The sequence below is a fragment of the Bos mutus genome, chromosome 5 (assembly GCF_027580195.1).
Source record: "Bos mutus isolate GX-2022 chromosome 5, NWIPB_WYAK_1.1, whole genome shotgun sequence".
Lineage (NCBI taxonomy): Eukaryota > Metazoa > Chordata > Mammalia > Artiodactyla > Bovidae > Bos > Bos mutus.
The window spans coordinates 50,100,791-50,244,969 of NC_091621.1; the positions used below are offsets into that span (position 1 = coordinate 50,100,791).

Genomic DNA, 144,179 nt, shown 5'->3' on the forward strand with positions numbered 1-144,179 from the left:
TGTCTCGTACACCAGGTTATTGTTACCATCTTTCTAAATTCCATATATATGCGTTAGTATACTGTATTGATGTTTTTCCTTCTGGCTTACTTCACTCTGTAAAATAGGCTCCAGTTTCATCCACCTCATTAGAACTGATTCAAATGTATTCTTTTTAATGGCTGAGTAATACTCCATTGTGTATATGTACCACTGCTTTCTTATCCATTCATCTGCTGATGGACATCTAGGTTGCTTCCATGTCCTGGCTATTATAAACAGTGCTGCAATGAACATTGGGGTACACGTGTCTCTTTCCCTTCTGGTTTCCTCAGTGTGTATGCCCAGCAGTGGGATTGCTGGATCATAAGGCAGTTCTATTTCCAGTTTTTTAAGGAATCTCCACACTGTTCTCCATAGTGGCTGTACTAGTTTGCATTCCCACCAACAGTGTAAGAGGGTTCCCTTTTCTCCACACCTTCTCCAGCATTTATTATTTGTAGACTTTTGGATCACAGCCATTCTGACTGGTGTGAAATGGTACCTCATAGTGGTTTTGATTTGCATTTCTCTGATAATGAGTGATGTTGAGCATCTTTTCATGTGTTTGTTAGCCATCTGTATGTCTTCTTTGGAGAAATGTCTATTTAGTTCTTTGGCCCATTTTTTGATTGGGTCGATTATTTTTCTGGAGTTGAGCTGTAGGAGTTGCTTGTATATTTTTGAGATTAGTTGTTTGTCAGTTGCTTCATTTGCTATTATTTTCTCCCATTCTGAAGGCTGTCTTTTCACCTTGCTAATAGTTTCCTTTGATGTGCAGAAGCTTTTAAGGTTAATTAGGTCCCATTTGTTTATTTTTGCTTTTATTTCCAATATTCTGGGAGGTGGGTCATAGAGGATCCTGCTGTGATGTATGTCAGAGAGTGTTTTGTCTATGTTCTCCTCTAGGAGTTTTATAGTTTCTGGTCTTACATTTAGATCTTTAATCCATTTTGAGTTTATTTTTGTGGACATACAGCAAACTTTTAATACGTATTAGCCATTATTACTGATAATGAAATAAGATACTTGGGAAAATTTGCTAAAGTGCATGCTACTGGAACACGAGATCCCAGTTTAATTTATTTTTGAAAATTGCAATGCCCAGCACAGTACCCTATCATAGGTATCGTAAACATTCCCAGAGTATGAAGCTGTCACTGAAAGGTGGCTGCCCCATTGGGAAATACACTTCACATCCATCTCACATCTAGGGGTGACTGTGTGATTTGTTCATTTCAGTAATGTGTGAGCAGAAGGTGTTACAAGCAGGGGACCTTCACAAGCATTTTTCTCTTATCTGGGATAAATGTAAAAGACTCTGAGGCTCTAGAAGGTGCAAGAAACACAGGGAGAAGGGATTCTGACTTTGAATCTAAGTCACTCTCATTGCACTAATTCTGTCAATGGCAAACCTTTATGGTATTAAAATTTGCCCATTGAAATGTGAGGGTTTACTTAATATGTCCATTTGCATTGCCTTAACTAATACTACTGTTCAGCATATTTGTTGAAGGAGTAAGTGGGCTGTATAACTAAACCACTCCTAGCACAATGCCCTTTTATACCTAAATATGGGTATGTGATACCCCTGTCCATCTTATTTCATCAATCTGTCTGTGGTCTCAAATAAAAACAGTGATAGTCAATCAGAATTTGAAGTGGGGGCAATGAGACGGAGTAGATTTGAGGCAATATAATGGGTTTTCTTTTTCATTAAAAAAAAAATACATTAGCCCCATGCTATAAAAAAGAAAAGGAAGTTGAAGAACCACTGAGTGAGGTGGCAGTGGGGAAACTCTTATAACATACATTGTGGGTGTGTTTCCATCTTAGTAGTCAGCTGATGGATGAAATAGAAAGCATTTGTCTGTATGTTTTCTATTCAATCTGTTGTATATTTTTGTCTTTTTATATAGAAAATATAGTCAACAATTCCCTTACTAAATTGAAAGAGAATTAGAAAAGGCTGCTAATAGCTTTTGTGTTTAGGAGTATAATATCTTCCCAGGAGTTATTTTATGGGTGAAGTGCCTGGAATTGCTTATAAATACTTAGTTATAGATTTTTTTTCTTTCCTTTTCATTCTCTCTCTCTCTCTCTTTTTAACTAAGAGAACTTAAACATGATATTAAAGAAACATTTTATCTTGTGGTAGAAATGTCAGCCACATTTCAATTCACTCTAAAGCGTCCCCTAAAAGGAATGACTTTTACACATAACAATAGTCATGTTTTTATAAGTGGCTGGTAATATCTGCAAATGTGTAAGGCATTCATTATCCAGGAGCTCTTTTCTCCCTGGTAACACTCCAGGAAATACAGAGTGTTGTTATTTGAATTCTTTCTCATGCTCTGTCTCCCAGATGAATTGAAATTCAACTTCACAGTCAAATGAGTAGCCATTTAAAGCTCAGGTGTGTATTTCCTAAGACTCTCTCAAAGGATAGATAGCTGTGTGTGTCTTTCCTAAAGATAGTGAACTGAATTTTAATTGAAGCTTGCCGCTCCCAAGAGATCATTACACCTCTACTCCAAGGCCATATGAAGCTTCAATATGAGTTAGAACATGGAGTCTGGGTTTGGGCTTAATATTTAAAGGTGCAGTTATAGTAGCTGACACCTGGGTCATTGCATCCAGTCCCCAGCCAAAATTTTACTTGAGTCCCTCAGAAGGTGAACGAACACACACACACACATACATACAAACTTGCATGTCAAAATTCCATAGATTTTCAGATTATGAAAAGCAATTTGTTTCCTCAGGAAATAAGTCTCAAATGAGACTCGTTCCAAACTTTTCTTATCTCAACCTCACCTCAACCTTATCAGATAGATTTTTTAAAAAAATGATATGGTGGTTATATATATATACAAACCACTAGTTCAGTTTATATATATAGTAAAATGGGTCAGAACCGGGCCTGGGGGAGCTTCGTGTGGCCTGGCATGGCTGGTAGAGATACAACCGAAGACTGTCTAAGGCATCAGCGCATCTACGACTAGTCTTCTTCTGATCTAAGAAGTAAATAAGACATCTGAAAGGAAACCCAAAGACATGTGTGGTTAGTTCACCAACACTAAAAAGCACAGCTATATGGCTTCTCTTTTCTTTAGGAATCCATGTAATTTTCTTGATGTCAATCAGACTATGAAGACCAAGGTTGAAAATACTGTGAAAATATGCCAGAGCATGCTAAGGAGTGGAATTCATACTTTAAAACTCTTAAGGGGCAGTGTTATGGTCTTGCCTTATACCATAACAAAGTGGATCTTTGTGTATTATATGTAGTTAAGATTAACTTTTCTCCCCCTGGAAAACTCAAGTGGTATCTTTATTCCAGATTTGAATGTTTTAGAAAGCTGGATTTTGTTTCCCCTTAAGTTTGTAGACATAGAGTTGAATTGGCAATCAGGGTACTGTGATAGAGAGTATGTCTCTTAGTTTTTTCTAAGACATGGTTTCTTCAGTTATAACATTAGAGGACTGAAGTAAGTGATCTCTAGACTAGTTGGAGTTATAACATTTCATGGTTCTAAATTTTGAATAATTTTTCTCTATTTATACATGTATCTTTAATTTCAATGTTTTTCTGCCATGAAGTAAAAGACTATTTGGGATACATACTCAGCACTGGAGTCTTAGACAGGCTTCAGTCTGTCCATTTATTTCTACTTAATTATCTTCCTCTGATAATAGACTTCTTGCTTCACCCTCTTTTTATCTCTCACTAGTATCAGCAGCTTTTCAGTTACTAGGCTCAAAATGTTGAAGTCCTGAATTTGTTCACTCTTTGCTGTCCCTAACATTAAGTCAATCATACAGTTTTGTGGGGTACATCTCTGTGAAGGGTCAGACTGATTTTACAAAACAGAATAATAGAATTGCAGAATTAGAGGGGACTCCATTTTTTGGTTCAGATTTTATAGAATTGCTTTGAGGATCTGAAGAAATATATGCACCATCTCTCTGGGAGGGGGATGGTGAACATACACACACACACACACACACACACACATGCTTTTGAACTGTGGTGTTGAATAAGATTTTTGAGAGTCCCTTGGACTGCAAGGAGATCAAAGCAGTCAATCCTAAAGAAAATCAGTCCTGAATATTCATTGGAAGGACTGATGCTGAAGCTGAAATTCCAATACTTTGGCCACCTGATGCAAAGAAGTGACTCGTTGGAAAAGACCCTGATGCTGTGAAAGATTGAAGGCAGGAGGAGAAGGGGATGACAGAGGATGAGATGGCTGGATGGCATCACCAACTTGATGGGCATGAGTTTGACGCAGCTCCAGGAGTTGGTGATGGACAGGGAAGCCTGGAGTGCTGCAGTCCATGGGGTCGCAAAGAGTCAGACGTAAGTGAGTGGCTGAACTGAACTGAACTGAACTGATACATACATATAAATTATGCATATAATTTTTAGAGATTCAAGACTTCATGAAGGTCACCTATGGAACTCAAATTAGGAATCCCTCAACTAGGCTAAATTTCTCTGAAAGCAGAATTTCACTCTGAAACAGCCCTAGTGGAAAGGGCTCTCCATCTGCTGAGTACTTCTAGTGATGACAGTGCTCAGTCCTTTTGGAGCTTTCTCTTCCCTTGTGTGTAATGAAACTTTTATTGTTGGAAAATTTTTTAGGATTCAAATCTGCCTGTAGCTTCCAGCTGACCCTTTAGGTCTTAAGTTTTTGAAGACATCTTCCATATCCATCTAGATCTTCTATTTTTCATGTTAAATGTTTACTATCTCTTCAACTATGACTTTTATTGCATGACTTCCAGACTCCTTACCGTCCCAGTCATCTTTCTCTAGACGCTCATTAGTGTTTTCATTTAATTTTGTGTCCTTAAGATAAATAACATTTTTTTCATAGGTGATATGAGTAGCTAATGCAAAGTTCTTAAAAATTTTTTTTTCCTGAACGGCATCCAGCCTTGACTGAAGTCTTGACTGTGCTATTTGTTAGCCATTTTGACCTACGGCTGATTACTCACTCTCCTCCATTTCTCATCTGTAAAATGCGAATAGTTATACCATCATTATAGGTTTGTTCCCTTAGCACAGAGAGCTTTCCACTAAATGCCAGATACTATTTTTACTGTTAAATCCATTTAAGACTACTTGGGATATTTTGGAGGTTACATCACATCTGATGATGGACAATAGCAATCTCCAAAATATTTTCAACCAGTATTGTTTGGTTTCTCCTTCCCCAAAACGATATTACTTTTTGAAACTTAAATGCAGAATTTCATAATTAGTATTGCTAAATTTTATCATCTTGTGTTTGGTCCACATGCTGTGCTCTTATGCTGTTACTGAATCCTGATCCAGTCATTCAGATGTGTTACCTGCCCTTCCTGTTTGTGTGATCTCCAATCAGGTATAGGGCTGAGGACCAAGCTCAGCAGCACACATTAGCCACTTCCCCACATGAACTTTAACTGAGTAAAACACTCTGTTAGAAGCATCAAGACCAGAGTTTGTCATAATGCCTTGCTGACATATGATATACTATGTATTTGGGATTCCCCTGATCTAACTACCAAAAAAAAAAAAAAGAAAGAAAATGACGTTAGTGTGAAATGAGGTGCCCTGGGTGAACTCACCATGACTCAGTTGTTTGAGTTTTTTTCCAAGTCCCCTGAGTCAGAACTAAACTATATGAAGAAGGCAGAGCATGCACCTTATTTGTACAGAGCCTAATGTATTTTGCAGTACTTCCCTAAATGTATAATAGATTGCTTCTTTGGCTCTCAGAGTGAAGACAGTTTCAAGGGCAAGTGAAGGAAGAAGGCCTGGGTCTTCAATGCATGGTCCAGTTATCTCACAAAAATAGTGTCTCTCAGTTCTTCCAAAGAATGGCCAGGGACCATGATGATGGAGATCATCAGCATCTCTAAGGAGGAGTGTGGCTAGCCAGCTGTGAGTCAGTCTTCTGTCCTCCCCAAGCTCAGAAACAGGAGATGGAGAAATAATAAACCGGGCATTCATACCTTCCAAAAGATCTGCTAAACTGAAACTCTGAGAAATCCTTCAACAATCTTTATGAATGAAATTTTTTGAAAAAGTTCCTTAGATGAATATTCCAAATATCCTTTAGTGCTGGGGGGAAAAAAAAGAGGACCCAATGCTAATACACTTCTTATGAGCTCAGTCTGTTTTGCTCTTGTCTCCAGCTGTTGCATGAGTTAGGGTCATATTTGGAAGGACAGCTTATTTGGCAGGGAAGGTCGTGGAAGGGAGTGTGGAAGAGGAGGGGCACAGAGATGCCAGACAGATGGGCGAGCCAGCAGACGCACATGGACAGGCTCAGCGAGCTCCTCTTACTGTTGAAGTGTGGCTGCCTGAAATGGAATCTGCAGATCCGCCCCGGGAGTGCAGGAGAACCACAGCCTCTCTGTGAACCTGACAGTGAACTCTCCTAGAGAGGGCTTTTTCTCAAGGTCCCTGACTCTCAGGGGGGCTTCGATTTGAATTTAAATTAATTGAGAGCTCTGTTAATATAATTGAATACATCTTTCCATCCCTGCCATCTACAAGGAAAAGGACATTCAAAAACAAATTTCCTCCCATTAAGACCCATCCTGAAGTTTTAAGGTATGATAAGTGTAAGACACGTGAAGTTGCCCTTTCTCCAGAGGAAGATGCAATAGCCAATCAATATATCTCTCTTATCTTAACCTAGGCTTTTACTTCAAGCAAGTAACAAATGTCTAAAAAACATCTGGCTTTCATTTCCTGGGTAAAATTCAGGAATGAATTAAATTCCCCCAATACATAAACTTCTCCCCACAAATTAGCACATGGAATAAGGCAACGATCCTTTCAGATAAGTATTTAGTATATGAAATAAATGCCCCTCAAAAGAACACATAAATGGCATCCTAGGACAAAGCAAGGAATTAATTTAGCTCTCCCCAAACCCTTACTTTTCAGGAATACATTAAGCTATGGATGAAATTGGCACTCTAAGTTCTATGTGACTCCTTTGAAAAGGTGATTCTTTTATATCCTCTATGCTATTTTAAAAAAATGATATTTACTTCTTCTTTGTAAAATAGATAACTAATGAAAACCTACTGTAGAGCACAGGAACTCTACTCAATGCTCTGTGATGACCTAAACGGGAAGGAAATCTCAAAAAAGAGGAGTTATATGTACATGTATAGCTGATTCACTTCACTGTATAGTAGAAACGAACACGACATTGTAAAGCAACTATACTCCAAAAAAATTTTTTTTTAATGATATTTATCAAATTGTGTGGCCTAGGACCACATTTTTATGACTCAAGTTCCTAATCTGAAAAAAAATGCACCTCATTCCTACCTGGCAGACTTGTGAGTATTAAAAATACCATATATCAGCACAGTTCTGGAGGGTGCCCTCAGCAAATGACAGCTTATCATTCTTCTAATAGGAGACTTTGAGAAGCAATGGCCTGGGGCACTGGCCTTGTAATGCCTGTAGTTCTGTTGCAGAGACCTACTGGGGCTCCCTCTTGCCTGTCCTGTCTTATAGTAAGCACTGTTGGTACTTTAGTCATAAATTCCTCTTGAGTTGATCCCATGCTGAACCTCTCATGCTGATGTCCGTTAATTTTAAGAAATACTGTTTATTTGCATTTCGGAGATCATGGAAATCATCTATTCAAAGTGGTTTTCCTCCTGGTGCATCTGGGATTTATAAGGACTTGAGCGTTCCTGAGCATCATAAGATAGATGGTATGACAGTGAGTGTTTTTAGAGAGATCTTTGACTCAGGAAAGGCTACCAGAGTCCAGGAGATGGTTGGAAGGATGGACCCATAGGAGAATATGTGTGTTTGTCTTCCTTGATGGTGAATGCCTTTGCTGATAATGTTTCCCGGGACTCTGGGGCAGTGAGTCACTACTGACTGAACCCAATTTACTTAAGAGAAAGGAACTGAATTTAACACCCAGATATTTGAGGAAGGCCATCTCATGTTCCTTCACACAGCAGCAACAATAAAACGTGATGATAATACAGAGAGGCAGAATAAGAGACCTAGAAAACGATATTTCTTAACTTGGGTTTTCATTTATAGATGTGAAAAAAAAAAGATGTAGGATATATTTCAAATTTTATCTTCCTCCTTTGACTCCTGTATCTGCCTCTTTGAGATTATAAAAATCAGAAGATTCTATTGGGGGAATAAATGTTTTGAAGACGTAATCCATTGATCATTTCTTCTGACTTGACATGTTTAACTAGACAAAATCAATACTTTTTAGAGTAGCAATGGCTTTGTTTAAAAAAAAAAAAAAGCACAAATTGGGTGACATGAAGCATAAGAGGATAAAAGAATCCTGTAGACAAAGTCTTTCTTTATTCCTTATCCTATCTGTGAATATCTTTGACTAAAAATCATATGCATATGTGTCTACTGGATATATTAAGTTACCAAATTTATGGAGTCAGGGCACAAAAGAATTATTTTTCTTCCAGTGCATTTACTTGCCAACCAAGCTGCCTTAAGTGGCACACATGAAAACAAAGAATTTTAATTTTAAACCAAGCCAAAGAGATTGAAAATATAACTGTTAAACATCAAAAGTCCCATTTTAAAAAGAAGTTGCTTAATTTTAGAGTATTTAGAAAACAGTGCCCTTGCTTAACACACTTATTCAATACATTAGCTCACAGGCTTTATTCCCTGCCATTCAAGGAGTACAGTATTTCAACTGGAGAACTTGAAACAAACACAAACAAAGGCTTTCAAAAATGTTTAATCCCTTCAGAGAAAACATTAAGGGACAATCACTGCTTCATTTTGATTGTCACCTGGATTCAAAACTGTGCAACCAAAGACGGTCTTATATGGACAGATGGCCCTGGCAGTTAAGAGGGATGGGGGGTGGGAAAAGAAATAAATGAATACTCTGTTTTCTGTATAAGCAAATAAAAGGGAAGAGGAAACAAAAGAAATGAGCCAGCCACGGCTGAATCAGAGAATTCCTCTAAACATACCTTGACTTTCCTATAAGAGATCTACTGCCCCAGCACAGTTGGCAAAAGCTCCTGCCGCTGAACCTAAGAACGCTTGCCTGTCAGAGATTAACGCTGCGTTGTTTGCCCCGTGCACATAGAGGTTGCTGAAACTTGACAACGCTGTGTGCGATAACCAGTAATAGAATGCTGATCGAGTCAAGGGACTTGAATCACACTCCTTTGATTGGAGTGAATTGCACATCGTGGGCAGCGTTTGGTCGAGGGAACGCGGCATGCAAAGACCCCGATTTCCCCAGCGCGCTGTGGGGGGGACTGAGCCTAGGGGGATTTGAATGACGTCGACATTCGTGGTGGGGAAAATGCATTTGAATGTTGGCTGTTGAATGGTGCTGGGCATCAGAGCTTTTGTTTATTTCATCCTCCATGTGAAGCTCGCAGCTGTTTCTTTCAGTAAAAAAAGAGTAGAAGAATGCAGCAACCTACCTCATATTTTCCCCCTCCTCCAAATGTTTGTGGAGCCCAACAGCTGTCTTTGCAAATCCTGCCACTCAGGATTGGAATGGCTGTACATAATCAAGAATGGAGTGGTGAAGCTAAGATTGTTGGCTGGCTCCAGGCGGCAGGTGGGAATGAACTGTTCTCTTAATGGGCTCACATGGCCGGCTCCTGCAGGGATTGACTCAAAAAAGAAAAGAAAAGGAAAAAAAAGCATTTAAAGGAAGCTATGAAGAGTTGAATACATGCGTCTTGTATTTCATACTTATAGATCTCAATGGCTGTAAGGCATGAATTCACTGGTTGTTAGACCTGAAAGGGATTTGAAAGGTCCTCTTGTCTAGGAGTCTTCAAATTATTTTTAGCAGCAAACTTTTTTTCTGCCCAAACACATTTTGGACCTGGAGTGTGGGCTTCCCCAGAGTATCATGTCATAAATGAAAATACCCATATAGAACAAGCAGGAACATTAATGGTGGAAAAGTGGTGAAATATAAGAAACACAGCTCCAATAATAAATGAACCCAGTATTGGAAACACAGCGGGAATGGTGGGGACTGTGGCAAACTGGATAACCAGAGGGAGCAACTGCTATTCCCTGTTAGCATATTGTCATCTTTGCCAGGTGAGGGTTCATCCATCCATTCATTCAACTAACAACTATTTATTAAATGCTTACTACATACTGGGTACAGTTTTAAGCACACACAAAACAGACAAGATCCCTGCTCTTATAGTGCTTTTGTTCAAGGGAAGGAGACATCAAACAAAAAAGGGAATACATAAAAACATATATGTTTGTACTAAGTAATGATAAATGCCAAGAAGCATGAAGGAGGGTAAGGGATACGGAAGAGGAGGTATTAGAAAGAACTATCCCGGAGGGACTTTTTTAATATGTGTGCTACTTAAAAAAAAAATTATTGGAGTATAGTTTATTTAAAATGTTTTTTTCTACAGTACAGCAAAGTGGATCAGCTATACATATACATATACCCACTCTTTTTAGATTACTTCCCCATATAGTCATTACAGAGTACTGAGTAGAGTTCCCTGCGCTAAACAGTAGTGGGAGGGACTTGTAAAGGAGTGCGTGTTCAGCTGCTTCAATCATGTCTGACTCTTTGCAACCCTGTGGACTGTAGCCCACCAGGCTCCAATGTCCTTGGGATTCTCTAGGCAAGAATACTGGAGTGGGTTGCCGTTTCCTTCTCCATTTAAGGGAGTGCATGATAGCAGAGACTCACATGATGGGAAAGAATGAGCTGTGCACAGATCTGGGGGTAGGGTTGGAGTAAGGGGGGTAAAGTTGGGATGATGAGCATTCTAGGGAGTGAAAAAGAGAGTATGAATATCCTGAGGCAGGCTTTGCTCTTCCCAACCACCGCACTAATGGAGCACAATTTGGGATTCTGTCTCAATTCAATATTTTCTGTTTACTCTAGACAGACCACAGAGGTAAAGATGCTTATCCAAGGTCACACAGGGATGTGCAGGGACTGGAACTCAGGTCTTGCAAATTCTACCCAGTCCACTTGCCTTTTGCTTAAAAATACCTCTTCAGTCAACATTTTCTCCCATGCTCCAAGGGAGGGATAGTCTTAATAAATACTACATGACCAAGGCTGGAATGACTAATGAACAGCAACTCATATAGTAGCAGTTTCCAATTAGAAATTCAAGGAAGACATTTAAATTTTTATAGAGTTCTGTCCCAATTCGCCTAGCCAGATTCTACCTCAGGGTATAATTCTATGTTGTTTACAGCCTTAACATCTTTTCTGTGCTGTTTGTAAATATGATTACAGTTTAAGTCATTTACTCCTACCCAATAGATTAAATCCCACAGCAACAGAGGTGTCTGGAATATAGGAAAAAAATCCAAATTACTGATAAAGAAAACAAAGCATATCAGCTAAGTCTGACCAATGTCAAGAGGCACAGTGATTTTTAAAAAATATGCTCAAATGATCTGGCTATCTCATATTCTTAGTTCATTTTTCACTCTCCTGTTAGGTCAGCCAGGAGATGAAATAACAGTCTTTGATTATCTCTGGGTTCAAAGAACAGAATACAACAGATTGCTTCTGCTCAGTCAACCAAGTTCTTGCTTTCCAGTCACCCTGACATCAGCTTCAGGTGGAGAAAGAATATTACTTATCAGAACAAATAAAACTTAATGCCAGGGGTAAGACCCCTCTTCCTTACCCTTTCCTTATCCACGTGTACTATAGCCAGAACCAAGGCTAGACTTTGCCTGTTTTGAAGGAACTTGACTTAGAAACTGACTCCAAGACAAAAATGTATATTCTTCTTCTGGAACAGGGCAAAATATTCCTTGATATTAACAACCTACAACTCCTCTCTTCTCATTTCTTAAATGTGAATAAAATTTGTCTTTCATTCACACTGTAACTTTTTAAAAAACATATAGGGTTGAAGACTTACAGAGAGTATCTTTTTCTGTGTTTAGTTTTTCTCTTTAGACAGGAGATGTGAAAGGTAGAATTATGCCCTACTCATTGAAATCTTTTGTAATGTCTAAAATAGACTTTCCCGAATCTTTCAGATAACACTAAAGGAAATAGCCATCTTCCCAGGTGAAAGGTGTTTGATGATCTACTGTATCCCTCGTTTTCTTTAACCTATTAGAAGGTAGTCAGTTGTTAAATATTTGCTATAATTCATTCTTGGGTGTTTATAGACACTTCAGTGGCATATTTCACTTATAAATATCTATAACAATGGCAATGCTAGAGGGGGAAAAACAGACTATGAAATTAAAGGTTTCCCTTTTATTAAAAGTACAGTGAAAATTATCTTGAGGTAAGCACAGACTATGGATTGGACATATCTCAGAAACATGTTTGGTTTTTTGTATCTGTACTTTGGGCTTATTTCAATTTAATTAAGTCTATGAATTATTTTATGAAGAATTTAATTTAGTGGATTTTACAGTGGGGGAGGTAGAGAAATGTGGGTGCAGTTTTTATGATTGCCAGTATTCTCCACAGAGATTGGACTAACCCATAAAATGTTAATATTACAAGTATCATCAAGTATGACAAAATTTGTACTATGAAAATTCTAAAGGCTAAAATTACTAGAGAAGAAAGAATTCATGGAAAATTAAGGTTGGGTTGGATCGGAGATCATGAGTAGAATCTGGATCTGTGGAGAGAAATGAAACAGCAGACAGACAAGCAATGACCAAGACGCCGAGTGGCTCTATAGATGAAGGGTTGTAGAAAGGATACATAATAGATACTAACAGGGCATTCCATGTTCTGGAGAAGCTTGAATCTCAGGCAGAGTATCTCACCTTGTTTTGAGAGTCACTGGAGAAGTGTTGCTGGAGGCTTTGAGACTACACTGACGGTGATATACAGAAAAAACTGGAGGGAGATAGGATCAAAATTTCAAAATCACTTGGAAACATTACAGCATTCCTGCACAAGTGGCCCCAAAATAGTGGTCACAAAAAGAAAAGAGAGCTCAAGAAAAAGCAGTTTGTAGAGTGATGCTTGACTCCAGGATACTTTTATTCACATGTATGATTCGGATACCTCCCTGTGTTGTAGACATAAATACCCAGTACTGCCCTGCCCTCTTAGGGCATAAGCCCTAGGAGACCATAACCAGGATTGAATTTAAGACCTACATGTGGATTTTTAACAAAATGTTATGTCAAATGACTCTTGCAAAGGCTGTGACAGAACCCAGAAAAATAATGAAAGCACATTACAAGTGCTTAGGCTGGCCTTTAGAGAGCTTGGTCAGCATGTAGGAAAAACACCAAGGAATAAGATGTGCTTGATGATCCTGCATCTTCTTCAGCCTAGGCAATGGATTGAGGGTTGACCTCTGAACCTCCAAGTGCCATTTCAAAATCCCAGTCATCTTTTTGGTATCAAAACTGATAAGGAAAGCTCTGGAGCAGCAAGTCTCCTGATTTGAGTTTTAACTCTGCTACTTTCTTAGTAGTATGGTCTTGGGAAGTTATTTATATTCTGAGTCTCATTCAACTTCCTCATGTACTGGGTTGGCCAAAATGTTTGTTTGGGTTTTTCCATATGGTGTAATGGAAAAACCCAAATGAACTTTTTGGCCAACCTAATATAAAATGAGACTAATGCCACCTGCCTGGCAAACTCAGAGGATTATCAGGAAGATCGAAGGAGAAAATATATATTGATGCCATTGGGCATAATGATGATGATGAGGGAGTGGAGGAGATTGAAGAGCTCTCTTTGTTAACTCTTTGTCTTGTCCTAATTGTCAAGGTGTGATTTTTTTTTAAAAGGTACATAAGAATCATTCTCATACTAGTGATTTCAAGCCTTGGTCTTAAAAAAAAATCATTAATCTAAAGAAACAAACTGCTCAAGTTAAATGTTTTTGTTGGGGAATGCCTTTTTTAGCTCCAAAGGAAACTTTACATGAACTTCAATATTTAAAACAGAAAACAAAACAAAACAGTGAGTCATTTGTGGTATAAAGGTTTTTTAAAGTAAATTATAATATGTACTTATTATAAAGTCACTTATTGAGAATAATGAAGTTTTTCCAATTCACACAAAATTAGAAATGAGAATTTTATATCCATGTCAACTTCTAACTTTCTACTTTCTTTTCTTTACTTCGGTGGCACAATGGCAAGACAATTCTGATTCACACAGATAAGTAGTTAAAAATGGTCTTTGAATTCACTGCAGAATCTTTAAATAAACAGGAAGAACAGGAAAAGCTTTGCTCTAATATCTGAGCACAAAAAAAGCTAACAGCACAAGTTAAAACATAGAGGAAGAAAATAGATTAAATTTGGTATGCGTTTCTTTTTTATGCAAGTGTTTTAAATAGTGAAAAACAACATTGTTTGGGTCAAATATTTGTGGAAACTTTGAGAGAACTCTCTGGAGCCTTAAGTGTCTACAGAATTGTTTTTGTAGCTGGCCACACGCATTGAGCACAGGGTAGTGTTCCAGACACTATTTGTGGCTTATTAATCCTTGCGACCACTGTCTGAGGCATGTGAAGACACTGAGACACACAAAGGTCGGGTCATTTTCCATAAAGCACACAGTTGATAAACAGCTGAGGCAAGATGGAAGCCCAGGTTGTTTAACTCCATGGTCTTAAGTCCTAGAGGAGAGTGAATTCATGGTCTCACTATACAACTTAGTAGCTAGGTAATTTCAGTTTCGCATCTGAAAGCAAATATAGATCAGCTGTAAAGTTTAGTTATGACACTATCTGAAACCCTTGACATTTAGTAGGTGTTTAATAGATGTTTGTGGGCCTGGAATTTACCCTATGGCTAACTCCCTTTCACAAAGCCATCTATGTGGTGATCATTTCATGCAGGGGTTGGCAAACTACAGCTGCAGGCTAAATCCAGCCCATAACCTGTCCTTGTAAATAAAGTTTTATTATAACACTCCTGCTCGTATCCTTTTATGCGTAGTCCATGTAGTTGTGGCAGAGACCGTGTGACTCACAAAGTCTAAAGTACTATCTGGTCTTTTATAGGGAAAGTTTGTCACACCTAGATCTAATATAATGACTGTATTTTCTGTCAACTCCCCATAACACAGAACCATCTAAGATAGCCATTCAGGTGTGTGTAGCTGAAGATGGCAAGGTTGAGGCCTCGTGAATGAGCTTGCATGAAACCAGAATTGATGAAGTTGTTTTGGGTAAGTATTCTCCTTGCCACCACCCTGACCCTGCTCAGTCTACTGATACATTTTGGTTTGCATTAAGAAACTTTTAGCTTGTCTTGTACATCATAAAACATGGCTATGTTTATTAGGATTTTTTTTTTAATTGGGACTAAGAAACTTGAGCTACTGATGACTCAGAAATGAGTTAATAGTTTAATAATGTTTCCAAAATTGAAGAATGGATTTTTTTTTTAAGGAAAAAATGTGGGCTATTCTCTATCATGAATGAAAACCAAACAAAAGAAATAATATTAAATTGATTGTTACTAAGTTAAAGTATTTCATTTGAGTTTAAATTTTATGGAATGTAATGAACGTTTATGAAATTTCTGTAACTTAAGGAATAAATAATTTGAGGGGGGTAGGGAAGTGATACAAGTACTACAGTCCATGCTACTAAGTGAACAGGTCCTTTTTAGTCAAAAATTTCATCATTATATTTATTAATAATATCACATTGATAGCGTCAAGCCTCATACTCCCTTTTGGTAACATATTTGAAAACTATTAGTGAGTTAATATTGGCAGAATGTTTTATCATTCCAATGCTTACATGCCTAGAGAAATGTTTCTGTGGGTGGTGACTTCCCTACCTATGGAAATATGTGTGCATTTAGAATATAGGGTATACGGTTAAGGTGTAGGAGAAGGCAATGGCACCCCACTCCAGTACTCTTGCCTGGAAAATCCCATGGACGGAGGAGCCTGGTAGGCTGCAGTCCATGGGGTCGCGAAGTGTCAGACACGACTGAGGGACTTCACTTTCACTTTTCACTTTCACTCATTGGAGAAGGAAATGGCAACCCACTCCAGTGTTCTTGCCTGGAGAATCCCAGGGACGGAGGAGCCTGGTGGGCTGCCGTCTATGGGGTTGCACAGAGTCGGACACCACTGAAGCAACTTAGCAGTAGCATTAAGGTGTAAGTGTACAGGCATCAACTAAAAATTTGAGTAGAAATTCCTGTAATTCATTCATTCAGTAAATATATATAGAATACCAATGATGTACAGTACTAACCACTGGCTAGAGATGTTATCTGGCCTAATGGAGTTGAAGAAGACAGATAAGAAGTAACACTTAAAAATATTTTTTTTGCAAATTTTTATAAGCACTATAAGGAAAATAAACAAGGTAAAGTGACAGAGGGAAAAAAAATGTTAGAATCCATTTAGAAATGGATTGTGGTGGTTGGGGTGGGGGCAGGAAGAATTCTCTGGATGTGCAAAAGCCTCGAGGCACAATGAATAAGCTTGAGGTGTTCAGTGAACTGAAAAGATGACACCATGGTTGGAGAAAGTGGAAGGAGGTATGGCTGGAGAATGAACAAAGGGCCTTCTGGGCCATGTCAAAAATGAGGAACAGTTAAGGTTTTATATATGAAAGGTTGAAGGCAGGAGGAAAAGGGGACGACAGAGGATGAGATGGCTGGATGGCATCACCGACTCAATAGACATGAGTTTGGGTGACCTCTGGGAGTTGGTGATGGACAGGGAGGCCTGGCATGCTGCAGTCCATGGGGTTGCAAAGAGTCAGACACGACTGAGCAACTGAACTGAACTGAACTGATATTTAAATGAAAATGTATAGCTTCATTTATTAAATGAGACCAGTTCAAGGAAGCTTGTGTGGATGAATTTTTGATATCTCTTTTGAGTGACACCATTTCTCATCTATTTATCTTTGAAATGTCCAGCTAAGGGAAGAAAGGTAGTGATGGTGTAACATGACACACCCTTTTGTGGATAATTATATAATGCCTCTAGGATAAAAGCATTTAAAGAGAGGAGAAGGTAATTTTACTCTTTTCAGCCTGGAATTTTTAGTAGATAAAGATAAAACATTTCAAGCTGTCTCTAATACAGTGCCATCTCTTCAGAGAATCACATTACTCTCCTTTCTCTCTTTTACAAAAGACTCATGTCTTAATTTATCACATGAAATAAAACATTTACGTAAACCCTGAAAATTGCATCCCTGAGAAACCACAAAAATCAAGAGAAAGTAATTAAGGCAGGATTAATCAAATATATGGTATATTTTTAACTTTCTAAAAAGCCACATGGTTTGGCAATTTATGAGGCTACAATAGTGAACTTGATAGGGAATTACAACTTCTGAGATATTCATGTTTAGCAGCTGGTAATTTATGACAATATCATTTAGTACATAGAAGAATATGATCTCAGTAGGTATTCCTGACCACATTAAAATTTAGGGGATTCTTGATAAACTGATAAAATAATGATGATGATAATTATTAGAATTAAAGCCAGTTCTTTTCAGCAGCTGAACAGAAAAGAGAGGTCAAGATTAATGATCCTTTAGAGCCAAGAAAGAAACTTAGCGCCTTCTGTGTTGTGGGTTACTCTGCTTTGTAGGGCTTGGCTGTGAAACACTAGATGTAGGATGTATCCCCTTAATATCACTAACCATCAAATAGGATCAATACAGAAATGGGAAAGGTAGAGTTTCAAGTTCTATAGTTTCCACCTGCAATTTCACTGCTAAGTGAAAAGCCTGGGTTGATTACTTCAAAGATTAAATTGCTATTACTGTTAAACTGGTATGGGGAGCAGATTATATTTCCTTTGTAAGTGTGCTCTGCTTGGAGAACCTATGTAATATATTGGAAAGAGCTGAGTTGAAAGTCATAAGACTAACTCTTGCTCACAGTAGACTAAATATGACCTTGGCCAAGTCACTTAATCTCTATTTGTCTGATTCCTCATCAGTAAAATGAAAACCAGAAAATATTGTTTCTTTTGTCCACTTCACTAGATTTTTGAGGTTAAAACAAAACACCTGGTTATCTGTGAGGCAATATACTTCTACATTGATCGCTATATTTTGTTATACAGCAGAGATCAGGGGATTGCTGTGTGGTCACTATACTGTGGTTAGTGTTTATGCCATGTCATACTGAGTCACCCACCCACATTTTTGGAATCCAAAGGACAGCTGTACCTTAGGAGATATTACATTGTAGGAGAGGCATTGTGGATGTATTTGGGTTGGTCAAAAAGTTTGTTCAGGTTTTTCTGTGACATCTTATGGAAAAACCCGAGCAAAGTTTTTGGCTAATCCAATACTCTGTCTTTTCGGTCTCTTACAGGAGCAACTCTAGCACACTTCCTTTTGCTTATGATTCTATGGTGTGATTAGAAGAAGAGAATTCTTAGAAAGCGAACAAGGCAGCCAGGTGGGTCTCTACCAGTTGAAACTTTCATCAACCCCATTATACACTCTCACTGCTGGTTACAAAAACTGTAAATAGAGCAAGCTGCCTAGTGGGTGTCTTTTCTCACGTCTCACTCAACATGACTGCAACTGAATTTGTTTATCTTTCTTCTGAATTTGTTTATCTTCCTTCTCATAATGAATAATAACATTATCATCTCTTTCATTGCCAAACCCAGAAACCTGAGATTTGTTCTAGGGTTTTCTTCTGTTCAACCCCCACATCTACAGCCAATATCAACCCTGTAGACTCAGTTTCCTTAATCCATTGTATGGTCATACATTCCATTCCATTTGTGTTGTCTCTGACTTGGTTCTGGTTCTTATGTTTTCACAGCAGAGTTACTCCAGTACAGTAACTTCCTAACTGGGCTCCTCTGTCCAGAACCAGCTCTTATAAGTCATCCTCTTCAGTGATGACTAAGTTCCTAACTTAGAGAGTTGACCGAATTACTCTCTTGCTAAGAATTTGTTAATGCTCGCCAGAACTCAAGTTACAGGTTCTTAGCATGTATGGCCTTTACTCTAGCTCCTCTCTCAATCAAGCCTGATTATCACATTCCTCTCAGTGTATCCTTTACTCTGTCCACATCATGCTTCTCCATGCTTCTGTACTTTCTCACATGATGCTAACACAGTCTAGAAAATTCTCTTCCCCATTATAATACCTACTGTTTTTCAAGCTTCAGCTCTACTGCCATCTCTTTCCAGAAGCTGCCTTGGTGTCTGTTCATTTAACTGCTCCTTCTCTGGGCTCTGCCACTGCCTTATTTATACTGGTCTGTATTCACTAGTCCTCAGCAGTCCTCATCTTAAGGTTTTCCTGAATATCCCTGGACACTAACAGTGACTGGCTCATGACCTGGTATTCAATGCACTTCTTTTAAATGGAGAAGTCAGCATAATCTATATTTGGCAGTCACACCAGAGTGAAGATGAAAGCTCTACACCGACTAGGTTGAATGAAAGAAGGGAAATCACACTGTAAAGACATTACCTGTGAAGACTGAAAGGGAATAAACGGAGCAAGAGAGAGAAGCAAGGAGATGAACAGTGGCTTAGAATGAATCTTAACGGTACTGTAGCCAGGGCTGACATGTCATTAAGTTACAGCCTCATCCTTAAAGTTACAAGATTGCAACAGGCATCATTGTATTTTGCAGTATTTGAGAGACAAGGAATATACAGTGCAAAGGCAAGTCGTATGTTTGAATAACACGTGAAAGGCCCATTTGGCTGGGGCAGAGTGAGGGAGGGTACTGCGGGCTGAACTGTATCCCCTCAGATTTCATGTTGAAAGCTTCACCTATAGTACGTGAGAACATGACTGTGTTAGGAGACAGCTAAGTCAAAACGAGGACATTAGAGTGGGCCCCAAGGCTATCTGACCGATGTCCTTGTTAAAACAGGAAAGACCATGGGAGGACAGAATGAGGAGGTGGCCGTTTTTAAGCCAAGGAGACAGACCTCAGAAGAAACCAGACCTGCTGAAACTTTGGTCTTAGACTGTGAGAAAATAAATTTCTGTTATTTAAGTCACCCATTCTGTGGTTCTTGCCTGCAGAATCCCAGGGACGGCGGAGCCTGGTGGGCTGCCGTCTATGGGGTCGCACAGGGTTGGACACGACTGAAGTGACTTAGCAGCAGCAGCAAACTAGTACCAAAAGGAAGAGTAATAGAAAAAGTCAGCAAAAGTTTGGAGTTTGGGCAGAGGCAAAGGGGGAGAAAGTTGTGAGGCTTTACAAGTCGTTGTAAAGGCTTACGATTTTATTTTAGTAAAATGGGAAGACACTGGAGGATTTGGAGCAGGTGAATATTATGATCTGACTTTTGCTTTTGTGGAGATTGGGAATTGATAATCAGAGTAATACCGATCAGATAGTTAACATTGTCAGTTGTGTAGAGGAGAAGAGGGGAAACAGTCAACAGGGAGAGAGCATGGGAAATGTTTCCTCCCTTCCATTAAACAACTGAAAAAACTAAAGATCCAAGGAGGATCCCAAAGTGACTTGCCCAAGTTGACAGAATAATTTAATAGTGGTCCTGGGAATAAGAATCAGGCATCCAGTTCTCTTTACTACTTGTGCTGGAAGGGAGATGCATTTGGCTTCTCCTGTAAGGAACACTTAAGTTGAGTTGCCTAGTATTTGGGGGAGGCTGGGTGTATCCTTGTGAGCAGCTATTGACACTTGAGTGAATTATAGTGGCCATGGCGTATGCTGTAATGCTTTCGGCTACCTGTCCATGTCTCTATGACGCAAGAACACGTAGTGTAAGAGACTGGCAGGAACAAGTGGAAATTATTCAGAGGCTCTAGTCACAGACTGAGTTTCCACAGATGTCCTTCATGGTAGATCATTTCATTGACAGAACATTTTCAGCGATGGTAATAGCAATGGCTGATCTCTAAACTGTCCTCCAACATGCCAGGAGCCTTACATGCTAGGAATGGGAGCTTTTGGTTCTAGGTTGATAAAGAATTTGTATGTGTGTCTGTGTTTATACATATACACATATATATTGTGTATACATCAATTATATATCGTATACACATAAATACAATATACTCATATGTTTGTATGTATGTGAAATGCATATGTATATATGCATATTATGTTGTATTATATACTGTATATACACAACACAAGAGAAGACTCTACACATGGACATCACCAGATGGTGAACACCAAAATCAGATTGATTATATTCTTTGCAGCCAAAGATGGAGAAGCTCTATACAGTTAGCAAAAACAAGACCAGGAGCTGACTGTGGCTCAGATCATGAACTCCTTATTGCCAAATTCAGACTTAAATTGAAGAAAGTAGGGAAAACCACTAGACCATTCAGGTATGACCTAAATCAAATCCCTTATGATTATACAGTGGAAGTGAGAAATAGATTTAAGGGACTAGATCTGATAGACAGAGTGCCTGATGAACTATGGAATCAGGTTCGTGATGTTGTACAGGAGACAGGGATCAAGACCATCCTCATGGAAAAGAAATGCAAAAAAGCAAAATGGCTGTCTGGGGAGGCCTTACAAATAGCTGTGAAAAGAAGAGAAGCGAAAAGCACAGGAGAAAAGGAAAGATATAAGCATCAGAATCCAGAGTTCCAAAGAATAGCAAGGAGAGATAAGAAAGCCTTCCTCAGTGATCAATGCAAAGAAATAGAGGAAAACGACAGAATGGGAAAGACTAGAGATCCTTCAAGAAAATTAGAGATACCAAGGGAACTTTTCATGCAAAGATGGGCTCGATAAAGGACAGAAATGGTATGGACCTAACAGAAGCAGAAGATATTAAGGAGAGTTGGCAAGAATACACAGAAGAACTGTACAAAAAAGATCTTCACAACCCAGATAATCATGATGGTGTGATCACTGACCTAGAGCCAGACATCCTGGAATGTGAAGTCAAGTGGGCCTTAGAAAGCATCACTATGAACAAAGCTAGTGGAGGTGATGGAATTCCAGTTGAGCTACTCCAAATCCTGAAAGAGGATGCTGTGAAAGTGCTGCACTCAATATGCCAGCAAATTTGGAATACTCAGTAGAGGCCACAGGACTGGAAAAGTTCAGTTTTTATTCCAATCCCAAAGAAAGGCAATGCCAAAGAATGCTCAAACTACTGCACAATTGCACTCATCTCACACGCTAGTAAAGTAATCCTCAAAATTCTCCAAGCCAGGCTTCAGCAATACGTGAACCGTGAACTTCCAGTTGTTCAAGCTGGTTTTAGAAAAGTCAGAGGAACCAGAGATCAAATTGCCAACATCTGCTGGATCATCAAAAAATCAAGAGAGTTCCAGAAAAACATCTATTTCTGCTTTATTGACTATGCCAAAGCCTTTGACTGTGTGGATCACAATAAACTGTGGAAAATTCTGAAAGAGACGAAAATACCAGACCACCAGACCTGCCTCTTGAGAAATTAGTATGCAGGTCAGGAAGCAACAGTTAGAACTGGACATGGAACAACAGACTGGTTCCAAATAGGAAAAGGAGTACATTAAGGCTGTATATTGTCACCCTGCTTATTTAACTTCTATGCAGAGTACATCATGAGAAACGCTGGGCTGGAAGAAGCACAAGCTGGAATCAAGATTGCCCGGAGAAATATCAATAACCTCAGATATGCAGATGACATCACCCTTATGGCAGAAAGTGAAGAGGGACTAAAAAGCCTCTTGATGAAGGTGGAAGAGGATAGTGAAAAGGTTGGCTTAAAGCTCAACATTAAAAAACAAAGATCATGGCATCTGGTCCCATCACTTCATGGGAAATAAATGGGGAAACAGTGGAAACAGTGTCAGACTTTATTTTGGGGGGCTCCCAAATCACTGCCGATGGTGACTGCAGCCATGAAATTAAAAGACGCTTACTCCTTGGAAGGAAAGTTATGACCAACCTAGATAGCATATTGAAAAGCAGAGACATTATTTTGCCAACAAAGTTCCGTCTAGTCAAGGCTATGGTTTTTCCAGTGGTCATGTATGGATGTGAGAGTTGGACTGTGAAGAAAGCTGAGTGCCGAAGAATTGATGTTTTTGAACTGTGGTGTAGGAGAAGACTCTTGAGAGTCCCTTGGACTTCAAGGAGATCCAACCAGTGTATCCTAAAGGAGATCAGTCCTGGGTGTTCATTGGAAGGACTGATGCTGAAGCTGAAACTCCAATACTTTGACCATCTCATGCAAAGAGTTGACTCATTGGAAAAGACTCTGATGCTGGGAGGGATTGGGGGCAAGAGGAGAAGGGGACGACAGAGGATGAGATGGCTGGATGGCTCACTGACCCGATGGACGTGAGTCTGAGTGAACTCCAGGAGTTGGTGATGGACAGGGGGCCTGGGGTGCTGCAATTCATGGGGTCGCAAAGAGTCAGACACGACTGAGTGACTGAACTGAACTGAACTGATATACTGTATCATATATGTGTATTATATAATAGAAATATCAAATTTGAAGATAAAATATTCTTAATAGTATAGTGAAGTCGCTCAGTCATGTCCAACTCTTTGTGACCCCATGGACTGTAGCCTATCAGGTCCTCCATCCATGGGATTTTCCAGGCAAGAGTGCTGGAGTGGATTGCCATTTCCTTCTCCAGGGGATCTTCCCGACCCAGGAATCGAACCCAGGTCTCCTGTATTGCAGGCAGACGTTTTATCATCTGAGACACCAGGGAATAGTATAAAAAAGCTCAATTAAATCTGCAGGATGTTGCATAGAGACCTAGGTTTAAATCACAATTCTGGCTCTCACCTCACTAGATGGACTTGGGAAAGTTATCGAACCTTCAGTTCAGTTCAGTTCACTTCAGTCGCTCAGTCGTGTCCAACTCTCTGCGACCCCATGAATCGCAGCACGCCAGGCTTCCCTGTCTATCACCAACTCCCAGAGTTCACTCAGACTCACGTCCATCGAGTCAGTGATGCCATCCAGCCATCTCATCCTCTGTCGTCCCCTTCTCCTCCTGCCCCCAATCCCTCCCAGCATCAGAGTCTTCTCCAATGAGTCAACTCTTTGCATGAGGTGGCCAAAGTACTGGAGTTTCAACTTTAGCATCATTCCTTCCAAAGAAATCCCAGGGCTGATCTCCTTCAGAATGGACTGGTTGGATGTCCTTGCAGTCCAAGGGACTCTCAAGAGTCATCTCCTACACCACAGTTCAAAAACATCAATTCTTCGGCACTCAGCCTTCTTCACGGTCCAACTCTCACATCCATACATGACCACTGGAAAACCATAGCCTTGACTAGACGGACATTTGTTGGCAAAGTAATGTCTCTGCTTTTGAATATGCTATCTAGGTTGGTCATAACTTTCCTTCCAAGGAGTAAGTGTCTTTTAATTTCATGGCTGCACTCACCATCGGCAGTGAGTGTCGATTTTGGAGTCCAAAAAAATAAAGTCTGACACTGTTTCCACTGTTTCCCCATTTATTTGCCATGAAGTGATGGGACCAGATGCCATGATCTTCGTTTTCTGAACGTTGAACTTTAAGCCAACTTTTTCACTCTCCGCTTTCACTTTCATCAAGAGGCTCTTTAGTTATTCTTCACTTTCTGCCATAAAGGTGGTGTCATCTGCATATCTGAGGTTATTGATATTTCTCCCGGCAACCTTGATTCCAGCTTGTGTTTCTTCCAGTCCAGCGTTTCTCATGATGTACTCTGCATAGAAGTTAAATAAGCAGGGTGACAATATATAGCCTTGACGTACTCCTTTTCCTATTTAGAACCAGTCTGTTGTTCCATGTCCAGTTCTAACTGTTGCTTCCTGAACTGCATATAGGTTTCTCAAGAGGCAGGTCAGGTGGCCTGGTATTCCCATCTCTTTCAGAATTTTCCACAGTTTGTTGTGATCCACAGAGTCAAAGGCTTTGACATAGTCAATAAAGCAGAAACAGATGTTTTTTTGGAACTCTCCTGGTTTTTAAATGGTCCAGCGGATGTTGGCAATTTGATCTCTGGTTCCTCTGCCTTTTCTAAAACCAGCTTGAACATCTGGAAATTCATGGTTCACGTATTGCTGAAGCCTGGCTTGGAGAATTTTGAGCATTACTTTACTAGCGTGTGAGATGAGTGTAATTGTGCAGTAGTTTGAGCATTCTTTGGCATTGCCTTTCTTTGGGATTGGAATGAAAACTGACCTTTTCCAGTCCTGTGGCCACTGCTGAGTTTTCCAAATTTGCGGGCATATTGAGTGCAGCACTTTCACAGCATCATCAAGGCTCAATTTCCTCATCTGAAAAGCATAATAATGATTACTAAGTTTAGAAAAGATACTTGGACTTAAAGCACTTAAGACAATTCCTGGGTCATAGTATGTGCTGAACTAGGGTAGCCTTTATTATTATTTTTCATTCTGCAAATTCAGATGGTAAAGAATCCACCTGGAATGCAGGAGATATGGGTTCAATCCCTGGGTCAGAAAGATCCCCTGGAGAAGGAAATGGCAACCCACTCCAGTATTCTTGCCTGGGAAATCCCATGGACAGAGAGGCCTGGTGGGCTATGGTCCATGGGGCTCCAAAGAGTTAGTGGTAACTTAGTGATTAAATAACAACAACAACAAACTTTGGGTTATATTCCTCTTCTTTTTCTAGTTTCCTAAGTTGGAAGCTAAGATTGCTGATTTATCTTGCTTTTTTTCCTAATGGAAACATTTCATGCTATAAACTTCTATATAAGCACTGTTTTGTTGCATTCCACAGATTTTGGTATATTGTGTTTTTATTTTCATTTAGATCAAGACATTTAAAAATATCTTTTGTGGTTTCCTTTTTGATGCATGAGTTAATTTCAAAATATTTGAAGAGTTTTTTAGGTATATTTCTGTTATCAAATTCTGGTTTAATTATCTTATGATCGGAGAACATACTTTATGATCAGAGAACATAATATCAATCCCCTTCAATTTACGGAGAGTTGTTTCATAGCTCAAAATAATATCTGCTTTATTTTATTGAATGCATCTGGGTATCTTATTTCACCTGCAAGGAGAACAGAACCTTGGATTTTGCCCTATTTCAAGGGAAGGTCTCTGTGAGTGTGTGTGTATGTATGTGCAGATATACATGTGAACGTGCCTGTATGTACATGTGTGTTAGACTGAGGAAGAAGAAAGTTAAGTGCCCCAAACTATCCAGGAGTATTCACCAACATATAACTAAAAGTTCTGTGGAAATGCCTCACAGGAAGTCCTAACAAATTCAGATTGATATCAGATCTTTTCTGAGTGAACAGAGGAGGAAATGTGGGGGTGTGATGTCTGATACATAGGAAGGCGTCAGGCCCAAGAAAAAGAGAAGTGGACAGTTCTGTGACTTTATCAAAGTTTCCATCCTAACTAAAACTGACCAAAGATAGAAAAGGAATCTGAAGCGTTTGTGTCATACTCGACTGTGAATGTATGTTTATTCTCTTTTACAAAAATGTGTCTCTTCTTTTTGCATATACATGTATAGTTTCTTTTTCAAATTCTTTCCCCATTTTATATTGTTACATAATATTGAGCAAAGTTCCCTGTGCTATACAGTAGGTCCTTGGTGGCTATCCATTTTAAATATAGCAGTGTGCACATATCAATCTCAAACTCCCTAACTATCCCTTTCCCTTTCCCACATCTTTCCCTGCTGGTAACCGTTAAGTTCATTCTCTAAGTCTGTGCGTCTGTTTCTGTTCTGTAAATAAGTTCATTTGTATCATTTTTTAAACGATTCTGCATATAAGAGATATCATGATATTTCTTTCTCTGTCAAAAAAGATCTCTTTTACAAGGCAGTTTCGTTCTCAGGTGATTTGTATATTTGTGTTAACGAATAGCTTTTCAGTGGCAGAATTCTGGAAATGGCATAGGGCATGTCTCTTTTAAGAGAATTCTACAGAAGAAGGTACTCAGCTAAGCAATCTGTTAGAATATCATGTCTTTTAGGGAAGGGATGATGTCTAATGTATTTAGTTAATCCCCAACTTCCATGCCTGCATTTAGTAGGCATTCAGGAAATATTTATTGAATGAAAACCTGAAGTTTGAAGAATAAGAACATTTAATGAACAAATGAATATGAAACTGCTTTATCTTAAACCCCATTTTATAGATTTCACAGTGTGTATTAAACTATTAGAGACTCTTAGAGTACTTACAGCAAGAAAAATCCATTTATTTTTTTGAGAAAACTAGTTTTCTGCCAGTATCTTTGACCATGGAACTCTTCATAGGATCTACCTATTACCATTTGCAGAAATTCTGTCATAACTCAATATGTAGCAAAGCCGATGACAAAGATGAGAATTTGAGCAGATGGTTGGGACATCACATCTCACCCTTGCTAAATTGATTCCATGCCACAAAGACCTTTTCAGTATTCAAGTTAAACTGGCTTCTTGTATGAGCTGGACTTGGTTGGTCACACACAGAAAGCAATTTTAATTTTGCTTCTGCCCCTTTGAAGCTGGTGTTTTGACTGTTCACTCTGAACCCCTAGATTCCACTAACCAGTACAACTCTGGGTAGCTGTCCATCAGAGCTTCTGACTACCAACAGGTAGCAAGTGATGGTAAAATCTCTAGTGTAGAAGAAAGTCCAATCCAGGTACACGGTAGCTCTGCTTTCTCTCACAGCTATTATCATCAGGCTGGAGATCCAGGCAGAGGAGGAGGGCAGCTGGGTCCCCTCTCTTTCCCCTCTCGCTGTTTTCTCCCCCTTTTCTATCTGTGCTTTCTGACCATCCAGCAATAGGGGAGGCAGGGGGAAAGCAAGGCTCAGGTGGAAAGGGGGAATGAGCTTGACCGGTAGTCTGCCATTGTGATCCTCTATGTACAGTGGAGTCCCAGCTGACTTTTCCCTCAGGGGGCACTTTGGTGAGTTTTTGTGAATATATCTCCTTTTGCCTGTGTTCCAGGGCACATTTCAGGAGCTGTTCTGCTGACTCTAGTTATGCCTTCTCAGGCCACTGATTATTTCTTCATTCTCTTGGCTTCTAGTGGTACATCCTTCCTAATGAGGTCATGTTAGCCATCCAGGCAATCTCTTCCAAAGTGACCCACTCTTCTTTTTCTTGAGTAGATCCTTAGTTGCCCCACCAAATGCTGGAAATGCTGCTTATTCCCCATGTAGCTGAGTCCTGAATACCAGAAAAGGCTAATTCAGGCCACAGTCTCCTGTATTTTTAAGTGTGAGTCAGGCATCAGTCCCTATGACTCTTAAAGACTGGAAGACATGTAGCAAGCTCTGAGTGGCTCCACTGATATGCCTCTCTTTTGGTTTGTGTTAAAGAAGAAGCACGTCTCTCTGGAGTGGAGGGTGAGGATGGGAACACTTGCTGAACTGATAACATCCCCCAAAGAAATCCTTATGCCAACTTCTTTAAAGTCACTCTCTATAGGCTGGAAGTTGCCAGTGATTACCTGGGTAGAACCACTTCCATAACCTCTTATGAGGTCCCTGAAGCTACCATCTGGTTACAGAATGTGGGCTTTTTGGCATAAACTATATTGGGCCTGTTCTGAGACCTCTAGAAGAGAGGAACTTCCCATTGCACATGACTTAATGTATTTAATCCACAATAATACCTTTTATGAGAAATATAGCAAGAGAAACCAAAGCTGAAATAAAAACTAGCCAGAGATCTAACCACTGACAATTAATCATGTTTTTTTTTAATAATGCATAAAACCTACAAAAAAAGGAAGAAAAAAATGGAAAATACTAGTTTTATGTACCAATTATTACCTTCATATGGTGAGTTTTATAGGTATTAGGATACGATAGAGACTGAATTTCACTTGTGAAAGACTCAGTTTTCTCTATCCCCTAGTTCATGGCCATCAGACAACAAATTAATTTCCCCTATAAATACTTATCTATGCTTAGGCTTACACTTGTCCTTTGGTTTTTGTGGTGTTTGACCTTTATAACAATACAGTAGCCTTGTTTGCCCAGAGATGATCTGTTGTCAGCACTGGTTCTTAATGAGCTCAAAGACATTAAGGCCACCAGCAGTGAAGCTAGATTTAGGAGTCCCAGCTAAAACCAGAGAAAGAAGTTCATAGTGAATGTCAACTCTGACCGATGTCCAGGAATTAACTGTGCATTTTATCAAGTTAAAACTCACACACCTTTCTGAAATTCTTCCACTTTTTTTTAAATAACACCCTAACACTGCTACTGCTGCTGCTGCTGCTGCTGTTAAGTCGCTTCAGTCGTGTCTGACTCTGTGTGACCCCATAGACAGCAGCCCACCAGGCTCCCCCGTCCCTGGGATTCTCCAGGCAAGAACACTGGAGTGGGTTGCCATTTCCTTCTCCAGTGCATGAAAGTGAAAAGTGAAAGTGAAGTTGCTCAGTCGTGTCCAACTCTTAGCGACCCCATGGACTGTAGCCTACCAGGCTCCTCTATCCATGGGATTTTCCAGGCAAGAGTACTAGAGTGGGGTGCCATTGCCTTCTCCAACACTATAACACAATGTCTCTCAATTGGAATTGCATACTAGAATCACCTGGTAGTAATTGAAAATTCTAGTACTCAGACTGCAGCCCTCCGTAATTAAATCAGAAGCTTCGTGTAGGGGCCCAGATATCAGTGTTTTTAAAATTTCTTGGTATTCTCATGTGCATCCAAGTCTGAACAACACTGCTAATACCTTTTGCCTGTTGGGTAGCTTCTATCCATTCATAGCAGAGCACATAATTAAAATTCTTATGAAACTCTATTCCACCTTCATGTAGAAGAGATGGGGAGTGTATAGCTTAGCCTGTGGTAAGTTCAGTTTGTCTGTTCAATTCCTCTTTAAATGTTGATTAGACTCCATCATTTAAAATCAAGTTCTATCCTACAGCTCAACTCCAGAAAAATAAATGACCCAATCAAAAAATGGGCCAAAGAACTAAATAGACATTTCTCCAAAGAAGACATACAGATGGCTAACAAACACATGAAAAGATGCTCAACATCACTCATTATTAGAGAAATGCAAATCAAAACCACTATGAGGTACCATTTCACGCCAGTCAGAATGGCTGCGATCCAAAAGTCTACAAGCAATAAATGCTGGAGAGGGTGTGGAGAAAAGGGAACTCTCTTACACTGTTGGTGGGAATGCAAACTAGTACAGCCACTATGGAGAACAGTGTGGAGATTCCTTAAAAAACTGGAAATAGAACTGCCTTATGATCCAGCAATCCCACTGCTGGGCATACACACTGAGGAAACCAGAAGGGAAAGAGACACGTGTACCCCAATGTTCATTGCAGCACTGTTTATAATAGCCAGGACATGGAAGCAACCTAGATGCCCATCAGCAGATGAATGGATAAGAAAGCAGTGGTACATATACACAATGGAGTATTACTCAGCCATTAAAAAGAATACATTTGAATCAGTTCTAATGAGGTGGATGAAACTGGAGCCTATTATACAGAGTGCAGTAAGCCAGAAAGAAAAACACCAATACAGTATACTAACGCATATATATGGAATTTAGAAAGATGGTAACAATAACCCTGTGTACGAGACAGCAAAAGAGACACTGATGTATAGATCAGTCTTATGGACTCTGTGGGAGAGGGAGAGGGTGGGGAGATTTGGGAGAATGGCATTGAAACATGTATAATATCATGTATGAAACGAGTCGCCAGTCCAGGTTCGATGCACGATACTGGATGCTTTGGGGCTGGTGCACTGGGACAACCCGGAGGAGGGTATGGGGAGGGAGGGAGGAGGAGGGTCCAGGATGGGGAACACATGTATACCTGTGGCGGATTCATTTCGATATTTGGCAATACTAATACAATATTGTAAAGTTTAAAAATAAAATAAAATTTAAAAAAAAAAGAAAAGCTCAAAAAAAAACATAAATAAATAAAATCAAGTTCTAATGACAAAATTTTTAATTGTTTAGTTTCCCTTGAAAACACAGTTATTCAAGCCACAGTGGCCTGCTTCTCCCCATGACAAGCAGCTGGCGCTGGGTTGCAGCAGATGGCTTTAGAGGGGGCCGGTACTTCCCCTTTGCCCACAAGCCTCACTCACTGGCATCTCCTGCCTGGCCCCTATAGGCCCTATAGGTAGAGTTCTGGACGCCTGCCATTGTCCAAGTTTGGAGAAGTCTTTCAAATCTTAGCCCCTTCTGTGTTAAAACACAGGCAACTCCAACTTACTCCAAAGAGCCCTCTTTGATCTAAATGGCTCAAACAGTCCCTTAACCCCTGGATTGTTTAAAAGGTTATGTGTTTTCTCTATTCCATTCTCTGCCAGCTCATTTTGTACCCACCCTCCCCCGGCCCCAAGAGAGAATTTGTTCTGTTCTTTTGCTTTAAAAAGGAAAACAGAGTGTGACTACACATCTATTCTCCAAAGGCCATAGCTTCTCAAGGCTGAGAGCCAGATGCTTGATTTGTTTTCCATCCAGAGCTGTACATACAGAGAAAGTCGGCAGCGCAAGGCCATTCTGCTTTTGACCTTCCTAGGGCTGAATGCACGGCTGGTCAACAGGGGAGCTGAAAATAGAACCCAGGACTTTCAAATCATTGTTCTGCTCACTGGGCTGTGCTTCCTCCCATAAGTGCTTGGTTAAACAATGTCCTGTTTTGCAAAAGTAGAAATCCTAATATACGTATGAGAAGTTGGACGCAGAACTACAGGCCTCACCATCAGGAGAGATGGCACTGTAACATAAAGGAGAGTGAATTCATTTCTAGCCCTGAAGCATAGAGGTTGGGAACACTCAACAATGTGTGTTGAGTCATCATCTGTGTAACGTGTGATGTTTGAACAAGAAGCTTTCACTGGGTGCCAGGCTATATTTGCCTGACAACCCACAGAAAGGAAATTTAGAATATCAGAGAGGTTGCCACGAAAATGACAGGATCTGTGTATAGAGATGGTCGGGGACCTGGAATCTGGGAGTGGCTTTTCAAGATAAGGTGGCAAGTGTTGTGGGGAGGGACCAGAGGTTGCTAATGCTGTGGTTCTCAGCTCAGGGTATGTGTGTGGCCCACAGAATGCAGAGAAAGCAGTTCTGAACAATAGAAGGATTAAGAGTAGCTGACACTTGCCCAAGCTCCAAGGAAGAGCTTGGAACTGTCTCTGTTGTGTGCAGAGAGCTTACCTCTCTTTTAGGGAGACTGCACTGGTTTTCAGTGAGCTCTCTGAGGGCTTCCCACATCATGTTAGTGGTGAAGAATCCCCCTGCCAGTGCAGGAGATATAAGAGACGTGGCTTTAGTCTTTAGGTCAGGAAGATCCCCTGGAGAAGGGAATGCAACCCACTTCGGTATTCTTGCCTGGAAAATCCCGAGGACAGAGGAGCCTGAAGGGCTACAGTTCATAGGGTTGCAAAGAACCAGGCATGACTGAGCACACACTACTCCTGAGAGGGCAGGAACCACCTGGTTCTCAGTGCCGTTGCCCCCATGCCTGGCACACGTAGGGAGGCGAAAGCAGAGCTCAGAACCACTTTCTGAGTTTGAGTCCCAGCTCTACAGCCTCCCATCCTCGAGACTTTGGACAAGTGTTTTATCTCTGTATTTCAATTTTCTCATTTGCAAAACAGACATAGTAGTAATGGTTCTCACCTCAAATGGTCATTGTGAAAATTGAGTTACTACCTGTGAGGTTCTTAGAATGCTGTGTGTGTGTGTGTGTGTGTATGGGTACATGCGCACACATGCACATTAAGTCGCTTCAGGCGTGTCTGACTCTTTTTGACCCTATGGAGTGTAGCCCACCAGGCTCCTCTGTCCACTGGAGGCAGAATACTGGAGTGAATACTGGAGTGGGTTTCCATGCCTTCCTCCAGGGGATTTTCCCTACCCATGAATGTAACCTGGGTCTCCTGCATTGCAGGTGGATTCTTTACCACTGAGCCACCGGGGAAGCCCTCTTAGAATGGTGTGTGTGTGTGTTAGTTGCTCAGTCATGTCCAAGTCTTTGTGACCCCGTGGACTGTAGCCTGCCAGGCTCCTCTGCCCATGGAATTCTCCAGGCAAGAATACTGGAGTGGGTTGCCACCTTACACTTTGATACACAATAAACATTCACTAAGAGAAGAGGAACTAAAAAGCCTCTTGATGAAAGAGAAAAAGGAGAGTGAAAAAGTTGGCTTAAAGCTCAACATTCAGAAAACTAAGATCATGGCATCTGGTCCCATCATTTCATGGGAAATAAATGGGGAAACAGCGGAAACAGTGTCAGACTTTATTTTTTGGGGCTCCAAAATCACTGCAGATGGTGATTGCAGCCATGAAATTAAAAGACACTTACTCCTTGGAAGGAAAGTTATGACCAACCTAGATAGCATATTCAAAAGCAGAGACATTACTTTGCCAACACAGGTCCATCTAGTCAAGGCTATGGTTTTTCCAGTGGTCATGTATGGATGTGAGAGTTGGACTGTGAAGAAAGCTGAGTGCGAAAGAATTGATGCTTTTGAACTGTGGTGTTGGAGAAGACTCTTGAGAGTCCCTTGGACTGCAAGAAGATCCAACCAGTGCATCCTAAAGGAGATCAGTCCTGGGTGTTCATTGGAAGGACTGATGCTGAAGCTGAAACTCTAATACTTTGGCCACCCCATGTGAAGAGTTGACTCATTGGAAAAGACTCTGATGCTGGGAGGGATTGGGGGCAGGAGGAGAAGGGGATGACAGAGGATGAGATGGCTGGATGGCATCACCGACTTGATGGACATGAGTTTGAGTGAACTCTGGGAGATGGTGATGGACAGGGAGGCCTGGCGTGCTGTGGTTCATGGGGTCGCTATGAGTCGGACATGACTGAGCAACTGAACTGAAGTGTTAGTTATTAGAGACCATCAATACATTAGTAATGAAGGATAAATAGTCTAGCAAATGGTACAAAAGAGTTAGACCAGGCCAAATGTTTTCATGGATTACCTTATTTAATTTTAAAAACAAGTGCACAAAACACTACTCCGATTGCTCCATGTTACAGATGAAGCACAGAGGGGTTAAATCAGTTACTCTAGGTCACACAGCTGGTGACAGGAGAAGGATTTGAAACACTGTGACTAATACCACATCTTTCACCACTCTTCTGCCAATTAAGTATTTCCTAGGAGAAATACTGAGGTAATAGCTGCTTCATGATGGTCTTTTGAGGCTTAAATATAACTTATTGACACTTTAAAAGTAGTAAAAATATGTACACATATGTAAGATGATGGTGATGACTAATAAACACGCAAGAAATCTGCACTTATTAGCCTCACTTAGCATATCAAAGGGTGTTAAAAATAATAATTGGCTTTAGGAACCAAAAAACAAGTAAAACCAGTCATTTTGACACACAAAAATGCCATTTTATATGTGGGTGTCACCTACTCAAGATAACACCCATTGAATAAATTAACAGTTCTTGTTGAGAACTGAAGTGCCATGATCCTTTCCTTGTTTTTTTTTGCTAAAATATACTTAGTTATGATACACTTTACTTATTTACATGCTTTATCTCTGAATAGTTTCCCCAGCCATAAATATGAGGAGAAATGATGACATTTTTTTTCATTGCAGGAATTATTTGGAGTGTTGTGGTATCATGGAAAGCAAACCAAACTTGAGGATGGGAGATGAGGTTTCTGGCTCCGGCTTCATTATCATATAATTCCCTCTAGAACCCGAAGCAAATCTCTTAGCTTTCCTAGGCCTCAGATTTCTCTGTTGGAAAACAGAACTTTGGATGCCACTGATTCTAAAATTCCTAGTACCTTTAGAAATCTTTGATTTCTTTCCTGGAAATTTTTAGGATAGAGCATACCTTTTCCTGGGCTTCCCTAGTAGCTCAGACAGTGAAGAATTTGCCTGCAATGCAGAAGACCCAGGTTCAACCCCCGGGTTGAGAAGATTCCCTGGAGAAGTGAATGGCTCCCCACTCCAATATTCTTGCCTGGAGAATCCCGTGGACAGAGGAGCCTGGCAGGCTACAGTCCATGGGTTCACAGAGAGTCAGACACGAGTGAACAACGAACGCTTCACTTCAGCTTTTTCTATCCCCACCCCCATATGTATATTCCAGTATGTTTGAAATCAGGTTATTCCACAAATAAAGCATACATTAAATTTAATCTGTACCTTCTCCTTCTTCTTCCCCTAAAATATTAGCATTAAATCGATAGTGTATCTTAGAATTAAGGCCAAGAAGTAAATCTAAACATAAACGAACAACATAACATCCACCACCATAAACAATAGCTGAAGCTGTTCCAGAGGCTTGGTTGATGTGTGAATGGACTTGTGTCCAAAAATTAGAGAGAAAGAGCACTTAACACATCCCTACTGCTTCATCTCTTCAGAGTTCAGGCCCTGTTCCAAGGAATGAATTATATTTTCTCTGCAGCAGCTAAGATCCGGGGGTATCCTTTGCCTGTGTCAGCAGCACCCTATCACAGACAAATACTTGTAAAAACTAAAATGTCTCAGTACATTGACAATAAAATGTCATCTGTATGTCCCTGTGACTGATCTGCACAAAGTCATTTCTTTGAAGTCAGCTGAGAATACCAGGGGCCCTTCTTTCCTCCACATGGAAGTGGGAGAACAGCTGCTCTTTGTTTCAGGAAAGGACAGGGCGAAGGTTAGTTCATGGGTAGAGTTTCCTGTTTGTAATGTCTGAATCCAAGGGAGGTGCCAAGAATTTTGAAGGTTTTATTCAAGGGAAGATAGTTTCTTGTTGGGACAGAATTGCAATGAAAGTACAATTTCCTCCCCAGTTGATGCCTTGGATCTTCAGAAGTACTTAAGATTAATCATATAGTTGTCTTGCTAATGGCCATTTGATGGTTGTCCTTTGTCTACCAGAGAATGTCCAAACCCTTTAGCCCTTTCCAAACTCTACCAAGAGTGGCTCAGATCATGAACTCCTTATTGCCAAATTCAGACTTAAATTGAAGAAAGTAGGGAAAACCACTAGACCATTCAGGTATGACCTAATCAAATCTCTTATGATTATACAGTGGAAGTGAGAAATAGATTTAAGGGACTAGATCTGATAGATAGAGTGCCTGATGAACTATGGAATCAGGTTCGTGACATTGTACAGGAGACAGGGATCAAGACCATCCCCATGGAAAAGAAATGCAAAAAAGCAAAATGGCTGTCTGGGGAGGCCTTACAAATAGCTGTGAAAACAAGAGAAGTGAAAAGCACAGGAGAAAAGGAAAGATATAAGCATCTGAATGCAGAGTTCCAAAGAATAGCAAGAAGACATAAGAAAGCCTTCTTCAGCGATCACGGCAAAGAAATAGAGGAAAACGACAGAATGGGAAAGACTAGAGATCTCTTCAAGAAAATTCGAGATACCAAGGGAACATTTCATGTAAAGATGGGCTCGGTAAAGGACAGAAATGGTATGGACCTAACAGAAGCAGAAGATATTAAGGAGAGTTGGCAAGAATACACAGAAGAACTGTACAAAAAAGATCTTCACGACCCAGATAATCATGATGGTGTGATCACTGACCTAGAGCCAGACATCCTGGAATGTGAAGTCAGGTGGGCCTTAGGAAGCATCACTACGAACAAAGCTAGTGGAGGTGATGGCATTCCAGTTGAGCTATTCCAAATTCTGAAAGATGATGCTGTGAAAGTGCTGCACTCAATATGCCAGCAAATTTGGAAAACTCAGCAGTGGCCACAGGACTGGAAAAGGTCAGTTTTCATTCCAATCCCAAAGAAAGGCAATGCCAAAGAATGCTCAAACTACTGCACAATTGCACTCATCTCACATGCTAGTAAAATAATGCTCAAAATTCTCCAAGCCAGGCTTCAGCAATATGTGAACTGTGAACTTCCTGATGTTCAAGCTGGTTTTAGAAAAGGCAGAGGAACCAGAGATCAAATTGCCAACATCTGCTGGATCATTGAAAAAGCAAGAGAGTTCCAGAAAAACATCTATTTCTGCTTTATTGACTATGCCAAAGCCTTTGACTGTGTGGATCACAATAAACTGTGGAAAATTCTGAAAGAGATGGGAATACCAGACCACCTGATCTGCCTCTTGAGAAATTAGTATGCAGGTCAGGAAGCAACAGTTAGAACTGGACATGGAACAACAGACTGGTTCCAAATAGGAAAAGGAGTACGTCAACGCTGTATATTGTCACCCTGCTTATTTAACTTATATGCAGAGTACATCATGAGAAACGCTGGATTGGAAGAAGCACAAGCTGGAATCAAGATTGCCGGGAGAAATATCAAGAACCTCAGATATGCAGATGACACCACCCTTATGGCAGAAAGTGAAGAGGAACTAAAAAGCCTCTTGATAAAAGTGAAAGTGGAGAGTGAAAAAGTTGGCTTAAAGCTCAACATTCAGAAAATGAAGATCATGGAATCCGGTCCCATCACTTCGTGGGAAATAGATGGGGAAACAGTGGAAACAGTGTCAGATTTTATTTTGGGGGGCTCCAAAATCACTGCCGATGGTGACTGCAGCCATGAAATTAAAAGACGCTTACTCCTTGGAAGGAAAGTTATGACCAACCTAGATAGCATATTCAAAAGCAGAGACATTACTTTGCCAACAAAGGTCCTTCTAGTCAAGGCTATGGTTTTTCCTGTGGTCATGTATGGATGTGAGAGTTGGACCGTGAAGAAGGCTGAGTGCCGAAGAATGGATGCTTTTGAACTGTGGTGTTGGAGATGACTCTTGAGAGTCCCTTGGACTGCAAGGACATCCAACCAGTCCATTCTGAAGGAGATCAGCCCTGGGATTTCTTTGGAAGGACTGATGCTAAAGCTGAAAGTCCAGTACTTTGGCCACCTCATGCAAAGAGTTGACTCATTGGAAAAGACTCTGATGCTGGGAGGGACTGGGGGCAGGAGGAGAAGGGGATGACAGAGGATGAGATGGCTGGATGGCATCACTGACTCGATGGATGTGAGTCTCAGTGAACTCTGGGAGTTGGTGATGGACAGGGAGGCCTGGTGTGCTGCGATTCATGGGGTCGCAGAGAGTCGGACACGACTGAGCGACTGAACTGAACTGAACTGAATTGAACTCTTCTTGCTCCCCTGTGCTTGGAATGGCTTGTCTACAACTTCACCTGGACAACTCACCTGTTAAGATTCAGCACAGGTGTGGTGTGAATACACCTTAGTAGCCCTTTGGTAATTATTAGTTAGTATTCAAGCCTCTTCTTTGTGGTCTCAAAGCATCCCATGGTTTCCTCTGTAGAGTGTTCTCCAACCTGCTGCAGAATGGAATCACCTGGAAATTTATCAAAACACAACAATACCCAGACCCTACTGAGGGACTTTGATTCCACTGGTCTAGGTTGGAGTCAAACTGAAACCAGTCAATTCTAATGTGCAGCCAGTGTTGAGAACCATTGATTTATTGTAGACCTTATGACATATTATATTAGAAGCTTTGTGTTTATCTTCTCCCAGATTAAGTTTCTTGAGGACTGGAATTATTTTATGTTAATAAGCATGTCTTCTGACATTTAAAAACACCAAGTACTAGGAGGTGCCCAATAAGTCATTTGTGAAGAATGAATGAATAATTAGTATATACATATCCCAACCTCCCTTTCACTTATGTTTAGAAGCTCATTTATGTGCAGTGCAGTTGCTCAGAGTAAGAAACTGTGGAAAATAGAATTGATATGGATCCCAGGTGTTTGGGGACAAAAGATACATTCTAAGAGAGGTGTCTGAGGAAACACAATAAGGGCCAAAAGAAAACCTGGAAAAGTTTGAATTAATTAATAGCAGGTGCTAAAAGACAAAACCAGCCATGCAATCTGACCTGAATAGAATTTGGGAAGAGAGACTAATGCAAGAGATTCTGGGCTGGAAATCAGAAGGGACCAACAAACTTAAAAAGTAGGAGACTGAGAAGCAATTTTAAATTCTCCCTACACAGGATAGAAATACAAGACACATGGACTCTATCCAGAAGAGACTTAGCTTTCCCTCAAGTCCCAGGGTCCAGAGGCTCTAAGGCAAGGTACCCTAGTAGCTTGAAGGAGAAGCTGCACAGCAAGATGCTGAGCATCCCTGGACACTGCTGTACTCTAACCACGCGATGAATCTGTGTTTTGTGCCTCCTAGTATGTGCTCAGTGCTTTATATATTTTCCCACATAATATGCAGGATTAGGCTTATGAAGGAGCCTTTATCTTAACAAATTTTATAGATGAGGACACTGACGTTTAGGAGAACTAAGTCCCAAGCCACCTGTACTACAATGGGTAAATGTCACCTCTTACATGGCCAGTGAGCCCTCCTGATCAGATGATTCTCTGTGGAGGGGAGTTACTGGAGAATATGGAAGGATGGACAAGAGCTCCAGAGTCTCAACCCAAGAAGGGAGGTTTCTCCTTCAAGTTCTGCCAGTGGACCAGGAGACAGCAGGTGAAGGAACCTTTGGTGGGTGATTGGTGTGAGTGTTTTGATTTTAAAGAAACGCCTATTTGTGTGTGCCCAGCACCATGAAGTGGCCTTGGACAGTGAGAACACAATGCTGTCCACTTCTGGACTTGTAGTGAATGTATTTGTGAAAGCATGTGCCCTTTTTCAGAAGAGGGAAGATGAATGAGAACACTTAGAATCTTTCAGTGATTCTACAAGATGGAAGAGTGTTTGGGTATAAAGTTTGGACTGTTTTTATTTTAAAGAATGATTCATTACTTTCATAACATGGGATTTTGGTTTTACTTTCTATAATACGTCATAAAAATTTTAGTCTTGTAATATTTGGTTTTGCATTTTAAGCGGAATTCCCTCTCCCACAATCTCCCTCTTGACTATTGACAGTCTGTGTTTTAGGAAGCGTCTTCTCTCTCATCTTAATAAACTTTTAGGTTCCAAAACAAAGTCTGATCTTAACGATTAGTTTAACCAATCAGTTTAGTCTGTCTACATAATGGTGCAATGAAGATGCTTGCAGATATTGATTCCCTAAAGTCAACTTCCCTTACCAGTCAGCTGTGATGACTAGTTCGTCTGGATTAGTTCCTGCAGTTCCAGCCTTTGTGCCAAGCACGTTGCAGCTGCTGGCCTTCCCCCCAGCCCTGTACACAATTCCCGTCTGTGGAAAGTATAATCACCTGCTGGAAGAGATACTTGCTTGTCCACACGCCAGGAGGAGGCTGGAGTTGGGACATTTCTTTGGCTTGCTGGGAAATAACCTGGACTTTAAACTTAGCTGAACCTAGGTTCAAATCCTGACCTTGCTGTTTGTAAGCACTTCCAGGGCTAAGGGAAGCTCAACAAATGTTGCTTCCCTCCCTTGTCTGCCTTTGAGAAACACTGCAACCTTCTTTCCAGTGGATCATTTCTGTGATCCAACCACATGGACATTCTGTCCAGCACATCCACACCAAGAGCACGTGGTTATGGATTGTGCTCTCTGTTGCCTTTGGTTCTTTCTCACAAAGCCTGCATTTCAGAAACAGTTCGTGAACAGTCTGTATTTCACAGTGATTTTTTTTATCTCACCTTTCTCTAGATGTGGATGTTCTATGACTCCTGGCTTCCTGACATGTGTAAAAATACATTCCTTCTCTCTCAGTCTGTGTCTCCTGATAACAAGTTCAGACGAGCCTTTTCTAAATAATAAAAGAGAAGATGGCCGCCACATGTTTTTATAACTGACCTTATTTCAAAATTCGGTTGGGTAACTCTTACCTCACTTTCCAGAGAGAGGCAGTGTGTGTCGTGAGAGTGTGTGTGTGTGTGTGTGTGTGTGTGTGTGTGTGTGTTAGTCACTCAGTCATGTCCGACTCTTTGCAACCCCATGGACTGTAGCCTGCCAGCTTCCTCTGTCCATGGGATTCTCCAGACAAGAATACAAGAGTGGGTTGCCATTTCCTTCTCTGGGGATCTTCCTGACCCAGGGATTGAACCCAGGCCTTCTGCATTGCAGGAAGATTCTTTACCATCTGAGCCACCAGGGAAGCTGAGAATCTCTCTGCTGCTGCTGCTAAGTTGCTTCAGTCGTATTTGACTCTGTGCGACCCCATAGATGGCAGCCCACCAGGCTCCTCCGTCCCTGGGATTCTCCAGGCAAGAATACTGGAGTGGGTTGCCATTTCCTTCTCCAGCTCTCTAGAGGTAATCAAAACAAATGGCGGTGCCTGACCTTGGCATGTTCCCTGGCCCTCTGTGGTCCTGCGTTTGCTCCTCTTTGTGAAAGGCAGACAGTGTTATGTGACATCTAAGGTCCCTTCCTCCTCTAAACCTTCCAGCCTCTAACCCCAGGCTACTGCTTGCTGATTTATAAGACAATATATTGACTTGCCTGAAGATATTAAATGGCAAATATTTTAAAAAGTGGGTCCTTCTCCACTTTTTTATGTCTAGGTTATAAAATTATGATAATGATTACTTTTTCATTACTCACCTAATCCCATAAAACACCTCTCACTATATAAATGCACATGGGCTTTTTTCAACAACAATTACTCATTTTGTTGAAGGGAATCAGGTCCTTGCTAAAGGCCAGTAAGAAAGCACCAGCTTTCTGCTAGTAGACTCTACATTTTCTCTGGGCAAAAGGTTTACTGTGGCTGAGACCAATACAGCATCACCCAGTGGTCCTCTCCTAAGGGAGATTACCGACTATTCATTAGTTGCTCCAAAGCTGGTAACGTGTGCCATGAGGTTGAGGAGAATAGAAGGAACATTTACCAGAAAGAAAAATTTAGATGTAATAGGTTCTTCCTCCTGGGTCTCTCTCTATTTCTTACTGTTAAACTGAAACCTTTTACATTGAAATCTTGTTTTCCTTTTTTATACTCATGACCATGTTTCAAAGCAAGTCTTATACCTCTTTTACAGCTGAGACTATGGAGGCTCAGAGATGTTAATGAATATCCCAAGCTCACCCAGGAATTCCTAAATGTGTCTAAAATGGATTTAAAAAATTGGAATGTTTAGGATATGGAGAAACCCTGAAATGATCACATCACTAAGGCAGGCCTGCCATAATGTTGTTTTCCACATTTGTAAAGTTTCAAGGAGGTACCCTGTGAACTGGAAGCAAATACTGAGGTATTTCACACCCCTATATCAAGAGGGTTTTTTGTGTTTTTTTTTTTATAGCTTATTTTAAATTTTATTTTATTTTTAAACTTTACAATATTGTACTGGTTTTGCCAAATATCGAAATGAATCCGCCACAGGTATACATGTGTTCCCCATCCTGAACCCTTCTCCCTCCTCCCTCCCCATACCATCCCTCTGGGTCATCCCAGTGCACCAGCCCCAAGCATCTAGTATCGTGCATCGAACCTGGACTGATTTGGGAGAATGGCATAGAGACATGTATACTATCATGTATGAAACGAGTTGCCAGTCAAGAGGGTTTTGAATCCTTTTCCCCAGTAGATTTACAGAAGTCAGGCATTATTTGAGATGTAATAGTAATGGATGCCATTGATTGAACTCATTATGCTCCCAGCTCTGTGCTAACCACTTGATAAGCATCATCTCATTTACACAGACATTGTTCCATAAGATGGTTACCACTGTCTTATGCAGACATGGGCACTGAGACTTATAAGGAAGTGTCACTTACCCAAGTATCATGGATTGAAAGATTGGGAATCCAGGTAATATCTGAATCTAAAGCAAATTGCTCCTATTGATTACTCTATAATGTCTCAGCACTGCAGGGCAGAATGGGACAAGGGAACCCCGTTTTCTCTCCCCATTGGAGCTGCACTTCCATATGGTAACTTGAAAGCCTGCATAAATCACTATTGTGACTAACGTCCACACCTAGCAATAGCAATTATGACAACCAGCCCTGTAAGTTCTCACCCTACTTTCATTCATTAAAAGTAGAAATTAAAGGGGAGGAAGGCAGATGGGAAAACCCCTGTCCCAAATGGTCGTTTGAGCAATAGAACAATCTCTGTAGTTATTTAAAGGGAAAAAAACCTGATTATTTATCAGAAATAGAACTATGAAAAGTCCATCTCCAGAAGCACCTCCATCGCAGCATTTCCCAGAAAGATCATTTATTGTTTCAAAAATATTAAGGCATAACAAGATCTGCCAAACTAGATTGACTAGAAGATAAAAGATTCCCAAGAATGGAATGTTTTCAGTTGATTACAGCATAGTCAAGCCAAAGCTAGCAAGTCATCATTAAGGAAGAGCATGTAAATTCTGACCTTGGATTTTGCAGTAACGACATTTACACAATCATAGCTTAATCCAAGTTTGTCACAGGATGCTAGACTTTTCATATCATGGCTTTCACTCCTCAGCTGAAATCTGATTATGACAGCAGGCCTTTTCCTGGGAATTGAATAAGATTAAAATATATAGTGACCTGATATTTGTGGATTAAAGAAATGAGGTCAGAGATAGGAATTGGATCGGGGTTGGTAAACAACTGTGGCCACTTGTGTTGCAAGTGCAGGAGGAAAGGCGGCCAGTGCACTCCCTGGAGTCCTGTAGACTGGACATGCTTCCAGGCATCTGCAAAGCTTTTCTCCTCTGATCTCCAGCACTCACACGACTTTCTCAAAATGGCAGAAACAAGAACTTCTTTGTTTGTATCCAGTGTAGAAACATCATCATCGCGAACTTCTAACTCAGGTTTGATGTCTATCGGCGTATTAGAAGGTGATGGGAAAACAAATTCGTTTCTTTCTCAAATATTTATTGGGTACCTACAAATACACTGGGCATTGTGGAGCGTGTGGTATATAGATGCAGGAGCCGGACAAAGCCCCTGAAAAACAAACAGCACTGCAAAATGGTTCATGTTCAGTACCAAGGGAGGCCTGGGCCAGACTGTAAACACAGGAAACAGCCACTGCGGGCAGACGGCTGATGCTCTCCAAGAATTACAGACCAGATACACTCAGAGAAGTGTACAGTCAGAGAAAACTTCCTTGAAATTGGAATGTGCCAGACAGTATTGTTTTTCTGAAATGGTCTATTTATTAAGTTATGATTTAGATACAAAAGAACCTCGAAGGAAGTCTTTCAGACTTCTTGAAAGAAAGAAATTCATCCACCTGATCCCACAACAGTAGCGCTGTGAAAGGACTTAAAAGAAACATTAGTGCAAAGATATTTTCTGGTTTTAATTCACTTCTTATCCAAGACACATACAGCATCGGTGTCATTTCTAGTAGAAGAAAACATCCACTTAGCGCTTCTACACAGAACAGGAAAGCGAGGCTCAGAGGCACCACATCTGGTGTTCCAGGTCTGTACTGCCTCCTTAGTCTTATTATGACTCCGAACTTGGCTACTCCTGTACAAAAGGTATGGGATTCTCAAAGAAAAGGTAAATAAATGTTAATTATAAGAGTAAAAGAACTGAATCCCTGATTGACTGCTATCCAGGACAAAAATAAACAAGGCAGAAAAAATAATATGCCCTGTAACTTTCTGAAAGGCATCAGGAATTTAGAGCAAGCTTTCTATTTGCATTTGCAGGACAGGGCATGAAAATATTGATTACTGTAAAGCAGGGAGTTGCCTGCCTGCCTTCAATAAAACACATTCTGCAAGTCTGATATTCTTGGAACAGAGCGTTACACCTTGGAATTTCCCTAACTCTGAAAAGAGAGAGTGGTTTTCGACTGTTTCTGTTCTAAATAGCATATTCTTGTTGTTGTTGTTCAGTGGCTCAGTTGTGTCTGACTCTTTGAGACCCGATGGACTGCAGCACGCCAGGCTTCCCTGTCCTTCACCATCTCCTGGGGTTTGCACAAACTCACGTTCTTTGAGTTGGTAATCCCATCCAAATCTCATCCTCTGTTATCCCCTTCTCCTCCTGCCTTCAATCTTTCCCAGCATCAGGGTCTTTTCCAATGAGTTGGTTCTTTGCTTTAGATGGCCAAAGTATTGGAGCTTCAGCTTCAGCATTCCTTCCAAAGAATATTCAGGGTTGATTTCCTTTAGGATTGACTGGTTTGATCTCCCTGCAGTCTAAGGCACTCTCAAGAGTGTTCTCCAACACCAGAGTTGGAAAGCATCAATTCTTCAGCATTCAGCCTTCTTTATTGCCCAAGTCTCATATCCGTGCACGACTACTGGAAAAACCATACCTTTGACTATACACACATTTAATGGCATAGTATTGTCTCTGCTTTTTAATATGCTGTCTAGGTTGGTCATAGCTTTTCTTCCAAGGAGCAAGTGTCTTTTAATTTCATGGCTGCAGTCACCATCTACAGTGATTTTGGAGCCCAAGAAAATAAAGTCTGTCATGGTTTCCATTGTTTCCCCATCTATTTGCCATGAAGTGATGGGACCAGACGCCATGGTATTAGTTGTTTGAATGTTGAGTTTTAAGCCAGCTTTTTTCACTCTCTTCTTTCACTTTCATCAAGAGGCTCTTTGGTTCCTCTTCAATTTCTGCCATTAGGGTGGTGTCATCTGCATATCTGAGGTTCTTGATATTTCTCCTGGCAATCTTGATTCAAGCTTGAGCTTCATTCATTCCAGCATTTTGCAAGATGTATTCTGCATATAAATTAAATAAGCAGGGTGACAATATAGAGCCTTGATGTACTCCTTTCCCAATTTTGAGCCAATCCATTGTTCCATGGCTGGTTCTAACTGTTGCTTCTTGGCCTTCAAGAAACATATTAAAGACACATTCTAACTTCCTTAAAAGGATGGATCTATGTGTGTTAAGAATTTGATGTCTTCATTTCCTCTGGATCCCAATTTTCTCTCCAAATGCACACCCTCACATGGTTTATATCATCACCTTCTTTGAAAAGACTACCATCTGTCTCTCCTGACCATCCATACAGGTCAGCTGCTTCATACATAAGATGTTTCTAACATCATTGGTAGAAATCAGTTGCATCATTAGAAGTTTAGATCACCTTTCCTGCTAAAATTAATCATCCTTCAAGCATATCTGAAGTAGTGTTAATATATATGTCTGTGAATTTTTTTTTTATCAGAAGGAGAAATCAAGAAGGGGAGTCCATGTCCCAACCCGCTCCTTGAATCTGGAAGGTCTTTGTGACTGCCTTGATGATAGAATGCCAAGGAGGAGATCTGGGTGACTTCTGGGTCTGAGTTGGAGAAGTTCTTTGGCTCTGCCAGTGTCTCCTGGGACAGTCACTATGGGAGCTTTTGCCCCATGTAAGAAGTTCATTTCTCCTGTGTCCACCACGTGGAAAGATCATGTGGAGATAAAGTGGCACCTTAGAGGCCTCCCAGCCTAGATGTCAGATGTGAGTGATGAGGCTTTGGTGATAACTCCTGTCCCAGGCACCATGACAGCCTCGTAAGATCCTAAGTGTGAACCATCCATCCAATCCCAGTCAAATCCAGGATTTGTGATCAAAATAAGTGGTATTATTGTTTGAAGCCACTGTTTGAAATGTTTTGTACATGATAGTAGATAATTAGAACAGATTGTGAGAACTGGAAGTTGGGTGCTAGTGTAATGAAGCCTAGAACAGGACACTGACTCTGGGACAGAGTGGTGGGAGAAGTTAGGAGGGGTTTTGAGGGACTTGAGTAAAAGCCTAATGGCGCTTGAGGAGAATAGTAGAAAAATTAGCAAAATTGTCACCTGCAGTGACGTGAAAAATGCAAAAGATAACTGATGAGCTGGAAGATTTGGCTAATAAGAATTCCAGCTAGAATGTTGAGACTGCCCAATAGCTTCTTTTAGTCACTTAAGTATGAGAGAGATGAGTTTAAAAAAGGAACTGTTTCATTTTCAAGAAAACTTAAAGAAAATATATAAAAGATCCAGTACTTGCTACGTTCAAATATAAAATTATTTCTCATTCCCCATTTCTTCATAGACAAGAAGATTTTCAGATTAAAAAATGGTATCAGGCCAAAGATCAAATCCCAAAGCCAAAGAACCTTTGTTAGTAGCTTAGAAAGATTTAGGGTAATGGCTCCTAGACCCTTTGAAACAAAGTTCCTCTAAGGATCTTGAGGGCATGCCCGGCATACTCTCTTAGTTAAACAATGAGGCTTCTAAAAATCTTAAAGAAATGGTCCCATCACAGCTTTACAGAAACCCTCAAGGTAGAGAAGGACTTAAAGAGATTTCTAGGGAGGTTTTTGTCTAGTGGAGTAAATGACAATAAGAATGATAAGAAATCCACAGACAGCTTTTTTTTTTTTTTTTTGGTTTGTTTTTTATTGAAATATGATTGACGTGTAACATTATTTTTATTTCAGATGTATAACATGATTCAATATTTGCATATATTGTGAAATGATCACTTCCATAAGTCTAGTTAAGGTTTATCACCACAATAATTATAATTTTCAAAAAGTACAATGATAAGTTTGTGTTGATTAACATTTTGCCAGCATGGACTAAAAGGGACAGAAGCGGTTTGAAGCAGAAGGAAGTCTTTAGATTTCAGATTTCCATGGGCAGGAGACAAGCTGATAAAACTATTCGGCTTCAGATACAGGGCACATTTTACATAAAAGGAAAGATAATTTAAAAGGTGGAACCCAGAACTTAAAGGGACGCCCTAGAACTTCCAGATGTTCAAGCTGGATTTAGAAAAGGCTGAAGAACCAAAGATCAAATTGCTAACGTCTGTTGGGTCATCGAAAAAGCAAGAGAGTTCCAGAAAAATATCTATTTCTGCTTTATCGACTACACCAAAACTTTTGATTGTGTGGATCACAACACATTGTGGAAAATTCTTAAAGAGATGGGAATACCACCTGACCTGCCTCTTGAGAAATCTGTATGCAGGTCAGGAACCAATAGTTAGAACTGGACATGGAACAACAGACTGGTTCCAAATAGGAAAAGGAGTATGTCAAGGCTGTATATTGTCACCCTGTTTATTTAACTTATATGCAGGGTACATCATGAGAAACACTGGGCTGGAAGAAGCACAAGCTGGAATCAAGATTGCTGGGAGAAATATCAATAACCTCAGATATGCAGATGACACCACCCTTATGGCAGAAAGTGAAGAAGAACTAAAGAGCCTCTTGATGAAAGTGAAAGAGGAGAGTAAAAATGTTGGTTTAAAGCTCAACATTCAGAAAACTAAGATCATGGCATCTGGTCCCATCACTTCATGGCAAATAGATGGATAAACAGTGGAAACAGTGTCAGACTTTATTTTTTTGAGCTCCAAAATCACTGCAGATGATGACTGCAGCCATGAAATTAAAAGATGCTTACTCCTTGGAAGGAAAGTTAGGACCAACCTAGACAGCATATTAAAAAGCAGAGACATTACTTTGTCAACAAAGGTCCGTCTAGTCAAAGCTATGGTTTTTCCAATAGTCATGTGTGGATGTGAGAGTTGGTCTATAAAGAAAGCTGAGCACAGAAGAATTGATGCTTTTGAACTGTGGTGTTAGAGAAGATTCTAAGAATCTCTTGGACTGTGAGGAGATTCAACCAGTCCATCCTAAAAGAAATCAGTCCTGAATATTCATTGGAAGGACTGATGCTGAAGCTGAAACTGAAACTCCAATACTTTGGCCACCTGATGCAAAGAACTGACTCATTTGAAAAGACCTTTATGCTGGGAAAGATTGAAGGCTGGAGGAGAAGGGGAAGACAGAGGATGAAATGGTTGGATGGCATCACTGACTCAGTGGACCTGAGTGTGAGTAAACTCTGGGAGTTAGTGTTGGACAGGGAAGCCTGGCGTGCTGTAGTCTGTGGGGTCTCAAAGAGTCAGGCACAACTGAGAGACTGAATTGAACTGAACTGAACTGAAAAGCAGTGGGAAAATCCTTCCTAGGAAGTAGGACTGAGACCTGAGGAAGAAACAGGCTGTGATTTCCTGGCTAGACTTAAAAATTGCAGTGAACCAGTGACTGTTATATACTCTCATGGGCTTCCCTGGTGGCTCAGAGGTTAAAGCGTCTGCCTGCAATGTGGGAGACCAGGGTTCAATCTCTGGGTTGGGAAGATCCCCTGGAGAAGGAAATGGCAACCCACTCCAGTACTCTTGCCTGGAGAATCCCATGGACAGAGGAGCCTGGTAGGCTACAGTCCACCGGGTCGCAAAGAGTCGGGACACAACTGAGCAACTTCACTTTCACTTTCACTTTTCCCCTATTTTCAGCAAGAATGTCGATAGTGATTTTTCCAGTGTATAGCATACCATTGTATGTTGCCTATATAGGTCTTTGTTCACAGGTCTTAGGACTGAGAGGAACAATACACAAGAAACTTAACCCAAGGGGCTTCATTTGTACCTAGATCTGATTTAGATGAAAAGATTCTGAACCTAGACCCTAAGCCTGATGACATATTGAGGTGTCCTGGAAAGGGTGAATTTATGCTTTTTATTTTTTTTTTGCATGTGGAAGAAATAGAAATCATTTGTGGCCAGTAGATATACTTTTGAAATTTAAAACATATTCACAATTTTTTGACAGCCTTCTTGTCAAGAGATGGAGTCTAGAGGGTGGAATAAATTGAGAGTAGCATTGACAGATATATACTACCATGTGTTAAATAGATGGCTAGTGGGAAGCTGCTCTATGGCACAGGGAGCTCATTCTTTGTGCTCGTGATGACCTAGAGGTGTGCAATGGGAGTGGGTTGGAGGGAAGCTCAAGAGGGAGGGGATATATGGATATGTATAGCTGATTCACATCATCATACAGCAGAAACTAACACAACATTGGAAAGCAATGATATAGCAATTAAAAAAAATAAATGGAAAAATATATAAATGTGGAAAAAAGAGAGATGGAGTCTAGTTCCTATCCCCTTGCATATGGACTGGACTCACTAACTCATTTCTAAAAAATAGAGTGGGATGGAATTGGTGCTATGTTAATTCCAAGCCTAAGTCTTTAAAGATGATACAGCTTCTTCCTGATTCCCTCTTGGAACATTCATGCTTGCAACCACCTCCTCCCTGAAACCTATAAGAAAGCCCAGGCCAAAGGGAGAGTCCAGGAAATGAGCCAAAGCCCCAAGCTCCCAGCCCCAGCTGAACTCCCAACTTCTCGGCCATAAGAGGGAGCCACTTTGGACAGAGATTCTCCAGTTCTCCATCAAGCCAGTGCCACGTGGAGCAGAGACAAGTCTTCCCAGACAAAGTGAAAGTCGCTCAGTTGTGTCCAACCCTTTGTGACCCCATGGATTATACAGTCCATTGAATTCTCTAGGCCAGAATACTGGAGTGAGTAGCCTTTCCCTTCTCCTGGGGAATCTTCCCAACCCAGAGATCTAACCCAGGTCTCCTGCATTGCAAGTGGATTCTTTACCAGCTGAGCCGCAAGGGTAGCCCAAACAAACAGCATTCCCAGACAAATGCTGTCCAAATTGCAGATTTGCTTGTAAAATAAATGACTGTTGTTTCTTTGAGCCATTGAATGTAGAATAGAAATTCTAATCCTATATCAATGGAAACAGGAACAATTTCTCTTATCAGTACATAGACAGTTGATTAGCGGTGCTGACCCTCAGTGTCATTGACAATTCACATACAACTTTACAGTCGGTAAAGCCTCAGATTCAACCAACCACAGATTGTGCAGTATTATGGTATTTGTTATTGAAAAAAAAAATCTGCCTGCAAGTGGACATGCACAATTAAATCCTGTGTTGTTCAAGGAGGGTTAACTGTGTATATCTCTGATATACACAGTTTATTAAGGAGTAAATATTGGCGAGGCCCTATTTTATATGCATTACATATGTTAACTCATTTCATTCTAATAACAACTCTATGAGGAAAATATTTTAATATCCCCATTTAATAGATAAGAAACAGTAGAATAAGTCATGAAGAAGTTGACCAAGTAAGTTGATTGAGGTCATACAGCCAGAGGGCCCAAGCCATTGACCTAGCTGATCCAGAGTCCAGAACCATTATGCTTCTCTGAATCTTATAATAGCATTGTTTACTTCAATTTTTCCACTTACCATTAACACAAGGGAGCCTCTTCTCCATAACTCTGGCCTTTACCTTTAGTTGAGGGAACTTTTTGCTAAAAGCAAAGCACAGTTTAAATTTTGTCCCTAAATGCCAGTTTTGCAGAGATCAGCCAGCTGTGGCCCATGGGCCAGATCTTGTCCACTACTGCTTTTGTAAAAATTTTTTTTTTTTTTTTTTTTTTAACACAGCCGTGCTTATTCATTCATGTTTTGTCATGGTTGCTTCTGTACTACATTGCAAAGTTGAGTGGTTGTGACAGTGGCTATGGCCCACAAAGCCTAAAATTTTACTTTACAGAAAAGGTTTCCTGACTGCTGACTTAGATCACTGAAGTTCCCTTTCTCAATGAATTCATAATGTGTCATAAACAGAATGCATGAGAATTTTAGACAGACTGGTCTGGACTAAAACCCACTTCTATTTTCTATGTGTGACCTTTGGAGAATCTCTTCTCTGAATTTTAGTTTTACAAAAATTGAAGAGAATAGTAAGACCCTTGTCTTAATTGATAAGTCATAAGACACTGAGATATAAAATATTATTACTATGTTAAAAGTTTTACCAATCTTTTATGAGTAGAGCCAAATTTAGGGGATCATGTAATTAGAGGTAAAAGAGAAAAAGTGCTTAATATTTTTTTTTCATGTTTATTCATGTTATTCATAACTGTTAGGGCACACAAAGAAAAGAGTGGCAACAACTTCTGTTAGGTGTAAGACATAGGGGGGAATCAATGGTTTGTGAAAGTCCAGGTTATGAATTTCCTTCTATGGTCCAGATTTTTTAAGAAAAATCCTGCAGGAAGAGGCGACTTCACAGGAAGCAGTTTTCCAACACCAATTACTGATTGATTAAATATCAAAGGGTATTTGTCAATCAGACAAAGGGTTGACAAGGGGTTTGCTTATTGAGCTAAAAATATCATATTTTCCCCACTATAACTGGATATTTTTCTTTGAGAATATGAGTAAATTTAGAATCCTGAGGACAGAGGGGGTTGGGATTTTAATAAATGATCTGGGTGGCCGGATGAACTGTTTCTGTCCCAAGAGATGACGGTCACAATCTGATTTCCTGGAGAACAATGAGAACCAGATTCTAGCAGAGTGATGTCAGGGGCATCCATTTTCTTTTGTTGCCTCAAGACTGTTCTCTGTCCTCAGTGTGTGAGCTGTGGAGTCAGAGCTTATCTCAGCTCCCAAGTGACGCAGGTCAGCTTTATAGGTTTTGATGGCATATCTGTTTAGATGGGGGTGACATTGGAGTGTGGGAGAGGCTCTGCTCTGTGTGAGGAGCTGGGGACTGTCACACACGAGGGGTATGAGAGGAGCAGAGACGCTTCAGGGGGCCTGATGAGGGAGGTTGAGTGGGAACCAGATGAACATTGCTTTCAATCTGCTGTGAGGATTCTGGTTTTCTTCACTCGAATTCCCACCCCTTCCCTTTTCACTTGTCACACACATAAAGGGCAGTGAAATGCCAACCTGGTCCAACTGAAAATCTGGAGATATGAAGCTGTAAAAGAAGATAACGATTAGACACTTGTGGAGTTGACTAGTGACCCTTGATAGCATGCTTTATGTTCCTGGTTAACCTTTTAACTACAAAAACAGTTCTCATTTAATAGACATAGTCTCCTTGAAAGAAATAAAGGAAGGAAGGAAGAGGGGAGAATGAGGGAGGGAAGGAGAAAGGGAAGGAGGGAGAAAGAGAGGAAGGAAGAAAGAGAAAGAAAAAAATAGACATAATTTTGTCTCAAACTGTCACATTTTTAGTATTGTACCATTCCAATGTATTAGTTCATTGAAGAAATCATAGAACCTAAAGGTAGAAAAATTACATAGAGGTTAGTTTGTCCAAATTTGGACACCTGCAGAACTCTGCTGAGTAACTACCATGGTAGGTGCATTAAATCTTTCTGTGGTGTTTTCTGAACCTGCTCTGTCCCAGGTATTTTTTTTTTCTTTTAAATTTGTTTTTTATTGATGGATAATTGCTTTACAGAATTTCGTTGCTTTCTTCCAAACCTCAACATGAATCAGCCATAGGTATACATATATCCCCTCCCTTTTGAACCTCCCTCCCATCTCCCTCCCCATCCCACCCCTCTAGGTTGATACAGAGCCCCTGTTTGAGTTTTCTGAGCCATATAGCAAATTCCTGTTGATTAGAAAAAGCAAGAGAATTCCAGAAAAACATCTATTCCTGCTTTATTGACTATGTCAAAGCGTTTGACTGTGTGGATCACAATAAACTGTGGAAAATTCTGAAAGAGATGGGAATACCAGACCATCTGACCTGCCTCTTGAGAAACCTGTATGCAGGTCAGGAAGCAACAGTTAGAACTGGATATGGAACAACAGACTGGTTCCAAATAGGGAAAGGAGTACGTCAAGGTTGTATATTGTCACCCTGCTTATTTAACTTATATGCGGAGTACATCGTGAGAAATGCGGGGCTGGATGAAGCACAAGCTGGGATCAAGATTGCTGGGAGAAATATCAATCACCTCATATATGTAGGTGACACCACCCTTATGGCAGAAAGTGAAGAAGAACTAAAGAGCCTCTTGATGAAAGTGAAAGAGAGTGAAAAAGTTGGCTTGAAGCTCAACATTCAGAAAACGAAGATCATGGCACCTGGTCCCATCACTTCATGGGAAATAGATGGGGAAACAGTGGAAACAGTGTGAGACTTTATTTTTCTGGCCTCCAAAATCACTACAGATGGTGATTGCAGCCATGAAATTAAAAGATGCTTACTCCTTGGAAGGAAAGTTATGACCAACCTAGATAGCATATTAAAAAGCAGAGACATTACTTTGTCAACAAAGGTCCATCTAGTCAAGGCTATGGTTTTTCCAGTGGTCATGTATGGATGTGAGAGTTGGACTATAAAGAAAGCTAAGTGCCAAAGAATTGATGCTTTTGAACTGTGGTGTTGGAGAAGACTCTTGAGAGTCCCTTGGACTGCAAGGAGATCCAACAAGTCCGTCCTAAAGGAGATCAGTCCCGAGTGTTCATTGGAAGGACTGATGTTGAAGCTGAAACTCCAATAATTTGGCCACCTGATGCAAAGAACTGACTCATTTGAAAAGACCCTGATGCTGGGAAAGATTAAAGGCAGGAGAAGAAAGGGAAGACAGAGGATGAAATGGTTGGATGGCATCACTGACTCAATGGACATGAGTTTGGTTAAACTCTGGGAGTTGGTGATGGACAGGGAGGCGTGCTGCGGTCCACGGGGTTGCAAAGAGTCAGACATAACTTAGCCACTGAACTGAACTGAACTGAATTGTTTATGTTTGACTGAACTGTATGTTTATTCTTACATACAGAGACCATTCTCTGTATGTTTATTCTTTAATTCTTTTAGGTCTTTGTTAATTGATTCTTGTATTTTCTCCATTTGTTTTCAAGATTTTTGATCATCTTTACTATCATTATTCTGAACTTTTTTTCAGGGTGTTTGCCTATTTCTTCTTCATTTATTTGGACTTCTGTGTTTCTAGTTTGTTTCTTCATTTGTGTAATATTTCTCTGCCTTTTCCTTTTTTTTTAAATTTATAGTGTATGAGGTTTCAAATTCCCAGGCTCCAAGGTTGAATTCTTTCTTCCTTTTGGTTTTTGCCCTCATAAGGTTGGTCCAGTGGTTTGTGTTAGCTTCATATAGGGTGAGATTTGTGCTGAGTTTTTGTTTGTTTGTTTGTTTGTTTTTCCTCTGATTGGCAAGGCTGTGTGAGGTGGTAATTCTATCTGCTGGTGACTGGGTTTGTAGTTTTGTTTTGTTTGTTTTTTAGATGAGGCATCCTGCACAGGGTGTTACTGGGGGTTGGGTGATGCCCGGTCCTGTATTCAAGTGGTTTCCTTTGTGTGAGTTCTCACTATTTGATACTCCCTAGGGTTAGTTCTCTAGTAGTCTAATGTCTTGGAGTCAGTGCTCCCACTCCAAAGGCTCAGGGCTTGATCTCTGGTCAGGAAAAAAGATTCTACAAGTGGTTTGTTATGGCATTAGGTGAGATTAAAACAAATATCCAAAAATGAGAAACCAAAGATGAACCCCAGACAAATGGCAGTTACAAAATCAGGCAAATAATGATTATAATAATGAAATATACATATATACCCAGGAGCAAAGTTAAAACAGTTCAACAAAAATAAAGTACAATAGATTGACCTGGTGAACAAAGGAAATCAAAAATCATATTTACCAGTTATGCACAAAACTAACTAAAGCACAAACTGAAAAACAAAGCTAAAGCAAGGTGGTAAGTGGGGAATAAAGCAATGAAAACAAAACTAACAACTATGTTTAAAGGAAAGGAAAGGGTAAAGAAAGAAAGAATAGATATGCTAGTTAAATAGAGGTAGATAAAGAAGATTTATATACATTAAAAATTAACTGCAAAGGGAAAAGAACAATAGGAAAAGCAAGCAAAGGAATAAATTTAGAAAAAATAATAATAGGTTTAAAAAATTAAAATTAAAAAAGAGAGAGAAAAGGAAAAAGGAAAACCTCCCAGAACTGGAAAAACCCAACATAGAGGCAGAGGTTTGTAACAATAAAAAATGTGACTAAGAAAAAAAAAAAAGAGAAAAAAAAACTTAAGTAGATTTCATAGTTTTCAATAAAATCAACAACTACAACAGAGGAGGAAAAAAAAAAAAAATCCAAAGAATCTACAGAACAAGTCAAAACAGAATAATAAATGGTTCTCTTGAGTCACCGCTGTCTGAATCCTTTCCCTAGCTGGGAGTCACAGTCCACCTCACCTCCCTAGGATACCCTCTGACACTGTGCTGATCTCTGGATCTGTTGTGGGGGCAGCTCAGATTCTAATCTGGTTCTAGTCTGTATTCTTGCCTCCAGTGTCCACAGCTGTCAGAACTAGTGCGTTTTCTTCTGTGGCAACTCTCAATGACCTTTTATATATTCCATAGGCACAGAGTCTGCCTAGTTGATCGTGTGCATGTAATCTGCAGCTTGTACAGCTGGCGGGAGGGTTTTGGGTCTTCTTCCTTAGTCACACTGCCCCTGGGTTTCAATTGTGGTTTTATTTCCACCTATGCATGTGGGTTGTCCACTGGGGTTTGCTCTTGAGGCTGCCCTGGAGGGCTTGGGTTGGCCCCCATGAGGGCCAGGTGTGGAGGTGGTGCAGCTGCTTGCGTCGCAGGGGTTCTGGCAGCACCAGGTACTCAGGGGAGTTGGCGGCTAGGGCAGCAGGAAATACAGTGCTTTAGAAGGGTGTGGCTACCAGTATTGGCCAATACGATCCAGGATTCTTGCCTAGAGAACCCCACCTCCCTGACAGAGAAGCCTGGCAGGCCACAGTCTACACGGTCGCAAAGAGTTGGACACTACTGAAGCGACCCTGCACGCATAGACACGAGACCTTTTTTCGCGTGTAGCAGCTCTCCCCCAGTGAGAGTTGAGCGTGTGCAGCTGCTTGGCTTGCAGGAACCCTGGCAGCACCAAGTGTGCAGGGACACGGACTGCCTCCACTACAGGAGTTATGGCGGTGTCTTTTTTCGAGCCTCTTGTATCTGGTGATCAGAAAGCCTCTTTGGCCAGTCTTTCTCCATAGCTCCGCCTGTTCAGGCACATAGAGCGGCCCCCCTGGCTGGGGACCTACTTTGTAGTTTGGCACATCCAGTCACTTAAAGGAGCCCCAGGAGTGGGGTCCTACTCTGTAGTTCAGTGTGTCAGGCATTTGATGGGACAGCCTCTCTATTGTTCAGCTGCCAATGCTGGCATGTGGGATGAGAGAGGCTATGGTGATGTGTGACTCAGCTGTATCGCCTTGCTTCCGTAGGTGCCTGGCTTTCCTCCACAGGCACTTCCCACCACGATCTCCTCCCTCACACCCCGCTGGATCCATCTCTCTGCAGTCAACAACAGCCCTCGCCCTGGGATTGCTCCACAATCTCTAAACTCCAGCTCCCAGCCTATGCACCTTCCAGGGGATTTATGTCCCTGTCCAGGGTGTGTATGGCTGCGGCAAGGACTGTCTGATTTTCATTCCATTTAGCTGCCACAGACCATCTGTTTCACTCTCAGCCTTAAATGTTTCTCCTCTAACTCAGACAGTTGCCCCAGTGTGGGGATTGGACCCATGCTTCAGTTCCCCCACCCGCTGAGGGCAGATCCAGTCCAACTAACACTCCTGTTTTTCCCCCTAGTTCCTTCATCCTACTGAGTTTTGTGTGGGCCTATATGTTCTTTTCCGCTGATCAGGTACTCCTGTCTGTGCTCAGCTGGTGTTCTGCACACACTTCTGTGTTTGAAGGTGTATTCCTGATGTATCCGTGGAGAGAGATGTACTCCACGTCCACCTATTCCTCCACCATCTTGTTCTCTCTCCTGTCCCAGGTATTGATCTTGGTAAAGGCCTGAGCAAAAGACACAAACATTCTTGCCTTCATGGAGTCAGATTGCATTGCAGGACCTGTGCTTGATCATTTCCAGTAACCAAGAGCTGTCAGTTTAGAAGGGAATAAACCAATTCTTGAGATTTTTATTTATTAACAAACTCTTATGAAACTGAGTTTCAAGAACTTTACAGACATTAACTCATCTAGTGCTCTTTTTAAAAAACATTTGCTTTAATTAATTTATTTTTTAATTGAAGGATAATTGCTTTACATAATTTAGTTGTTTTCTGTCAAACATCAGTATGAATCAGCCATAGGTGGACATATGTCCTCTACCCTCTGGAACCTCCCTCCCATCTCCCCCACATCCCACCCCTCTAGGTTGATACAGAGCCCCTGTTTGAGTCCCTGAGATATACAGCAAACTCCCATTGGCTATCTATTTTCCACATGGTAATGTAAGTTTCCACATTACTCTTTCCATACATCTCACCCTCTCCTCCCCTCTCCCCGTGTCCATAAGTCTTTCTCTATGTCTGTTTCTCCATTGCTGCCTTGAAAATAAATTCACCAGTACCATCTTTCTAGATTCCATATATATTCATTAGTGAAAGTTAGTGAAAGTTAAGTCGCTCAATTTTGTCCGACTCTTTGCAACCCCGTAGACTGTAGCCCACCAGGCTCCTCCATCCATGGGATTCTCCAGGCAAGAATACTGGAGTGGGTTGCCATTACCTTCTCCAGGGGATCTTCCCAACCCAGGGATTGAACCCAGGTCTCCTGCATTAGAGGCAGATGTTTTAACCTCTGAGCCACCATTTATCTTTCTCTTTCTGACTTACTTCACTCTGTATAATAGGCTCTAGGGTCATCCACCTCATTGGAACTGACTCAAATTCATTCCTTTTTATGGCTATTAACTCATCTAATGCTCTTAATAATGCAGATGCTATCACCATCATCCCTCTTCTACAGATGAGCAAATTGAGGCACAAAGAGTTTAAGGAATGTCCCAGGGATTTGAGCCCAGCCATCTAGGTTTGTAGTTTGGGTTCATATACTAGGCTACACTGCCAATATTTGGATAGTTTATGTTTATAACTTGGTCCTCTTTTTCCCGATGTTGCTATCTCTTACCCTAAAATGTTTAGCCCATTTGTATCTTAATGTTTAGCCCTTGGGATGTTCTACTGTATATGCTCATCTACTGGATACAACCAAAGACAATGCCCGACTCTCTTGCATTATATGAGTATACAGGATGAGACAGACAGCCCACAAGAGGTGGGCCCCACTATCCCACCACTCTCCTTGCTCACATGAAGGGAAACTGCCTGCACATTTTGTTGTTGTTCAGTTGCTAAGTCATGTCTGACTCTTTGCAACCCTGTGGGCTGCAGCACGCCAGGCTTCCCTGTCCTCCACTCTCTCCAAGAGTTTGCTCAAATTCATGCCCATTGAGTTGGTGATACCACCCAACCGTCTCATCCTCTGTCACCCCCTTCTCCTGCGCTCAATCTTTCCCAGCATCAGGGTCTTTTCCAATGAGGTGGCTCTTCGCATCAGGTGGCCAAAGTATTGGAGCTTTAACTTCAGCATCAGTCTTTCTAATGAGTCTTCAAGGTTGATTTCCTTTGGAATCGACTGGTTTGATCTCCTTGCAGTCCAAGTGACTCTCAAGATCACAATTTGAAAGCATCAGTTCTTCAGCACTCAGCCTTCTTTATGGTCCAACTCTCACAACCATACATGACTACTGGAAAAACCATAGCTTTGACTATAAGGACCTTGGTCAGCAAAGTGATGTCTCTGCTTTTTAATACATTTTAATATGTTGTCTGGGTTTGTCATTGCTTTTCTTCCAAGGAGTAATAGTCTTAATTTCATGGCTGCAGTCACTGTTCAAAGTAATTTTGGACTTCAAGAACATAACATATGCCACTGTTTCCACTTTTTCCCCTTCTATTTGCCATGAAGTGATGGGACAAGATGCCATGGTCTTAGTTTTTGAATGTTCAGTTTTAAGCCAGCCTTTTCACTATCCTCTTTCACCTTCATCAGTTAAGAGACTCTTTACTTTCTCTTCACTTTCTGCCATTAGGGTGGTGTCATCTGCATATCTGAGGTTATTGATATTTCTCCTGACAATCTTGATTCCAGCTTGACCTTCATCCAGCCCAGCATTTAGCATGATTTACTCTGCATATAAGTTAAATAAGCAGGGTGACAATATACAGCCTTGGCATACTCCTTTCCCAATTTTGAACCAGTTTTTTGTTCCATGTACAGTTCTAACTGTTGCTTCTTGACCTGCATATGTTTCTTAGGAGGCAGGTAAGGTGGTCTGAAAGAGATTCCCATCTCTTTCAGAATTTTCTAGTTTGTTGTGATCCACACAGTCAAAGGATTTAGCATAGTCAATGAAGCAGAAGTAGATGTTTTTCTGGAATTCCTTTGCTTTTTCTATGATCCAACAGCTTTTGGCAATTTGATCACTGGTTCCTCTGCCTTTTCTAAATCTAGATTGTACATCTGGAAGTTTTTGGTTCACATACTGTTGAAGCCTGCACACAGTAGGTGGCAATAAGTAATAACTCTTGCTAATAATTCATAAGTTTCTGGCTCACTGATGCCTGAAATTTCCCAGTTTAGTTTCCTTCTTCTAGCACGAGACTATTCTGTAGGAGAAGAAGCCAATTAGACTTTATTGGATATGTTTTCAAATTTTCTCTGAAAGCAGGTTTTAATAATGGGAGAGGACCCCATTTGGTTGATAGGAGAGAGATTGTCATCACCAAGAATTGAAAAATGAGAGGATGAGGAAGTTGGAAACGTGGAAAAATTCATGGGTCTTCTTAAAGACTGCCTTCCACCAGAGCCCAAGCAATTAACCAGTCCTTAACCAGAACATAAAACAGGTCTATCAAAATAAGGTTTGTTGCCTTGGGTCTTGAAAAAAACAAAACTATGCTGTTCCATCATGGAATAGGAAATAAGGAGCTAGACAGAAGTTTGAATAGGGCTACAATACTTTGGAAATTTTTCTGAGTTAACTCATCTGTTGATTTAATCCTTTGTTTGAAAGAAATAAAAAAATGTCAGATGCATTCTCCTTTTAAGTGGAATTGTCTCAAAATACCTTCTAACATCAAAGCCCCATGATTTCTGGATTATCACTCATGACTCTTCTTCCTGTCATTGATAAGATTAATGCAGTCAACTAGTTTACTGGTCTCAGAGATCTCTGCCAATGAGGCTCAGCCAAGATGACATCCTTTCTCCTACCCAGTCTTCCTACCTGCAAATTTGGGCTATAGAAAATAAAATTCCTCTTCCATTCCCTTTTCTGCTCTGTCATTCCAAACAAGAGGCTCTTTTGTTCACGTAAATCCTGCGTTAAAGTTTGTCTTCTTTTGCAGATACTTCCAGGATGCTGTTCTGAACACAATTTGCTCCCCTGTCTATTGCTCCCCATTTCAGTCCTAGCTGTATAACCACTACTTATCTAGTAAACCAGTGGACTCAGTGAATATTTCCATTTAGAGTGCTGGTCACAGCTGTTGTTCTTTTTCTTTCTTCTTCTTTTTCTGGCTTCACCATGTGGCATGCAGGATTTTAGTTTCCTGGCCAGGGATTGAACCCAGGCCCCCTGCATTGGGAGCACATAGAAGATTTTAGTTTCCTGATTAGGGATTGAACCCAGGCCTTCTGCATTAGGAGCATGGAATCTTAACCACTGGACCATCAAGGAAGTCCCCATAACTGTTTTAAAACCAAAATAATTATCATAGCCAATGCGTAGGTATCTAGAAAGCAAAACCAACAGCTACTTAATGTGGACATTTCCCCAGATTATTTCTATGAATTTGTGAAAGACAGTACCCTTTAAAAATGTTTCACATTACATGATCCTTAATTTTTATTCAACAAAACCTTGAAAGATTCATACACATCTGCAAGAAGGGTTTTTGAAATTAATAAATTTTGGATTCCTTGACACCCATCCGTGAAACATTACTTTTTCTAAGTAAAGAGTAGTTGGCAAAAATAATCTGAGACGTTTCCCATAATCTCTCAAAGAATCTGGCTCAGAATCTGAATCATGGGACCAAATACATATACCGACAAGTCAGGTGGGTTCCTATTTCATCCAGATGAGTTTGTTTTTCTTTTTCCTGGATGGATATTTTTTAAGTGCCTGCTGGTTATTAGTCAGGGAAGAAGGGTGTTATAGGCCATTAACTTAAAAAAAAAAAAAGACATTTCTTCTCTTGAATTTTTCCCGAATGCTTTGGATGGATTTCTGTGGCTTTGGATGGATTATTGGTTGTGTGTATCCTTACGTGATAATCTCCTTTTAGTAGCTTCATTTACATTAGCTATGACTCTGGGGAGCCATAGTGACAGGCCACTGAATTACTCGAGAGAAATTGCTCTTGGAAGTAATCATTGTGAATGAATTTTTATCACTTGGTCTCATCATTTCATGCTGTTTTGTCTTTGTTTTTTGCCCCTGACCAAAGTGAAGCACAAAGAGTCCTTTGTTATTATCTCATTTTCCTTGGAAAACTTAATCTTATTAAGATAGCAGTCGATTTACACAAACACCTGAAGAGTATCACATATACACACACACTCACCCCTGCAGAGTTTTTGAAATGAGTTTCATCTTCTTGTGGTGAGCACTGTTTTATTTTACTTTACTCTACCATATCTCATGTAAATTTGGTTTTCCTATAACCTAATCGGTACAATTTTATGTTTTAGGCACAAGGGCTTGTTTTAAGCAGGAGAATTGGACTTATTTCAACAAAAAAAATGTTGAAATGTTAAACTCTTGGGAAGAAAACCTAGAATATAGAAGAAATAATATTCAAAAAGTATTTAACAAGCACTTAATGTCAGGTGCTATTTTAAAAGATTCTTAAAGGGGATTTTTGTTACTGTTTATTTATTAGTTTTACATACTTTCATTTGCCCCCATGAATTTGATGCTACAACTTTTGTTATTTTCCTTATTTTTCAGGTGAGTAAACAGGATTTCAGCAGATAAATAACTTGCCTAAACTCACACAGTTATCAAACAGTGGATCCAGGGTTACAACCCAAAATCTGATTTCTCAATCTTTCTACTACATTCCCTTATATGGTATCTGCTAAGGAACACTAAAGTGAGTGGAAAAAATAGAAATTAAAATTCTAGTCAGTTACTACTTATGTGAGATTGCAAAGCTACAGATTATGACTGACCTAGTTGCTGAACTGTTGAAAAGGTTTCTCCCAAAATGTAATATGCCATTTAATCAAAATGAAACTAAGTTCCTACATGGTACCTAAAAACTAGAAGTTCTGGATTTTTTTGTTTTTTTGTCTTTTAAAATATCTAAAGAATGGGCCAACAATGAGTAACCATTGGGGAAAACAGACACCAACAGCTGTTTTCTTCACCAAAATACATTTGTGTTCAGGGTCACATCCAGCTGTACCAAGTCAGAGTTTTGTATGTTAAGAAACTGCTAGAAATTTTGACCAGACCCAATTTTTTAAAATAGAAACTTACAGTAATAAAAAGTGATTACAAATGTTACTGGTTTTCATTGTTGAGTTTAGTTAGTACTGTTTCCGGATGTCTGCTCTGCATTTACTCCTTTCTGCAGACGGCCGTTGACACCTGCTCTGTGACCGATTCGGCCGAGGCCCCAGGAAGACAGTGGCAAACAGAACAACTGGCTTTCAGAGGTTCTGCTCTGCTGAGGGAAGCGCTAATTGATAAACTAAAAAGAATAAGCATGTAATATAACATCAGGAAGTGGTAAATTTAGTGAAGAAAAAAAAAAAACTGGGCAAAGCAATAGAGACAGGGTAAATAGTGAAGCCTTCTCAGATACAGTGACATTTGAAGGCCTTCTCTGCGGGCTTCCCTGGTGACTCAGATGGTAAAGAATCTGCCTGCAATGCAGGAGACTCTAGTTTGATCCCTGGGTCAGGAAGATCCCCTGGAGAAGGGAATGCCTACTCACTTCAGTATTCTTGCCTGGAGAATTCCATGGACAGAGGAGCCTGGCGGGCTACAGTCCATGGGATTGCAAGAGTTGGACAAGACCAAGCCACTAACACTTGCACTTTCTGAGAAGGTCACAGAATCTATACAAAAGGGTAATGGTTCACTTAACAAGGTGAGGCATGGGAGAGGCCTTTCTGCATGTTTTTAAGATTTGAATGTAAATGCATTGGGTTTTTAACTCTGCCACTACCAGCCTCTCCCCTCAAATAGTCTTTTTAAAGCTCCATTCAGAGTGTAAGTTAATAGTTGCTTTGCAAAGAGCTGGCCCTTTAGGTTTTATTAATGTTTGGTTGTTTTATTTCCCACATGTGGAAAAAGAAACATGGTTTAACCAAATATTTGTGAATTCTTTTTCATCTTACAAATATTGTTAAAATTCCAGTGTGCTTTGATGCAACATTTGATATTTTCATTTCCCCAAGCATTTGCTAATCATCCATTTTGAGAGGAGACAAGGTTTTTCTTCATGGTTTTCAGGAATGGGGTGCTTTGACAAATGTCTTGCTGTTCAATACAAATAAACTTAGTTTGGCTTCAGATTTAATGATAAAATGTTCTCTGGCCTGTGTTTATAAACACATACCTTAAAAGCTAGTCATTTGTAAAAACGAGTAAGGGTCCCAAACTTCATTTTCCACCTGGGTCTCCTTTCTTGAGCCCTCATTGAGTCAGCTGTTCTTGTTTCCTTGGGATTTCTGACCCTGCATTTGGTTCTCTCCAGTCTAACCACATTGGGAGAGCTCATAAAGCAGCAGTGTATTATGTCATGGATTCCACAGAGCTGCTGCAGCCTTCTTTCCCAACAAAAGTGGTTACAGCAGCTCTGAGGTCCTCTGTAGCTCTGTTTTTCAAAGATTCTCCTGTGTGTCATAGGGGGGAAGCACTTAACGATGGAAGGATACAGAGCTGGGACCTGGGCATCCAGAGGTTGAAGGAAAGGTAGGTTTGAGGTTTAAGGAGTTACAGCCCCAGTAAACGGATCACCCCAATGGAATCATAATGGAAATCAGGTGCTCCATACATCTGAGTGGCCTGTACAAGGAAATCTTGCTTCTGTTTAGTATCTATTTCCTTTCTCTCAGATTGAGTGGGACCTCCCAGGGTGACCAGATAGCCAGAACTGGTCAGTTCAGAGCATTTGAGACCCCTGTCTCAGGATGGGTACCTCCTAACCCAGGTCTGTGCTGTGAAACACACTCCCGGGCCTTCGGTTGGACCGTGGGGAGAGAGAAGTTGTCCTTTTGGGAATACTAAGCTGGTATTGTATGGATCTGGGGCCACCAGAGGCTGTTTTGCCACCTCACTGGGGACAGCCTGTCTGAAAAAGAATCCAGTAGAATGAAAAGCATGCAAGAGGTTGGGGATGCCGGATCACGTTCTATCACATCATCTGGTCTTGGATCTAGCTAGTTCTTTTCTTTCTTTAAACATTTCTTTATTTACTTCTTTATTTTAGCTGCACTAGGTCTTAGTTGTAGCATGCAAGATCTTTAGTTGCAGCATGAAACTCTTAGTTGCATTGTGTGGGATATAATTCCCTGACCAGGGATTCAACCAGAGCTGCCTGCATTGGGAACACGGAGTCTGAGCCACTGGACCACCAGGGAAGTCCCTGGATCCAACTAGTTCTAAAGCCAGTTGTACTCATGGACTTCTTGGTTCTCTGAGCTCATAAATTTTTGCAATTTGATCTGGGTTTATGTCACTTACAGCTAAAGGACTCCTAATCAGATACTAACGAAGGGAAGACCAAAGACTGGTAGGCAAGCAATCTGTCAAAGCAGGATGAAACAAAAAGGTCTAGGTGACCAGTGGCTTGGGATTCACATGACTGCATGTTTTGAAATGATCATAACCAGGCAACAAAAATGCCTAAATAATCCTGATCCTAGGGTAGGGGCTACTTACCCTCTGGCCTATATTTTTGCATGATGACTCTGAGGTTACAGAAATCTAGGATTCAGCTGGAGCTGGAGAGAGAATCTACAGAGGTAGACGTGATCTAGTCCTGGCTGGGGCCAGACAAGGACAGTTGGGATTATTAGGTGATTCTTCCTATTCCTTTGCTTGATTTCAGGACAAGCCTGGAGTTTCTCTTATTTACTACCTGTGACCATCAGTAAAGTATTTCATGCTTTTTGAGCTTATTTTCCTCTTTGAAATGGAAGAAAGTTCTATTATTACTTGACCCTTGAAGTAGTTCTAGTGTTATCCAAAGTGGGACATTTCATCATGATGAAGGCTTGTTGTTGTTCAGTTGCTAAGTCGTGTCTGGCTCTCTGCGACCCCATGGACTGCAGCACGCCAGACTTCCTGTCCTTCACAATCTCCTAGAGTTTTCTTAAACTCATGACCATTGAGTCAAAAAGATGAAGAGCTAGCCAGCCTCAATTAGGGCTGTTCCAGGCAGATCAGGACCTATGGGACCCCCTTTCTGAGTCATTTCTCCTGGTTCTTTTCCAGCTGGGTTTTTCACACCTATCTTCTCCCTTCAATTTTTTTTTTTTTTTTTTTCCAGAAAAAGCATTCTAGGTGATTTCTCTTTTTTGCTGTGTATACAGCAGGCTACATCATGATGCTACTATGAGTCAGGTCCTGTTTTATATTCACTTTGTCTCATTGCATCTTCCCAGCATTGCTGTGAGGTAAGAATAATTTAGACTTGAGAAACAATTCTAGAGAAGTTGAATACATGCCCTCTGCACTGCCAGGCAGCGGTGGACCTGCCCTACAGAGCAGGCAATCAGAAGCCAGAGCCTTTGCTCTGCTCACAGTGCCTGGTTGCCTCTTTGTCATTCAGATGTGCAGATGAGAACAGTCAGCCTCATTTTCCTCTGTAGCATTTTAAAGCCTGGGGGTTCAATAAAAAGGAATGAAATCTTGCTATTGGCGCAACATGAATGGACCTAGACTGTATTATGCTAAGTGAAACACAATAGACAGAGAAAGATAAATGCTGTATGATTTCACTTACATGGGGAATCTAAAAAAAGCAAAGCAAACGAACAAACATAACTAGACAGAAACGGAGTCATAGATAAAGAGAACAAACAGGTGGTTGCCAGAGGGGAGGGAGTGTGTGGAGGAGAGAAATAGGTGAGGGAGGTTAAGAGGTATGAACATCCACTTGCAAAATAAATGAGCCAAGAGTATGAAATTTACAATGTGGGCAATATAGTCAATAATTATGTAATATCTTAGTATGGGGATGGATGCTAACTAGACTTATCATGGTGATCATTTGGAATGCATAGAAATACCAAATCACTATGTCATGTAACAGGGACTAACATAGTGATGTAGGTCAATTATACTTCAAATATAAACAAGCAAATAAAATCATAGGAAAGTAGATTAGATTTCTGGGTGCCAGAGGTGGGAGGTGGGGGGGGGGGAGAATTGAATGAAGGTGGTCAAAATATACAAACTTCCAGTTATATAAGTTCTAGGGATGTAATGTACAGCATGGTGAATATAATCAGCACTGCTGTGTGTTATATATGAAAGTTGTTAGGGAGTAAATCTTAAGGGTTCTCATCACAGGAAAGCATTTCCCCCTCTTTCTTTAGTTTTGTATCTGTATGAGATGATGAATGTTCACTAAACTTATTGTGCGATCATTTCATGATGTATGTAAGTGAAATCACTATGCTGTACACCTTAAACTTATACAGTTCTTAGTGTTTAGTCACTAGGTTGTGTCCAACTCTTTTGCAACCCCATGGGCTATAGCCCACCAGGTTCCTCTTTCCATGGGGTTTCCTAGGCAAGAATACGGGAGTCAGTTGCCATATCCTTCTCCAGGAGATCTTCCTGACCCAAGGATCGAACCCATGTCTGCACCAGGGAAGCCCCAAACTTATACAGTGCTATATGTCCATTATATCTCTATAAAACTGGAAGAAAAAATGTCTGAGAGCTCATAATTTGCAAAGATAGAGGTAATATTTTTTAAAATCAGAGGTCTCCCTCAAAGTGTTTCCACTGTGGCTGCTGAAGGCTGGTGCTTATAAGAAAAAAAAGGAGGCTCCTCTTGAAGTGTTGCTGGAACCTGGTTCTCTGGGCTCCAAGTGGTGATCTTTCCCTAGGTCTCCTGTGGCCCAAGCTCTGCCATCTGTCACAGAGCCTTCTAGGAGGGTGACAATGCGAGTGAGTTCCTAGTTCCATCTTAAGCGTTCCCTGGAGGCAATGATATGCTTGTGTGTTTGTCACTCAAATGAAACATTTTCTACACCCTCTTCCTCTATTCCCCGAATTTATTTTCAGTAATAATCCTATAATAATCAGTGAAAATTATTCTTTTTCTGATTCTTTAGTTTTTAAGTTCAGTTCAGTCGTTCAGTCATGGTCAACTCTTTGTGACCCCATGGACTGCAGCATGTCAGGCTTCCCTGTCCATCACCAACTCCCTGAGCTTGCTCAAACCCATGTCCATCGAGTTGGTGATGCCATCCAACCACCTCATCCTCTGTCATCCCATTCTCCTCCTGCCTTCAATCTTGCCCAGCATCAGAGTCTTTTCCAATGAGTCAGTCCTTGGCATCAGGTCGCCAAAGCTTATTGGAACTTCAGCTTTAGCATCAGTCCTTCCAATAAATATTCCGGACTAATTTCTTTTAGGATTGACTGGTTTGATCTCTTTGCAGTCCAAAGGACTCTCAAGAATCATCTCCAACACCACAGTTCAAAAGCATCAATTCTTTGGCACTCAGCTTTCTTTATGGTCCAACTCTCACATCCATACATGACTACTGGAAAAACCATAGCCTTGACTAGATGGACCTTTGTCAGCAAAGTAATGTCTCTGCTTTTTAATATGCTGTTTATGTTGGTAATAACTTTTCTTCCAAGGAGTAAGCATCTTTTAATTGCATGGCTGCAGTCACCATCTTCAGTGACTTTGGAGCCCAAAAAAATTAAGTCTCTCACTGTTTCCCCATCTATTTGCCATGAAGTGATGGGACCAGATGTCATGATCTTCATTTTCTGAATGTTGAATTTTAAGCCAGCTTTTTCACTCTCCTCTTTCACTTTCATCAAGAGGCTTTTTAGTTCCTCTTCACTTTCTGCCATAAAGGTGGTGTCATCTGCAAGTCTGAGGTTTTGATATTTCTCCCAGAAATGTTTAGTTGTAAAACAAATGTAAAGTAAATCTTTAGTTGTAAAACAAATGTCAATTCTATAAAGAAAGGAAATTATACTTTTAATGATACTGTGGGAGCTTGGAAAATATTTCAGGTATTAAAAATTTATGGTTAAAAACCAAAAATATTACATCTTGCACTTAATTCTGCTTCACTGTTTGAAATTTTATATACAAATTAAAATTTCAAGCCATCCCACCAAATGACACATTTAATGCAATTCCAAGGTCTCTGTCTTTACAGTTACTGTATTATTTTTTCTGATTTTGAATCTGTGCTTTGAAATCAGGAATACATGGTACCAAAGTACCACACAGACGAGGGCCATAATCTGCTCCTGAGTCTGTGTAAGTTGAAGGCTGACTGTATGCCTGGATGTTTTCCACAATCATTTTTATGTCAGAGTCAATTAAATGATAAATAATGAAACTATGCTAATTTGAAGCTTCAGTTCAGTTCAGTCACTCAGTCTGACTCTTTGCGATCCCATGAATTGCAGCACACCAGGCCTCCCTGTCCATCACCAACTCCTGGAGTTCACCGAAATTCTTGTCCATTGAGTCGGTGATGCCATCCAGCCATCTCATCCTCTGTTGTCCCCTTCTCCTCCTGCCCCCAATCCCTCCCAGCATCAGAGTCTTTTCCAATGAGTCAACTCTTTGCATGAGGTGGCCAAAGTACTGGAGTTTCAGCTTCAGCATCAGTCCTTCCAAAGAACACCCAGGACTGATCTCCTTTAGAATGGACTGGTTGGATCTCATTGCAGTCCAGGGGACTCTCAAGAGTCTTCTCCAACACCACAGTTCAAAAGCATCAATTTTTCGGCACTCAGCTTTCTTCACAGTCCAACTCTCACATCCATACATGACCACAGGAAAAACCATAGCCTTGACTAGAAGGATCTTTGTTGGCAAAGTAATGTCTCTGCTTTTGAATATGCTGTCTAGGTTGGTCATAACTTTGCTTCCAAGGAGTAAGCGTCTTTTAATTTCATGGCTGCAATAACCATCTGCAGTAATTTTGGAGCCCCCAAAAATAAAGTCAGCCACTGTTTCCCCATCTATTTGCCATGAAGTGATGGGGCTAGATGCCATGATCTTATTATCTGAATGTTGAGCTTTAAGCCAACTTTTTCACTCTCCTATTTCACTTTCATCAAGAGGCTGTTTAGTTATTCTTCACTTTCTGCCATAAGGGTGGTGTCATCTCATATCTGAAGTTATTGATATTTCTCCCAGCAATCTTGATTCCAGCTTGTGCTTCATCCAGCCCAGTGTTTCTCATGATGTACTCTGCATGTAAGTTAAATAGGCAAGGTGATAATATACAGCCTTGACATACTCCTTTTCCTATTTGGAACCAGTCTGTTGTTCCAAGTCCAGTTCTAACTGTTGCTTCTTGACCTGCATCCAGATTTCTCAGGAGGCAGGTCAGGTGGCCTGATATTCCCATCTCTTTCAAGATTTTCCACAGTTTATTGTGATCCACACAGTCAAAGGCTCTGGCATAGTCAATAAAACAGAAATATATGTTTTTCTGGAATTCTCTTGCTTTTTCAATGATCCAACGTATGTTGGCAATTTGATCTCTGGTTCCTCTGCCTTTGCTAAAACCAGCTTGAACATCTGGAAGTTCACAGTTCACGTATTGCTGAAGCCTAGCTTGGAGAATTTTGAGCATTACTTTACTAGCATGTAAGATGAGTACAATTGTGCAGTAGTTTGAGCATTCTTTGACATTGCCTTTCTTTGGGATCAGAATGAAAACTGACCTTTTCCAGTCCTGTGGCCACTGCTGTGTTTTCCAGATTTGCTGGCATATTGAGTGCAGCACTTTCACAGCATCATCTTTCAGGATTTGAAATAGCTCAACTGGAATTCCATCACCTCCACTAGCTTTGTTCATAGTGATGCTTCCTAGGGCCCAGTTGACTTCACATTCCAGGATGTCTGCGTTTAGATGAGTGATCACACCATTGTGATTATCTGGGTCGTCAAGATGTTTTTTGTACAGTTCTTCTGTGTATTCTTGCCACCTCTTCTTAATATCTTCTGCTTCTGTTAGGTCCATACCATTTCTGTCCTTTATCGAGCCCATCTTTGCATGAAATGTTCCCTTGGTATCTCTAATTTTCTTGAAGAAGTCTCTAGTCTTTTTCATTCTATTGTTTTCCTCTGTTTCTTTGCCCTGGTCACTGAGGAAGGCTTTCTTATCTCTCCTTGCTATTCTTTGGAACTCTGCATTCAGATGCTTATATCTTTCCTTTTCTCCTTTGCTTTTGGCATATTTAATCCTGCTCATTCCAATTTTGTCCATTAAATGTCATCTGTAATAAAGCAATGGGTACTGGAAAATTTTTTTGCAACTTCTATGAGATCTTCCGAGTGCTTTGTTATAAAGTACAGTTGTTGAACCCCTGACATGCATAGGCTAATGGCCTGGGATTCTCTCAAATGATAAGCACACCCCCATCAGGAGGACAATTATCCCCATTCACATGCCTCCCCTTCTTTACATACATTTAATCACAACCCTGAATTTTGAACTATAGTCAACATACAGACTAACTGATTAGTGACTCCTTATTTCTTTATGTAATTGGCAGTGAAGACTTGTTGATGGTTTGTGTACTTGATTTTATAGTGACCCAAAGGTTTTAATCAGTACTCAAACTCGATTTCGTTCACCCCAGCTCAGCCTGAACTTGAACTTCAGTTAAAAGTGATTAGCAGGAGCAACATGGATCAATTTGGAGAGTATTATGCTAAATGAAATAAGTCAGACAGAGAAATATAAATATTGCATTGGCCAAAAATTTTGTTTGGATTTTTCCTTAAGATGTTATAGAAAAGCCTGAACAAACTTTTTTGGCCAACCCAATACTGTATGATTATCACTTATACATGGAATCTAAAAAGTATAACAAACTAGTTAATACAACATAAAGGAAACAGACTCAGCATTGTAAAGAATAAACTAGTGGTTATCACTGGGGGAGGGGAAGCATAGGGTTAGGGGCAGGGGAGGCCCAAACTCTTGGGTGCAAGACAGGCTCAGGGATATATTGTACAACATGAGGAATGGAGCCAATATTTTGTAGTAACTATAAAGGGAAAGTCACCTTGAAAAGTTATATCAAGTTTTTAAAAAAAATTTTAAACTTAGAAGGAAAAACAAAGTGGTGATTCTGTGAGTTCTTGGATCTTGTTCCTGGGAACTAGGCAATGAGAGAGGTAGTAACATTGCCTTTTGATGGAATTCTCTTCTCAGTGTCCTTGCTAAAAAGTTTGCCTTCCAAACAACGCAATTTCAGGGGAAAAGCAAAGAACTACCTATGTGTACATTGTTATTGTTCAGTCAGTAAGTTGTGTCCAGCTCTTTGCAACCCATGAACTGTACCACGCCAGGTTCATTTGTCCTTCACTATCTCCCAAAGTTTGCTCAAACTCAGGTCCATTGAGTCAACGATGCCATCTCATCCTCTGTCACCCTCTTCTCCTCCTGCCTTCAATCTTTCCAAGCTTTAGGGTCTTTTCCAATGAGTCAGTCCTTGGCATCAGGTGGCCAAAGTATTGGAGTTTCAGCTTCAGTATCAATCCTTCCAATGAACATACAGGGTTGATTTCCTTTAGGATTGACTGGATTGATCTCCTTGCTTTCCAAGGGACTCTCAAGAATCTTCTCCAGCATCCCAGTTCTAAAGCATCAATCCTTTGGCACTCAACCTTCTTTAGGGTCCAACTCTCACATCCATACATGACTACTGGAAAAACCATAGCTTTGACTATCTGGATCTTTGTTGGCAAAGTGATGTCTCTGCTTTTTAATATGTTGCCTAGGCTTGTCATAGCTTTTCTTCCAAGGAGCAAGCGTCTGTCTACATGACAGCAGGCAAAGGAAATGTTCAGACAGAGAGGATGCTTTCTGGCTGTGTTTCCAGGGTGACGGCCGCACAGGAGGAAAAGTGAAATGTGCAGGTGAGAGTAGGAGAAAGCTGTGTTGTGTGGGAAAGCAGCCATCATAACAACAGCAACACTGATTTGGAAACTAGAACCACTGCACACAGCGTACAGATAAAGCCAATGAAGCCTGAGAACGAAAACCACCCAACAAGAGAAAGCGCAGCTACAGCAGATGTTTCACATGACAACTCAGAACCAGATGACTGACCCCGGCAGCAGAACAGGAGCAACATGAGAAATGGCCGAGACCTGCACATTTTGACTCCTGGACTTGAGTTCAGACCTGTGTCAGAAGAATTAGTGACCAAAGGAAACTATCTTTGGTTTAATTATATAAGTAAGAATATAACTACTTTTATAGTTAGCCACATATGTTTAAGATCTTAATTTGTCTTTAGTCAAATCATAATATATTAGATTCAATCCTTTGAAATTGCAAACACGCACTTTTTTTTTTTAAACTTAGAAAAACTATAGTTTTGCATGGTTCAAGCTCATAGATCTGAAGATATTCTTTTTTTTTTTTTTTAATTGGAGGACAATTGCTTTACAATGCTGTGGTGGTCTCTGCCATACAGCAATGTGAATCAGTCATAATTACATATATACCCCATCCCTCTTGTGCCTCCCCTACCCCATTCTACCCTTCGAGGTCATCACAGAGCACCAGGCTGGGCTCCCGGTGTTACACAGCGGCTTCCATCTAGTTATGTATTTTACACACGATAGTATATATATGTCAAGGCTACTTTTCCAATTTGTCTTACCCTCTCCTTCCCATGTTATGTCTACCAGACCATTCTCTATGACTGTGTCTCCATTTCTTCTCTATAAAGAGGTTCACCAGTACTATTTTCTAGATCCCATATGTATACACTAATGTGTGATATTTGATTTTCTGACTTACTTCACTCTGTATAACAGGCTTTAGGCTCATCCACCTCACTAAAACTGACTCAAATTTGTTCCTTTATGTGGCTGAGTAATATTCCATTATGTACTACAAGTTGTTTATCCATTTATCTGTCCATGGATATATAGGTTGCTTCCAGTCCTGGCTATTGTAAATGGTGCTATAATGAACATTGGGGTGCATGTGTCTTTCTGGATTGTAATTTTTTTCAGGCTATGTGCCCAACAGTGGGATTGCTAGATCATATGGTAATTTTATCCCTAGTTTGTTAAGGAATCTCCATAATGTTCTCTATGGTGGCTGTACCAGTGCAGACATTTTGGTTTTCTTTTGAAGTCCATGTTGGAGACCCAAGGAGAACTTTAGCCTTTACTAAGGTTCCTCCCTTCTCCTGGAGTTTGTAATTTATGAATTTGATGCCATCTGGGGAAGTGACAAACCCATGGTGTCCACCCTGCCTCTGCCCTGGAGGTGAAATGAAGCTGGGGAGAAAGAAAAGTTCCAGCATTGGATAAGCTGAAGGAGGTGGTTGTAGCTTCTGTACATGTTTATTTCTTTTTATTGCTTTGTTTTTTATTTCTAACTCATTTGACTTGGGGTTCCAGATTTGTTTTTCTCTTTGTAAACTAGATTTTGAAATTATTATCTGGCCCATCTGTTTGCTTCTCTTAAATGAAACATAAATTGGCTCGTTTTAAATTTCAGGTACTTTAGATTTGATTCTACTATTCATCTCCTTTCGGCCTTGGCAATAAATTTTTTGCTGCCAAGAAGAGAGAAGCTTTGCTGTTTTGAATCTTTTTCTTTAAAAGAATGTGCATTTAGGTATTAAAAAGAATTCTCAGTTTTTAATAGTCTGATTTCTTTCTTCTGATCTTATGTCTACTTTCTTTATTCTCATTCTTTCCTATGACTCCACATTTATGCTACCTTTTATTTCTTTTCACATTCTCTACTTCCACAAGGAACTCAAGATGAGATACTATCTGTTCCTGTCTCAAAATTTAAAAGAAAAAGTGTGGGATCAGGCTGATTCCTGTGGGTCTCTGGCATAAATGATCATGGTACATTAGATAATGACCCTTCGTTGGCCAATCAATAATTATTGAGTCTCTAGTTTGTGCAGAATCCTGTACACACAATAGTGTGGGTAATAATAGGAACACATTTCATGGGAGACATTGAAATATTTATGGACATGGGCTTCCTTGCTACAATTGCTTTTGAGATCCACTTATAATGGACTCATATTTGGAATGGAAGGAAGCTTGAGACTCTCCGAAAGGTATGATGCAGTGCCTTTTAAATGAATCTAACCATTACGAAGCTTGGCATTATGTGTGTATCCATCACGGTGTACCACTGGTGGTGCCATGCTGTGTAAGGCATGCAGGTTACCAGGCAGACAGTTGTTCTGAGGGTGGGGAAGGTTCTGCCTTACAGAATATTCTCTCCTCGCCACACCTCTGTCATACTACTAAGATGTCTTCTTCTCGAGGATTATCTTAAAGGCACATTCTTCTACATAGTATTTTATTACCTAGAAGAGGTGCTTCTCAGCTCACCACACATTAAACGGAGCAAGTGGTCTGCTTCACATGGCAGGAAACAAGGCCATGAGCCACCAGGAGCAAGGATGATTTGACTTTTTTATTTAGTATATAGGTTTATTTTGGAACCATGCACATGCTTTACATAGTTTAACAAATGAAATAGAAGTAAGACTTTGACCTCATAGAAGTCGCTTGGGAAAGAGCTTAAAGAAAGGTCACCTTGAACTGCTCTTGGGAAGGAAAAAAAATGTCAGGACCTTCAACAAACAAGAGTAGTGAGAAGGAGGAACAGATGCCAAAAAAGGGAACTGAAGCAACACCGCCGAAGCATCCACTCTTGTTGCAATTTAGCTTTGGGCCAACCTGAGCAGCAAAGTTGTGTGAACAGTGCAGTAACTTGCTGGAGTGTGTGGGGAAGCTTTGATTGGCCATCTAGTTGGGGAGACGCACATGCAGACACCAGCTCGTCCAGGTTTGCCTAGGACTTTCCTGGTTTTAACACCGAGAGACCCATATCCCCAGGACCCCTCAGTCCCCATGTGCCCCTACCTCATACCCCATATACTGAGAATACCACCATCTTTCTCACGAATGATTTTGCCAGGAAATCTGCATGAAAGTCATCGTTATATGAGCTATGTGAAATAATATGATCCAAATTCAAATCTTTTGTTTTTTTTTCCTGAGGTTTAGGACCGTCCTTGCAGGTTATACTGTCTTTTTTTTTGGAGAGCATTAGCCTTTCCTTCTGGTAGAATGTTACCTCACCTCCTCACTCCCCATAATTGTTTTCCTCTTTAATTTTAGAAATGGATTCATTCTAGGAATATCATCTCTTAAAGATATTGTTTGCCACTATGTGAGCAGATTCTCAGAGGGCTCTAACTGGGATTGTGAAGCTGAGATATTCCAGAGGTGTCATTCTCACTAGAATCCAACAGTGGCCACCTATTTCCACGTGGAGATGAGTGTGAAGTGTGCTGTGACTTCAGGGACGTCAGGTCCTTGGTCCCAGGAGGTAAGCAGTTAGTGATTTTCTCCCAAGAAGCATAGACTGTTTCAAGAAACATAGCATTTATAAAATATGTGCTTGCCTTTGTCCTGACAAGTCCTTGTTTAAGTTATAGTTTACAGAAAGACATTAAATCCCGGTTATAATCTTATATGTTTACATGAATCTGTAGCATTATCATAAAATCATTTATACATTTCATAACTGGAGAAAATTAAGAAAATTAAGAAAATTTAGAAAATTTAAGCCAGATTAAATAATTCACTAAAAGATCATCTGGGTGAAATCTAATACATTCTACTACTTGAAAATATGTATAATAAAATTCCATCCCATGCAAATTGTTTGCTACAAGATAGTCAAGTACTAATGTCCTTAACAGGAAAGACAATGGAAACATTCATAAATTAGGATTTTGCTCATAAAGTCAACTTTCATTAATTCGATTAACAGTGGAAAGAAAATGCATTGTTTTGTTTTAAGCTGAATTATAGTTAAAAGTTGACAAAAAGTGGTACAAAACTCAGTCAGTTAAAAATGCATCCCATATTTAGAAACACAATTACTATTGAGTAGATATCATCCCAAAGTAGAAAATTAATATAAGTCACTAAGTTTAGCAACATTAGACATTACATAAACTCTTGGTGAGGGGAACATGTGTGAAGTGGGGTGACTAGCTGTAAGGTTTTGATCTGTCAGAATAATCTACTACTGTTGGTGTTTCTCAGCTGAGCACTTTTTTATTCAAATATTTGAATAGTAAGAATCCTAATAACTACAAGCATATTGATTTCTGTGTGAAACATGTAAAGTTTACTGGGTTTGCTGGTTTTTACTTACATATAAAATCTCATTTAAATCACCTAACAATCATATGAGGTAGGTACAGCTATAACTCCTTCACATTTACGTCTTGAAGGCTAGGTGGTACCTACAAAGGTACCTACTGTGTAGCGCACACCTTCTGAATTAGTGTCTCTGAAAGTAAGCTCAGGAATCCTCATTAACAAGGTCCCAGATAATCCGGATGCCCTCAGAATACAATGTGTGCGTGTGTGTGTGTGTGTGTGTGTGTGTATGTTTTGATAGCTCGGTCATGCCCATCTCTTTGCAACCTCATGGACTGTAGCCCACCAGGCTCCTCTGTCCATGGAATTCTCCAGGCAAGAATACTGGAGTGGGTAGCTATTCCCTTCTCCAGAGCATCTTCCTGACTCAAGGATTGAACCCAGGTCTTCTGCATTTCAGGTAGATTCTTTACTGTCTGAGTCACCAGGGAAGCCCTAGCAATTAAAGGTGTGTTATAACCATTGTTGTTGTTGTTTTTCAGTCACTCAGTCATATCCGACTCTTGTGACCCCATGAACTGCAGCATATCGGGCTTCCCTGTCCTTCACTATCTCCTGGAGCTTGCTCAAACATCTACTGAGTCAGTGATGCCATCCAACCATCTCATCCTGTCATCCTCTTCTCCTGGCCTTCAGTCTTTCCCATCATCAGGGTATTTTCCAGCGAGTCGGCTCTTATTATTACTCTCTAGTGACTTCCCAGAATTAGGCAGTACCTTGCTCTCATTTTCAGCCAGAGCAGATACACTCGTTTCTCAAATTAGTCTATGGTGTAGAAGAGTTCTGAACATGAGAAGAAACTTTTCCTAATAGAACTCATACAAAATTTGGACGTAGGAAGTATGAGAGAGAGGGAGAGTTCATTTTTGATTCTTGATCTCCTCCTACAAATGCCATTCCTGGTAAAGTTTATGAAGAAGTTGACACTGAATTGTTTGAATATCTTTGTAAGAATATCATCTAGGAGGTTTATTTAAAGACAAGAAACACATGGAGCTAAAGAGAGCTCAAGAGCAGACTCAGTGGAGAGACTGGTTAATGTAAGGTCAGAGAGTTTGGGCAAAAAGCATGTTCCTTTATGTGGCTTGGAGAAGTGGAACAAGTGTTTTGAAACCAGGGTTTTGAGAAATATTTCATAGTGGGGAATAGCTTTCTTTTTTAAAAAACTGAAGTAAATATTTACTGGCCTTGCCCCCCCCACCCCCACAAACACATATTTACTGTCATATAAACCTGAACTTCCAAACTTGAATTTCTGGATACACCAACAAGGGTGCAAGTGCATTTTGCTCAACATGGTCTTTTAGGAATTGCCACCTCTCGTTTTATTGCCTTCTGTAGTGCAAAATCCGCTGCTTACCTGCCTGCCTCTCTCCTTCCTCATTCCTCCTGCCAACCTGTTTTTCCTCATTTCTTTTTGCCCCTGTTCTTTCTCCCCTCTTTTCCCCCACCCTCACATTTTTTTGTTTGGTTCTTCTCTCTGAATCTCACCCTTTCTCCAGTCACATGGCAGCTCCTCATCTCATCTTGCCAGCCCACTCTAGCCTGTAGTGATGTCTCCTTTTCCTGATTCGTCATATTACTAAATGTCTGCACCAAAGACTTTGGTGCATGGTTATTCTAACACACAGTGTTGTCCAGTTGTATTTCATGTATAAATCCAGTTCCCTCAACTAGATCCTAAATATTTGAGGCCCAGAAAGAGAACATACATTAATTTTACATTTTCAACAAGAGTACCTAACCAATGTTCAGGAAATATACAGTATTTTGAATCACATGAAATTTTTTACCACCTTCAAAGTCAAATGTGTCTCTTTCCTTGTTCTTATCCCTCCATGCTAATTTTAACTTGTAACTCCTTTGACAGGCTGAGGGAGGAAAAAGGAGTTAATAATCACAATCAAGTTATTCATTTGTGGAAAGCAAAGTGTTAAAGAATATTGCTATTTATTTATTTATTAAAGAATATTTATTCTTCTATCAAGGAATAAAAAAATAACTAATAAATTTAATTTAGACTGAAAATTTGTTCTCAGTTCACACAAGGAAAGTGAAGACAGTTATATTTCAAATAATGTTTAAAAGTTGAATGACAATAGACAGCAGTCAGCAGATAGATCCCAGATACTACCTAGAGAAGCTACAGATTGGCAAGATAAGTTTCAGCTCAATGAAGTAGCCATGTGAAATGAAGAAAGAACTTCAATCTATAAAAAAGCCTTTCCTACTAAATTTGACCATTGATTACATTTGATATGAAGGCTTTTTATATAATTATTAGATGTTGCATACTGAGATTAGCCATATTGTGGAACATATCTGTATGATTTTCCCCTTTATAGTCAAATAATGCTTTTTAATAACAATAAAACATTACTAAAGGAGAGTAGAGCCCCAGAGGAAAGTAGACAGTGATAACAGCCAAAGGACAAGAAGTTAGCAGGCTTCCAGTGAACTTACTGAGTGAGTGTAAGATTTTTAGAAATCACATATTCAATAAACACTGGAAATATATGAGATCAAATTCGTTCATGATTCATTTCCCAGTGTTATGAGATGAGCACAAGCTGGGGTGCAAGAGAACTTCAGTTCAAGACCCATTTATCTGCTTTCTGGCTATAAGACCTTGGTCCCAATACTTAATGTATTTGAATATTAATTTCCTCATCTGCAAAACATGTAATAAGTATTTCAGTGGGTTTTTGAAAGTTACCTTAGAAAAGTCTGTAAGTACTTGGTGAGAAAAAAAAAAAATTGCAGGTGCTTTTTGAATGATGTCATCCATACCTCAATTTCTCCATATTGCATGGGATCAGACTGACAAAGGATGCTATAAAACAGAGATAATCAAAATTTACAGTGTGCGACTCAAAGATCAAGAGAGATGACTTAAGGATTGAGAACTGATCTATGAATTGAATCTGAAAAATTGTGCTTCTCTGTGTGTCTGTCATCAAGGAAACTAACATTCGCTATTTACTGTGTGAAAAATGGCCACGATTAACATGGAGGTCTACAACACAGAGCCACAATGAGGCAGGCTGGGGGCCACTAATAGCCCAGAGTGCTCAAGTGCAGGAAGCCTGATGGGAAGCACAGTGGGCAGCTACCCACAGTGGGCAGCAGTGGCACAGAAGCCCCCAAACCAGCAGTAGCATGGCACATGCAGCTCTGAAGCCAGGATTGTCCTAGACAGTCCTGTGGACTGACCCCTAGCCACAGTTCACATCTTTAGCATTTACTGCATGCACTGGCTTCCCTGGTGGCTCAGATGGTAAAGAATCTGCCTGCTAATGCAGGAGACACAAGAGAGGAGAGTTCAATCTCTGGGTTGGAAAGATCCCCTGGAGAAGGAAATGGCAACCCACTCCAGTATGCTTGCCTGGAAAACCCCATTAACGGAGGAGCCTGGCGGGCTACAGTCCATGGGGTTGCGACGAGTCGGACACGACTGAGCGACTGACACTTTCACTTTCACTATTGCATGCAGGCATTGTGCTTTACATCTCTTTCCTCACTTAATCTGCTAAAGAACCCCATGAGGTAGGTATGCCTGGTATCTTCAACTTACTGATGAGTAAATTGAGGCACAGAGAGGTTATGAAGCTGGTGCTAAGGTACACGCCTAGGAAATCAGCAGTAAGAGTCGAGCCCAGGCCCAGTGACAGGCTGCTCTCTTAAATCCTTCTGAAAGGAAAACACCTTTGGTACCTTTACACGAACACCAAGGGAGGTGCCTCCAGGATCTGGGACGGGGTGATGGATGTATGAAGGGAAGGGCTGTTTGCTCAGGTGGCCCTGTGTGATTCTGTCAGTCCGGTGTGCTGCCTACTCAGCAGAGAATCTGCTTCCAGACGGACGCTGGGGGAGAACGTCTGGCGATAAGAAGGGTTGTACGTGCTGTGTGTCCCAGCCACTGGGTGGGTTGTCTATTTCCAGGGCCTGGGGGCAGCTCTCCTTGACTTGACCCAGATAAGTGCCAGACATGGGAGCACAGTTGCGAGATCAACTGGTCTGCTTCTTGTGTGGAATTTTCCTGCTCAAAAAAAAAAAAAGGAAGGTGCAGGAAAACAACAGCTTCCTATGACCTCATTCTGCTTAAAATTCCTGGATATGTCTCCGTTTCCCTTCTGGTTCCAGACTTTTTCTTACTTACTTTTATACTAAGTTCAGCTTCTCATAAAAGGAAACAAATATCAGCTTTATAAAGAAGTGGCATTAATTTTTTTTTCCAGAATATTTTGAACTATAGAGCCCAGTTATCTTATTTAATTGACCCCTGATTAAATTTTTTCCCCTGATGGTCAACCTTTTAAGACAAGGTGGTTCATATACTTTCTGCATTAGATTCAGAGGACATATTCACTAAATTCAGCCATTGATTTATCAAAGCTATTTACTGAGTGTATACTGTGTGACAGGTGTTATGTTAGATTTTGATTGGTGGTCCTCTCCCCACACCTTCTGAATTAATATCTCTGGAGGAAATTCTAGGAATCCTCTTTTTTTTTTTTAACTTCATTTTTTTATTGAAGGATAACTGCTTTACAGAGTTTTGTTGTTTTCTGTCAAACCTCAGCATGACTCAGCCATAGGTGTACACATATCCCCTCCCTTTTGAACCTCCCTCCCATCTCCCTCCCTACCCCACCCCTCTAGGTTGATACAGAGGCTCTGTTTGACGTCAGGAATCCTCATTTTTTAACAAGTTTCCAGAGAAATGTTATGCCCTCAGTGCTTTGAAAACCACTATCCTTTATTATAAACTCTTCAAATATAAAGCTTGGGGTTTTTTGTAACTTTGTTTCTAGCCTCTCACAGATTGCCTGGCAGGATAGTGTTGATGTGTGAAAGTGAAGTGAAGTCACTCAGTCGGGTCCGACTCTTGGTGACCCCATGGACTACAGCCCACCAGGCCCTCCATCCATGGGATTTTCCAGGCAAGAGTACTGGAGTGGGGTGCCATTGCCTTCTCTGTTAACAGCAGCTAGGCATATTATATTTACTTGGAGCTGGTATACTTGGTGACAGCCTTAGTGCCCTCGGACACAGCGTGCTTGGCCAGCTCCCCAGGTAGCAGCAAGTGCATGGCGGTATGGATCTCCCTGGATGTGATAGTTGAGCGCTTGTTGTAATGCGCCAGGCGCCACGCCTTGCCAGCGATGCGCTCGAAAATGTCGTTGACGAAGGAGTTCATGATTCCCATGGCCTTGGACGAGATGCTGGTGTCCGGATGGACTTGCTTCAGCACCTTGTACACATACACGGAGTAGCTCTCCTTGCAGTTACGCTTGCGCTTCTTGCCATCCTTATTCTGGGCCTTGGTCACAGCTTTTTTAGAGCCCTTTCTAGGGGCAGGAGCAGACTTAGCCAGTTCAGGCATGTCTATAATGACAACACCCAACAACACAGAAAGATCTTGAAAAGTGTTGATGTGTGGTTGGTTACAATTCAGGGAAGAAACGAATTTCCAAACTCACTGCTTAGAGTGATAAAGGAAGATCAAACCTATCATTTCTTAAAAAAGAAATAAAAATTATTTAGCTGGACTGGGTCTTAGTTGCAGCACTCCAGATCTTTAGTTATGGCATGTGGGATAGTTAGTTGCAGCACACAGGGTATTTTTAGTTGTGGCATTCAAACTCTTAGTTGCAGCATATGGGATCTAGTTCCCTGACCAGGGATCGAACCTGGGCCCCTTGTGTTGGGGACAGAGTCTTAGCCACTGGACTACCAGGCAAGTCCCTGTCATTTATTCCTGTTCATGTGTTTATACTTTTTAATTTGCTGGTCCTGGACCTAATTTAGAGAAGGAAATGGCAACCGACTCCAGTACTCTTGCCTGGAAAATCTCAGAGAGAGAGGAGCCTGATGGGCTACAGTCCAAGGGGTCACAGAGTTGTACACGACTGGAGAACGTAGATATTCTAACAACTGTAAATCAAAATCTGCTTCTTTCAGAGTTTTGATTTTTATTTTGTCCAGGAGGGTATTGATCATCAGATTGTGATTTTCTTTATTGGGGGATTCTCAAAATCCACTTTGCTTTATTACTCACAAATTGAAGAGTGTCAAACTTGAGCAGACTTTAAAAGAGAAAAATGCCAACCTCTCATCAAGTACTTAAATTCTCCCAACAGTACTGTCTTTGTATTAGTCAGAATAGGGTTACCACTTTAACAAATAACCTTAAAATTTCACTGGCTTCATCACAATGAAGTTTATTTCTCACTCACAACTTATTCCAAGGCAGATAGCAGGAGGAGGCAGTGTCCTTCAGGGACCCAGGCTCCTTCTAACTTGTGGCTCTGTTCTCACTTAGATAACCAGGGTCTTCCCTGCTTTAGCCAGCAACGGTGTAAGGGGGTGAGGATCACACAGTGATTGAAAGGGCAGCCCAGTATGATGGGTACCACATCCACTCACGTTTCATGAGCCAGAACTCATCCACTGGCCCATGCCTGACTGCAGAGGGTACTGGCACATGCAGTCAGAGTAGATGATCAGATGCCCCCAGTCTTGGCTGCCAGGTAATCACATGGCCTCCCTAGTGACAGAGAACTCACTACTTTTTGAGTAAGATAACATATTCTTTAAACATCCCAGACAGTTAGAGTTCTTTCACTGAATTAACATATATTTTGCTGCATTGGCAAGATTGCATAGTACTTAAGAGTGTGGCCTCTAAACCCAGACGGCTTCAATTTGTATCCAAACTGATCAACTTTGGCTACTCATTTCTTGGAATCTATTCCTCATAAATTAACCCATGTTTTTTTGCCTGGGTTTGTGCCTGATAAGTAACAAATTCTCAGTATATATGAGTTGTTAATGCTTGGTATATTGGCCCTTGTTCCACCTCTGTGCTCAAAAAATAGGCATCTTTGTCCTTGGATATTTAAATGTATCTCTGCCCCCTATTCTGAGTATCTTTCAGAATCTTCAGCTGCTCCTTATATGACCTTATTTAACATTCCTTCTTCATGCTGGTCACTCTTCTCAGGTTGTGGTCTGGTGTATCTATGGCCCTTTGAAGGGAATAGCCCTCTTACAAGAATATAAGATTCTAGTATGCTCTGATCAAGGGAAAGAGCAGCAAAACTATAACCTCCTTGTTTTTAGCTGCTATACATCTATGTATGTAGCCTAAGATCATGTTACTTTTTCTAGCTACCACATCACCCAATTGATACCTATTGATCTTATTTTCTACATGATAATTACATTTATAAATTATATTTATAAAGTATTTATAAATTTATATTTATATATGTAATTATAATTACATTTATAAAATTTAAAAAATGTATATAAATGTAATTGTTGAGCCAAGTCTCTTTTATTGTTGTAGACTTCTTTGGATTCAAGAGAAGATTCTTATATTGCTAGCTATACATTTCTGGCATATTCTATTTGATCTTCTATTTTCAATGTTTTCAATCTGAAAGGAGGAGTCACTGCACCCTTAGGGCTCTTCTGTTTCCTAACAGTGGTTAATACAGGTTAAATCAATATCCAAGGGGAGTGACTAAGACTCACCTGTTAGTGTGAATTTCTTTTGGTCCAGCACTTGCAAGTTCGCCCAGTCACGTCTTTGCAACCCACCAGGGTCCTCTGTCCATGGAATTTTACAGGCAAGAATAGTGGAGTGGGCTGCCATTTCCCTCTCCAGGGCATCTTCCCAACCCAGGGATTGAACTCTCCTCTCTTGCATCTCCTGCATTGGCAGGCAGACTCTTTACCACTGAGCCACTTGGGAAGCCCTTTTGGCCCAGAGTACTTGAGAAAAGACCACTAATGCCAGGGATATTTATTAAGCTGGTGTTTGGGATTTTTTCCCCCTCTATTTTTGAAAAGCTGAAGAAAAAAAAAAGAAATCCCAGCTCATTTTCTTGACATGTAACTTAAATCACTGTCTTAACCCAAATTTCTTTAGCCTTTTCTTCTTTATGGGCAGGAGTTTCTGTGTGTGTTGCCACATCATGTGTGTTTAGGGAAGGATAAGAAGGAAGCAAAAGATGAGATGGGATAAGCAGGCAGATACTGCAGATGCTACTTTGGGCAAGCTGCACCCAGCAGGCTCCTTGGTGGCCCTGATGACTTCTTGGAAACCTATGATTCTAAGACTCTGTATCATAAATAAGTGGAGTCCAGCTCCAGAAGATTCAGTGTACCAACCTGGAAAATGGGAACATTCTGATTTTTTTAAATCCTACTAAGTACTCTCTCAAGAATGATCTACTTTCTTTTTAAAAATTCCTCTGTGATCACTCTTCTACAGTCACCCTCTTCATTCTTGTGAAAACTTGAACTTGGAGCTTAATCTATCAAGCTTTCTGGTCTTCTTTACTAAAGTCAGTCTTTGGTAATGATTTATTTGAGACTGGTACACTGACCTTTTCTGTAACAATAGCAGAGAAAATAATAGTAATACAATAGCTAATATTGATTGAGCATATACTCTGTATGAGGGACGTGCTATGCGGTAGGTATTATATTATTAGCCACATGTCATAGAAGAGGAAATTGATAGATAGAAAATATAATTTGTCCAGGGTTACATAGCAGGAGAGCCAGTTAAATAGACTTTGCATCTGTAGAATGCAAATTACCACTCACAAATGAACAAAGGCCCCGCCACTCACCTCCAGATGGCTCAGCTGCCAGCCTGCCACAGTCAAGTCTCAGACCACATAACATGCCCTTTTGTGGACACTCTTCACTAACTTACTTGACTTTGATATATCATGCTTCAAAGTAGAACCTATTAACCCAGTGGTTGATAAGAAGCTAAAATGGTACTTTGGTATAATTTCTAAATTATCAACATCGAGTCCTGGACAAGACTTGAATCAGGGGCACTTCAAGGAACACAGGGAGAGATTTTATAGCATATTAATGTGATGACTAAAAAAAAATTCCTTACAGGACTGAGGCTACTAATCCCTTGCATTCCCCTGAGCTGAGGGTGGGGAATCCCCAAGAAACAGAATGATCCAATCACCTTCTCCTGTAGCCCACATGCACAGCTGACTTCTGAGAAATGAATTTAACTTTTAGAGGTTTCATGATCAGCTGCTGGACAACATCCGGCACCAACCTAACTGCTAATCTCAGATCTCATAGCAACATAGATTGTCTGGAACCCAGAATAGTCCTGCCTAGAGCTGTTTTCACTTCTTATCACTTGAGCAAGAGCATGTGTAAGAAAGGTGTCTGTTAGCCGACAGCTGCTGATTCTCAGAGAAATGAATGGGCATGTGGCTGCTTCCATTTAATCAGTCACCATCTATCTCAGCAGTATGAATGCTTCTATTTTATACCAGACACATCCCTGAACGCATATTTCTTTTTATCCGAGAGTCCACTGGACTTTTTCAAATCCACTCACACGTGATACTTTCATAGGGCTTGATATTGAATGAAATCCCCTTTAATCCCAATCCTTCTTCACTTTATTTTGTTTCTTAACATTTTCCTTTTGTAGAAACACTAGGAAGTCTGACTTTGCTACAGGATCTTTAACCTGCCTGGAGCTTTGATATCTTCTGATTACAGCTCCTCCTTTTTTCATCCTTTGGCCTCAATTAGAGACTTCGCCACCATAAAATGGATTTTTTTCTGAATAAGGGCATAGTGCCCACTGTGATAAAGTTGCTTTCATGCATGATGGCTATGGGACTGGCAGCCTAAGAACACTTCGCTTGATAGTAGGTACCATTTAGTTTTGACTAGAATTCTTATCTAAACAAAACTCTCTGGGCTTACTCAAGGACAATTTACGTCAGCAAGAGAAGTCAATAAAGAAATACAAACGGAGAATATTGTGGGAGTTTGTTGCAAAGGTGTATTGTTTTATGATGAAAAACCAATAAAGATTTTTTAATTGCATATTTCTAGATCACCTAAATAATTAGCTCCTACACTAAGTTTAATATAAGGAGACAACATGAAAAAAATTGTCATTTTCCCTTAACTTCTGCCCCTCCCCTCTAGTTACATGCAGACTCCATGTTCTTTGCCGTCCTTTTCTGTCCACCTGAAACTATTACAACATTGTTAATCGGCCACACAATACAATATAATCATTTAATAAAATACAACAAAAAGTATTTAATTAAAAAACCAAGTAAATGCTGCTGCTGCTGCTAAGTCACTTCAGTCGTGTCCGACTCTGTGCGACCCCATAGATGGCAGCCCACCAGGCTCCCCCGTCCCTGGGATTCTCCAGGCAAGAACACTGGAGTGGGTTGCCATTTCCTTCTCAAATAAAGGCAAATAAAGAATACAAAATTTCTACAAGAGAAAGCAGTTGGATAGTTTTATTTGTTCTCTACAATTCCCATATGTTCTTGCTTTAAGGTAAAACCAAGGATACTTTGTTGTTTGTGCCATAGGAGCCAAAGACTCAGAGTTGAATTTAAATTAAACAAAAAGAGATCATCAAGCTCCAAACAAATCCTGGTATGTAAGGGTATGTTTATAAAGATCAAGAAGAACTGCTATATTGCAGAAATACCAAGGGTTTGGTAGAATACAGTTCAATCCTTAGGCAGTCATTAATCATTTATGATGAATAAGCCATTTTTTCAGTATAATGGCTATTATACTATATAATCTATAATCTATAGAATAATTATTATTCTAAAGAATAATCTATCCTGCCTTTAAAGCACATTTAAAGGAGAAGAGAAAAGGAGAAGAAGGCAGGAAGAGAAGACAGTGGTGATGACACCACCTTCTTAAAGAATCAAAAAGTGGACCTGTTCATCCTCTCCCCAACCCAGACACCCAATCCCTGGTGATGTCCCAGGGATATGATATTTGATATTCACTAGGGTAGAGGAACAGAGGCTAGCAGGACCCTCCTAAATGCCTGCCTTGGCAATATTACCAGGTACCATCCCTCCTTGAGGTTTTAGAAGGGAAGTAATGTTTACTGGGCTCTTTGGCACTTTATGTGCCTTAGCTATATGGTTTTGTTTAATTCTCAGACAAGCTTGTGAAGGAACAATGTTTTCCCATTTGTATAGATTTAGTGAAAGAGGTTGAAAAACTTGCCCCAGATCACATAGCTAACAAGCCAGGAGCTGGCATCCAAATCTGCATTGAGAATGCTATGCCTGGGCTTGTCCCGTCGTCTCATATGCGCTTCATCTCTGCTCTACCAAGAAATTGATCTAGCACCTCCTTTCCAACCTGGTGGCCCTGGCTCTCTGGCATAGCTTGCCCTCAACAGTGTTTCCTGCACTGCTCCGTATCCCTATACCTCACTGGCAAGACCCTGCCCAAGCATATGCGCTCTGCTTTGGCCAATGATTCTCCCAATGTGGCTATGCATTTGTGTTTGTCACCACTTAAGACAGACCCTCCCTGAGACGTGAACACTGACAGCACAGTGGATACACTGACAGTCACCACAAGGTCAGACAACTCTCAGTGGAAATGAAAATGCTGGGGAAAATGTGGGAAACGGATAAAGGCAGATGTTGTGTGATTTAATAATATACACAATGTTAATAAAATAATATTTTTAATAAATATTACTAATAAGTTTTAATAAAATATATCTCCTTTCTTTACTTCTAACCACATCAGAAAACGCTGTCATGCATGTTGCTATTTTGAGCTGTGAGTTTCTGTCTTTCTTTTTTTTTTTTTTTATGAAGGAAGGGCTTTTTCAGGGTATGCCAGGGCACTTTGACTGAGATAGAAGAAACCCTCCCCCAAGATTGTTGAATTTGACATAATATTTTTCAAAGGGAGAATGTCAGGGGAAAGATATACCATCATAATCCATACTAAGGAGAGGGGAACATGAGTTGAATGCAAGAGGACTTTAAATTTATCAAATGCTCACTCTGTGCCTTGGCTTCACATGCAGCCAACTTTATTTTCTTTGTTCCTCTCAACAATTCTGGGAGATATAAATATTCTACGTACAGTACCACCACTGCCACCACCAAGACTCAAGCAGCAACACTTGGTCCAGGCTCCAACAGCTGTTGAATGGTAGAGCTGGGGTTTGAACCCCTGTCTCCCTGGGGTAATAGCACTACACTGTGCAATTTCTTAATAAGCGGGGCTCTATTTAAGGTCTGGGGAATAAAAGGGTGACAAAACATACACCCTGTGCTCAAGAGGCTTACAATTCAGTAAGGAGACAAACAGATTTTAAAGATCAATAACTATATATACTTGCCAAAAAATATGGCTAAGGAGAACCACAGGAAAGGTATAGGACCTCAATGGAGACATTGATTATGGAGACCCTGAGTGGTGAAAGAGTCCTGGTGAAGGACAGAGATTTGAATGACATTTAGAGGGAAAACGGAGAACTTGGAAATGGAGAAGAAGCCAGCAGTTGTCTAAAAATGGGGATCATCCTGAGCTCAGAATGTGCATGTTGGATTCAGGAAATAAGTGGAAAGTGGTGGTGGTTATCATTGTTGTTTCCAGAAGTGAACATAGAGGAGGAGCTGAGAAATGACTCTTTGGAAGGTGCCTTAGGCCTTTTCTCCTCAAAGTGTGGCACCGATGTCATCTCCATCATTCAGGAACATGTTTGAGATTCAGAATCTCAGGCCCTGGGCCAGGTCCATGGAGCCAGAATCTGCATTTTCAGAGGATTCCACATGTGATCCAGGGGCACAGTAAAGCCTAAGAAGGACCACCTTAGAAAAGTAGATCTGCTCCTCTTATTTTCCTTCCCATAAATCCCAAAACAAGAATGAAAAGAGGACAGGAAAGTTCTCTTTTCTGCCTTTCTGCCCCCTTCTTTTCTTTCTCTTTCTGTAGAAGCCCAGGTGGCTATTGGTGAACTCAGGGACTTGAATGGTGCTTCCTTTCTGCTGCTTTGCCTAAAATTCAACATCCTCTTTCTGCAACTTCTGTGCGTCACTCTCCTCTTCCTTTTCACTAGCATTCACTGATCTGTGAATGTCACACTGAAGAATGTGGAGAAGATGTATTTTGTACACAAATGTCCACAAAATGGAGCAACTCAATTGCCTTTCCGGGAGGCAATCCTGAAAAACTGGCCTATCTGTGAAGCTGGTTGATCTCCACACAATAGAACCTCCTGTGTGAACATTGCCCATTTTAAACAGTGGAGTTTAAATGGTCAGTCTTCCCTTAGTGAGACTGTTTTGAAAACAGAGCACCTCAAGAAGACAGAGGCAGCTTCAAGTTGTGAGCCCTGCCTTGTGATTCACCCAATTTGTTTAATTCAGGCTTCATATTCCTGTTAATTTTATTGATCTTCTCACTTGGGACCACCGCTACCATTTTGGGAAGAGATCAGATTTAGGAGAAACTTGAGAAAAGGAACACTGTACGTAAATGGGGGGGCACTTCTAGTTTCTGGGCTGACACATAAAGAACTTCGAAGTCTTCACTTCTATCCACACAACAGGAACACAACCGAACAAACTGGAAACCAAGAACTCTTCTTAGATCTTTCAGATAATTGAAGTCACAGGACAAACCACTGTCCCCCAAACTGGACAGACAGATAGATATGGAGAATTACAGCTTACCAGAAGCAGAAGCTTTTCAGAATCAATACCAGAGAAGGACAACCTAAACTATAATTGATGACTTACCAGAAGCTGTGTGTAGAGAAGTCTGAGAATTAAAAGCTCCTAGGAGAAGGCAATGGCACCCTACTCCAGTACTCTTGCCTGGAAAATCCCATGGATAGAGGAGCCTGGTGGGCTGCAGTCCATGGGATTGCTAAGAATCGGACACGACTCAGCGACTTCACTTTCACTTTTCACTTTCATGCATTGGAGAAGGAAATGGCAACCCACTCCAGTATTCTTGCCTGGAGAATCCCAGGGACAGGAGAGTCTGGTGGGCTGCTGTCTATGGGGTCGCACAGAGTTGGACACAACTGAAGCGACGCAGCAGCAGCAGCAGCAGCAGCAGCAGGAGGGCCACAGTTCTATGAGCTTCACCTCCAGGAGCTCCATCAGGTTCCCGCTGTGAAGATGAAGGTGGTGGGAGGTTGGGGCGGGGGTCATTCTCTCCTGTTTCCTGCAGGGGGAGGACAACAGTGGCTACTTACTACACCTTAAAGTACCCCCAGAGCCCTCCAATCTCCTTAACAAGACCTGCCCTCAAGGAAAACTACTTTATCAGAGCCTGATCCACTGGAGTTTCACCAAAGGACTTGGAGGAGGGAATTGTCTAACTCAGTCAGTGAAAAACAGACCTAAGCATAGGACTTTAGAGTGCTTCCCCACCCCATATCTTACCACTCTTTCTACAATGCTCCTGAATAATAACAAGAGAGTATAGCTGAAAGAGCTGGATGGGAGGGGAGCTTGGGGGGGAATGGACACATGTAATATGCATGGCTGAGTCCCTTTGCTGTTCACTTGAAAACTATCCCAACATTATTAATTGGCTATATGCCAATACAAAATAAAAAGATTTTTTTTTAAAAAAAGAACTGCAAGCCTCAGACTCTAATTAAGTTCTCTGCGGGAAAACTCAAAGACAACCTGGGTGACTAAAATGACATGAGAAGAAATTTTAGCCTCTGACACCACATAGCATGAACATAGTCTAACTTAATATAATAGCTAAATAATAACTTAACAGCCAAATAAATATGAAACATCACACCAAATACTTATTTACAATCAACTGGGGAAAATTTGTAATGTAGGTATGCACTTAACCAGATGTAGTCTCTGCTCATGTAGCAGTGTTCTAGATTTTCTGCTTAGAGAGGAAACAAAGGACAGAGAGAAGCAGTCATATGAATTTGGGATTTAGACAGAAGAGAGAATCACCTTCCTGCCTACAGACTCTACCTTCTTTGAACTTGACAGCTGTCATCTAGCCACAGGCAATTATTTACCTGCAGTTCTTGCCATCAGTGAAATAACTTCAGCTGATATTTTACAGATTACAGAATCCAGGGGGTTTATTTGTTGCAAGTCATCAAGATTTCTAAGAAAGTTTTGTAGTTGATTATAATAATGTTAGGTAATTAATGCTAAATATTTATAGGGATAACTTTATCTTGACAAACCTTATGTGTTCAAGTGTTTTTCCAGCCCATTTGTCAGACCTGCTTGCCAATGTGTGGGTGTCATGGGAAAAAAACAGATTCCTGAGAACTAAGGACATCTAGCTTCTAGTTCTGATTTTTCCAGGCATTTGTTGTATAATCAAGGGGAAGTTGCATGTCCTTTCTGGGGCTCAGTTTTCCTAGCTGTAATATAGGATAATAGTAGGTAGACTATTTCAGCCCCAAAGACAGAATCCAGTAAAGTCCTAAGATGTCATTTCAATGCACAGTTATTCATGTCTGTAAGCTTGTAAGTATGTATGTATACAATATGGTGGCAGTAAAAAAGAATTATGAAGATTAAACCTAATTCAGATGCAACTTAAAAGCATGTCCTCAGAAAATATGGATATTTTTGTAGAAATCACGAGTTTCTCTAAGTTTCATTTTATTTTTCTAATTTCTGCACCTTCTCCCCACGCAACTCTCTGTTCCATCTCTTTTTAAACCTCTCTTCAGAGCTCTACGTATGTTTTGAAGGTATGGTGGAGAAATAGAGTTTTGAGATTTGCAAACATCTTTGAGGCATGCCAGTCAGCTTAAATTTGGCTGTATGTGGATTTTCTCTAACAGGAAACCAAATAAACCACTCTTGACATGACAAACAAACAGTCATCCTGAGAGCAATATTTTTAGGAGCTAAGTGTAAATGAATAAAAAAAAAAATTGATGGTGATTTGTTTTCCCTGAAACATAAAAGGAAGCTAAAAAATAAACATCTCATCCCAAATGCAATTTGGATCTTATTGAATTGAAAACAATTGTGCAAAGTATTGAGGCCATTTGAGGATCACATCAGGCAGCTGGATCCCACATCCGCCTAAAAATCTTACCTGTTATATGTAGCACACAATTACGGGTTCGCTGAGCAAGAATAAGTCATTCCAGTGATCCAGGAGAGGACAAAATTGGAAAAACACAGCATTAGTCACCTCTCCCCAGGGATGCTCATGAAGACAGACCTGTGAAGGGAAGACACCAGGCTTGGGATTGGTCCTGGCTGTTCATGTGTTAATGGGAGGTGGTAGTTGAGGCCAGGACTGAGAGCCCATCGATGGGCGAGGATCTGGAACTTGCGGTGAGTTCCATGCAAAACTGACTGGTGATGAAAATGAAGGAAACGGATCAATGCCAGGACTATTCATGTCTTCAGAATAATGTAAGCTGACATACAAGTTCAAACAAGGCTGTGAGCAATGAGTCAAGCATTAAAGGAATCAGTTTACCCATGGGTTTTTGTCCACTACACCCGCTTTTCGGAAGTCAGGAGAGCACAGATGTTAATTAAGAAAGAGATCTGGAGTCAGATAGTAAACTCCTAAGTGCCCGCCTCAGTGTCCTTGTCCATAAAAGAGTGACTGTGATAAAGATAGTGCCCAACCCACTGGGTTGTTGTAAACACTGTAAGAAAAGAATTTGAGCAAAACGAAGCACCTGGACTTGTGTCCTATCCATAGTGGTTATTGTTACACATTCCTCTTTATCTGTTCTGTCCCAACACTTCCCAGCTGCCCTTCTTCCCTCTTCACAACCTCATCTGACCTTAGAATTCCTTCTAATAGCCTGTGCTCTAAGCGTATCCCGACTAAGGCCCCTTTATTGTGTGCAGTTGCTAAGTTGCTCAGTCGTGTCTGACTCTTTGCAACCCTATGGACTATTGCCCACCAAGCTCCTCTGTCCATGGGATTCTCAAGGCAAGAATCCTGGAGTGGGTTGCCATGCCCTTCTCCAGGGGCTCTTCCCCACCCAGGGGTGGACCCTGCATCTCTTATGTCTCCTGCATTGGCAGGCAAGTTCTTTACCAGTAGCACTACCTGGGGCGTCCAAGGCCCCTTCAGACCTTCCTCCAACTCAACTTTACAAGGTTTTGTCGGACCAGCATTTTTCAACTCCAGTGTGCATAAGGGGCTTCTTGGGGAATCCAGATAAAGTGCAGATCCTCAGTCAATAGGACCAGCATTCTTCAACTCCAGTGTGCATATGGGGCTTCTTGGGGAATCCAGATAAAGTGCAGATCCTTATTCAATAGATCTGAGTATATCCTTGGGACATTCTGCCTTTCTAACAGGCTTCAATGCTTTGGGTCTCTGGGCCACAGTTTCAGTTGCAAGTCACTAGGCATCCAAATTAACCAGCATGTTCTTTTTCTGATCCACTTGAATGATTGAGTTCTTCAGTCAGATACTAGGTTACTGTCTGTAATCTACAAGTAATCTGATCCTCTTTCAGTCATGGAATCCAGTTGCCAGATAGATTCCTCACATGGCTTCATTTCTCTGTATGCCAAATTTAAAATTAACCATGTTAATTTAAACTAAAGTATTTGTGAGAAATGACACCTTAATGTGTAGACCAGCCAGCAAGTAATTTCGCATCTAAGGAAGCTTGGTCTAAGGCTCAAATATGAGACTAGTAATTTTAGGAAGATATATGTAAGGGCAAAGCTACTCTGTTAGCCATCCTGAAATTACTAGACAGGTATTTACAACATCAAGCCATCCCATAGTGGTTGGGAAAAATAAATGGTGAACACAGACAAATATTTTTTTCCTGTAAATATTTCCACACAGTTCAGTTTAGTTCAGTTAGTTCCATTTAGTTCCGTTTAGTTCAGTTCAGTCACTCAGTCACGTCCAACTCTTTGTGACCCCATGGACTGCAGCACACCAGGCCTCCCTGTCCATCACCAACTCCCAGAGCTTGCTCAAACTCATGTTCATTGAGTCGGTGATGCCATCCAACATTCAGGACCTTATTTAGAAATAAGGTCTTTGCAGATGTGTTTAGCTGAAATGAGTCCATATTGGATTAAGTGGGCCCTAACATTGGAGTTTTCACAAGTGACACAAGGAGTCCAGGGTGATAAGACACACAGGGAGGACAGCATGTGACAGTGGAGGCAGAGACTGGAGTTCGCTGCCTTAAGCCAAAGAATGCCAACGATTACCAGTGATCACCAGGAGCTGAGGAAGAGGCAGGGAACAGACCCCTCCCCTGAGCCAACCCTCAGACACCTGCGTTGTGAACTTCTGGCCTCCTCAGCTGTGAGAGAATGAACTTCCGTCATTTAAGCCATCTTGTCTGTGGTAATTTGTTACATCAGCCGTAGGAAACGAATACACCATCCATGAAGGGAGAAGTTCAGTCCAGGTGCCGGCTGAACCTTTGGTGTTCAATGCTCAAAGGCCGTCTGCCCTTTTGATCTCTGGCAACTGAGCTGGCAGTGGAGAATTAGGGGATACTGCCAACATGGATGCCCTAGTCCTCTTTAGTAACAGGGGAGAAGGGGAAACTTTTTTCTCTTTGGTTTGAAGAGAAATCCTTTCAAAGAAAAGATAATTGAACACCCATAAGAGAGAGTTCCACCGGGCCCTCAGCTTTCACATCTGGCCAAATTGCCTGACCACAAACCTCTCTGTGTGGTCAAGTCTAAGGGGAGGCAGGTAGCGAAGGAGAGGCAGTGGTAGAGGAGGCACTGAATGAAACCTCCTGGGGATGATACCCCTGGACACAAGCTAAAGGAGGATGATGAACGATGTCCAAGAGGTGAGGGGTGACAGCAGTGAGTGGATGAGATGGAAGCAGTCTAATCCATCAGTGCTATTTTACCTCCCCCGCCCCCACATTTGCAGGCACTTTGGTTTGTGCTTTCTTTAGAAGGAATGATGCTAAAGCTGAAACTCCAGTACTTTGGCCACCTCACGTGAAGAGTTGACTCATTGGAAAAGACTCTGATGCTGGGAGGGATTGGGGGCAAGAGGAGAAGGGGACAACAGAGGATGAGATGGCTGGATGGCATCACTGACTTGATGGACGTGAGTCTGAGTGAACTCCGGGAGTTGGTGATGGACAGGGAGGCCTAGTGTGCTGCGATTCATGGGGTCGCAAAGCGTCAGACACAACTGAGCAACTGAACTGAACTGAACTGAACTGGTTTGTGCTTCTTGCCTCTGCCTGGGTACCAAGGCTTGCCTCCTAGGCTTTCACAAACTCAGACAACTTGGAAACTTTTGCTTTGACTAGTGAGGAGCCTGAGATCCACATTTATCTCAAGAAAACATATTCAATTAAGGAAAACAGACTCCTTACCCATGATTATTCTATATTCAGTAACGCTGGTTAAACATAGGCCTCCTGCCAAAAAGAGTCTTCAGTCTGTTTAAACAGAATGAGGAAAAGGCCTCAAATTATTCTTTTCCCATTTCCAGCCCAGTGTACTCATATCTTCTTTATTCTACTGTGTGGTTTAACGAAGAACAAGGCATTCAGAAAGGACCTTTTATCTATAGAAATTAAAATGTCCTGTTGAAGTGCTCTAAACACTTTTAATCTGCTAGGGTTGGCTGAAAATGTTATCACCAAGTGTTTGAGGGGATTGCCAAAGTGAATATGTGCATCTGAGGAAATTCAAGTCCCATCCTCTGTCTTGAGTGGATCTGGGACTTGAGCAGCAGATTTGGTGTTGAAAGGACTCTCTGAGCTCAAGATCTGCCAGTTACTAAGGAACCTGAGAACATTTCTTCAAAGTCTTTGAGCCTCAGTTTATTATATATAAACCATTGACTACTTAGTTTGCAGAGAAGACTTTATAGCAGATTTATAAGTCATAATAGATCACCTAACCAATAAATCATTCACACTCATCATCTGAGTGCAAAAATGAAAAAAGAACTTCACTTGAGAAGTTTCATCATTTTCATCATTTATGAAACCATCCTCCTTTCTGTTGAAAGTTCTTCTTTCTCTGATTTTTTTTGTAATGTGGCTTGAACTATATTTACAATGGCATCAGCCCACTTCACTTTTTTTTTTTTGCCAAATATGGCCTCATTCACAATAGACTCTATATCTTTAGTCTGGGTTTAAAGACATATCTCTAGAGTTATCTGCCCACCTTTTCCTCTAACCATTTAGATAATCAGGAAACGTATGAGTATTAGTTCTAGAAGCTTCTGGTGTTGGTGGAGTTTGAACTGCAGTCTCAGCCTTCTTTGGTGATTCAAATTCACCTTTCTCAACCATCGTCATGGAGAACAAAAGCAATACAATATTTTGATTGTTATACACATAAAATGAGATGTTATATTTAAACATCCATTTAAAACTTTTAAAGCTCTCTAGAAATGTATTAAAAATTAAATGCCTTTTTCATTCAGTAAAAACTTTTTGAGCAAGGGAACCTGGCTGAGTTCTCCCATGTCACACTTTTCAGCTGTCTAGGCTTACTTCTAGCCTTTTGGTTGTATGGAAAACTGTATCCTGAGGGTATTAAGGATGTGTATATTTATTCCTATAACAAATATTTTCTGGGCATTTATTAAATAACCAGTACTTCTCTAAGCTTTGTGATAGCACAGAGAGAAAGAAGTAAGTCATAATTTCTGCCCTCATGAAACCTATGTTCTAGCAGGGAGACCAGTGGTAAGTACACAAACTAATATAATCATTCCAACTAGATTTTGTACGATGAAGAAGATGAAAACAGAAGCTAGCAAGCCAGGAAAGAAAACCTTTATATGGTCCATCTGAGATGGCATCTCTGAAGAGGGATGTTTAAGCTGAGACCAAATGACAAGAGATAGACCTGTGTGAGTGACTTCCAAGGGAAGGATGTTCTTGAAAGAGAGATTTGCCTGAAATAGCAACTGAACAGAGAGATATGCAGCTGCAGTGTGGTGAGCTGTAGAAGGAAGCTCTTGGGGAGGTTAGAGAGGGGCCAAGGGTCAGATCCTACAAGACCCTTCAAGGGCCATGTGTTGGGTTTTATTTCAAAGTCGATAGAAGGCCATTAAAGAACATTAAGCACAAGTGTAATGTAATTTGGTTTATATGTCAGTAAGATCACTCAGAGTTCTGTGAAGAAAATGAGCTGGAGCGGGGACAAGAATGAAACCAGAGAACCAGTTAAGGAATTGTTGCAGTGCTCCAGGCAAAAGGTTCTATTGGCCTGTATTCTTTTTAATGTACAAAGATTTTATTGGAAGGAACTCCTATGAGAGGCAATGGGGAGGAAGCTGAGAAAGGCTGGAGAAGCTGTCAGAGCACCATGGAGCCTGACACTGAGGGATGGTTGGAGGGAAGGCAGTTGGCACCATGCTGGCTTGTACTGACCTGGCTGCAGAAGAAAATGTAGAAAGGCAGATACAACAGACAAGTTTTGGAATTGAGCTGAACAGGACTCATTAAGGGACTAACTGATAGCGGAAGTGGGGATGAAAAAAGGGAAGAATTAGGACTTGTCTATTTAGCACAATGCCTAGCACATAGTAGATGCTCAGTAAGCATATTCAGGATTTGTCTTTCTCCCATAAAAGCAAGATCTCCCAAACTGATAATCAAGGAAAGAACAGAGGATTGTAGAAAATAGATAGATAGGGTGAGTGAGAACCTAGAGGATGAATAAAGGAGGAAAAGACCCAAATTTCCTTTTGGTGAAGCTAGATAATGACTTTACTGTCAGTGGATCAAGGTTAAAATCTTTTTCCATGTGTCTCCCTCCAGACAGCTTTTCAATAAATGTCAAGACATCCTCCCAGGCCAGCAGAGGCAGAATTGAATATTGCATGGTGAATAAGCGACGGGACTGTACAGAGAAAAGACATTTTTAAAGTTACCTTGTGATCTAGGAAATAATTTTTCATCATTTCGTTGGTTGACTTTGAAGAGAGAGCTTAAGAATAAAGAAAAGACTATGAAGCATATAGTCTGAGAATGATGGAACCGAGCGATTCTGTCTTGGTCCATCTATTTGTATATTACAGGGGCATTTGTTAGCACTCCACTTTAGCATAAATATCGCATACATGCATAGCCACGTTTCTTTTGAACAAGACCACTAAAACAAAAAAGCCCTGAAATAGACAACATAATCCTTGCAAAGATTTTTAAATAGGAAGCACAAATATTCCCACACTTCAGACTGGCAAGGTTAGAAAAAAATAGATGAGGGTCACATATATTAAATACTAATGTAAGTGATTGCAAACACCCATGCTTTAATTGGCACCATGGTTTAATTCAGGACATTTTAGAAATTCTGATAATCTTAGAAAGGAGTTTCAGACATCTATATTTGTCCTCAGTCTTTCTTCCAAGATTCAATTTATGGACCATTTTTTAAAATCCTGCTAGCTCTTCACATTGTGCCTTCTAAATTTCCTCTAAGTGAACTTAAAAATAAAATGTACTTGCCTTCATGCTAATACCATTTGGAGTCTAAAAATGGTATTCAGGACTTTAGTCCTGCTCTTTCGCCTCTGGCTGTGGTTTTTAGTCTCCTGGATGTGACTGACGCATTGGGAAGGGACCGCATCACACACATCTTCATTCTACTCAGAACAGTGATGCTTAAGGGGTCTGCTTATTCTCTAACTATAGCTCCTTCACTACCCTTTCAGCCAAATGTTATCTGGAATATTGATAGCTTTGAAAAAAGTTATGTTTAAAAAGGGGTGACCCAGCCATTACAGGGATTAAAGGAAATTGTTGTTAGGTCGCTCAGTCATGTGGGACTCTTTTGCAACCCTATGTACTGTAGCCCGCCAGGCTCCTCTGTCCATGGGATTTCCAAAGCAAAAATACAGGAGCGGGTTGCCATTTCCTTCTCCAGAGGATCTTGCTGACCCAGGGATCCAACCTGCATCTCCTGCATTGGAAGGCGAATTCTTTACCACTGAGCCACCAGGGAAGCCCAAAAGGAGATAATAAAGGTTGTAAAAGGGAAAGGAAGAATATGTCTAAGCATTGGGAAGTGGCATCAATAAACACTGACTTAGAGGCTGAAAGGTCCTTGGAAGGGTCCTTCACATTAGGTATCTGACTTGTTGTTCTCTTTATGCTGTGGTCAACTCTGAAACTCAGACCTTCTCCAGAGGTGCATTGTGTGCATAGACAGGCACAGTGCGTGGCCAGTGTCCTCCGTGTGATATATCGAAGGCCACCCACGTTGACTTGTAGCAAGATTTCTAAAAATGCACTGGGTAGTCTGACCTCACTTTGCAACTACCTTTTTTTCCCCAGCCTGGAGTGATAGGAATGAAGATTTTAGAAAATGTGTGTAATTGATGAGTAGTCCATAGCAGATATTTCTTCTTCTTTTTTTCTTGGAGTATAATCGCTTTACAATGTTGTGTTACTTTCTGCTGTACAACAATGTGAATCAGCTATAAATACACACACATCCCCTCCCTCTTGGACCTTCCTCCTACCCCCTCATCCCAACCCTCTAGGTCATCACAGAGCACCGAGCTAAGTGCCCTGTGTTGGCAGCTATCTATTTTCTATAGCTAGCTATCTATAGCTAGCTATCCTGCTAGCTATCTATTTTCCTATGGTGGTAGTGTATACATGTCAATACTAATGTCTCAGATTGTCCCACCCTCCTTTCCCTCCCTGTATCCGCATGCCCATTCTCTATGTCTGTGACTCGGTTTCTGCCCTATCTTTTCTGACCCCTACTCCCTCCTTAGATGGCATAAGATGGCCACATCCTTTGGATCATTTGGTACCTGGGCTTACTCCCCTACCCTCCTACACACAATGCTTTATTGTATTTATTCATATACGGGGCTGTCTCTTTCCCCCACTAGTCTCCTTAGCAGAAGGGACTGAGCTTTATTTGTACTTTCATCCCTAAATGCAAGATGTAGATGTCTCAGCCAGGTGAAAGGATCAGGAAGCATTCTCCACTTCCTGTATGAAAGCCTGTAAAATCCTGCTCCCATGGGACCTTGTAAAGTAGGAATTCACATAGTAGAAAGAGACAAACACATTAATTCTTCCCTGTTCCAAATCATCACTAGTGTGGAAGTTTTAACAGAACAACACGTACCACAAAATTTTTATCTATCCCTTGTCCTAATGATGAAGCAAAAAGGAGAAATATAGGGGGTCCTGGCTCCTCCAGGCTGAATTTGGGGGAGCCTGCTTCTGGCCTGACAGAACTGGTGTTGAAATTTCACAGGGTCAGCCCGCCTCACAGCCCTGCGGAAGTGTAGGCTTGCTTCTTTATTGTTATCGTCAGCCAACACCTTATCTTAGCAGAGGTGGGGATGTTCTGCAGCTACAGAGGAGCCAGTGGCTTTCATTTATCTTAAATGAACTTTCCTGAGTTCAGCCAACACTTCTGATGAATTTTAAGCCACAAACTCAGAAACCCAGAAGTCAGTGCCACCATTTCCAAAGGACAACCTTAGTCAATTTAACTCATTACCCTTGACTATGCAATCCCTGAAAATACAGCATTTAAACCTTCACTTCAGAATAGTTTATTGAATGACAAGGGCTGCTAAGGTAATCATCTGATTTAATCAGCACTACAGTCTCTGGTCAGGAGCAAAGTGACCCTTTTAAAAGAGAAATTTCTGGTGTCACTGGAGGTGATGCCCAGTACATGTTTGGTGAGGGAATGAATGAAGCAGTGAATGACATCTCAGTTCAGTTTTCACTCTTTCACTCAGTACTCTGCATAATCACCTCTCCTGACAGCAGGTGCTCATGTGTACTAGCATCACTGTCTGATTTTAGTTCTAGAAGACAGTAAATGTAAAGAAGAAACTTGGCTGCTGGTATCACAAAAGATGCATCCTATGAACCTAGAGCTTATTATAGAGAGCAAGTCAAAAAGAGAAAAACAAATGTTGTACATTAATGCATGTGCATGGAATCTAGAAAGATGGTGCTGATGAACCTATTTGCAGGGTAGTGATGGGGACTCATAGAGAAGAGACTTATGGACGTGACAGGGGTGGGGGAAGGAGAGGGTGGGATGAACAAAGAGAGTAAGTAGCATGGAAACATATATACTACCATATGTAAAATAGATAGCCAGTGGGAATTTGCTCCATGATTCAGGCAACTCAAACGGGGGCCCTGTGACAACCTAGACAGGTGGGAGGGAAGTTCAAGAGGGAAGGGACGTAAGCGTACCTATGGCTGATTCATGTTGGTGTACAGCAGAAACCAATACAACACTGTACAGCAATTATCCTTCAATTAAAAATAAATACATTAAGAAAACAGTGCATCCTAAAGAGTTTAGGTGACTCCCAGAAGGGGACTTTTTGAAATTACCATTTTTTAGTCAACAGAAGAGTTGGAGAAATTTTTCAGCCCTTCAAAAAATTAAGGGTTGATAGGTTTATAGTCTTTGTCCCTTGGGAATATCAAAGTATTATACACATGAATAAAGTTGCAACACCAAATAATTTTTTAAAAATACTGAATATCTTTCTCCATTATTTCAGAATATGACATTAGGAGAAAACTCTGAATGATTCCTCAACAGGTCACTTTACTCATGGTACCATCTGTATCTTTTGTCACTTGGGTCATTAATTCCTCTTCCCTTCCTTCTTCCCTTCCTTCCTCTCTTATTCTTCCTTTCTTTCTCTCCCTCTCATTTCCTTTGTATTAGTCACCAGGTTTAGATGTATTCATAAACATTATATAGTCCTCACAACAATGAAATATAAGTATTAGTGTAAAAACTGAGTCTCAGAGACATTAAGTAACTTGTCCTGGGCCGCACAGTACAGCCAGAATTCAAAACCAGGACTGAAAGGCTCCAAGGTCCATGACCAGTCCATGTTATCAGTTTGTTTCTGATATTGTTCTTGAACTGACTGTTGAAAAACAGTAATGTGTTTTGTGGTTTATTAAAAGCTAATGAAAAAGAAGAAAAAAGTTGCAAAATATAAGATAAATCAGGAACATAGCATATTTTTATAGCCCTAAGCCAAAGACAGAGAAAAGCAGAATTAAACAAAAATTAAATGCTATTTCCTTCACGATTTTTCTTAATATATTGTAAAACTTGATCATGTGCCCTTAAAAGCCATAATACAATTATCTGGATGCAATCGTTTGACAATGAAATGCAATTCTTTGAGTCTATTTTGATATTCAAAGACAGCCACAATGGCCTCTAGGGACAGAAAATAAAAATACAGATAGAGACACGTGAAAGGACGTCATTTACAGGGAAGTCTCAAATATTTTACTGCCCTCATTTTTTTGGTGGTGGTTGTTGTTGTTTAGTCACTAAGTCATGCCCAACTCTTTGCTACCCTATGGACTATAGCCCCCAGGCTCCTTTGTCCATGGGATTTCCCATGCAAAAATACTGGAGTGGGTTGCCATTCCCTTCTCCAGGGGATCTTCCCAACCCAGGGATAAAGCCTGTGTCCCCTGTGTTGGCTGCCAGGTTCTTTTCCACTGAGCCCCCAGGGAAGCCCTCTTCTACCACTCACCATGGTTATTTTTTCCAGAGTGCCATGCCCGTGTTCCTTCCATCTCAGAATCTGCACCTTTTCATCATGTTTCCTTTGCCCATCCCCACCCTCCATTCCTGTCCTCCCCTATCTTCTCACCTCTGTCACCCCTTCTTATTTATCCTCCATGTCTCAGCTTACCCTTTCCTTAAAGAGGCCCCCCCACAGCACCAGCTGAGTGTGTCTCCCCATCCCACCAGCTGAGCACTTGCTAGTTCTGGACACTGTTCTAAATATTTCCCATGTGCTGCCCTTTATTCCTCACAACAACCTTCAGAGGGAGGTACTATTATAGCCCCATGGCATAGCTGGGGAAACTGAGGCACAGAGCAATCAAACAACTGGCCCCCTGTCTCCGGGCTGGTGTGAGGAAGGACAAAACTGGAGCTTCCTTGTTATAATCCAGAGCCCATCGTTCTCGCAACAATTCGGCTGCACTTCCTCTCTTAGGAAACCCTGCCTGCTCACTCCTAGCATCCATGAAGAACTGATCCTCACAATTGTTTGTGAAATTGTTTGTCTTTTTTCAATCTTTCCCACTATAATCTTTATGGAAGCAAAGTCTGATTATAGATCATAGTCCCTATATCTAGCATTTGTGCCTGGAGTATAGGAGATAGCCAATAAATATTTGAAGAGTAAATAAATAAATAGATGATCAAATGGAGGGACAGATGGATGGGCAGATGAATGACTTGGTTGGCTTATGTCTTTAAAAAACGGTGCCAGTGAATCTTGGATTTTAAGCTTTATCCCTGTCCCTGGGGTAGTAATGTCATCATCTTATATGAAGAGCAGGATGTTTTGGGCAGACTGGGTCTTGGTTCATCTTGATTTTCTTTTTCAATGGGAAACACTGATGTAGAATGTAGAATGTCCTACATCCAGCTAAACTTTTAAGAGGTCAACAATAAAATTGGGATGAGATAGAGAAGAAATCAGATAAAATGGTATAGTATTTTTTAGCTGAAAGAGACCATAAAGATCACCAGATTCAGTTTCTTTGTGTTACAGGAGCTGCTGTAGTAATGATTCTTAGGTACTTAGGCCAGATTGCTTCAACCTCATCTTCACCGGTTTTCAGCATAGATGGCAGAATTCAGAACCGTTCTGCCAGTGCTGTGCTGTCTGGCGTGCTCAGATGCTGTCAGATAAAGATAAGACATGGGCATTTTAGACAAGCCATATGACTCTGATATGACCCTTTCATCCAGCTATGGAACACACAGTGACTGATAATGACTTCAGAAACATCACCTGCTTACCAGGTGTCTGAACTCAAACATAAATCAACAATCTGAAGGGATAAAGCAATTATTTCACTGAAGTGTGAGGTTTGAACACAGGTTTCTACAGGAAAAGGATTTTACAAAGGTATTTCATTTGAAAATAGTATAGCAATTTTTGTTAAGATCAAAGGCTGATATCAAAGGAAAGACCTCTCTGAATATTTTCATTATTCGGGTGTCTGACCTGCATAGAAATACAACTGCAAATCCAAGTTTGCCTAGAAAAAAACTGCACAGAGAGCAGTATTCGATGGCGGAAAATTGTCCTCTTTCTAGCTGTGACCTTGGGAAACCACTTGACCTGAGTCTCAGTGTTCTCATCTGCAAATTGGAGTTAGTTCATCAACAATTACCTCTATGGTGTTTTCTTTGGGTGAAGTTTACAAAAGATGGCGAGTGCTACCATTTCTCAAGTGCATACCATGTTTTGGGAACTTTACCTACATGACCTTACTCTGTCCACAACAAAACCCTGTTATCGAGACATCGGAATTGCAGCTTGGAGAGTTATCAACGCAGTGAGTGGAAAAGCCAGGATTCAAACCCAAGTTCATTGACCCCAAATCATTGCTTCTTCCACTCAGCTTGATATCCAGGCTCTTGTAAGAGAAAGGGCTTTGAAAGCTGTGAAGGGCTAGGTATGTGATTACTATTGTGTTTGTAGGTGGCCTTAACTGGATTTATGCTCCCTCCTAAATCCATTTTTTCCTCCTTATTCTCCCACTTTTATCTCAAAGGGAAATCCTTACGGAAAGTTTCTTTACCCTCTGCAGCTTCCCGGAGGAGACCTGGAATGGAGCTTGCAATAGCTTTGCCTGCCTGCCTGTCCTGTGGCTCTGCCCAGCTTCTTCCGTCTTTCCCAGAGGAGAAGAATAGTTGTGAGTGCTTCTTCACACTCCACAGGCTGGGACAACAAGCCACGCCCTCCTTCTCTTTCTCTCTTTCCAAGGGTCAGAGCATCTTCAGGCAAGAGCCCCTCATTTCCTAGCAAAATCCTACACTTTGGGGAACACTTATTTTCTTGAAGATAATCTACCATTAAAGGTCTTGAATGTTTAAAGTATTGATTATTTTAATGTTTTCCAGCTTTATTGAGGTGTAATTGACAAAATTGTATATATTTAAAGTGTACAATAGGATGATTTGATACAAGTATACATTGTGAAATGATTGTCACAATCAAGTTAATTAACATATCCATCACCTCATATACTTTTTTTTCTTGTTTTATTTCTGGTGAGAATGCTTAAAATCTACTCTCTTAGCAAGTTTCAAGTATACACTATAGTATTATTAACTATGATCACCATATTGCACTTTAGATACTCAGAACATAGTCATCTTATAACTATAAATTTGTATCCTGTGACCAATATCTTCCCATCCCCACCCCCCAATGCCAACCCCTAGCAACCATCATTCTACTATACTATGTTTCTGTGAGTTTGACTTTTTTTTAGATTTCACATATAAGTGATAATGATACAATATTTGTCTTCCTCTATATGCCTTATTTCACTTAGCATAATATGCTCTAGTTTTATCCATGGTGTTGCAAATGACAGGATTTCCCTCCTTTTTGTGGTTGAATAATATTCCCTTATGGGATTCCTATTTTACCCTTCCTCAACTGTGCTCCCAGATAGGCTTTTTTTTTCCTCAAATAGAGACAGTCTTTACTTGGATTCTTCAATTAAACAGACCTGAATTTTGATTCTAGCTTTCCAATTACTAGCTGTGGCAGTATTTAGGCAAGTTGCTTAAATATCCCCTATTCTCTGATTTCTCACGTGTGAGGTAGGGATGATGAGATTACCTACTTCATACAGTATTGTGAGAGTGAAATGAAGTACAGTGGGTAAAGTGATTGACAGCGCCTGGCACAGAGCTGTGTTCAATACACATTTGCTGTGTGTGTGTGTGTGTGTGTGTGTGTGTGTGTGTGTGTTCAGTCACTCAGTCATGTCTGACTCTTTGCAACTCCATGGACTATAGCCCACCAGGCTTCTTTGTCCATGGAATTTTCCAGGCAAGAATATTGGAATGGGTTGCCATTTCCTACTCCAGGGGATCTTCCTGACCCAGGGATCAAGCTCATGTCTCTTGCATCTCTTGCACTGGCAGGCAAATTCTTTACCACTAGCGACATTTGCTATAATTACTAGCTATTGTTCAGTGCTGATAAAAAGGCAGGGATTATATTATCCCTCATATTTTACCCTGGAAGACCAATAAATATCTAGAACAACATCACTCAGTGCTCCCAGTAAATTGATCCCTTTTCCTGTTTGACTTGTACTCTCACACTCCTAGTAATGTCTATAGTCTGTTATGCCCAACTGGACTTGTATCTATTTCCTCTCATTCTTTTCTTCTTCCTATCACTGATACCTAGGACTGCCTCACCCATGGAACATGCTCAGTAATTCAAATTCCACCAAGAATGAGTTACAAAAGACTGTCCAAATTCTTTGCAACTCAGTAAATCAGTGCCTCACTTTGTACCATGTCTTTGAAACTACCCCCATTGGCTCCTTTGGACTGGTAATACACACTTGAAGTAGACACCAGAATAGAGGTCTGGCCTTGGGCTGAGTAGGTCCATAGTCTGTTGTGCTGGGCACAACATGTGAGCTGGCAGCAACCACATGAACTGAAGTGGAAAGAACGAGAGTGTAGGAGACAGCCTGGAGTGTTTCCTAGCAGTTCTACCAGCTTTGAGACTTCAGCAAACTTTAGAACACTCACTGAGCCTTGCCTTCCTCAGCTGAGAAGTGGAAATGATAACTATGTTTTTAGTTAATCTGAGTTAAGAAATGATATCAAGTATGTGACATGTTAGTGGGAGTGCAATAAATGGTAACTACTGCTCTCCTCGACTTAAGAGAGGAGGTAAGAATTCCTGGCAAGGCAAAGATCAATTTGCAAATTCAGTCACAAAGCAACTTAGCCAGAGTTATCAACACCCTGGAAGCAGAAAACAAGAGAAAGCTTGTGTTGAAAGTTGACCAGAGGGTGGAGAGGTACAGCGGCGGGGGTGCAGGGCGGGGGTTCAGGATGGGGTGGGGAACACATGTATACCTGTGGCTGATTCATGTTGATGTACGGCAAAAACCATCACGCTATTGTAATTATACTCTATTAAAATTAATTAATTAATTAGAAAAATAAGTCTAAGACTGACCCAAGATTGCAAAGATTAAAAAAAAAAGAAAATTGATCAGGTTTCAGACCAAGGATCAGACAAAATTATTTAATTAAAAAAAAATAAATCTATGAATGACCCAAGATTGCAACAACAATAACAACAAAAAGAAAGCTGACCAGGTGACCAGGTTTCAGAGCAAGGGTCAGACTTCTGCCATAAAATAAACCCAAATCCCCAGCTCAACATGGGTACCCAAATTATGTTAACCAAGGCATTTTGTTGTACATCAATCTTAGGATAAATGCTACCATTTAAACTGTAGCCTTACTACCCAAAGTGCAGTCCAGGGACCTGCAGCTTCAACATCACCTGAAAGCTACTCTTAGAAATGCAGGTCCTCAGGCCTTACCTCAGACCTCTAAGTCAGAATCTGAAGTGTATGATGATCCCTTAGTGATTCACATGGAATGTTCCATGAGTTGCACAGATCAACACCAGTGCAGACTCGGGGGAGGGGGAGTATGCAAGGGTGTGAATGCCCTTGAGGAAAGTGGGGAGGTGGGACTAGTGAAAGGCCACCTTCAGGTCTGGGTCCCACACGTGTGCACCTTATGAAGCACTTAAACAGTGCCCTGCATGTCCCAGCATTTTGGCCAATATCATGACCATTATTTGGTGCTTCAAGCATCTGGGGAAAAGTTTATTTATATCTGTTGAGCATCAGGATGTCTCAGTGAAATCAGTTTTAGTTGAGAGGAGAGAAGAGGACAGGGAGAAGAAATATACCCTTCAATAAACCAAAAGAGGGTAAAAGGACTCAGCCTGCCAAGAACAGAACGAGGCAGTGAAAGCTCTGGCCAAAGGGGAGAATTTGACAAATGGTGGAAGGAAATAGAGTTAAGGGGTGCCACGCTGGCAGATAGGGGTATTTGAGCACGCTTACTGACTGTAATGACCCACCCTGTCTTGGTTCTCCTCTTCCTTCTCAGACTGAAATGTTTTGAACAGCTCTGCGGGCTCATTCTTCCTGCATCCTGGAATGACCTTCCCTACTTCCAAGACTGACAACACTCCCGCCTCTTGGCAGTGTCTCTCTCTGCTCTCACAGTGCGCCCTTTGTACCTGTGACCTGACTCTTATTTTGTTCTGTTTGATTTGATTGCCAGTTGTTTACCTCCATCTCTAACATTAAATTTGAACTTCCTGAGCCCAAGGACTGTGTCTTATCTAGTTTGAGACTTTCCGAAGTGCCTGACGCGTAGTAGATCCTCTATATATGTTGGCGGAAATGACATGTGACTGCGATTCAAGTTCTGTGTTCTTTCATCTAAAATGTACAAAGCCTCATGGTCTTCTTATTAACCACCAAATTAGTCAACCTCCAACAGAAAATAATGATTCCCTCTCCTCACACACACATTCCCTTTTTGGAGCCTGTGACTGTGCAGAATTAAATCGGGCAGTATTTATGACTTTAGCTATGATGGTGACAATTGATGTTGAAATTAAAAAGAAAACTGTAAAGTATTCTTTTTTATAACTTTTTAAAAAACTTTTTATTTTGTATTGGAGTAGAGCCAATTAAGAATATTTTGATAGCTTAAGGTGGACTGCAAAGGGACTCAGCCATACATATATACATGTGTTTATTCTCCTCTAAACTCCTCTCCTGTCCAGGCTATCAGATAACATTGAGCAGAGTTTCATGTGCTATAGTAAGTCCTTGTTGGTTATCCATTTTAAATATAGCAGTACAGTTTTCTGTGTAAAAGTCTTCCTTCATAGGATTTATTCCTGTGTGTTTGATGATTTTTCTTGGTATTGTGTCATTTTTAATATTCATTTTCTAATTATTCTTATATGGAAATATGATTTATGCATATTAACCTTGAAAAAAAAAAAGAAATTAAAAAGGACACAGAGGGACAGATTACCTCTAGACAAAGAGGAAGACTGGTTTAAAAACAGACTATTTCAGACAGCTGTGGGCCAGTCAGGAACGGAAGCAAATGTTTCATTGAGTTTTGCTTACAGTTGCCAATTCTTGTACTTTTTCCCCTTTATGTATCTAAAGCCATGTGCTTATAATATTCCTTAAGCACCCTTTTCATCATTACTTGCTTTTACTTTTCTTTACCTGCTCCTGGTAATTCCCTAATTAAAAATCCATCATAATACCCAACTTTCTTTTTTTGAATTGAAGGAAGTTTTTATTTACAGTAGATGGAATTCTATTATACCTTTGCCATTTTGGCTACATGGTATCCTTTTCTTCTCCTAGGACCCTGAGTCCCAAGTACTTTGTAAGGTCTGTTCATGGACAGGCACCCTGGGGCATAGCTTCAAGGGCTTTCCAGGTTGGGAGAAAAAAAAATCACAATGATCTCACTCTTGGAAGCGCAAGTAGGCCAAGTGTCCCAGGACAGACCCTGTCAACAACACAGAGTTCAGTACATGTGACCTTAATCTGCCCCATCGTTGAAGTCCTTGTCCTGAGACTCAAACTCAAACCTTGTGACTAGGTTGAAAGTACGGAGCTGTGAGCCCCACCTGTGGGTGGACTCCAGAATTAATTAGTCCTGGTTGCCAGTCCTGCCATCTGCGGATGCCTTTCCCCATAACGTGCAGGGAATTTACAGGCATCAGTCAACATGAGTAAGGGCTGAGTATTAGGATGGGACTTTGTGTTTCTCTTTTCCTAGCTAGTCCTTCAGTTGGGTCCAGCGTGAGAGGCAATGCGAAATACTTAATAGAAAGAAACACCAATCTAGAGTCAAGCTAATCTAGTCTTCCTCTCACTTCCATTTCTTATTATTGTTTGGTCTTGGGCATATTATAATCTCTTTTCTTACTTGGAAAATGGGAATAATAATGCTTGCATTATTATTCATTACAATAATTAAATGACCAGAGGGATGTGCAGATGGTATTATTTTTGTTTCTGTCTTCCCTTAGACTGGAGTTCTGTCCTTCCAATCCAGGGGGTCCAATGAGGGTAGCACCCCAGATCCTATCGTCTGGTGCAGTGTCCACCCGCCAGCTCCCTGCATTGATAACTTGACTTCCACTTGAGTGCACTTCCATAACTCCTTGGAAGTAACAGCGGCCCAGATAAACACAAGGTCATTGTGTCCTCTGGACTTGTTATTCTGGATTGGTGGTTGCTTTCCTTGGGGCACAGTTTGGCTGTTGATTCAGTTTTCCCTCTCTTAGCCTTAGCTGGTTCAGGACGCTCCCATCCCTCTGCTCAAGGCCAGTAAGACACAGGCAAGCAGAGTAGAATAGTGAGTGTTCAAGTTTACAGGCGTTGAGGTTGCACAGCTTGAGCTTAATTCCCATTGCCACTACTTCCTTACTGTGAGACTTTAGGCAAGCCTCTCAACTCCTCTAAAGCCTCAGTCCTTCCATCTTTAAAGAGAGCTTCAGAGTATTATGTAACTCTAAGACGGTGGGGAGAGTCACTTGAAAAAGTACGTATGAAGCTCTTAGCAAAGTCGTTGTTGTTCAGTCACTAAGTCGTGTCCAACTCTTTGTGACCCCATGGAGGACAGCATGCCAGGCTTCCCTGTCCTTCACTGTCTCCTGGAGTTTGCTCAGACTCGTGTGCATTGTGTCAGTGATTAGCATAATGAGTGCTCAATTAGTATTGGCTACTATTTTATGCTTTGTGGCTGAGCCCAGCTGTGCGCTGATAATAAGCACTAATCATGAAGCAGTATTTCTGTCCTGAATACTGCTTACCTGTCAGTATTGGAATCAGGCCACTACTGTCGTCTGTCAAGTTAGGCAGTTTCAATTTTGTGTGATGTATTTTGGGTAAAGGGATGAGTGATTCACTGGCTACATGTACACTGGAACATGGTTTTCATTTGCTTTACCTCCTCTAGTCACAACTGACCTCAGAGTTTGGGTTTGAGGTAAGGAAAGAGTAATCAGTCAAGATTCTTACTTTATCTCCGTTAGTATGTTTATTTCGTTGTTGTTCAGTTGCTAAGCTGTGTCCAACTCTTTGCGGCCCCAGGAACTACAGCATGCCGGGCTTCCCTGTCCTTCACTATCTCTCAGAGTTGGCTCAAACTCATGTCCATTGACTCAGTGATGTCATCCAACCATCTCATCCTCTGTTGCCCCCTTTTCCTATTGCCCTCAATCTTTCCCAGCATCAGGGTCTTTTCCAATGAGTCAGCTCTTCGCATCAGGTGGCTAAAGTACTGGAGCTTCAGCTTCAGCATCAGTCCTTCCAATAAATATTCAGGTTCATGAGGCTAAAGGAAAAATTTGAATCTGGAAGAAAAGTGATCTGTAAGCAGTCTATTGTGATAATCTCAGTGAGAATCTCTCAAGGCCTCAGCTAAGCAGAAGGATATGAGAGTAAACGTCCCCATGAATTCTGGGCTTTAGAGCACCCTGCATGTCAAACTACATTGATGAAAGAATACCTGGGAGCCTCTGGGACTTGGAATCCTGCACTCAGGGCCAGCAACCACATGACGGAAACCCAAGACACCATTCTTTTGCTAACACCATTGGAGCCCTAGGAAAATACTTCTCCAAGTCAACAGACTTGGAGAAGTATTCCTCAGAAGAAACAACAGTTGCATCCATATGCCATAAAGGTTTGTGGATTGTGCTGCTGCTCAAGTGGAAGTCAGAAACTGTTTAGAAAGACAGGGAGCACATTTGGCTGTCAGGAGCACCCAGATTAAAAAAAAATAAAAATCAATTGTTTAACTTGTCAAATTCTTCCTCTATGAAGCAGGTGTGAATCAAGATATTGGTTCCTTACATTGGCAGCTAAATGTAGAATTGTGTTTGTTTTATAAAAGCATTTAATAATCTTATGTAACTTTTTAAAGAAAATAAATAAAACAGAAATTTTATTTAATAATTTTGATTTATATTTTGATACTTCATAGTTATAACTTGTGTTTGTCATTTAATTTTAATAATTTTATGTTTGAGAGAAAAATGACTTTTGAAAGCACATGAAAAATACTTTTTTACATTTTAGGTTTGCTTTATTCTGTATTTTTTATTAAAATATATTCAAATTTGTCATGCTTTGGACATAATTACACTTTCATTTGTATTGCCTTAGATCACTATTATTAATGGAATGAAACTCTATGAGAATTTTGAGAAGAATAATATAAATAATGATGTTGCTGAAAGGAAGGCAAAAGCATGAATTTTGCAAAATAAATATGCAATAATTTTTTTATTATGTATGCTTAAATTATGTATGCTAACAGAATCAGAAGATATTAAGAAGAGGTGGCAAGAATACACAGAAGAACTATACAAAAAAGATCCTCATGACCCAGATAACCATGATGGTGTGAACAATCACATAGAGCCAGACATCCTGGAATGTGAAGTCAAGTGGGCCTTAGAAAGCATCACTACAAACAAAGCTAGTGGAGGTGATGGAATTCCAGTTGAGAAATTTCAAATTCTAAAAGCTAATGCTGTGAAAGAGCTGCACACAATATGTCAGCAAATCTGGAAAACACAGCAGTGGCCACAGGACTGGAAAAGGTCAGTTTTCATTCCAGTCCCAAAGAAAGGCAATGCCAAAGAATGCTCAAACTACCACACAATTGCACTCATCTCACATGCTAGTAAAGTAATGCTCAAAATTCTCCAAGCCAGGCTTCAGCAATACGTGAACCATGAACTTCCAGATGTTCAAACTGGTTTTAGAAAAGGCAGAGGAACCAGAGATCAAATTGCCAACATCCATTGGATCATTGAAAAAGCAAGAGAGTTCCAGAAAAACGTCTACTTTTGCTTTATTGACTATGCCAAAGCCTTTGACTGTGTGGATCACAACAAACTGTGGAAAATTCTTAAAGAGATAAAAATACAAACCACCTGACCTGCCTCCTGAGAAATCTGTATGCCAATCAAGAAGCAACAGTTAGAGCTGGACTTGGAACAACATACTGGTTTCAAATCAGGAAAAGAATATGTCAAGGCTGTATATTATCACCCTGCTTATTTAACCTATATAAAGAGTACATCATGAGAAACACTGGGCTGGATGAAGCACAAGCTGGAATAAAGATTGCCGGGAAAAACATCAGTAACCTCAGATGTGGAGATGACACCACCCTTATGGCAGAAAGCGAAGAAGAACTAAAGAGTCTTGATGAAAGTGAAAGAGGAGAGTGGAAAAGTTGGCTTAAAACTCAACATTCAAAAACTAAGATCATGGCATCTGGTCCCATCACTTCATGGCAAATAGATGGGAAAACAATGGAAACAATGACAGAGTTTATTTGGAGGGGCTCCAGAATCACTGCAGATGGTGATTGCAGCCATGAAATTAAAAGATGCTTGCTTCTTGGAAGAAAAGCTATGACTAACATAAAGCATATTAAAAAGCAGAGACATTATTTGCCAACAAAGGTCCATCTAGTCAAGGCTATGGTTTTTCCAGTAGTCATGTATAAATGTTAGAGTTGGACTATAAAGAAAGCTGAGCACTGAAGAATTGATGCTTTTGAATTGTGGTGCTGGATAAGACTCTTGAGAGTCCCTTGGACAGCAAAGAGATCCATCCAGTCCATCCTGAAGGAAATCAGTCCTGAATATTCATTGGAAGGACTGATGCTGAAGCTGAAACTCCAATATTTGGCCATCTGATGCAAAGAACTGACTCATTGGAAAAGACCCTGATGCTGGGAAAGATTGAAGGTGGGAGGAGAAGGGGATGACAGAGGATGAGATGGTTGGATGGCATCACCAACTCGATGGACATGAGTTTGAGCAAGCTCCAGGAGTTGGTGATGGACAGGGAAGCCTGGGTGCTGCAGTCCATGGGGTCACAAAGAGTGGACACACTGAGTGACTGAACTTAACTGATGCTTTTATTTGGGCTTTCCAGGTGGTGCTTTGCGCTTTGCTGGAGCAGCCGTGAAGAGATACCCCACGTCCAAATTAAGAGAAACCCAACTAAGGTGGTAGGTGTTGCAAGAGGGCATCAGAGAGCAGACACACCAAAATCATAATCACAGAAAACTTAGTCAATCTAATCACACGGACCACAGCCTTGTCTAGCTCAACAAAACTAAGCCATGCCATATGGGGCCACCCAAGACAGGCAGGTCATCGCGGAGAGGTCTGACAGAATGTGGTCCACTGGAGAAGGGAATGGCAAACCACTTCAGTATTCTTGCCTTGAGAACCCCATGAACAATATGAAAAGGCAAAATGATAGGACACTGAAAGATGAACTCCCCAGGTGGGTAGGTGCCCAATATGCTACTGGAGATCATTGGAGAAATAACTCCAGAAAGAATGAAGGGATGGAGCCAAAGCAAAAACAATACCCAGTTGTGGATGTGACTGGTGATAGAAGCAAGGTCTGATGCTGTAAAGAGCAATATTGCATAGGAACCTGGACTGTCAGGTCCATGAATCAAGGCAAATTGGAAGTGGTCAAACAGGAGATGGCAAGAGTGAATGTCAACATTCTAGGAATCAGAGAACTAAAATGGACTGGAATGGGTGAATTTAACTCAGATGACCATTATATCTACTACTGAGGGCGGAAATCCCTTAAAAGAAATGGAGTAGCCATCATGGTCAACAAAAGAGTCTGAAATGCAGTACTTGGATGCAATCTCAAAAACGACAGAATAATCTCTGTTCATTTCCAAGGCAAACCATTCAATATCACATTAATCCAAGTCTATGCCCCAACCAGTAACACTGAAGAAGCTGAAGTTGAACGGTTCTATGAAGCCCTACAAGACCTTTTAGAACTAACACCCAAAAAAGATGTCCTTTTCATTATAGTGAACTGGAATGCAAAAGTAGGAAGTCAAGAAACACCTTGGGTAACAGGCAAATTTAGCCTTCGAATACGGAATGAAGCAGGGCAAAGGCTAATAGAGTTTTGCCAAGAGAACACACTGGTCATAGCAAACACCCTCTTCCAACAACACAAGAGAAGACTCTACACATGGACATCACCAGATGGTCAACACCAAAATCAGATTGATTATATTCTTTGCAGCCAAAGATGGAGAAGCTCTATACAGTTAACAAAAACAAAACAGAGCTGACTGTGGCTTAGATCATGAACTCCTTATTGCCAAATTCAGACTTAAATTGAAGAAAGTAGGGAAAACCACTAGTCCATTCAGGTATGATCTAAATCAAATCCCTTATGATTATACAGTGGAAGTGAGAAATAGATTTAAGGGCCTAGATCTGATAGAGTGCCTGATGAACTATGGACGGAGGTTCATGACATTGTACAGGAGACAGGGATCAAGACCATCCCCATGGAAAAGAAATGCAAAAAGGAAAAATGGCTGTCTGGGGAGGCCTTACAAATAGCTGTGAAAAGAAGAGAAGTGAAAAACAAAGGAGAAAAGGAAAGATATAAGCATCTGAATGCAGAGTTCCAAAGAATAGCAAGGAGAGATAAGAAAGCCTTCCTCAGTGATCACTGCAAAGAAATAGAGGCAAACAACAGAATAGGAAAGACTAGAGATCTCTTCAAGAAAATTAGAGATACCAAGGGAACATTTCATGCAAAGATGAGCTCGATAAAGGACAGAAATGGTATGGACCTAACAGAAGCAGAAGATATTAAGAAGAGATGGCAAGAATACACAGAAGAACTGTACAAAAAAGATCTTCACGACCAAGATAATCACGATGGTGTGATCACTCACCTAGAGCCAGACATCCTGGAATGTGAAGTCAAGTGGGCCTTAGAAAGCATCACTACAAACAAAGCTAGTGGAGGTGATGGAATTCCAGTTGAGCTATTTCAAATCCTGAAAGATGATGCTGTGAAAGTGCTGCACTCCATATGGTAGCAAATTTGGAAAACTCAGCAGTGGCCACAGGACTGGAAAAGGTCAGTTTTCATTCCAGTCCCAAAGAAAGGCAATGCCAAAGAATGCTCAAACTACTGCACAATTACACTCATCTTACACGCTAGTAAAGTAATCCTCAAAATTCTCCAAGCCAGGCTTCAGCAATATGTGAACCGAGAACTTCCAGATGTTAAAGCTCGTTTTAGAGAAGGCAGAGGAACCAGAGATCAAATTGCCAACATCTGCTGGATCATCAAAAAAGCAAGAGAGTTCCAGAAAAACATCTACTTTTGCTTTATTGACTATGCCAAAGCCTTTGACTGTGTGGATCACAGTAAACTATGGAAAATTCTGAATGAGATGGGAATACCAGACCACTTGACCTGCCTCTTGAGAAACCTATACGCAGGTCAGGAAGCAACAGTTAGAACTGGACATGGAACAACAGACTGGTTCCAAATAGGAAAAGGAGTATGTCAAGGCTGCATATTGTCACCCTGCTTATTTAACTTATATGCAGAGTACATCATGAGAAACGCTGGACTGGATGAAGCACAAGCTGGAATCAAGATTGCCGGGAGAAATATCAATAACCTCAGATATGCAGATGACACCACCCTTATGGCAGAAAGTGAAGAGGAACTAAAAAGCCTCTTGATGAAAGTGAAAGAGGAGAGTGAAAAAGTTGGCTTAAAGCTCAACATTCAGAAAACAGATCATGGCATCTGGTCCCATCACTTCATGGGAAATAGATAGGGAACAGTGGAAACAGTGTCAGACTTTATTTTTGGGGGCTCCAAAATCACTGCAGATGGTGATTGCAGCCATGAAATTAAAAGATGCTTACTCCTTGGAAGGAAAGTTATGACTAACCTAGATAGCATATTCAAAAGCAGAGACATTACTTTGCCAACAAAGGTCCGTCTAGTCAAGGCTATGGTTTTTCCGGTGGTCATGTATTGATGTGAGAGTTGGACTGTGAAGAAAGCTGAGTGCGAAAGAATTGATGCTTTTGAACTGTGGTGTTGGAGAAGACTCTTGAGAGTCCCCTGGACTGCAATGAGATCCAACCAGTCCATTCTAAAGGAGATCAGTCCTGGGTGTTCTTTGGAAGGAATGATGCTAAAGCTGAAACTCCAATACTTTGCCCATCTCATGCAAAGAGTTGACTCATTGGAAAGACTCTGAATCCGGGAGGGATTGTGGGCAAGAGGAGAAGGGGACGACAGAGAATGAGATGGCTGGATAGCATCACTGACTCAATGGACATGAGTTTGAGTGAACTCTGGGAGTTGGTGATGGACAGGGAGGCCTGGCATGCTGCAATTCGTGGGGTTGCAAAGAGTTGGACATGACTGAGGACTGAACTGAACTGAACTGAGGTGGTGCTAGTGGTAAAGAACCTGCGTACCAGGGCAGGAGATGAAAAAGACCTGGTTTGACCCCTGGGTTGGGAAGATCCCCTGGAGAGAAGGGCATGGCAACCCACTCCAGTATACTTGCCTTCAGAATTCCATGGACAGAGGAGCCTGCCAGGCTATAGTCCAGAGGATTCCAAAGAGTGGGACATGATTGAAGCGACTTAGCCTGCACACACACATGGTTTTATTTAATTACTCACCTTAAGTTTGGCAGCCCATCAACTGACTGTTTAGACATGTAAATATTTTAAATTAAATTCAGTCATCCTTGATAATTTTTAGACTTTATATAAGCTATAAAAACCATAGCTTATATAGTTTTAACAAATGTGTCATTAGAAAGATAGACTCTTATTAAGATAGGTGATAGAATCAAGAAGATAGTATCAAGTAGTCTGTACGCTTGAGTTGTACTTTTACTCCATTCGTACTCCTGAAGTGAGAGCAAGGTTGGGATCTGGTGGTTTATACATCTTCTCATCCAAGATTGTTAAGCCTGAAAAGAAAAATGAAGGCAGTGATGCCAATTTGAAAACCAACCAACTAGCCAAAGACAGAACAGAGAACAACAAAAAGCAGTCACTGAATCTGTTTCCGCCTGCCCTCATAATGTACTTTAGATCCTAAACACAGACACTCTGAACTCCAAGTGCATTGCCCATAAATTTTAGGCAAATTTGCCCTTTATTATTATTATTTTATTTTTTTACAAAAAAAGGTAGGCACAATCTACAGAATGTTTCATTCCTGATTTGCTCATGTTTGACTGCTTGCTAACAGTGGAATTCAGTTGTAATGCACTTAATTCAGAAAGCCAGTATCCAGGTATTTTGACATTCTTAGAATAAGGATGCAGTCATAGATAATGATTAAAGGTGACCAGGAACACAGAGCTCCAGTTAAGACAGATTGACCAGACAAATTTTCTGGTTTAAATTTTTCAGAGATTAAAGGGCAAATTTCTCATCTTGTGTCCCTCACTCAGTCAACATTTTTCAAATAAAGAGGAAAATGAAAAAGTTGGCTTAAAACTGAGCATTCAGAGTAGTAAGCTCATGGAAGCCAGTTCCATCACTTCATGGCAAATAGATGGGGAAAAAGTGGAAACAGTGACAGATTTTATTTTCCTGGGCTCCAAAATCACTGTGGACAGTAACTGCAGCCATGAAATTAAAAGATGCTTGTTCTCTGGAAGAAAGGCTATGACAGACCTGGAGAGCATATTAAAAAGCAGAAACGTCACTTTGTCAACAAAGATGCATATAGACAAAGCTATGTTTTTTCCAGTAGTCATGTATGGATGTGAGAGCTGGACCCTAAAGAAGGCTGAGTGCCAAAAAATTGATGCTTTTGAACTGTGGTGCTGGAGAATACTCTTGAGAGTCCCTTGGACAGCAAGGAAATTAAAACAGTCAATCCTAAAAGAAATCAATCCTGAATATTCATTGGAAGGACTGATGCTGAAGCTGAAGGTCCAATACTTTGGGCACCCGATGCAAAGAGCTGACTCACTGGAAAAGACCCTGATGCTGGGAAGATTGAGGACAGAAGGAGAAGCGGGGGAAGAGGATAAGATGGTTGGATGGCATCACCAATTCAATGAACATGAGTTTGAGCACACTCTGGGAGATGGTGAGGGACAGGGAAGCCTGGCATGCTGCAGTCCATGGGATCACAATGATTCAGACATGACTTAGTGACTGAACAACAACTTGGATACTACTCAGATGTCAAATGGCATTACCTTCTGTACCACCAAGGACAGCACTGCCTTTCCAGAACAATTAGGTGGTCATCAAGGTAGAAGCGGAGAAGGCAATGGCACCCCACTCCAGTACTCTTGCCTGGAAAATCCCACGGACGGAGAAGCCTGGTAAGCTGCAGTCCACGGGGTCGCCAAGAGTCGGACACGACTGAGTGATTTCACTTTCACTTTTCACTTTCATGCATTGGAGAAGGAAATGACAACCCACTCCAGTGTTCTTGCCTGGAGAATCCCAGGGACGGGGGAGCCTGGTGGGCTGCCGTCTGTGGGGTCACACAGAGTTGGACACGACTGAAGTGCCTTAGCAGCAGCAGCAGCAGCAGCAGCAAGGTAGAAGACACCTAAAATGTACAACAAGCAAGACCCACCCCACCCCCCCCCACACACAGATATATGCATAGTTACAAACGAAAAATACCATATCATCAGTTCAGGGTTCTGAGTTCAGAAAGATCTATGCCAATACACTTTGTAATTTTAATGTTCTACAGGGCAGTGGATAGAGAGCAAATTTATTCTTCCTGAAAGTAGGTGTTTAAGAAATTAGCAAGGATTAGGAAAGCCTTTTGTAAATATCTCTTTGGACTTATTTTACAAGGTTCTGTGAAACAATGAAATCAGTGTTCTGCATCAGAGTCTGATCTCCTTGAGTTTAACATTTTACTGTCTGGTTCCATTGCCTTGTAGTTGAGTGTGTGTTCAGTCTGAGGTCTATGTAGAAGGCACAGGGACGAATGGGTTCCTCCCATAGTCCTCACTGCCACATTCTATATTTGTAATCAGACAATCAATATGTCTAACTTGTGCCAACTTCCCTGGAGGAGAGTGAGTGATCATGTTAGAGATTCGTGATACTAGAGAAATAATGTGAAGAAGCCGTGTGAATGGGACTCATTGTTTGCCTGTATTTTAAATGGTCTCATTTTTCGTAACATTTTATGGAGAGCCCTTAAAAGGCCTATACTGATAGAGATACTCATTAAATGGTCAATTTTAAAAGAGGTGTTGTTGATGTAGTGTAATATAATCTGCTTTTGCATAAGGCTTTTCATCCCAGTGTTTGAGGAGTACTTTGCCAAACCAATCCTATCACCAAAATCCCAGACGGAATTCACAGAAGCTAAGAAAACTGCCTTCTAGATTTAAACTCAGATGCATGGGACATTTGTTAGATCCAGTACCCAAAAACGACTAGCATAAATTTAGTATGTGACTTTCTATCTCTGTGATAATTAGACATCACATTCAGATATCATTTATTGGGAACCTACCATATACCAGGTGCAGTAAAAAAAAGCTGGTATTTTTACCTTATGTTGACAGGAATAGACTTGTGGGTACACTGATAACAATGCAGAGCGGCAACTGCAATTAAGTGCAGTTTAAGTAATATAAGTGCAATGTAGGAACCTATGCAAGGTAGTTTAAACAGAGCATGTGTGTGTGCTAAATCACTTCAGTCATGTCTGACTCTTTACTACCCTACAGACTGTAGCCCACCAGGGTCCTCTGCCCATGGGATTCTCCAGCCAAGCATAACTGGAGTGGGTTACATGCCCTCCTCCAGGGGATCTTCCCCACCCAAGGATCAAACCTGCTTCTCCTGCAGTTCCTGCATTGCAGGTGGATTCTCCACCCCTGAGCCACTGGGGAAGCCCATACATAGAGCACTCATTCTCAAACCATGGTCCCAGGCCCAGCAGAATCAGCATCTGGAAACTTAAGAGAAATGCAAATTCTCAGGCCTCAGAACTACTGAATTCTAAATTCAGAGAGTAAACCCTGCAATCTCTGCTTGAACAAACCCTGTAGCGGATCCTGATCCTTGTTCAAGTTTGAAAACCACTGACCTAGAGCAGTGTGGAGAAGGCGATGGCACCCCACTCTAGTACTCTTGCCTGGAAAATCCATGGATGGAGGAGCCTGGTAGGCTGCAGTCCATGGGGTCGCTAAGAGTCGGACATGACTGAGCGACTTCACTTTCACTTTTTACTTTTACGCATTGGAGAAGGAAATGGCAACCCACTCCAGTGTTCTTGCCTGGAGAATCCCAGGGACGGGGGAGGCTGGTGGGCTCGGTTTATTTGACAAACCATCTATGGGGTCACACAGAGTTGGACACGACTGAAGTGACTTAGCAGCAGCAGTTTTGGACAACAAATAGAGCTCATCAGCATTATATGCTCCCAGAAAACAAAATATGTATGTTAATACTGTTTCATTTCCTTGTGTTTCATTACTTCCCAATTTGGGATCATTTGAAATTTTAGTAAATTTTTTTTTTCTATTAAGCATAAGAATTTAAGCTTAACAATACACTTTTGTTTCTTTTGTTCTTTTTACCAATCTTTCTTATATCCCTCATCTTTCCTTATCTCAGCTTCTTAGTTTCATTGGTATATAAGATTGAATAACTTGTTCACATTTTAGTAGAAATTGGCTCAGATTATAGAGCTCATCTCAGCGATTGTGGAGGCACTTATATGCAGTGTTGCTTAACTTGGGTAATACTTTAGAATATTTCTGCTGCTGCTGCTGCTGCTAAGTTGCTTCAGTCATGTCCAATTCTGTGTGATCCAAGAGACGGCAGCCCACTGGGCTCCACCATCCCTGGGATTTTCCAGGCAAGAACACTGGAGTGGGTTGCCATTTCCTTCTCCATTGCACGAAAGTAAAAAGTGAAAGTGAAGTCGCTCAGTCGTGTCCGACTCTTAGCGACCCCATGGACTGCAGCCTACCAGCCTCCTCCATCCATAGGATTTTCCAGGCAAGAGTACTGGAGTGGGGTGCCATTGCCTTCTCTGCAGCAGCAGAGCAGTGAGTCTCAAAACTGGTGCATATTAGTATCACCTGGAGAGTCTTTAAAACTCCCAAGGCTCAGGTCACAACCCAAGCCAATTAAATCAATCAATGGGTGTGGATAAAGCAGTGTCAATGCCAGGTTTTAAAAGTTAAACGAGATATTTCCAGGAAGACAGTGGGTCTTCCCTGTGGTTCAGTCAGTAAAGAGTCTGTCTGCAATGTAGGAGACCCAGGTTCAATGTCTGTGTTGGGAAGATCCCCTGGAGAAGGAAATGGCAACCCACTCCAGTATTCTTGCCTGGAAAACCCCATTAACAGAGGAGCCTGGTGGGCTACAGTCCTTGGAGTCACAAAGAATGCGACACGGACTGAGCGACTCACACACACCCAGGAAGATAGTGAGGTGTTTCAGGCAGAGGGGAGGTTCCACAAAGACTCAGACGCAGGAAATGACTCTGGATATTGGAGGTAAAATCAACACTGTTGCTGTAGTATAAAGTTTGAAGGGAAATGTAAGGGAAAAATGAGCTGGAATAGTAGGCAAGGGTCAGGTCACAGAGAGCTATGACTTGGAGGATGAGCTGAATCTTGGTTACAGGTTTTTTCTGTTCTTTATTGGGAAATTGGTTTGGGTTCCATCTTACTACCTACACCCATTTTGCTTCCTGGGCTTGGCTTTCCTAGCATTAATGAAATCCTCTCTCTCAGCTGAGGCTGTTTATAATTAAGACCAGTGATTATTTAGCGCTCAGTCGAACTCAGCCACTGGAGAAGGAAATGGCGACCCATTCCAGTATGCTTGCCTGGGAAATCCCATGGACAGAAGAGCCGGGTGGTCTATACAGTCCATGAGGTCGCAAAGAGTCAGACACAACTGAGTGGCTGCTACTGCTAGAACTCAGTCACATGCTGCTCTGAGTGGAAGGAGAGAGAGGACTGGAAGAAGATAACAAAAGAGAGGATCTGGGACAAAGTGGAGGAGCTTCAGAAAAGAAAAGGGTTGCTTCAGATTTCTGGTCACAGTTGCTGTTGCTGGTCGCCGCTGAATCAGGGAGCGACTCTGGAATATGTGCATCTGCCCTCTAAGAAATCAAAGCCAGACACAGGAAGTGGCTGGAAGAGCCTCAGCCACACGCCTTCCGTCTGCTGTGGACGCAGCAGCTGCACAGACCCCTCTTGTTGGGAGACAAGACAGGATCCTTTCAGTCCCATGACCTCAACCTCCTCTCCAAGGGGAGAGAAGAGGGAGATTGAAATTCTTCCCTGTGACTGAGTGCACGAGAATATGACAATTATTTAGGGTAATAGGTTTCCTGAGGGCCGTGGCAGCCAACAAGGGTGGTTGTGTGGAGCAAGCACCCCGGCTTGTGTCAGGAGAGGGGACAAGAAGAACCAGGAGGCAGGCTTGGCTCATTCCCTGATTTGCAGAATAGGAGTGAGGGGAAATCGCTCAGTGGCGTTCGACTCTTCGAATACTTCTGAAAGACAGAGAAGGGGATTTTCAGGGTGTCCAAACCTCTGCCGTTTGAATTGGATTCAAGGTCAGCTCTAACGAGGTGTTCACTTTAGCTGCAAATGGACGAGGTCAGCGTGACTGTGAATCAGCTGCAAAGATAAAGGCTTACAGCCAAGCCAGTACGAACGTTATTAGACCCAAGTTGCCACCATTACAATAGATGTGGAAGGAAAGGAGACATGTGAAATGGAAGGAAGCGGGGATGCATATGCTTTGGACAGGATGTATCAACTAACCGAGCCTGAGATTGTGATGAACAGTTTAGGCTCATTTGAGCTTATTCCCAGTAAGCTCATTGTTTGATGTTGAATTGGGCTCTGTCAGCTACTTCAGCATCATCTCACATCTCCATACATAATACCACAGCATGTATTTGGAATACAGGGCCAAGTCGATTTCCTTCTGGCAGGTTATTTGGTTTTCTTCCTCAGTTAATTTTGAATGTATCTCTTTTGACGGACTTTATTGAAGCCTTACTCTATGCCAAGGTATGATAAGCACTTTATATGGCAATATGATATCATAGTTCTTAAACCACAGGCTTTAGAATCATTCTGCCAGGTTCAGATCTCAGCTTTCTCTCTTTGGGCAAGTCACCTAATCTAGTCTAGCTTCAGTTTTCTCATATGTTAAATAGGAAAACAGTAATAGCACTTGCCTCATTGGACTAATATGAGAGTTAACTTATTCATGTGACATTCTTACTCTAGTGCCTGACACATAGTAAAGTGCTCAATGAATGTTACTACTGTCCTGAACCATTGTTTTCACTAAGTACGTATTGTGTGCAAAGCAGAGAGAGGAATGAGACTGAGAAAGCTTAAGTTCTAGTTCAAAGTTACATGATTTGTAAGTGGAAGGGAGGTTGAAGATTCAAACTCAGCACTGGAGGTGGAGTCTGTCTTGTTCAACACTACACTTGACAGTTTCTGCCAGTCACTTTTTTTTTTTAATTTGGTTATTTAAATCTGTGTCTCCTTCTCAAAATGATTACCAGTTCGTCCTATGCATAATTTATTCTCAAATCTTACACTTTTCTGCCCCGATTTGATTCCTCGTCTCAGTTTGCAATTTTACTGTTGTGTTTCTGCCTTGTACTCACAACAGTTTTAATGCCGTCTGTTAGAAACTAGTCATTTTGCTTCCACGCGTTCCTAAAGATAAGACTATTTCTTAAGAAAAAAATAGAATAAAGCAGGAACAGTCTCAGATGTAATCATCACGATGTGCAATGAATATCTGAGTGCTTACGGGCTCATTACACTTTCAAATATTCCTTTTCTGGTCTGCATGGTAAAGACTCAGTAACGCTTTCTAAAGACAGCTGGCTATTGTAGTCTGAGTGAAAAGCTTCACTAATAGATCTGTGCTCAGTTTAACAATGCGAGAACAAACACGGTGTAAGTTTTAGATGTGCATGCTAAGTCACTTCAGTTGTGTTTGACTTTGTGCGACCCAATGGACTGCAGCCCGCCAGGCTCCTCTGTCCATGGGATTCTCCAAGCAAGAATACTGGAGTGGGTTGCTGTGCCCTCCCTCCAGGGGATCTTTCTGACTCAGGGATCAAACCCATCTCTGTAACATCTCTTGTGTTAGCAGGCAGGTTCTGTACCACTAGAGCCACCTGGGAAGTGTACACATATGTACATACATTTATATATGTATAAAGGCAGTGGCACCCCACTCCAGTACTCTTGCCTGGAAAATCCCATGGATGGAGGAGCCTGGTGGGCTGCAGTCCATAAGAGTTGAACACGACTGAGCGACTTCACTTTCACTTTCACTTTCATGCATTGGAAAAGTGACTCCAGTGTTCTTGCCTGGAGAATCCCAGGGACGGGGAGCCTGGTGGGCTGCCGTCTATGGGGTTGCACAGAGTCGGACACGACTGAAGTGACTTAGCAGCAGCAGTGGCAGCAGCATATGTACATATATATGCATTCATATATGTACACACACACCTTAGAGAAGATACAGTTGGGCTCCACCAATAGATCTGTGCTCAGTTTAACAATGAGAGAATGTATGAGATGTGAGTTTTAGATATATATGTACACATATGTATATAAATATATATATATATATGCATTCATGTATGTACATATACAGCGTGATAGTCATTTTGGACTATTAAAGAAGATAGAGTTGGGCTCCTATAGGCTATGTCCACAAACCCCCACCATAAACTGAAAAACAATTTAGTCATTCACCAACTTATTAAATTGAAACAATTGAAACTGGACAGTTTCTCTGGTACTATTAAGATGTTGATAATTTGAGAAGTCAGTTATTGAAAATCAATTGTTGTTACATGTATATGATATCAAACAGATTCATTTTGGACTTTTGGTATCAAATAGGTTTTTCACCGTTATGGCAAAACATGTTTTATAATGTCCAATGCTAATGAATGCAATGTATTTGTAGAAATGCTACTCCTTACATCTTTTTCTGTTTGAGTTTCCAGTGAGCCATGTAGCTGTGAGCCATGTAGCAAAGGAGCTACACTTTGCTTGTGTTTTTTACACCCCCTCCAGGGTGTAGTACTTGGCATATAATTTTTCACTCAGGAAAGATGTACAATTAACTGAAACTCATTCTCTCTCTTTTTTTCCACCTACTGTTTAACTGGTTAAGAAACAAGTTAAGACATTTTTTTTTCCTTAGCCCTTTAAAATGAGTTAAAACACACACACACAACTAGTCACCATTTATTGAGCACTCACTGTTTGCAGATGTACTTTAGAGAAATGCAAAGTAGTGTTAGATGGAAAACAAGTAAGCCCATCCCTATCTTTAGTTAGCTCAAGACCAATGGCACTACAGGCCTGATCGAAATCACTATCAAGCTGCAGATCTTGTCACTGGGCTGTGAACCTCTCTCCATATTCTAGAAACAGACATTATTTCCTGTGTTAGGCTTCACAAACAGAAGAAGTCGTGTACACCCTGTTCTTCACTTTTCCTTAAGTTAGCTCTTTCAGGTTGCAGAAGAACTCAGGAAAACCACATAAGAGGAAGCACAACTTCTTTTTGGTTTTCAATGTATGAACATACTAGATAACACAAATTATTAAAAAACAACTCTCTGTTGACACAGGCTGTGGGCCACGTGCTCATCCTGGGCCCCATGCTCACTCTTTCTCTAGTGACCTTGCAGAACTTTGTATTTTATCCACTGAGATAATTGTCACAAAGTTAGGAGATTTCAGAAAGGGCATGTCCACTGACAACGGCACCGTCACCATTCAGTAATCACAGTGACCACTTCTGGAGGATGCTGCTGCTGCTGCCAAGTCGCTTCAGTCGTGTCCGACTCTGTGAGACCCCAGAGACGGAAGCCCACCAGGCTCTCTCGTCCCTGGGATTCTCCAGGCAAGAACACTGGAGTGGGTTGCCATTTCCTTCTCCAATGCATGAAAGTGAAAAGTGAAAGGGAAGTCGCTCAGTCATGTCCGACTCTTAGTGACCCCATGGACTGCAGCCCACCAGGCTCCTCTGTCCATGGGATTTTCCAGGCAAGAGTACTGGAGTGGGGTGCCATTGCCTTCTCTGCTTCTGGAGGATAGATAGAGGGAAAATGGAGGTTCCAGGTAGTGTAGGGCTCTAAAATGGCTCAAAATGATCATTTTCTGGACATAACATCTCTGGAATATTTCATCAGAGGTCTGCCTCTTCTGTTATTTATTCTATACACATTTATTTCACTGTCCCGGGTTTTGTTTACATGTCAAGGACCCATGCATGAAAAGATGTAGATCCTGTTCATAGGAATTTATATGTCTGGCTAGACTATTCAAAGGCCCCAGATGTGTGGCACCCACTCCTAACCATTCTGAAGAAACAACTGTTAGGTTCTGAAACTAGATACAGTATTTGCTTTAAGAGACTACAGCACAGGAAGTCCTGAAATATACCGCAGAGTATGAATAGCTTGTGAATGATATTATGCTGTGGCTTAATGCATACTGTAGCCAAGGGCAAGATATCTCATAACTAATTATATTCATTTTGCATTTAACAGAGACATTCAAAATACAGATCTTAAAATGTGTAAGTTGAACTTCTGTTAAAATTACACTCTCCCTAAGGAAAATAGCTCTCTTCCCTTGCTATATATTAGGCTACATTTACCGGCTGCCAAAACACTTCATTTAATTTGGAGGAGAAGTTTGTCCAACTGTTGTCAAGGATCACGTAACAACCAGTTGTTTTGCTGATCTTTTTTTTAAAACCTTGTAACTGTATGTTTGCGTTTTGGTGGCCTAGCCTTAGACTACTTGAGAGAGATGGAATTCAAAGAGTCAATTCAAATAGGCAATGAAAAAGAGAATGTGTATCCTTAAAGAGATCTGGAGTTTATAACACTTCCACATGTATTATCTCATTTCACGATCCCAAAGGCTCTGCAGACAGAGGTACTATTATTGTCCCTAATTTTTAGATGGGTTATTATTTGAAGAAAAGAGAAAGAGGTAGAATATATGGAGGTGGCTTGCCTCAAAAGCCTGTTTTCCCCCCACATCATATTTCTAATGTCCAGTGTGTGTTGGGATGAATCTTTGCTCAGTTCAGTTCAGTTCAGTCACTCAATCGTGTCCAACTCTTTGCAACCCCATGAATGACAGCACACCAGGCCCCTGTCCATCACCAACTCCTGGAGTTCACTCAGACTCATGTCCATTGAGTTAGTGATGTCATCCAGCCATCTCATCCTCTGTTGTCCCCTTCTCCTCCTGCCCCCAATCCCTCCCAGCATCTTTTCCAATGAGTCAACTCTTCGCATGAGGTGGCCAAAGTACTGCAGTTTCAGCTTTAGCATCATTCCTTCCAAAGAAATCCCAGGGCTGATCTCCTTCAGAATGGACTGGTTGGAATCTCCTTGCAGTCCAATGGACTCTCAAGAGTCTTCTCCAACACCACAGTTCAAAAGCATCAATTCTTCGGCACTCAGCTTTCTTCACAGTCCAACTCTCACATCCATACATGACCACAGGAAAAACCATAGCCTTGACTAGACGAACCTTTGTTGGCAAAGTAATGTCTTTGCTTTTCAATATGTTGTCTAGGTTGGTCATAATTTTCCTTCCAAGGAGTAAGCATCTTTCAATTTCATGGCTGCAATTACCATCTGCAATGATTTTGGAGCCCCCAAAAATAAAGTCTGACACTGTTTCCACTGTTTCTCCATCCATTTCCCATGAAGTGATGGGACCAGATGCCATGATCTTCGTTTTCTGAATGTTGAACTTTAAGCCAACTTTTTCACTCTCCTCTTTCACCTTCATCAAGAGACTTTTTAGTTTCTCTTCACTTTCTGCCATAAGGGTGATGTCATCTGCATATCTGAGGTTATTGATATTTCTCCCAGAAATCTTGATTCCAGCTTGTGCTTCTTCCAGTCCAGCATTTCTCATGATGTACTCTGCATAGAAGTTAAATAAGCAGGGTGACAATAGCAGCCTTGACATACTCCTTTTCCTATTTGGAACCAGTCTGTTGTTCCATGTCCAGTTCTAACTGTTGCTTCCTGACCTGCGTAGAATTTTGAGCATTACCTTACTAGAATCTTTGCTAGAACCATGTTTTCAATCTGATGGCTGATGCCATAATGCCAGTGTTGCTTAGTTTTCTCAACTAAGGATCTTTACTTGCGGGACACAGACTCTCTAGCTGTGGTGTGTGGGCTCTGGGGTGTGTGGGCTCTACAGTGTGAGGGTTCAGAAGCTGCAGTGTGTGGGTTAGTTGCTCCACAGCATGTGGGATCTTAGTTCCCCAACAAGGGATCAAACCCATGCCCCTCACATTTCAAGGTGGATTCTTAACCACTGGACGACTCTATGTCACTTTTGAGAGCAATGATGAGAGTTATCCAAAATGTTGAGAATATATGAAATATACCCTAGGGTAGAGAACCTGTGGTTCAGATTTCATTCTCCATTGAGGAAGATCTATTTTGTTCTCATCCTTGGCTGGACCACACTAGACAATATGAAGTTTTTATCAATAAAGGGAACTGCAGAGTATTCATAGTGTCTTGGTTGAGGGTCTTTATTTCTCTCTGATTCTGTTCTTATTTCCTCCTCCTCAGACTGATGCGGACATTCATGTGATGCTTAAGCGTGATGTGTGATGCTTCTGAAACAAGAACACATTCTACAAAAATGGCCCTTAAAAACACTTTCCCTTCTCTATTCTTGCAATGAAGGTGCATTTTGGTGTTAAAAATATAAATTCTAGGCTGGTTTCTCCTGTGAACAGTCTTTCTCTGATTATTTAAAGGCTTCTGCTCTGTGGTTACTTCCTGTATTGGGCCATTAAATCTCCTACCCACAGGGTCCTGTCCCCATCTTCCATCTATTTCACAGCTGTTTTAGAAGAAATTCTTTGCTGCCTCACTAAGGTATTTATTTTTAAGACTTTAATGTCTGCTTACACAAGAATTACACTAGGTCCTGTGAGTGATAAGAAAGAAACAGTAAATAATGGCTTCTAACCTTAAAAGAGTGGCCACACATTATAATTTGCTTGAACAGTTCAGGTTCATGCCTGGACTGAACTATAATTATTAACAACATCTCTTTTTAGTCTCAAAAGTGTCCCAATTTGGATAATACATTATATGATCCCCTAGACCTAAGAGGCCTTAAATTCAGTTAGGGAGACTGGAGACACAAACAAGAAAAGGCCACTAATGCAAGAAAGCAATGTGTGATGCATGCTAAGTATATGACCTGTACCACCAGTGAATGGAACCACATTTTAGAGGCAGAAATTGCAAGGGCTTGAGGACTGACATTGGCTCTTAAAGAACACATCAAATTCAAATAGGCAGTGAAGAAAGAAGTTCGTGCAATAAACCCCTGAGACTCTGCTAAAATCAAAGCAAAACATGATTTTTTCAATTTGAATAAGTGCTTGTAAAAATGATTCCCTCTGCTCTTCAAAGCAAGCTGATGTCATGGGCAAACCAGCTTAGTGTCTTGAGCAGAAAAGCCATTTTAGTCTATTTAAATATGTGAGTGTTTTCCAAATGTTCACTCTGGTTCCCAACCACATGAATGAGCCATTTGCTTTGCTAACATAATCACTACCCCATGGTTATGGAGGGACCAGAGCATGGGCCCAGGGAGCCCCAGAAGGTAGCCTGGGCTTCAGTGGCAGTTCCAAGATGTGGAACTGTACACATCATGCATTTCCTATTTGACTCATGTTTCAACCATCTCTTGATCCAAATGGGTACAGGGACACAATGAGAAGGAAGTGACAAGTAGGAACATATACATAAGGCTACAGTTCAATTTTCAAAGGCTTCTAAAGGAAGTGGTGAAATGTATACACCAGTATTATTTATTATTCAAAATATCCATAATGAACAGAGTTAAGTTTAAGGCTTTTGAACCTAAGGTGTGAATATCACAGTCATCCTGCCTTTTTTGAGTATCATTCTGTTAAATTAAGCACATGTGGCTGTTCTATTTCTAGAGTTTGAGTACATCAGTGGTTTTTACATTTTTTCCTTTAAGGTTTAAAACCTTTTATTCAAACAAAATATTGGAGACAATGATAATTTGTATGTTACAGAACCTGCTAGTTACTAGTTCAAAAGCCATGCTCTTTTTTTGTTATTAACAAAGCTCCAATTTTTATTGGAGATGCAGTATTCCCAGCTTAAATCAATAAAAACTGAATTACCTAGTTTTTATTTTACCCAACATAGACAAAAGGAGACATGATATGATGTGTCCAAACTCTTCAAAGAGGAGTAAATCCTCTGATATATACCCTTTGGCTCTTTCCCTCTAGTCTTAATGAATAGTGGATATGATGGTTGGAGCTCTGACAGCCTTCTTGAGGACATGAAGATGGGGCCACATTCTAAAGATATGAGAATAGAAAGCTGTAAGAAACTTGGGTATCTAATGATAACCATGGAACTATCATTCCAACCTCTAAATGTTATACTTCTGGACTTATTTTGAGAGAGAAAAATTTCTCTATGTTACTTATTTCTCTCAGTCGTATCTGACTTTGGGGCCCCATGGACTATAGCCCACCAGGCTCCTCTGTCCTTGGACTTTTCCAGGCAAGAATACTGGAGTGGAGTGCCATTTCCTACTCCAGGGGATCTTCCCAACCCAGGGGTAGAACCAACATCTCCTGCCTTCTTTATGCTATAATTTAAAAGTTTCTGCATTAGCAAAAACGGGCCAGTTTTAATATTAAATGTTAAATTGATCCATGTTAATCTGTTGAATGTTAAACTACAAATAGAAACATTATCTGATTACAGGTGAATGGAGACCAGAGTTCTACCTAACATAATACTTGGATTCTAACATATTTAGTAAGCAACTTTGAGTTAATATGGCATTTGTGGAGGCACTTAATAATATAAAGGACATATGCAACTTAATTAATCTTACTAGAATCATAGCCTTCTGAATTGACTGAAGATTGCTCTTTGAGGTGCAAATATTAAAAGAAAATAAAATTTGTTTCTCTTTTATTTCAGAGCAAATGCTAGTAAATCTGGAGGGCTTTAATTCAGACCTCCATCACTATTGAATTAACTGATTGGCCTTCCCTTGGTTTAAGTGGGTGGTGGGAGGTGCAAAAGAATAAAGAGAAAAGACTTTTTTTGAGTATCAGTTGTTGGTCATTTAATCTATATTATACCATTTAATCCTCACTACAAACCTGTAAGGGAGAGAGACTTTACACTTTGTCCAGATCTAACAGACACCATTCACAGAGAATACAATGAAGAGCGGGCCTGCGGCAGCTGTGTAATACAACACCCCTAAATTAGAGGGCATAACCACTTTTGTTTGTCTAGTATTCCTCCTTTTGGAGAACCCGCCTCCCTTCTGTAGCAGTCCTGCTCCATCCATGTTATCCGGTGAGCCTGTTTTCCTTGCCACAGGCCTCAGTCTGGTCATTTGACCCAGACTTGGCTGGACTCTCCTTCTGTTAGCCACTGATGATTCAAAAATGTTCTTAACAGAAGACAGACCAATGAGATACCTCCTGAGACATTTTCGGGAGCTTTTCTTCCTCTTGGATCCTGAGTTGTAAAGAACATGTGATCCTTTAAATCTTGTAGTGGCCATCTTATTACTCAGTAGCAAGAGCCTCCCTACAAATGAAGCTGTATCATTATTTGAGAACGCAGATCCAGTAATGTTGAAGACACTGGGCTTTTTCAGTTACATGAGTCCATTAATATTTTTTTCTGATAAAGCTAGTTTGATTTCTTTTTCTGTCACTTGCTATCAAAAAGTTTCAATGAATGCAGGTAGCTATTACCATCTCAATGAGGCTGAGAAATTAAGTAACTTGGCCATGCTGAGTCGGTAATTGATGGAAACAGGATTCTAATATAGGGCAATCTGGTTCTCACATCCATCTTCTTTTCATTGTGCTATGTTGCCTCCCGAAGCCGATGAAAATCAATCACAATTTATGAAAGTCATGTTGATTTATCATTAGGCTTTCTAAAATAGAACATCATTTCTACAAATATAGTTTCCATGTCTCAAATTTTATGCCAATTCTAGCTGGTAAGTTTGTGAAGCAGGGTTATTACTCTTTGTTATGGAAATATTTCATTTTTACAAAGCTTTAGAGAATGTTTCAATGAGGCTTGTCAACAAATCCTTTTCAAACACCTACTATGCACATGACATTGGATTAGTTATTAACAAGGAAACAAAAGAATGAGCAAATGGTCTAGTGCATAACACATACTTAAGTCACTGTATATCTAGATAGAAAGTGGTAAGTGCCACAACACCAACACATATAAAATGCTATCACATAAAGGGGTGGGGGACTTCCCTGGTGGTCCAGTAGCCAAGACTCCATGCTTCTAACGCACGTGGTGTGGGTTCAGGCTTTAGTTGGCGAACTATGATCCCACATGCTACAAGGCATGGTCAAAAAAAGTCGGGGGGGGGTGGTCAAAAGAGGTGTTATTTGAGCTAGGCAGTAAAGATCATATAGGATTAAATGTGAGGCAAGGTGAGCAGCATATTCTAGGCCAGCACCATTCAACAGAATTTTCTGCAATGATGAAAATGTTCTGTATCTTCCCTGTGTAACATGGTAGACACTGGCCACATATGGCTACTGAGCATGTGAAAAGTTAACTCAGCAACTGCATGTCTCATGTCTACATATTGGCCACTGCAATACTAGACCAAGAAACAAGCATTTAGCACAAGCAAAAGTATAGGATGGGAAGAATGGAAAGTACAGGGTTTGCATGAAAGGTAAAGCAAGTTGTCTATTTTAGCTGAAATTGAGCTCATAAGAAAATAAGTAAGAAATGATATTTGGTAAAGCTGAGTAGGTCCAGATCATGAAAGATTTGAATTTGGGCCTTTATTTTTGGTTAATAAGGAGGTGGTGGTGGCTCCCAAGCTAGGAAGTGGTATGATCAGCCCTCTGCTATGGGAAGATTAAACTGGCAGCTGTGGATATGTGGAACTAGAAAGGATATGACATGGAAGTAGACAGACCACATCCAGTGAGAGTCTAGACAAGTTAATGAGAACCTGAACACTAGTTAATGAAAGACAGTGATAAAGGAAATGTAGTTTAAAAAAAAAGAGAGAGAGATGTGAAATACATCATGAAAGTAGAAACAACAGAACTAAGAACTAATTAAGAGAGCCGGAGAGCAAGGAAGAAGGATGCATTTTGGGGAATAAAGAATAGAAGGGACTTCCCTGGCAGTGTGGTGGATAAGAATCCACCTGCCAACGCAGGGGGCACAGATTCAATCCCTCGTCCAGGAAGATTCCACATGCCACAGAGCGGCTAAGCCCATACACCACAACTACAGAGCCCTTGCTCTAAAGCCTGTGAGCTTCAGCTGCGGAGCCCATGTGCTACAATCACTGAAGCCTGCATGCCCAGAGGATATGCTCTACAACAGGAGAAGCCACTGCAATGAGAAGGCCCGCATACCGCAGTGAAAAGTAGCCCCTGCTCACCACAACTAGAGAAAGCCTGGGCTAAGCAACGAAGATCCAGGCCAGCCAAAATAAATACATAAATAAAATTAAAATGAAAAGGATGGAAGAAAAATTATAAGAGAAATAGATGTGGTGGTATGACCTATACAGACATTCTGAGTTTTATTTTTGATATTTTGGATCTTAGGTACTAGTGTTAGAAATATATTTAAAGGGAAATGTTAGAATTAAAGAGAAATATTTTAAAATGTAGTAGAAATTTGGATTGGAACCTGTATGCAAATAGATCAGAAATCAGCTATCTACAGTCTTACAAACTATAAGACTCTTCTGGCCCAAATTAGCCTTTTGGTTTATCTGGCCTTCCACCTATTTTTTAAGTAAAGTTTTATTGGAATGCAGCTACTCTCATTTATTTACATATTATCTGCAGCTGCTTTGCTGTGTAAATGTCGAGTAGTTTCAACAAATTGTTATGCCCAGAAAGCCAACATTATTTGCTACCTATCCCTTTACCAAATACATTTACTGGCCCTGATATAGTTGGTAGGAATCACCAGAACACATGAGATTCTAATAACTTTGCTATAGGAAATTCTATTATTCATTAGAATTCAAAAGTACTTTATTGACTATTATTATTATTGTACTGACACATCTATAACAGTATTCAGAATGAAAACATACAGGCCTCCATGATCCTAAACAATCTCTTGAATAATCAAGAAAATAGTAAATGGTTTTCTATATAAAAATACTGTTCATTGTATTGTATTTTTGTCTAGATATTTGGAAATTGGTACTCCTTTCATGGCTTATATTTGACTGTTAATCATAGTATTTTATTAAGCAGAGCACTGCATTCTGTCTGTGACACACAATATATATTTTAAGCCATGTGAAGTTCTTACCTCATTAAAGTTTCCTCAATTCATGGAAAGTAAAATCAGAAGTACAAGTTTTAGAATCAAACTTGTGGGCCAAAGGAGTGTGGGCAGCTATTTATATCTTACAGGGAGAATATATTTAAGTATTAGCATAATAAACAAATAAAACAAATAAACAAAAGAAGGAAGGGAAGGAAGGAAAAGGAAGGAAAGAGGGAAAAATACAGGACCTTCCCTGGTGCTCCAGTGGTTAAGACTTCTCTCTCCAAAGCCGGGGATACGCGCTCAAGATCCCACATGTCTCATGGCCAAAAAAGCAAAACATAAAACAGAAACAATATTGTAACAGATTCAATAAAGACTTAAAAAGAAAAGAGGAAGAAATACAGGGATAAAAGAGAAAAGGAAGATTAATCTATGGTATATAGCTGACCAGTTAAAAGCCTCTGTCACTCACAGCGTATATCAGGGTGGCTACTGAATGCCTCAGATTCAGAGAAATAACAAATACCTTCAGAGTATAAGAAAAAATATAAGGAACAAAACCAAACAACAACCAAAAAGAAAATCATAGGGTATTGAAATAGTACAGAAAGTAGAAAGAAACTTCAAAATGTTACAATTAGTATCCCCAGAGGGATAAAATGTTTAATAAAATGAAACAATTAGGATAGGAATGAATAATGGAAATTTAAAGCATGCCAGCTGAATTAAGACATCTAACTAAAAATTAGGAGAATAATATTAGGAAAATTTCCCCCAGAGTAAGCTTGTGACCTTTGACCAGCATCTCATTTCCCTCACTGCCAGACCCTGACAACCACCATCTACTGTTTCTATTAGGTTGGTGCCAAAGTAATTGCTATTTTTGACTGTGAATTTTAAATCATATAGCTAGGCCCCAGCACATGTTTATTAATTAACATAGGGAACCATTACAATCAACACATTTTTGCCAACAAGAAATAAGTTTGCTTACTCCTGTAGCATAAAAATCCATGCTTTGGGATTCTGTGAAGTCTTGGAAAGCATTTTCTGCATTCTGCTGGTGCTTGTGGAAGCATTTTCCCAGCAAAAAAGTTCTCAAGATGCTTGAAGAAGTGGTAGTTGGTTGGTGAGAGGTCAGGTGAATATGCAGGATGAGGCAGAACTTCGCAGCCCAATTCATTCGCCTTTTGAAGCCTTGGCTGTGCCATGTGTGGTTGGGCGTTATGGTAGAGAAGAACTGGGCCCATTTCGTTGACCAATGCTGGCTGCAGGTATTTCAGTTTTCAGGGCATCTCATTGATTTGCTGAGCATAATTCTCAGATGTAATACTTTTGCCTGGATTCAGAAAACTATAGTGGATCAGACAGGCAGCAGACCACCAAACAGTGACCATGACCTTTTTTTGGTGCAGGTTTGGCTTTGGAAAGTGCATTGGAGCTTCTTCTCAGTCCAACCACTGAGCTTGTTGTTTCCAGTTGTCATATACGATCCACTTTCGTTGCACATCACAATCCAATCCAGAAATGGTTCAATTGTTGTTGTGTACAAGAAAAGATGACACTTCAAAATTACAGGTTTTTTTTTTTTCAAATTTTCAGTCAGCTCATGGGGCACCCACTTATCAAGCTTTTTCACCTTTCCAATTTGCCTCAAATGCTGAATGACTGTAGAAGAGTCAACGTTGAGTTCTTCAGTGTCTTCTTGTGTAGTTGTAAGAGGATCAGCTCCAGCTCCAATGATTGCACTCAATCAGTCATTGTCAACTTTTAATCACCGGCCACTATGCTCCTCATCATCCTCAAGGCTCTCATCTCCTTTTGGAAAAATTCTTGAACCACTACTGCACCGTATGTTTGTTAGCAGTTCCTGGGCCAAATGCACTGTTGATATTGTGAGTTGTCTCTGCTGCTTTATGACCCATTTTGAACTCGAATAAGAAAATTACTTGAATTTGCTTTTTGTGCAGCATGATTTCTATAGTCTAAAAAATATGAAATAAATAAAGTAAGTAGTTATTCCAGAGAATAGCAAGGAGAGATAAGAAAGCATTCCTCAGTGATCAGTGCAAAGAAATAGAAGAAAATAATAGAATGGGAAAGACTAGAGATCTCTTCAAGAAAATTAGAGATACCAAGGGAACATTTCATGCAAAGATGGGCTCCATAAATGATGGAAATGGTATGGACCTAACAGAAGCAGAAGATATTAAGAAGAGGTGGCAAGAATACACAGAAGCATACAAAAAAGATCTTCACAACCCAGATAATCACGATGGTGTGATCACTCACCTAGAGCCAGACATCCTGGAATGTGAAGTCAGGTGGGCCTTTGTTTGAAGCATCACTACAAACAAAGCTAGTGGAGGTGATGGAATTCCAGTTGAGTTATTTCAAATCCTAAAATATGATGCTATAAAAGTGCTGCACTCAATATGTCAGCAAATCTGGAAAATTCAGCAGTGGCCACAGGACTGGAAAAGGTCAGTTTTCATTCCAATCCCAAAGAAAGGCAATGCCAAAGAATGCTCAAACTACCGCACAATTGCACTCATCTCACACACTAGTATCCAGAGAAGGCAATGGCACCCCACTCCAATACTGTTGCCTAGAAAATGCCATGGATGGAAAAGCCTGGTAGGTGCAGTCCATGGGGTCGCTAAGAGTCAGACACGACTGAGCAACTTCACTTTCACTTTCCACTTTCATGCATCGGAGAAGGAAATGGCAACCCACTCCAGTGTTCTTTTTTTTTTTTTAATTTAATTTTATTTTATTTTTAAACTTTACAATATTATATTGGTTTTGCCATATATCAAAATGAATCTGCCACGGGTATACATGTATTCCCCATCCTGAACCCTCCTCCCTCCCTCCCTCCCGATACCATCCCTCTGGGTCGTCCCAGTGCACCAGCCCCAAGCATCCAGTATCTTGCATCAAACCTGGACTGGCAACTCGTTTCATACATGATATTATGCACGTTTCAATGCCATTCTCCCAAATCATCCCACCCTCTCCCTCTCCCACAGAGTCCAAAAGACTGTTCTATACATCAGTGTCTCTTTTGCTGTCTCGTATACAGGGTTATTGTTACCATCTTTCTAAATTCCATGTATATGTGTTAGTAAACTGTATTGGTGTTTTTCCTTCTGGCTTACTTCACTCTGTATAATAGGCTCCAGTTTCATCCACCTCATTAGAACTGATTCAAATGTATTCTTTTTAATGGCTGAGTAATACTCCATTGTGTATATGTACCACTGCTTTCTTATCCATTCCACAGCTTTCTTATCCATTCATCTGCTGATGGACACCTAGGTTGCTTCCATGTCCTGGCTATTATAAACAGTGCTGCGATGAACATTGGGGTACACGTGTCTCTTTCAATTCTGGTTTCCTCAGTGTGAATGCCCAGCAGTAGGATTGCTGGATCATAAGGCAGATCTATTTCCAGTTTTTTAAGGAATCTCCACACTGTTCTCCATAGTGGCTGTACTAGTTTGCATTCCCACCAACAGTGTAAGAGCGTTCCCTTTTCTCCACACCCTCTCCAGCATTTATTGCTTGTAGACTTTTGGATAGCAGCCATTCTGACTGGCGTGAAATGGTACCTCATTGTAGTTTTGATTTGCATTTCTCTGATAATGAGTGATGTTGAGCATCTTTTCATGTGTTTGTTAGCCATCTGTATGTCTTCTTTGGAGAAATGTCTATTTAGTTCTTTGGCCCATTTTTTGATTGGGTCATTTATTTTTCTGGAACTGAGCTGTAGGAGTTGCTTGTATATTTTTGAGATTAGTTGTTTGTCAGTTGCTTCATTTGCTATTATTTTCTCCCATTCTGAAGGCTGTCTTTTCACCTTGCTTATAGTTTCCTTCGTTGTGCAGAAGCTTTTAAGTTTAATTAGGTCCCATTTGTTTATTTTTGCTTTTATTTCCAATATTCTGGGAGGTGGGTCATAGAGGATCCTACTGTGATGTATGTCAGAGAGTGTTTTGCCTATGTTCTCCTCTAGGAGTTTTATAGTTTCTGGTCTTATGTTTAGATCGTTAATCCATTTTGAGTTTATTTTTGTGATTGGTGTTAGAAAGTGTTCTAGTTTCATTCTTTTACACGTGGTCGACCAGTTTTCCCAGCACCACTTGTTAAAGAGATTGTCTTTAATCCATTGTATATTCTTGCCTCCTTTGTCAAAGATAAGGTGTTCATATGTGCGTGGATTTATCTCTGGGCTTTCTATTCTGTTCCATTGACCTATGTTTCTGTCTTTGTGCCAGTACCATACTGTCTTGATGACTGTGGCTTTGTAGTAGAGCCTGAAGTCAGGTAGGTTGATTCCTCCAGTTCCATTTTTCTTTCTCAAGATTGCTTTGGCTATTCAAGGTTTTCTGTATTTCCATATAAACTGTGAAATTATTTGTTCTAGCTCTGTGAAGAATACCGTTGGTAGCTTGATAGGGATTGCATTGAATCTATAAATTGCTTTGGATCGTATACTCATTTTCATTATATTGATTCTTCCAATCCATGAACATGGTATATTTCTCCATCTATTAGTGTCCTCTTTGATTTCTTTCACCAGTGTTTTATAGTTTTCTATATATAGGTCTTTAGTTTCTTTAGGTAGATATATTCCTAAGTATTTTATTCTTTTCATTGCAATGGTGAATGGAATTGTTTCCTTAATTTCTCTTTCTATTTTCTCATTATTAGTGTATAGGAAAGCAAGGAATTTATGTGTGTTGATTTTATATCCTGCAACTTTACTATATTCATTGATTAGTTCTAGTAATTTTCTGGTGGAGTCTTTAGGGTTTTCTATGTAGAGGATCATGTCATCTGCAGGGCAGAAACCAGACACTGAAGAGATCAGCAAACAGAGGAAGCTATAACAGTGTTCTTGCCTGGAGAATCCCATGGACGGAGAAGCCTGGTAGGCTGCAGCCCATGGGGTCGCACAGAGTGCGACAGCAGCAGCAGCAGCACACACTAGTAAAGTAAGGCTCAAAATTCTCCAAGCCAGGCTTCAGCAGTACATGAACCGTTGTGAACTTCCAGATGTCCAAGCTGGTTTTAGAGAAGGCAGAGGTACCAGAGATCAAATTGCCAACATCCACTGAATCATCAAAAAAGCAATTGACTATGCCAAAGCCTTTGACTGTGTGGATCACAATAAACTGTGGAAAATTCTGAAAGAGATGGGAATACCAGACCACCTAACCTGTCTCTTGAGAAACCTGAATGCATGTTAGGAAGCAACAGTTAGAACTGGACATGGAACAACAGACTGGTTCCAAATAGGAAAAGGAGTATGTCAGGCTGTATATTGTCACCCTGCTTATTTAACTTATATGCAGAGTACATCATGAGAAACGCTGGGCTGGAAGAAGCACAAGCTGGAATCAAGATTACTGGGAGAAATATCAATAATCTCAAATATTCAGATGACACCATCCTTATGGCAGAAAGTGAAGCAGAACTAAAGAGCTTCTTGATGAAAATGAAAGAGGAGAGTGAAAAAGTTGGCTTAAAGCTCAACATTCAGAAAACTAAGATCATGGCATCCAATCCCATCACTTCATGGCAAATAGATGGGGAAATAGTGGAAACAGTGGCAGACTTAATTTTCTGGAGCTCCAAAATCACTGCAGATGGTGAGTGCAGCCATGAAATTGAAAGATGCTTACTCCTTGGAAGGAAAGTTATGACCAACCTAGACAGCATATTCAAAAGCAGAGACATTACTTTGCCAACAAAGGTCCATCTAGTCAAGGCTATGGTTTTTCCAGTGGTCATGTATGGGTGTGAGAGTTGGACTATAAAGAAAGTTGAGTGCCAAAGAATTGATGCTTTTGAACTGTGGTGTTGGAGAAGACTCTTGAGACTCTCTTGTACTGTAAGGAGATCCAACCAGTCCATTCTAAAGGAGATCAGTCCTGGGTGTTCATTGGAAGGACTGATGTTGAAGCTGAAACTCCAATAATTTGTCCACCTGATGCAAAGAGCTGACTCATTTGAAAAGACCCTGCTGCTGGGAAAGATTGAAGGCAGGAGGAGAAGGGGACAACAGAGGTTGAGATGGCTGGATGGCATCACCAACTCAGTGGACATGAGTTTGAGTAAGCTCTGGGAGTTGGTGATGGACAGGGAGGCCTGGTGTGCTGCAGTTCATGGGGTTGCAAAGAGTCGGACACGACTGAGCGACTGAACTGAACTGAATAAGTCATTAGCAAAAAGCATAAAGCGAAAAATGTGCATTAAAATGATGTATAATATAACCACATTTATTAAGAATGTATTCTAATATCACATGAAAATTTAAATAATGCAAAATCTGAAATTACATTTGCAGCAATCTATATGAGTTCAGCTTTTTTAAAGATTCTGCATATAAGCGAGATCATGCACTATTTATCTTTTTTGGTCTGGCATTCACTGGCATAATACCCTCAAGGTCCATCCATGGTGTCACAAATAGCAGGATTTCCTTCTTTTTATGGCTAAATAATATTGTGGCACTAGTGGTAAAGCACCAACATGCCAACGAAGGAGACATAAAAGACACAGGTTCGAGACCTGGGTCAGGAAGATCCCTTGGAAAAAGGAATGGCAACCCACTCCAGTATTCTTGCCTGGAGAATCCCATGCAGAGAGGAGCCTGGTGGGCTGTGGTTCCTAGTGGGACAGCGTCGGACACAACTAAAGCAACTTAGCAAAATATTTCATTTGTATATACACTAGCAGTACCGTAGTGTGACACTGTGCTAAGTCGCTTTAGTCGTGCCTGACTCTGCCCCCCTAGGAGACCTAGTCCGTGGAGTCACAAAAAATCAGACAGGACTGAACAGTTTACTTTACTATATGTGTATACATACACACACACACACACACACACACACACACACACACTACTTTTTGTACCATTGTAAATATTCTGCCTTGGCATTAAACTTTTGTTCTGAAAATGAGAATTCTAAATTATGTTCAGAGATAGTTAGAAAACTTTTATTAAAATCTTAAAAAGTAAAGGAGCTTCCAACTGACTTTTGAAACTTTTGGTAATTACAGTTCTTAAAAATAAACTCTGCAGATGAAAATACATTATAATTTATTTCTACAAAAGTAAGGAAGGAATTGAACAAGTTAGATGATGGTAGCATGGTGAACAGAATTTAAGTCTGAAATTCTGTAATTGTGTTTTGAAATATTTCAACTTGTGAGAAGAACCTTTTTATGGACTTCTTCAGAATGGAATGCAATAAAATTAAGAAGACCTGTGACATTGCAGCATCTAAATGTGGCAAAAGATTAAAATAATTGCAAAAACAGAGAAAACTTATTTGATGTGTCTGGATTCCTAAAAATATTTGAAAAAAGAAGCACTCTGAATGAAGGGTAGAAGGCAGTATGTTTAAAATAGTTAGAGTAAAATATTTATAAAATTCAATAAACTCCCTTAAGACTATCCTTCATTGAGCAGAATTTACTTTGAAATTACAAAATATCTCAGCAGCTTTAAAGAGAGTATTTTCTCAGTAAAAAATTTATGGCCAACAGAGAAAAGTCAATTAAGGTTTTCAAAATGTCAAACTTATTAACCACTAAAAAATGTACCTTTAAGGAAGACTGCAGGCAATTTTGTGGACAAAAACTAAAATAATAAGACCATTAAAAATTACACTCTTCATAAATTTTCCAGTGTCTTGATATTAGATCTAGGTATAACTTTAAATGATAAAACTACAGAAATAGGTACCAAGAATAATTATTCTCATACTATTTTTAATATTTATATAATCATAAAAGTGTTTTTAAGCTTTATATGAATACATATTATTTTGAATTTTTAGACAAAATTAAAAAAATATTTTTTGAATAGAATTATTTCATAGACCAAGCAATATATATATGTATATAAAATAATTGTGTAGGCCTGGAGTACTGACATGGAGCTTCCCGAGTAGCACTAGTGGTAAAAGAACCTGCCTGCAAATGCAGGTAGACATAAGAGATCTGGGTTCGATCCCTGGGTCGAGAAGATCCCCTGGAGTAGGGCACAGCAACCCACTCCAGTAATTTTGCCTAGAGAATCCCCATGGACAGGCTGCCATCCATAGGGTCCCAGAGAGTCAGACATGATTCAAGTGACTTAGCATGCACACATGTGCAGAGTGTTGACATAGCCCCAATGCCCACCACCATCACCAAAGGCAAGCTCAACAGCTATGACCTCCATGTCCTGCTTCATCTGACCTGGAGGAGTCTGGACACTGTGTCGACTTTTGAAACCTTGAACTCAGTCTGTACTTCAGAGAGAAACAAAGAGAGGCCCGGAATACCTGTTGTCCATAGAATTGTAGCTTGATGCTTAGGTATATATTTTGCATTTCTAATTTTCTGCTTAAGCAGTAATTTCAAGCAAAAATGAGTAGCCAAGTTAAAAAAAATCATCATTCCATTCAATTTCTCCCCTTTTTTTTCAGTCTTTTGACCTGTCCTC

The 144,179-nt window shown here is 40.7% G+C and overlaps 1 protein-coding gene across 1 annotated transcript; it reads right to left on the minus strand.

Moving 5' to 3' along the window:
- Window positions 1-81,694: 81,694 nt before the first annotated feature.
- LOC106701387 (histone H2B type 2-E) lies at window positions 81,695-82,075 on the minus strand. The gene has a single exon (XM_014481885.2). It carries the CDS (start codon window positions 82,073-82,075, stop codon window positions 81,695-81,697), a length of 381 nt encoding a protein of 126 aa, XP_014337371.1.
- Between the last annotated feature and the right edge of the window lie 62,104 nt (window positions 82,076-144,179).

What these genes read in the sequence shown, in the direction of transcription:
- LOC106701387 (XM_014481885.2), bottom strand. Translation starts at nt 82,075, where the DNA reads ATGCCTGAACTGGCTAAGTCTGCTCCTGCCCCTAGAAAGGGCTCTAAA.